The sequence below is a fragment of the Cucurbita moschata genome, unplaced genomic scaffold (genome assembly GCF_002738365.1).
Source record: "Cucurbita moschata cultivar Rifu unplaced genomic scaffold, Cmos_1.0 Cmo_Scf00020, whole genome shotgun sequence".
NCBI lineage: Eukaryota > Viridiplantae > Streptophyta > Magnoliopsida > Cucurbitales > Cucurbitaceae > Cucurbita > Cucurbita moschata.
Genome location: NW_019268536.1, coordinates 2146851 through 2283555, shown reverse-complemented (window position 1 = coordinate 2283555; position 136705 = coordinate 2146851). Strand labels below are relative to the sequence as shown.

Below are 136705 nucleotides of genomic sequence, written 5' to 3'. Positions count from 1 at the left end.
ATCTTATTCGTCCGGAAACTTTATTTTAAAATAATATTTAGGCAATTAAAATTATATATGTCACCATCCACGTAATTTAAATATTTAAATACCAGAAACTGAATTTTCTTGAATTTAAGGTCCACATAATTCATACTTTTTAAATAAAAATAAAAATAAAATAAAAAGGCGAACGCTTTGTAATATCAAAAATGGAACAAGAATTTTAAATCCATCATGTAATTGTTTTCTCGAACGAGACGAAGATTGACTCTTGAGAACAAAAGCAGAAGGGAGTTGACTTTACTTATCCCATCCAACAAACTTGAACGAACGAACGAACGAATGTTGTCTCGTTTAACCGGCTCAAGAAACAAAAAATATTAGATTACTTAATTTATAGAAATGAGGAAAGATAAGACTAAGTAAGTCGGGAGGAAAAACTTAACTTATAATTGAATTTATGAATAGGTTTCCTTTTTTGCAACGATGTCCTTAACGAATTATGTTTAACATAGTTAGTCCAATTGTTCATCTATAAACAAGGTAAATAAATCCACTGAAGATCGAACTAAACTAATGATACTTCATTTTAAATTAATTAGAACGTTTTTTGTTTGTTCTTATATTTTAATTTAATTTTAAACGTTATTTTACGATCGTAGTTTAAAATTTATAACAATTTAATTTCATCGAATAAAACATACGTCACTCATAAGTAAAATTTGGGTTCAAATTGACATAAAATGTAAAAGTAAAAAGTTGGGGTATAATTTTATTTATTTGACCTTATTTTGATAATGGCGAGGTACAAAAAGGTAAAATAAAGTTTTTTTAAAATAAAATATATATATATACTAAATGAGTGGGTCCCACCACAAAGGGGATCCCGTCCTCCGTCCAACTTCGAAGTCCCATCCCACTCTCTCATTTTTTTTATTTTTATTATTTTGAGATCTAAATCAATCCCTTATTTTAATTCAATAAATAAATAAATTTATATCATATCGCGATATATCGCTTTCATATCTTCTTCTCGGACTTGTCCTACCCCTCCATTTATTTTATTTTATTTTTCTTTCCCTTTTTAAAAGTGACTACAAAAAGAAAAGCTGAAATTCCATTTTTGTCCTCACATATTTCCCCATACTACCTTCTCTCCCTCCCTCAATACTTCCTTTCACTCCATTATTTTTCCAAATCTAGATCCTCCTAATAAATTCTTTTCTCTTTTTTTGTTTTATTTTTATTTTTCTTAAAATCTTTTTTTTTTTATTTTTTTTATATCTTTTTTAAAGTTTAAAGTATAAAAAATTCAAATTAATATATAAATAATAAAAAATTAAAGAAACACCACTTTTAAGAAAATAATACGTAAGAGTGGATATTCAAATCTGAAGAATATAATAGGTTAAATATATTCGATTTATTTAATTAATTTGAAATTAAGTGCATGGGGTATAGTGGGTAACACGATGGCCCACATTGCTTTTATTTTTTTATTATTTTAATTTATATTAAAACAATGCTGGGATAAGAAAGAGACAAACAAATGAATAAAGGTATTTTAGTTCTTAATTATTGGGACTGAACTGAATGGGAACATAAAGTCAAGAATATTCATTTTTTATTAATTTTTAAAATAATTCCTTTTTTAATTAAAAAAAATGATTATTTTATATTATTTTCTCAGTGGACAAATTATCAATCCAACCACATGCTGTCTCGTTATTGGAGGCGATTCATTTCGTTTTCACGTGATTCTCAATTTCTTTCTCTCTTTTTAATTACATATAAATTTATATATATATCAAGGAAAATTAGTGATGGTAAAATGAATAATAATATTTTAGTGGTTGAGATGAGGTGGAATTTTGGTCCAATAAGATCTTGACAAATATACATCAATTTTAATTTTATATATTCCTTCTCTTTCTTGAAATAGTTTTATAACAAATTATATTTTTTTATTTATAAATTTAATTTCATAGTCAATTAAAATTTAATTGGAGGTAGAGTTTAAAAGTTGATAAAATTACTCTTTATTTTTTTATTTATAAGAAGGTTAATATTGGGAAACTTAGATTGATGAAATATAATTAATAATAATAATATAAGAAGAGTTAAAATTTAGTCAAAGTGGGAATTAATATGAATTCTCAATCACAATGGGAGAGATTAAAGTAATGAAAGTGACGTTTGTATTTCCCAATGACATCCAATATATCGCGATATATTGTTTTTCTCACGATAAATTAATTTTGCGGTAAGAAATTATTTTGTGGTAATATTAAAGAATGCTAAATATTAAATGAATCCAAACCTACCCTTCCTTTTATTTCTCTCTCCTTGTGTGCCATAATTTTTTAACACAAATTTTATTTAGTTAAATTATATATTTCGAAAGTTCGATTTGTTTGAATGTAAATCTTTTAATTTAAAATTAATGATAATGAGTGTTTCCAGAAATTTTTTGATTGTAGGATTGTGACGAGGTTATTGTATTAAGAAAATAAATAAATTTAATTTTAAAATATAATAATTAAGATTATATTTAGTAATATTTAACTTTTTAAAATTAAATTTAAAGTTTTCAAAATTCAAAAAACTATTTAAATTTGATGGATTAAATATGTTTTAATATTTTTTTATTTTACAGAAGAAAACAAAAAAAAAAGGTTTATTTGGATTTGTTGCATTATTTCGTCGGTGACAACCGGTTTACCGAACTGAGCGGTTTTTTTTTTTTTTTTTTTGGTATAATTTCTTTCCCAACAAAGTAGTAGTTGTGGTCCCTACCTAAACCTTTCCTATTGGTCTCAAGTCACTCACAAACCGTGTCGACTCCTCAACTTCCCACCCATATTTTCCTCAGTCAACTTCTCGCCAATATCAATTTATCGCGACAAATATTCACGCACGATTGTTTATCGCGCTCTCTCGCAATCGCGCCCACAAGTCGCATCAAAACGAATTATGTAATAATATTATTATTTTTCGAAAAATATAAATTCGAAACACTGACGTCATATAAAGGACATTTGAATACTTTTTTTTTTCTTAAATTAAAGTATAAATTTATTATGAGAGTATTGTACGGCTAAGGAGATTAATTATAAACTAATTTATTTTTAAATTTTGTTATATATATTGGCCCATTAGGGTTTTGTTTATTATTTCTCCTAGCTTCTTTTTAAATAAAAATAAAGTCAAATATATAAATACATGAATACAAAATTACAAATATTTTTATAAAAGAAAAAATTAATATAGCATTTTCGATCGCGTTTTAATATCAATATTATTTATTTTCAGGAGGTGATAAAGATGCATAGGATGGTAATGCACGTGAAGAAATAAGCTCATTATCGATCTTAACTCCTTGAGAATGTGGACGTGCACGTCTCTCATGGAAGGTAAAATATTTTTTGTAGCTGTTAATGATATTTAGTATTAAATTATAGTTTACCATATATATCATATTTGATATATTATTATAAGACAAATATTACTGTTCGTATTTTTTTCATTTATTACTATTTTCATATCTGTGTAATTTATTTAATTATAAATAGAAAACTTTCACACAGCATTTAAGTGTGGTGGATTAAGCAAACATTCTCATGGTATAAGAGCTTTTTCGGTTTAACAACCTTTATCCTTTCTTTTCAATGGCTTCTGAATGCTCTATTATTCTTCTCCACCACCGTTGCTGGCTTTCACGTCGCAGATAGAGCCAATTGATTACCGTTTAGCTCTACCCTATTGACCTCCAAATCACCTTTTGTTATACTCGGTACATACAACCTCACCTTTTTCAACCCAATCGATTTTTTCTTAGCCAACATAACCTCTCTCATTTTCTTCCCAATCAACCCTTCATCCTTCACAGAAACTCTAATCTTAGGATCCTCATCAGTATTCTCTTCAGAAATATACAGAATTTCGATAAACTCATCGACCTTCTGCAAAGATTTACCTTTTGAATCTGCGCTCCGCATTGGCCTCTTCGCCAACCAAGTCTCCACCATCTTTCTCGCCAAAATTGGCTCCTTCGCCCACTGTGACGACTCTTCCGACTTCAACATTGTCTTTGTCTCTTGCTCTTGGTTTCCTCTTCTACTTCTTGGATTAAACATATTCTCACCAGAGCTAAGGCAGACATCGTCGTTAAGCGACAAACCCTCTTCATGGGTTAGACATATTCTCGCCGAAGCTAAGGCAACATCGCCGCTAAGTGGCGATATCTCTACAGTTTTCGATGGGCAAGAAAGTATTTCTTTATGCCTCCTCCAAACCAGGTTGTCGACATATTTACGAAAAGTGTTTCACGACTTCTTTTTTATTATAAGGTATAGTGGATTAAGCAAACATTCTCAGTAGCGCTTGACCAACTCCCTCTACACTCTTTAAAAATATTCAATTGATATATATAATCCTCTTACTTTTATATTAAAATTATATTATTTTATTACATTGAAATAAGTTTACAAACATAAAAGTTTGAGCGCATTTAAAGAGAAAAAAAAAAGGGTATGATTTGTCAATATCAAAATCAAAATAGAAAACAAATATCTTTATATTTTTTAAAAACTTTTTTCCTTTTTTAAGAGTTTATCGATGTCAACTGAAAAGGAAAAGGGAGAAGAAGGTGACGTGTCGCTTTACCAAATCGGGTGAGAGCGCGTGAGCATGACTTCGAAGACGGAGCGCGTGAGTGAGGTCTAACTCAATGGGGGGGGTTTTTAGACGTTGACGGAGGGGTAGGTAGTCCACCGGTAAATAGATGAAACTTAAGGGGCAAATAAAGAAAGTAAATCGAAAGATACGGTTTATTTTTTATTCATTTAAAATTTTATTATATTTTAATATTTGAAATTCTCCCCACCAAACCCATTAATCACTTTACTAATTACGGTTAAATTCTTGTGCTTATTAATTCCTTTTTTAAGAATTTTATATTAATATTAATATTTTACTATTTAAACTCATAAATTTTAAAATATAATTTAAATTATTAAATTATAAAATTAGCTCGTGAATAAAAAATGTAAATCCTAAGTCAACGCAAAAATTTTAAAAATAAAAAAGGTTTTAATTACAAACGTTGTAGAAATTTGATTTAAAGTCAAATTATATTTTTGTGCAAATATATTATATTAAATATATACAGATTAATATGGAATAAATAAAATAAAAGGAAAGGAAAACGTACAAGACAGAATAAATGAGCTAAATAATAATAATAATAATAAATAAATGGCCTAAACTTCCACTAATTAAGGTATCTAAGTGGTCCCATTCATGTTTTGTCTAATTACTTTTAAAGTATGGTGTTAACATCGTCTCATATTTTATCAATTCAGACTATTCAATTTAATATATAAAGATTCCGTTGATTTTTTTTTTAATAAACTGATGTTGATTGCGAGTTGACAGTTTTTTAGTTGGGTCAACCCGAACAACCCAAAAAATAGGTTTAGAATCCAACTCAACGCTCGAGAATATTTAATAAATATTAGTCGATATTTTTTTGGCATAATTATTTTTATAATTATAATAATTAAATCCAACACAATAATAAACTATAATGACATAAAGCTTCATCCACCTTTATTTAATACATCAATCATATTCACCCAAAAAAAATGTCCTATGAATAATGTGAATTTGAAGCATTTAATGCAATATGGAAAGTCCAAATTTTAAGAATAAAAAAAAAATCAAATTATATTTAATAAAATATATTTATTTGGTATATATATATTCATAGCCATCATTATCTTTTATTTTTGCCACACATAAATTAAATATTTATTAAAAAAATAATTAAATTATTGCAAACCAATGGCCTTCTTTTGACCACGTTTGCATCATGTGGAGTCTATATTACACTGATGTTGATTGACAATAAAAACATTTTCAAATTTATTTATTTTTTAATAATTTTACTACAAATTTTCATTATTTAAGTTTGGGATAAATAAATATTGAATTTTTAGTTATAATTCTTAATTATTTAATATTTAAATTTATTTTCTACAAAAGAGCTTAGTTAGTTTTAATTTAAAAAGAAAAGAAAATTAAAATTGTTATTTTTTATTTTTTGCAAATAATTTAGTAAATATATTCCTCAATTATTATTTTTTTTATTTTTGCAAATAAAAATCACATCAAACTCCAATTATTTTAAAAGACGGAACAAAAAAAAAAACGAATAAATATTATATTTGGCGAAAATTCCGGTGGGTCCAATTCCTTTTGTTTTGTTGTTGAAAAATCCCTTTCTAAATTAATTTTTATTACATAAACAAATAAAAAAAATTAAAAAATTAGACATAAACGGGTAAATTTAATTTTTTTAAGGTACAATCCTAAATTAAAATAAAAATAAATGGTATTTTAAGTTGAAAAATAAAAATAAAAACCTTTTTTTTTTGTTTTTAATATCAGATCTGAAAGTAGTATGATAATTAAAATTACTTCATTTTCATAGAGGAGAGAGAAAATTAAAATTAAAAAAAAAAAAAAAAAAAGTAGAAGGGGTCATTGATAGGGAGAGGTTGCTTTCCAAATAAAAGAAAAATAGACCCACTGTCTGACAACTGACATCTCTTCACAACGAGAAATGAGATTTACGATATATCGCGATACAATTACTACACGCCAATATCTCCTCCCGAAACATTCACTGCATTAATTAAAATAAAATTTATATTAGAGGAATAAATAAATAAATAAAATTTAAAAAAAAAAAAAAAAAGATATTGCCGAAAGTGATATCCCATCTCATCAATCCTCTTGTCCATTTGTGCATCAACTTTTATCTCCCAACACTTAATTTAATCATGTTCAAATCACTAATCAAATTTTCTTAATTTCTTTTTTCTTTTAATATTTTAATTCATTTTTTTTTAATTTCCCAAATTAAGTTTTAAATTATATTCATACTGTATTTGTCGGGTAAAGAATAAATTTAGTTTATAATATTTTATAATAAAAAAACACAAACTTTAAAAAAAAATTAAGTGGACGTGTACAGTATAGAACGATGATTTATTTGGCATTATTTAAGTCAATTCAAATTTAATACTTACGTATTATACTATCTTAATTAATTAAAAAAAAAAGTTGGATTTGATAAATAAGGAAACTAACAAATATTCTCATTAGTGATTTTATTCTCAAATTTGTTTATTTTTCAAAATTTGATTCTTTTTTATCCCATTTATATAACTACACTTATCATAATCTCTTTTATTTTATATTTTAAATAAAAATATTTAAAAAAAAAATTAAATTTGACCCTAAAATTATCGGGGTCGTATCAATTTAAATTGTATAGTTATTTAGTTCGTTTTTTTATTATTCGTTTACTCGGAAATTTTGATGTAATAAAGTTTCCATATACAAATTAACTATGAATAATTTTATCGAAATTTTTAACTCTTAAATGAATAAATTATTTAATAATTTATGAATCCTAAAATAATTTATTAAAAAAAAAAAAAAAAAAAACTAGGAATATCTTTTGCTTGATCTCTTTGTTAGGAAAAGTAATTATTAGTTCTTTAATAGGACCACCATGCCCTACTGCTTCCTAATTCTTTCTTTTTTTTCTAGAAGAATATATTTTTTAATTTCATTTAAATATTTGATTTAATAATTCATCTTTTCAAACTTTATATTCAATTATTAATTTACCTACTTTTTAATTTTTAATTTTTAATTTTTTAATATATACTTTTTATTTATTTTATGTGAATTGTAGCGATTTAATACTTTCTTAATAATAACTAATAATGTATTATTCAATAATTGGTGGGTCAATTATAATTTCTAAAATTACAACATTAAATCATGTTATTTATTGTAATTATTGTTGAGAATAGTGAGATAATAGTTGAGCTGAAAATAAAAAATAAAACTAATAAAAAAATCCACACGATTAGTTTCTTTATTTATTTTTTTTTTTTTTACTTTTTTTTTTTTTTTTTTTTTTTTTTGCTTTTTTGGAAAGGACTTTTCTTTGTTTAGCAAATGTCCCAAGTATTGATTCACCTAATAAACAATAAAAAGGAAAATTTTGGAGAACCGAACCTAATAGACGCACGTCCATCACTTCCATACGAGTTCATACCGACAACGAGCCTTTGCATATTCATTGTGGGCATAAAATCTCGTGGTTTTTATCTTGGATAAGAGTCATTACTTATATATACCATAGATCTCTCTCTTGTCTAACGAACCTGAGTTTTTTTTCGAGATCAATAACATGTGGGCAGAAATTTAAATATCTGATCAACTAGTTGAAACTGTAATTAAGTTGACATTTGACTATTTAGACTAGTTGGGTCGGATTGATTTTTGTAAATCTTTTTAAATATATATATTTTTTACGGTGAGATTTGACCTTTGATTTTAATTATAAAGAAAATTAACGGGTATTTAATTTATTGAGTTGGGCTCTAATTGACATCTTACACGTTTGAAAAATGTACTTCTTTTTAATTTTAAAATTGATCTTTAACAAATAATGTCTCAATCATAAAACCAATAAACAAATTCATTTACGGGTCTACATTATAGTACAAATTATTGCTCTTTACCAATAGGTGATATCAAATGCGTGGCACGACATAAATGTACGTTGATGTGATACTCATGTTCAATAATTTTTTTCAATATTCATTAATGGTAAGGACTATTAAAATTCATGAATTACAGTCCCAAGAACGAAATTGAATAAAAAAAGTTCAAATTATAAGACGTACGCTTACTCGTATACTATAACAATTATTCTTTAATCAGAAATTAATTTTTTTAATAAATTAATGATAGATTTTCATTTAAGATTTGTTCAAAATATTAAAAATTACTTTAGATTATTATAAATAAATAATAAAAATCATAACAATTATAATCACTAGGGTTGAGATAGAACATGTGGGACCCACCAGAGAGATTAAAAAATTCACACGCGCTGACTGACTGACTGACTAAAAAAGATCCAACAGTCACACAGAGAGAGATCAGTATTACATACAATCGTACGGTTCTAACTTACCCCCGACGGTTTCAAATCTGCTTACGCCCACACCGGATTATTTTAATTTTAAATTATTTTTTTCTACTTTTACCAATTTTTTTCGGGGGGCAAAAAACAGTCTGGGTCCCACCTGGCACAAAGTCGTCTGGTCATTTTTGTTCACCTGTCAGTCAAATCCGTGCAATCACGCGCTTCCACGGCGCGTTATGACTTTGTCGGCTTTTTTCTGAGTACAAGTCGTCGTCTCTTTTTAATGTTGTCTGTTCGGCAGGAATGTCTAATAATAATAAATAAATAAATAAATTATATTATTATTTCATCATTTATGGAAATGGATTTTCATTGTTATTGTTTTCTCTCCAACTAAAATTGGGGGAAAAAAAAAAAAACAAGAAAAGAGAAGAAAATGGTCCCTCTACCTAATTCTCATTAATAGCCCGGGGTCTCGAGGACGGTCCAATTCTATCTAAGTTCGGTCTAGAATTAAAGTTCAATTGGTATAGCTCGATCTTATTCATTTAGTCAATGAGTTGGCCTATTTGGACCATATCGACCGATCGTGTGAACTAACTTAATAGGCACGTGTATATATAGTATTTTATACGAAAGTAAACTTATTAAAAGCAGTTAGTACTCAATGGGTTGACCAAAGTTCGACACAAGGTTCGATCTAATGAACGTATTGCTTCTCATTTTAGTGGTTAGTTAACTTCTGTAGTCTCGTGTGAGTGTATGCAGACATAGTGTGTGTGATCGAGATACTCGCATAGTAGGTTTAATGTGCACGTGTTAATGATCACAGTCATTTGGGTTACTCAGTGAATATTATTAAGGTAAGAATGAGAGAATCTTTGATGGTCGACAAACCATTAGCATATGGACAGTTCATTATTGTAGTTAGCATATAGATAAAGAACGGTCGATCTGCACTTTAGAGATAAGTATACCAATGGAGCTAAACTCACGACAATATTAGACGAGGGAAGAATTAAAATAGATCTTAAAATATTTTAAAGATTAAATTTGGATTAAACATGATAATTAAGTAAAAGGAAAATATTAATATTTTAAATTTAAATAATTGAAAAAAATAATGGTTAGCCAATCAGAATTCAAAAGATGGGGCGCTAAACTCAAAAAGCCATGAAAATAATTTTCAGGCAAAAAAACGTACGTACTGCTGGAAAGGGACACGGGGCCCACGCTCACCTCTCTTACCAAACAGTCCCTACACATGCTTGTTAATTACGATTTTGCCACACACGTATTAATCTTGATTTGAAACAAGTTTCTCACGAAAAGTCGTGATATATCGTATTTCTTCTTCTCGTCTCGCAAATGATGGAACCGTAAAACTGTATCACGTGATATAATGAGTAACGCATCTCTTTGGAGTGGGTCCCACGGCTGTGTAAATTTTGACAAATCTGAGGGCCAACTTTTGCGGGTCCCTCTCCCGATAAATCTTGTCGTTTATTGGGGGATCTGAGCGACTAATTAAATTAATTAATTTATTTTCTGAATTTCGGAAGCCGGGAAGCCATCGTGGAACTCGCCGCCACCGTCTGATGCGGCGGAGAGTTGATCGAACATGGTTGACATTTTAATCCAACGGTTTGGATACTTCCCGAGCTGTGGATCCGTTTCACATCCGACCAGATCCATCCTAATACTCAAACTATTAATAAGCTTAATTAAATCGTTTAATATACTTATTTTCCGTTAATAAGCAAACATTATTTTAAAAATTTGGTTGAATTATATATAGAAAAATATATGAATATATATATAAAAAAAGAAAATTTTAAAGCATAACTAACCCATTAAATACCAATAATGGCAAAAAAGCTTATCTGTTATTTTAAATATTTATTTGAATTTTTTATGTTCACAATATTTTATAATTTTTTTGTGAGTAATTAGTAAAAATATGATTTTATTTAAATACGTGAACCTATTCATTATTTGACTTATTCTTAAAAAAAAAAAAGAGAATTTAATATTTAAAATTTTATTTTTTAATTTTATTTAAAAAAATGGAAATATATAGATCATGTTTGAGAGTTCTAGATTTTTGTTCTCTTATTTTACTAAAAAGGAAAAGCCTAGATTAGATAATTGCGGTAAAAAAAAAAAAGAAAAAAGAAAAAAGAAAAACAACATTTTAAGAATAAATTAATTAAAGAAAAATAAAATGGGAATTATTTAAAAGATTTGGAACCGTATTTTAACCACGGAGGTAAATAAAATATTTTATTTATTTAATTTTTTTTTCCTTTCCTATTCTTAGCTTGCAGATTCCGCGCCGATGAAGTCGACAAACTGAAGCCGGCTACGCGGGGCCCACTGAAACTGCACTTATTACGAATCGGGACTGTAGTTATAATGATAGCTTATTATATTTTTAATATTTTTTGTTATTTTATCCGTTGATAAGTAGGCGTGCTTATCATCTGCTTTAGCTGTCTTCTGGTCCCTATATAAAATCACCATTCTGCAAGTTCATGAATTCTTCTCTAGAGAGAGAGATAAGCTTAGGAGAGAGAAAAGAAGAAGAAGAAGAAAGAAGAGAGAGTGAAAGTCTTCATACTGAGAGAGAGAGAGAGAGAGAGAGAGAGAAAGAGAGAGAGAGAGAGAGAAAGCTTCTCTTAGCTCTCTCTCTGTTCTGAGTTTCTGTTTTTTTGTTCTCTGAACCAACCCTTCTCGTTTTGCTTTCAAGGTATGAGGAGCCTCTCTCTCTCTCTCTCTCTCTCTCTCAGTTTCTCTCTCGCTGTTTCTCTGTTTCTCGCTCTGTTCGACGAATCTATCACTTTAAGATAATCTTTCTTTTCTGGATTTATAATTTTTTTTAATTTTATTTATATGGTTGAACTATTAACCATCCTTTCTCTCTCCATTATTTGTTCTTTTGCATCTTCGATTCCCGTAGGGTTTAAAGCCGCTTTCTCTCTCTGTATATAGAAAACCCTAAAATTATTTTTGACTTTTCAACCAATTTTAGTCGAAGTAATATGCCTCTGCTAATTTCTTTTTGTCGTAATTTTATCTATTCCTTCGATTTTGTATCTATTTTGTTGGTTGCTGAACCCAATTTTGTTTCCATCGTGTTCTGATTTTCGGTCTGAGGAACAAAATTTCAGTGCTCCTTTTAATTTTCTGTTTGATTCTTTAGGTATTTTGCTCGATCTCTTACATATCTGTGTTCGATTCTTATTTTCCAGATCTAGCGGTTTTTTCTGCTAATACTGATAAAAACGGAGGCGGTAGTGATGTCGTCCCTCAGTAGGGAGCTGGTGTTCTTGATCTTACAGTTTCTCGATGAGGAAAAATTTAAGGAGACAGTTCACAAGTGGGATATTTTAGTCTTTTATTTTGGGTGCTTTTTTTGTGGATTAGTTTGTTTTTCAGAATTTGGTGCTTAAATTTGCAGCATTAATTGCTTTGTTTTCCAAAATAGGCTTGAGCAGGAATCTGGATTTTTCTTCAATATGAAATATTTTGAGGACGAGGTGCACAATGGGAACTGGGATGAAGTTGAGAAATACCTCTCTGGTTTTACCAAAGTTGATGACAATCGCTATTCAATGAAAATATTTTTTGAGATTAGGAAGCAGAAGTATCTCGAGGCATTGGACAAGTAAGCGCACATTTTCCATTTTGATGCTATTCTCTGTTTGCAAATTTGTTTATAGAACTTTTGTTGCAATTGTATCAGGCATGATCGCTCCAAGGCTGTAGATATTTTAGTAAAGGACTTAAAAGTTTTTTCCACGTTTAATGAAGAACTTTTCAAGGAGATTACTCAGCTATTGACGCTGGAGAATTTTAGGTATGGCATTACATCCATTGGATATGATTTTTAGAACAGCTAGTTGTTAATGTACTGCCTTATTAATAGGGAAAATGAACAACTATCGAAATATGGCGATACGAAGTCTGCACGAGCAATTATGTTGGTCGAGTTGAAGAAGCTAATTGAAGCAAATCCTTTGTTCCGGGATAAATTGCAGTTTCCTCACCTTAAGAACTCAAGATTGCGTACTCTTATCAATCAAAGGTGATTTATCTCCTGCATTTCTAGTTTTTATTCCACGAATCATTCACATTCTAACAATTATCTCATTCCAATACAAACACAGTTTTTTGCTTAATGAAAATTTATTTACCTGTGATTCAAAGTGTTGATTGTTAACATCTGTCATTACTTACTGACATTTTCTTGTTCTAAAAACTCGAAGCATTCATTTGTACTTGACGAATTTATTGTATAAATGAAACACTAAATCAAATTGTAAATTGCAGCTTAAATTGGCAGCATCAACTTTGTAAAAACCCTAGACCAAATCCAGATATTAAAACCCTTTTTGTGGATCATTCTTGTGGACAACCAAATGGTGCTCGGGCTCCTTCGCCTGCAAACAATCCACTTCTTGGATCCTTACCCAAACCTGGAGGTTTTCCTCCTCTTGGAGCGCATGGGGTGGGTTATCTGTTGTAACTGTTAATCTCATTGACTTAACATGCACCTTAAAAAACTGTGTTTTTCTGTTCAGCCTTTTCAGCCCACGGCAGCACCAGTTCCAGCACCTCTTGCTGGTTGGATGTCCAATCCCTCAGCTGTTACTCATCCTGCCGTTTCTGGTGGAGGTGCCATTGGTCTTGGTGCTCCATCTATCCCGGGTAAGTTTATTTCCTATGTTTTTAAGTGCTTTATAGTTATTGACTTGTCATGCTGATGTAAGCTACTGTAAGGGTCTTGTATGATTGAGAGTTTTTTTTTAATAAAAAATTTCTTTGTAGCTGCTTTGAAACATCCACGGACTCCTCCAACTAATCCTTCTGTAGAATACCCTTCTGCTGACTCTGAACATGTTTCTAAAAGGCCAAAACCTATGGGGATGTCTGATGAGGTAATTTAGTTTTTCCTTCATTTTATGTTCTCATGATTCTAGACCAATTCCAGAAAAGTCAGACCTGTGCACAACTTATGTTTTGTTCATACTGCCTCTTTTTTCCATATAATGAAGGTAAATCTACCAGTTAATGTTCTGCCAGTATCATTTGCTGGTCATGGTCATGCACAAGCTTTTAATGCTCCAGATGATTTGCCGAAGAACGTTGTGCGAACACTGAATCAAGGGTCATCTCCAATGAGCATGGATTTCCATCCTGTCCAACAAACTCTGCTTCTTGGTATATTTAAATTTATTTGGTATTATCTAACTTTTAAACTATCAATATAATAATGTATCTGTAGATGATATCTTTATTTGGGCATTCCTATCAAAATTGACAAATATGAAGAAAAATCTCTTTTCAGTTGGCACAAATGTGGGTGAAATAGGCTTATGGGAAGTTGGATCTAGGGAGCGACTTATTTCAAAGAGTTTTAAAGTCTGGGATCTCAATGCATGTTCAATGCCTTTACAGGTATTCTGTGTATACTAATGTTGCAGATTACATCTTATCACAATTAGTGAAATCTGAGTTTATCTTGATGATTTCCAGGCAGCTCTACTTAAAGAGCCTGATGTATCAGTGAACCGTGTTATTTGGAGCCCCGATGGTTCTTTATTTGGTAAGATAGTATGTTTCCTTGTAAATTTTATGTTATCAAAGTGAGCGTTGGTTGTTGAATAAATGCCAATCTGGTATAGGTGTTGCCTATTCGAGGCACATTGTTCAAATATACTCCTATCATGGTGGGGATGACATGCGACAGCACCTGGAGGTGTGTATGATTAAGTGTATTGTATCGATTGTTTACTCTTCCCGTTTTGTAGAATGACACTGAAATTTGTAAATCAGATTGATGCTCATGTCGGTGGAGTTAATGATCTAGCGTTCTCTAACCCCAATAAACAACTTTGCGTCATAACATGCGGGGATGACAAGACGATTAAAGTAAGTCTTATTTCTTATTTGGGTCATTAAATGAAGGGAAAAGGGATTCCGTTTGTTGACAATACTCCTCTTTGGATGTTGTTAGGTCTGGGATGCTGGAAATGGTGCAAGACAATTTACATTTGAAGGCCACGAGGCTCCTGTTTACTCTGTTTGCCCTCACTACAAGGAAAGCATTCAGGTTTGCCCTTGATGTGCAACCCAAGTTTTTGTGAGACTGCTTGATGCTTATTCTGCCTAATCTGCTACACGTATGTTTTTGTCTCTCTTAGTTCATCTTTTCAACAGCACTGGATGGAAAGATAAAGGCGTGGCTATATGATAATATGGGCTCACGAGTTGATTATGATGCTCCTGGACGTTGGTGCACAACCATGGCATACAGTGCAGATGGTACTAGGTGTGTCATACTTACTCAGTTGTATTGGGGGATGCTTGGACTTGCCTTTTTTTGGTCCATAGTATAGAAGTTTAAAGAATTGTTATTTCTATCTCACTTTTTCGTTTGGTCATGGGTGTTTTAGGCTCTTCTCATGTGGGACAAGTAAAGATGGAGAGTCCTATATTGTTGAATGGAATGAGAGTGAAGGAGCTGTTAAGAGAACTTATCAAGGGTTCCGCAAGCGGTCTCTAGGTGTTGTACAATTTGATACGACGAAAAATCGGTTTTTGGCTGCTGGTGATGATTTCTCCATTAAATTTTGGGACATGGACAATGTTCAACTTCTAACGACTGTTGATGCTGATGGCGGGCTGCCGGTAAGTTTTCATGCAAGTAAACTGGAAAATTGAAAACTATAGTTGACAGTTGCTTATTTCTTACTGTTTTCTTTTCATTCCTCTCAATATCGTAGGCAAGTCCACGCATCCGCTTTAACAAGGATGGCACCCTTTTAGCTGTTTCTGGCAATGAGAATGGAATTAAAATCTTGGCTAATGTGGATGGAGTCCGGCTACTAAGAACATTTGAAAATCTTTCATATGATGCATCTAGAACGTCAGAGGCTGGGACAAAGGTAGATTGATTGTATGTTTTAATTAACGTGACCCTTCACCATATTGTTAACTCTTCTGCTAAATATCTAATTTACATTGTTTGAATTTTCAGCCCACAATAAATCCAATCTCAGCTGCTGCAGCTGTGGCAGCAGCAGCCGCAGCTGGTAGTGCCTCCGATAGAGGCGCCTCTGTCGTCACCATGGCTGGAGTGGTTGGTGTTGCTTAATAGAAAATTAATGTTTTTAGTAGGAGCTTGTTTATTTTTATGTCTCCATGCATGTATGAATAAATCATGAAAACATTAACTCACACTTTCTCTTACCAATTCATTTAACATCAAGCCTATAAATCTGCCAGGCTGGGGATACCCGAAGTTTGGGGGATGTGAAACCTAGAATTCCTGAAGATTCAAATGACAAGTCAAAGATTTGGAAGCTCACTGAAATTAACGAACCATCTCAATGTAGATCCTTGAGGCTGCCTGAGAACGTACGAGTAAACAAGGTAAGTCATTCACGCTATACGTTGAAATTTAGCTTTCATTCCTTTTCATATTGCTTCTCTAAATTGAGTTATAGAGTGTCTTTTGGGTTTAGTTTGAGCATCGGTAGCTTGAGATTTTCTGGGGATCCTTTGTTATTTCTTCTCTGACTATGCCTTGTTCTTGATGTACTCAGATATCTAGGTTGATCTACACAAATTCTGGAAGTGCAATCTTGGCATTAGCATCAAATGCAATTCATCTGCTATGGAAATGGACGCGAAGCGAGCGTAATTCAACTGGCAAGGTATCATAAGATATTATGTTGTCAGTTTTCTGTTTGCTATCTGGAGCCTCTTTTCATTCGGCATAATCAACACTTTCCCATCTTGCAGGCAACTGCAAATGTTTTGCCGCAATTATGGCAACCATCAAGTGGCATTCTAATGACCAACGATGTTGCTGACACTAGTTCTGAAGAGGCTGTGCCCTGCTTCGCTTTATCTAAAAACGATTCTTACGTCATGTCAGCTTCTGGTGGAAAGATATCCCTCTTCAATATGATGACATTTAAGGTAACTTATATTACCTTTTGATCGGTCATTGCAATTATTTTCCAGTGAGTTATACCTATGTCAACCTTCCTTGCAACTGCAGACAATGACAACTTTCATGCCGCCACCACCTGCTGCCACATTCCTTGCCTTTCACCCACAAGATAACAATATAATTGCCATTGGCATGGATGATTCCACAATTCAAATTTATAATGTCCGTGTGGATGAGGTATAATACCCTCTGGAACCCACCTATTCTCTAATTAAACCTTGTGGCAATCATTATGCAATCAAATCTTTGGATGCTGCAGGTAAAGAGCAAGCTTAAAGGCCACTCTAAAAGAATAACTGGCTTGGCCTTCTCTCATTTACTGAATGTGCTAGTTTCATCCGGAGCTGATGCACAGGTATTTGACTATGCCATGTCGTTGGGTCTGTGAATTCTTTTTGTTGTATTGGTTTCACCTTATTCAGATATGTAGCAATCTAATTATGTGTCGAATTGCACGGGTTGACTGAAGACTGGCCCAGCATAAAGATTCTTGTAATTTGAGCTTTGCACCATTTATCTCAACTTCTTAGTGAACACGCCTTGCCCGTGTTTGGGCCTATCGATGTTTGGCGAATTCTTATATTTGAGCCACTTATTTATTTGTTGCTCATCCAGCTGTGTGTGTGGAGCTCTGATGGGTGGGAGAAGCAGAGAACAAGAGTCTTACAGCTTCCAAATGGGAGGCCATTATCCTCCCAGTCTGACACTCGTGTACAGTTTCATCAGGACCAGGCGCACTTTCTTGTCGTGCACGAGACTCAGATTGCAATATACGAGACTACAAAGCTCGAGTGTGTAAAGCAGGTCCTTCTTTTACCCCCTATCCTGTTCGTTCATCTGTTCTTTGTTTGTTGAAACAACGCCTTACCCACTTCTCTGTTGTTAATTTACATTTTAGTGGACGCCACGGGAATCTGGTGCACCAATCTCTCATGCAACATTCTCTTGCGACAGTCAAATGATATATGCCAGCTTCTTGGATGCAACTGTCTGCGTGTTTACCGTTGCTAATCTCAGATTACGTTGTCGAATTAGTCCTTCAGCTTATCTTCCTGCTAGTGTGAGGTATTTCTCTCACTCCGCCTTGCAGTTTAGGTAATGCTCCCGCTTTAAGGGTATGCATAAGCGGGTAAAGTTTTGCTGTAATGAGCTCTCTTGGAATGGGCTTGTTGACTTGATCTGTTGGTTTATTCTGTCACCTGTTCGTCATCTCTTTTATTTTAAAAAGCATAGGATGAGTTAAAAGGATACAAATAGCGTGCTGCGAATGAAAAACACAATGTTAGCTTCAGCTAAACATGATGAGAATGTTCTGCTCGGCGGTTCTTACTTGTTCAAATTTCGAACTCACCATCTCCATTTTTTCTTACCTTTCATTCTATCATTCTTTTCAGCAATGCTTCCGTACAACCACTAGTGATTGCAGCACATCCCCAAGAAGCAAACCAATTTGCTTTAGGGCTGTCAGATGGCGGGGTTCATGTCTTCGAACCCCTCGAATCCGAAGGAAAATGGGGTGTGCCTCCTCCCATCGAAAATGGATCAGCATCAAGTGTGCCGACGACTCCATCAGTTGGAGCTTCAGGTTCAGATCAAGCCCCAAGATGATCAAGCCAGCTAGCACGAGTACTTTTACATGCTTGGTTGCTGGCTCTCCAACTTTAGGTATACTTCAGATTTTAACTGGTTGACCTTTTTTTTTCTTCCTCCTGGGAACATTTGTTAGCGCCATGTTGGTTGTATTTTGTAATTTTTTTTAAAAAAATTTTTATGGTTGATTTTTCATTTCCCCCAGTTTGTTGTTCATGATATGTAGTTTTACTCAAGGAAACAGCAAAAAGATGTAGATTTTATCTTCTTTCCTCTGATTCTGTGTAAGTTAACATTCTGCAGGAGTATTACTAATTGTCAAAGTGACCTTCTTACTCATAATTCTTTGTCAATTTTTCTTCTCTTCCCTTCATAAACCTATACTGTTATTAGCTCCCCATGGTGCCCCCCCGACTCCATTTTTACTTGATTGTGTTGTTCATTGCTTGAGTTGTGTACTGGTTGGTTGCATATTTGCTCAACTTAAATTGGAGTTCATTTGCATAGTTAGGTTCTATCAGTCAAAAGATTTCTAAGCATTGGAGACTTAATTTCAGTTTGGAGTGGAAGAATCCTTTGGTGATACCATGGTGTAAGAGATATTGCCTCAACAAGCTCAACAAATTCGGTCATAGATTGGTGATTCCCGATTGCCATCATGGTTCGGTTCGGTCGTGTGGTCATGGACAATAACCTTAATCCCTACTTCCTCATTGAGTACAAAGGCATAGGATTTTGCCTTGAATAAATGGGGAGGGAGGGGGATGTGGAAGCTCTGCATCTATCAGACTGAGGAGCGTTTGCTTCGCTAATGGTGATATTTTGACAGTGAAATGACTCATTGTCAATTGGTTCTACTAAATCCAAAGTCCAATAGATAGGGTTTGTGGCCTTATTTTCATCTACGAAGGCATAGAAAATACCTTGACCCAATGTTCGAGTACTAGGCGATACAGCGCTGAAGTAACTCATGCTATACTCCCAGGAAAAGCTTGAACTACCTTCAACAAAAGGGTACCTGTACCCGAAACCGACACAGGTGGGTAGGTAGAGAATACCTAGGGGTGCGAGACAACTCTCACAAAGGCGGTCGCAGAGTCTAAGACCGTTCAAATGAAGTAAAAACTATGTTTAAACTAGAAATTTGTTAGAATGTTGACTGAATTTTTATAAAAATTTGAGATATGTGTAATAACATATTACTCAAGGAAATGAACGATTCATTCTAGTTGCATAAGTATTAAGAAACAATTTAATTTTATTATAAATTAAAATATAGCATCCATATGAGAGCAAAAACTTAATCTTTGTAGAAATTGTAGCTAGCAAGTCTTATACCTGAAAGAAGAACGAAAGAATTCGATAAATTTTCTTGTGAGGTTGGAGATAAACTCTACCATATTTAAAATAATATATTTTAATATTGAATATATTAAAAAAAAAAATCATCTTTAGATAAAATATTTCAAGTATTTATCTAATTTGAATTTCATTTAAATTTTAAATATATATATATATTTATTTAATTAATGTATCAAATATAATAAATATATTTTTTTAAATATTAATTTCTAACCCTTTAAATCAAATACATTTTTCTCATTTATATAAAATATTAATTAGAATTTTCAAATTTTCTTTTAATTAAATTTTTTTTTTGTAGGTCGGTGTGTGACAATGCATAACATAAAATTAATTAATTAACTTCTTAATCGATTTTCATGCATTTCAGATATAATTGAACTCTTGTGAATAAATGGTGTGGAAGGAAATAGATTCTTCTCAAATCAAATTTATTATAATAACCTTAACCGTGAATCCTACCTAATTTTATGTAAATACACAATATAAAATAATAAATTATTTTATTAATAAATAAGAAAATATTCAATTAGAAAAATTAACTCCATGTTTCCATGTCTCAAATTTTATACAAAAAGATGAAAACTTTGAAATATATATGAACGATAAATTACAGTAATATAAATTTAAAAAAATAGAGGTATTTTTTATTTTGTTATTTATTTATAATTTAGCATTTTTTACTAAAAAAAAAAAAAAAAAGCTAAATTTTGCATTTTGAGACGAAATGAAAAATAAAAAATAATAAAAAAGAAAAAATAAAATGTAATGAAATATCTAGAGGCGAGGAAGAAGGGTTGGACGCATGCGTCATCGGGAAGCATCCTCAAAATAATCTTCATCCTTCTTCTCCCTCTTCTTCATCTTCTTCCTCTTCTTCGTTTTGAATTCTGATACAGATACCATTTTCTTATCTTCTTCACTTCCCCGGCAATGGCTTCCATTTCTCTGGACATTGCTTCCGCCGCCTTTATGACCCTCGCTTCTACCCGCTCCAACCGTATTTCTACCCGCCTTCCTTCTGCTTTTCTCCCTTTTCGCCCTTTCACCTTCACTCTCACGTCTTTTCAATCACCACCTCTCGCCCCCCTCCACTTCTCTGTCGCGTCCAAACGAACCTCGCGAAGATTCTCGGTCGCCTCCACACCTACTCCCACATCGGAGAGCGATGAATCCGATGTTTTGACGAAGATTCCTCCCGATGACCGGATTCCAGCTACGATTATCACTGGATTTTTGGGTTCTGGGAAGGTATGAACTCTCTCTCTCTCTCTCTCTCTCTCTCTCATTCTACGGTTGCGTGCGTACGTTTCTGTGTGGTGGACCGTTTTAGTTCTCTATGAACTATGAGAGTAGAGTTCGGAGTGTTGTTTTGGTGTCTTATGCTGTTCGGATTGGTATTAAGGGAGTGTTTCCCTAAATCAGTTCCGAAAATATAGTTCAAATCCTAAAAATAGAGAGGTTATTGATGAAATGAATTTCACTCTGAATTCTAGGGGCTTTTGTTTGTTTCCATTTACATCTTATAGATCCTTGTTTTGGGTTTTTTTTTTTCTTTTCATTTCCATGAAATTTCCAATCCTGCTGTTTGTTTACTTGTCGCCCTTAGAGTTAAACAATATGAGGGGCAGAGGATTCGAACCTTTAACCCTTTGATATATGTTTTATGCTAGTTTAACTATGATTATGATTGAATTTGAGTCTTTGAAGCAAAGAAGTGGCTTAGAAGAATTGCAATTATTCATCAACTACTTCGGGACAAAATGAGGGATTATTTCGTTAAGTTTCTAACAGTGGACAGTGCATTGGGTTATTATTTGGAAAATATAAGAAAAGTTTTGGATCTTGCAGACAACGTTACTTAACCATATATTAACAGCAGAGCATGGGAAGCGAATTGCGGTTATTGAAAATGAGGTACGAGATAAAACTTTCTGTGCATGATCGCACGACTCCGTCTTCTGAATTATATATTTAACTTTGTGTCATGTCTTAAAACTACAGTTCGGAGAAGTAGATATCGATGGTTCTTTGGTTGCTGCAAAAACAACTGGTGCTGAGGATATTGTTATGTTGAATAACGGATGTCTTTGCTGCACTGTGAGGGGTGATCTTGTCCGGATGATATCAGAGCTGGTTAATAAGAAGAAAGGAAAATTTGACCATATTGTGATCGAGACTACAGGTATGAAGAGTCTCTCAATCACGAGAATGGATTCGTTGTGTAGCAACAAACGCACGTCTGTCGTATTTATTTATGATAATTTCATGTGACGTTTTCTAATATATTCTCTAATATTCTATTACATCATTGGAATATGTAGGATTGGCAAATCCATCACCAATCATTCAGACATTTTATGCCGAGGACTCGGTTTTTAATGATGTGAAGTTGGATGGTGTTGTCACGTTAGTTGATGCCAAACATGCGGCATTTCACTTGGATGAAGTTAAGCCGGAAGGAATTGTCAATGAGGCTGTAGAACAAATTGCTTATGCTGATCGAATCATAGTAAACAAGGTATTCATGATAGACGACTGTTTTAGCCCCTCGAGATATAATGTTCAAACAAGTCAAATTAATTTGCGAGTGGGTTTTTCCCCAAAACCCAAGCATGTTCACAATTTTATACACTAAATTTAGTGCCATAAGTTTTTTTAATCCCGTGGCAATTTTAATAGAAAGTCTGCTTATTATTCTGATTGTAAGGATTGTGCATTCAAGTTAATGTCAATGTCTGCCCAACTGATAATGTAATTTAGAAAATTTGGTTGTGGTACTCTTTAACTAGGTGTCACAATCGCTCTCTGTCAAGACTCGCAACACGATTGTGCAGCACTTACCTTTACTCTCACCCTCGAGTAAGTCACAAACTAGAATTTGGGTCACCGGCCTCTAGCCCTGTTCTTAAGAAAAGGTTTTAGCAAATGAGAAAATAGAAAGTTTTAGAAAACGTTTGGAAATTGATTTTAGAAAGCATGTTATAGGTTAGCAAGCAAATAAGTAACAACTACGACTTAGATAGCATATAACCCGAGTTGGAAGAATTTATAGCTAGTCATATCCCTTTATAGTACATTTTGAGTCATTTCAGCCTTGGTAGATGTAGATATGATTTTGATGATTTTGACGAACGATCGTACACCCCCAAATTGACATAACAAACAAAAATGGTACTGATCTAACTATATGAATTAAACAAGGAAAGTTGAATAGCAACCTTAACATTTTTAATTGAAGTGATTTTTAGTTTTTGGGCAAAATGCTGGGCTAATTCATGAACTGTATACCCCACTAGACTGATCTTGTTGGCGAGCCACAAATTGCTGATCTGGTCCAACGGATAAAGGTTAGTAACACTCGACACTTCTTTTTGTATATTGATTCATTAGCTTCCGAATACGTCATTTATGTTCTTTTTTCTTCCGATGGTAGAAAATAAACCGGATGGCTGAACTGAAGAGGACAAAGTATGGCAAGGTTGACTTGGATTATGTTCTTGGGATAGGAGGCTTTGATTTGGAGAGGTAGTTTCATCCCATCTAAAATTATTTCCATCGTCATTGAAAGAACTCTGATTCTTTTGTCATCACTCTTTCTGAATGCTAACATCTTGTTGGATACAAGTATTCATTTTTATTCACCTTTATATTCCATTTATTGTGTTAGTTACATTTGTCTTATTGCCATTTTTTATCGTCCTGGTACTAATTTGTTCATACTTACCATTCCTGCTTAATTTTGAATGGTTAAGTTTGGATCTTCTCCTCATCCTCTTTTCATCTTTTCAGGATAGATAGTGCCGTTGATACTGAATCGAAGGAAGACCATGCCAGTCATAGTCACCATGACGAGCACGAGCACGAGCACGAGCACGAGCACGAGCACGACCATGATCATGACCATCACCACCACAATCATGAACATGACCACAAGCACGGTAAAATTATGCGCCCATATAATCATGTCACATCCATTCTGCATTATTTGACTGATACATTTTATATTCAGCCCTGCTAGTCTTCAATCAAATTGTCTTTTGGAGATTCGTTCATACATGGCTAGCCTCATGATTTTTGCCTTCTATTCTGTGAACATCATCCAGATTTTTATTGACGTTTTACCGAATCAAGTTCATTTTACAGCAAGAATTTACAAAGAACTCGCGTATTTTGTTCTCATTTATAACGTCCCTATTGGTGAATTAAACTTGCTTACGACTTTATAACACATTACTCAAAATGCAATGCTTGAATAGATTGCTCAGCATCTTGATCATGGAAGTGTAGTACTAAGTCTTTGCACATCCTTAGTTTTCTGATCTAGCGTCATTTTTTCAACTGTTCACTGCAGATCATCATTCGCACGATCACACGCACGACCCTGGCGTTTCTTCTGTCAGTATTGTCTGTGAAGGAATCTTGGATCTTGAGAAGGTTGGTGTCGAGATGGTTTTTTTTTTTGTCATCAAAAATGAACTCTAGTATTCTTTTCATTGGATTAATAATTTTTTCATGCCTTCCCGTATTAAGAATGTTTCATGAGTATTTTCTTTAACTATCGTTTCTTCATATACGATGTCGATGGGTATCAATAAAATCGATAAATACTAGCTTGTTTTGCTCAACTGAAAGATTTTCACCTTTTTGTTGGTATCGATCAGGCAAACATGTGGCTCGGTACGTTATTGTTAGACCGTAGTGATGACATATACCGGATGAAAGGTCTCCTATCAGTTCAGGGTATGGATGAGCGATTCGTGTTTCAGGTGAGTGAGAAAAATCAATGAAACTAATGACTAATGATGTTTTCCTGTTCCCATGACTGAACAAATCTATGCTTCACTAAACCCCATCAAACATAACTTAGGTCATCTTTAGTTTTTTAGTTCATGGTGTCAATTTTATAAGATTCATAGTATTAATTCCCTTCTCTTCGTTTACACATCAGAATGTTTTTCGAGTTCGGTAATGTGTTCTTTCCGTTGGGTGTGACAGGGTGTTCATGATATATTCCAAGGTTCGCCCGATCGATTATGGGGTCCAGATGAGCCGAGAATCAACAAGATTGTGTTTATAGGAAAAAACTTGGATGCAGAAGAGTTGGAGAAAGGCTTCAAAGCTTGTTTACTGTGATAACCTGATTATTTATGGAAACATAACATGATTTTGGAAAAAATATTGCATTTGAACCATTAATAGAGTTTTTTTGTTTGTTCTCCTCCATTTTAATGATAGCAATAACTAATATTATCAATATTATCAAATACATTGATGAATCGAATCAATCCATTCAAAACGTAGGTGATCGATCATCGAGAGGTGTAATAGTATTGTTGAGAATCACAATGATGGGATGAGGGTATGACATTGCATTCCAAGGACTTTGGCTCGGGTGAGCTACATGATTTGGCCTAGAATAGAGGTAAATTAACTAGAACTATAGCGAGCAAACTTACATGCATGGGTGACATGTGGCTGAACTTCTTTGCTTAAGATTTGATCACGTTGCAAAAGTGGACGAAAAATAAAAATGAAGTTTGAGTTTGTTCAAGACTTATTGTGAACGTGTCGATGTTGTCCGCTTGAAAAAGTAAGACCAAGACCGCTATGGTTGATCATGTTTTGATTGAAATAGGTTAGAAAAGAAACCAAACGAATGGAAACAGAAAGGTTTCAGAAGGTTGGCAACTTCCCGGATCGAAAAATTGCGAACTTGGAAGCCTCCGAATACGAATAATCGATCCCGTTCTCCTTCAAAAACTCTTTCAACAAATCCATAACTCGTTCCGGTTCCTCACTCTCGCATTCCATCTCATAATTCCTTCCGAAATCGAAAATCGTTTCATCCAATTCCAATTTCAATCCCTTCCATTCATAAACTCTTCTCACGTTCCTGAATCCGCCCAAGCACACGAATCCCTCTCTCCCAATCCCGTACTCCTTTTTCACTCTCTCCAAAATCTTCGACCATTCCATCAACTGCATACGATTTGGTTCCTCCACGCAGGCGCGGCCGATCGACGGCTCCAGCGGTTCTTCATGTTCTTCGATGCGGCTGATTCCGCCGGAGATTACAGGTTTCGCCTTGAGAGAGAGGACGCAGTGGCTGTCATCATCGTAGAATCGGATGCGGAGAACGGCGAGGTTGGAGGAGAGCTCGGCGTTGGCGCCGTCGAAGAAGATGTTCTGTTGATTGTGCGTCTTGATGTGGTGAGAAGAGAGAAGATCGGAGAGTTTCTGGTGAGATGAAGAATCTGGAAGACGGAGCTTTACTTCGACCTCCATTGGTGGTTCATTTAGGTTGGAGAAACGCTCTCTGGCGCTGGATTCTGCGCGGAGTGAAAGAGAGGGATTGTGTTTGGGCGGTGAGAAAACTCTCAGGCGGTGGTTGTTGAAGCGGAGGAATGTGGGGCGGCGGAGATGGAAGGAGTGGCCGGAATTCGGAATCAATCGGAGACTCATTGTTAAGAGGTTTTGGGCGGAGAAAATAATTGGATTAGGCTTTCAATTTGAACCACTTCCGATCATATCATCATCCTCTTTGCTCCTAAATTCTTCTTTTGGATTTCCCACTCAAAAATCATTTTATTATTATTTTTTTTAAAAGATTAAATTAAATTAAATAGCCCACTCTTTTTTTTTAAAAAAAAAAAAAGATATTGAGAGTAACAAACATTTCTATTACATATTTTTAAAAGTGTCCTAAGTTATTTTAAAAAAAAAAAATTATTGGGAAGACGAGAACTTAAGAGATGCTGTATCGTAATTTATAGGTTTGGATGTAACAAATATTTATTCGATGTTCTTAGCACATCAATTTATTGATAAAAAAGAATCAAAATCAAAATTTGAGTTTAGTTAGGGCCATCAGGCAGGTGCACGTGTGCACGCCTTTCTCGTTAAATTTTTTATAATCAAGCAGATGTTATTAAAAGTTGAAGGATTAAAGTTAAGTTATAAACAAAAAAAACTAAAAGTTCTCGAGCCAGAATCAGAATCTTTAAAGATCGTGTGCGAAGTAAAATTACATCAAAGATGAAGAGGAATTAATTTCACTGTAATAGCCAGCCTAAATATAGCTCAATTGATTAAAGGACGAACTCCGAATACTTACATTCTTCGAGTCTCTCCAAATAGATCATTTTTCTGTTGGAAGATAATCAGTGAATGCCAACAAATTTGGTTTGAAATGTTTGAAGACGAGAGATATATTTGGTTGGTGGTGAAAGATTTGTGATAGGCCAACACCACGTCTCCATTCCTGTTTTCTCCACCAAAATCCACACCACACCACATAAGATCGATCAGTCATATAGGAGCTGAGGCCTTTAAGTAAGTAATGCCACAAAATGATGCAAACCTTAATGTGTATCTATGAATTTCAGTTCCTAATCCTATTCTTTCAACCACAGCGAGGCTATGGAATTCATGTAAAACAAAACAAAACAAAAACAAGCTCTCTTTGTTCTGCAAACAATGTTCAGACGTTCTATATTCCATTCTATGTATGAATTCAAGAAATTTGAAGTATATCAGAAGATTCAAAGCATTTTACCTCAGGGAGTTGGAGTGTCTCATCATGATCTTCAGCTACCTCGTTACAGAGTTGATGGTGTTTGCTTATGCTCTGAAATTGCTGGTTTATCTCATACAACAGATTTCTTCTTTCCTCCAAACTCTCAAACAAAGCTTTCTTCATAGCTCTAGTATCTTCTTCAAGAAGGCTCAGTCTTCTACTGATCTTCTCAACTTCACAAGGTTTAACTCTCCAACTGGGACCGTCTTTTGATGAGTTTCTCGTAACCCCATTTTGATCAAATGCTCTTAAAGCCTTCTCATGGCGTGAATCATCTACTTCCAATCCATGCCCAATAGGGCGTTTTTGGCGTTCTGCCATTGTAGCTGTGCCTTAGAAAACAGTCAGCTTCATCAATTTCTGAGGCCAGTTCGTAAGCTCTCTCGGTTGTGGTGTGAAGGTGGAACACAAGAAGACTTTTTCTTACTTGGCCTCTAAAAATTTTCTAACTTTTGGGCTTCGGAGAGAGAGAGAGAGAGAGAGGGAGAGGAGGCTGTCCTTGGGAAACAGTTACAATGGAGAATGTGAAGCGGATGATAATAAAGTTCAGCTTCAACAGTATTGGAAAAATAAAACACGTCAAAAAGCTTTATACTTTTCATGTTCTCAACAAACGAGAGATTGAGGAAAAAAAAAAAAAAAAAAAAAAAAAAAAAAAAAAGGAAAAAAAATGAAGCGGTTGGGTAGGAGACATGATTGTGACATGTGAATGAATGTTGCCTATCTGAGAGGGTTGCAGTGGCAAGTAACCAAGCTTCAATGATACAAGAAATAGACTCAAAAGAACATACCAAAATTTGCAGCACATTTCTCAAGATGAAGCGTTTAGAGTAAAACCTGTCATCGGGATGAAGATGGTAAGTCGGTGGATACCATGCGTCTCTAATGGCAGCTTTTGGAGGATTGTCGCTACACGCTGGCAAGTTTTGGCTCCATTTCTACAGAAGCTTTGGCGTCATCAAAACCCTGCAGCATACTAAAACCATCAACCTTATCTTCACCATAAAAGCCAAATATGATGGTCTTAGGAAGTATATTGTATAATGAATAACCCAGAACCAATTCAGATGATCCTCATACATACATACATCTAAGACAATCTAAATGGCTAATCAGATTCCCTCAGTTTATGATAATAGATTTCTCCTACTTATCATGTCTCAATCGCTCGATCTTCCGAGTTCAGTCGAAGTTAGAGACAGTAGTTGATGCAAATTTGACAAGAAATAATTGGTTTTAGGGAGATTTTCATTAAGATAGTTCGTAATCTTTGAGATCAATATCTGTCTACAAAAAGACGAGCCACAGGCTTAAGTTGAGTAAATAATTGCATAAATGAACATGTTTGAGGAATTGAAGTTGTCCATCGACAATGAACATTGCTTGAGAAAGACATTGATATATGATGCTTCAGCTAGTAATCTATCGTTTCCAAACTTCAACATCTTAATCGACAGGCACCTCAACCTCCATTTTCAGGCCAGAATTGCCAAGAATCTGCAAAAGAACAAAAATACATATAACATATATATTGCAGCACAAGAAATATATGAATCAAGCAAATTATGAATGATTCTCAGCAAGTTCAGATGACAGAAGGCCGTACAATAATAGTTTATACGGGATCTCAAAATTCATGGAATAGTTGACATAGAGGTAGAGACCATGTGGTGAATAATGAAGCAGTTCTTCTAAAGTGTAGAAAAGAAGCAACTCGACCATGATTAGGTGGAACGTGTTTGTTCAGATGCTGAAGAATCAGCAAGTTTAGATTTGAAATGACTAAACTTCAGCAACGAGGTACTGTTATTGATAATAAGACTTCAAATATGATTGTGAATGTTAATTACTATTCATGTATTTCCTTGACATTTCAGCTACTTCATCTTTGTGGTGATATTTGGTTAATTTTAGGCGATTTATGTACATTTTTTCAATTTGATTAATCCAAGTTTCAAATAAGTATCAATTATTTTTGTGTTTGTATAGTGTCAGATAAGCATGTCACTATGCCTCGTTGGTCCAAATGAAAAACAGTGAGATTTATGATAGTAAGAACAAACCATAACGAAATCCTCCTGGGTTAACTGGGATTCCTTTGAGTAACCTGCTTCCTCCAGAAGTTGGCTCAAGACTTGCTACAAAAGAGATAAAAGGGCAAAACTTTAGAACATGCCATATCATGAGCTATGGAAAATATATACAAATCTCCCAGTGAGTGCCTCCTAAGATTTAGTGCAGCGTCTTGAGTACCTTTCTTTGGTCATCAGACATGAAGGGACCAGACAAATCCTGTAGCACTTCTATTATGTCATTGAAAGACACCTTCCCATTAAAGTCCACATCGTACACTTTGAACATAACTAGTGAAACGAGAACAAATTATAAAGAAAAGATTTTAGCCACTCAAATTTGTAATACGTTAAACGAGTATAATGTTAGTGGCTGTAATCAAGAACAAGAAAAGAAAAAAACAATGAAAAGAGTGCCCTGAAGGAGATATAACTACTAAAGGCGGCCCCCCTCCACTAGAAAGAAAGAATGCTATTTAAGAGAGAAGTTTATAGTCCAACGTGGTGAAATACCTTCCCGCACCTAATTGATCAAAAAGTTCGAAGATATACATTTTGACCCAATACTCTTACACTATCCAAGAAAATATCAAAATGGCTACTCAAAATCATGCACATAACTTTTAGGATCAAAACCCATACATCAACTAACTAAAATAACAACCAAATTCACTACGTTACTCTATCTACCTAGGCCCTATTGAGCCAATTACAATACGTTGAATTTGAAAACTCCTCAATAGAATCCCATTTGACAACTTTTTCTCACTGTTTCATACTTCTGGAAGAACACTACAATCAAATTGGATAGTTATTTCACAATTCCTAACACCATCGAATCGAAAACATAAGCATACGAGCATTGTTTTGACAGAAGTGCAAAAGGGGAAAAAATGATCTTAAACAATCTGTTTAAATATTAGAATGTCTAAATCATGTGATAAAGGGTGTACAATCAAGTATGGAAAGTTGGAAATATAAACCAAAATTCTGCTCCAAACTTTGAACACGACTTTTGAATTACAAGAGAACACTATCAAACAAGCCAATGTCGAGTGTCATCAGACAGGATCTAAACAATTGGAAGACTGCATTTTATACGTACATTCAATTTTACGTTGGATGCTAGCTTTAGCACTAAATGCAGACAAAAATGCCACGAAATCTTTGAAGTTCAAACCATCAACCATCTTCAGCAACCTCTGGGGAATACCAAAAGAAAAGGATAAACTATCATTCACCAATTGAAGTACACGAACTTCGCAAACTCAGGCTCAGAATCTAACTACATCAAGAAATTAATCATAGAAATCGTTCAAATAACCTGAGAAAGAGGATTCATAGCGAATTCTGGGACTGATAAGAACTCGTCGGACAAGATGTATCCCTTCGAGTTTCGATCGAGTTGACAAAATCTCTGATACAGTGACACTATTTCTTGTTGCGTAACTGAATTGCAGACCCAAAATGAACGAGAACCGAGAAAATTAGAAGCGTAGAGTATCCAAAGAAAGAATAAAGAACAGAAATCGAAAACACTCACACAGATTATCGCAGTGCTGTTGAACTTCTTCAATATCATATTGAGTGAGCATCGAGGAGGAATTTCCCATTGTTCGTCGCTGAGATTCAATGAACGCAAATCAAAATCTACGTTCTCACCTCGAGGAAGAAGTAGCAAAATGTAGGCAATTTGTACGGAGGAAGATTGCCTAGAATTTGCTACAGAAAGAGGCGAAATCAAAACAACTGTAGAAATCACCGAGGATCAGAAACTCGTCAAACTTCAGAGAACGAAGTAATTGAATTCTGTGGAGTTATTCGTAGATTGATCAGAAAATTTTCCACGAACCCAAACAGAAAGTGATCAGAAATGGTAAAAGGATCCGAGTAGTGGCCGATCTGGGGCGGAGAACTCCGAATTCGGCTGTTTTTGTTTGATTTCAGGACATGTTCAGAAATTATTCTGAAAGTAATAAAATTAATTTTTTAAAACATGTTTAGTATTTATTGAAATTGTTATAAATGTTTTCAGAGTGATTATTTATTTTATTTTATTTTATTTTGCAAAGAAAGTGGAACTCAAATCACCAACAAAACACAATAACAAAAACTATAAACAAAACAAAAATACCACTCACAAAATCACACCTAAACCCAAATCACTTTACCGGGTACACTTTATTGATTAGATATTCACTTTCATTCAAATGTAAGTTCCTCTTTTACTCGAAACGTTATATACCCACCAGTTTTCGCTTTGGTTCTTCTCGGGACTACATGTTAAGAACGAGAAATAGAAATAGGATCGAAGGTGTGTGTTCTCATTGATATTCATAAACCTTAAATAAGATACAAGCTAGTAACTAATACATATCATTAAGAAAATATAAACTAATTAAATATTGAGAATAAAATAAAATATACTATAAATCAAATCATAATAATATATTCTCCATCTATTATATCTCAACACTATATGAAGAAGAAATTCTACTTTAATACCATTTGTAACACCCATGACCAATTTGGACTAGGTGCCCAATCTAAATTCCAAATCATGGTCCAAATCCTGGTCATGCGAGGTTACAAAATAGCGAAACCTCTTTCCATAGGATGTAGTTTAGAGATAGCCAATGTGAAAGTTGGTCGACATATCTAAGTGCAACTATATCCTAATGAGAGTGATCCTAACCATAGTTAATATTTAAATTTAAACATAGAATCATAGTTAAACATTGTTACCTATATTTCTAGAGAATTATCTAAATTTGATATGCATAAAAACAGCTGAAGTCGTCTATAGTTTATACAATATTCCAAAAAATGAAGCATGCATAGCTTGGACAACACGACATGAAAGCGTTGCGTGTTATTGAGAAGTCCACCAGAATCCATTCTGGCGGTAGTAAATATGAACTTTTTCCTTCCTGGAAGGTGGATGAGATTTGACAAAATAGCTATTAATCAAACCAACAATCTATGGCAGCTTGATTGATTGAATACATCCCAGATTTGCATTATTGGATGAAATAAATAGAGGCTTTTCAGCAAGCATCAAGATCCCGGCACGGAGGCGGTTTTGGGTCGCTTAACAAAGTCGTGTTTCCTCCTTCTGGTCCACAACGTATGCGTCCTGGGTTTTGTGTTCCGTGCTGAATATGGGGCATGGATGTTACATATTAGATCATGCAAGACATCATGAAGGAAATCTGATAACTAGAATGGGAACTCGACATTTCGACATCGACATCAGCTAGGCTAGCTAGTTAATTTCCTTACCGGTGGTTTCTCCCCTCTTCTCAACATCTCTACTATCTCGAGGACCCGTTTAGGAGTGACATCTTCCTGAAAATGAAGAAAAACACATGAATTCAAGATAATACTGATTTCAGCACAATGAGTCTATTTTGCGTTGGATAAATGAAAATATTATGCTGCACCCACATAGTAATTGTATGCGTATCCTTCAGATCCGTTCGAGTAATCGGCGACTGTGATCATTGGAGCATTAACACAACATCCCTACAGAAAATAAGCAGATAGCAGATCATCATTAACGTAGATAACTCAACACATTGCCAGACATAAATACCAAAAACAAACAGGCCAAAAGACAAATCAAGCTGAAGTACTAATAATCGGCCCTCTTGGTAGTTTGTCTCCACCATTTGTGGGCTTTCTTTTTGTATGACCTCGTTTTCTTTCATTTTTTCTCAATGAAAATTTGGTTATTCATTAGAAAAGTATATAAGAAGGTCGGGGATGATGCCAAGGAAATAGAATAAGAGAAAAGGAAAGTAATCGCACCATGCATTCCATTTCTCCAACAGAGAACAGACCATCCTTTGTTACTTCTGCACATCACAAACATATTATGGGGCTTATCTTCAGATCTATATACCTTCGACGTTTTAATGTATAAATTGCAGAATAAGAAAAGTCATGATTATTATTCTAAAAGGTTTGTTGTAAAAATTTGGATTGATGTTCATGTGGATCAAATATTTTGAACATATAGGGACCAGCTGAACAGTAATAAGTTGATTGAGTTCAACTCTAGACTTCTAATTGCTTGCAATAATTATGAATTCTACCATGGCCTTTCATGAGCAAACAGCTACATAACACTCACCGTTGCGCTTCACTCCCAAGTGCTTCAGTAAAGCCTCTTCTATTTCCCGAGAGCCACGAATCATACATGGAGTAGTGCCACAAACTAATAAGTGGTACTTGCCTACCTGAAAATCAATTGATGAAGTTCAGCAGGTTTGCTGGTAGCCACACAATTTTTAAATTTATATACTAGAAATCCAAATATAAATGAAGAAACAATATAGACTTATTTATTCTCTCACCTTTGCTCGATTAAACATTGAATAAAATGTTGCAACTTCATATACACGGACGGGAGCAACCTCTACAACCTTAGCTACCTGAGTCAATCATAAAAGTACCTTTACAATGAAATATTGACATAACATTCATCATAACCAAAGGCTTAAATAAGTTTCCTATTAATACAATAAACTTCCAATTAACCGAAAGTGCGTTCCTTTGTGATTAAGAACAAATAGATTTGAAGAGGCTTTGTCTTATTACGAGTCTCCCAAATAATGGAAAGCAAATGAATTGTAATTAGCTGTACATGACAAATTTAAATATAGAAAAAGCAGAAATTGTATAATTTAAGAATTTGGAGAGCATGCATCTCCTCTGTAAAAGATCGCCTTATTTAGTTTTTTAGATTATTTTCTTTTGAAGACACTCCCAATTTTGAGATGCGCTTGTCTTGTTCCAAAGGGTGAAGTTGGGAAAAGTAGTTCAAATTAGCCAAGCTCAGGGATATCTTTTTTAATTTATAATTAACATCTGGGATGCCTTTATATCCCTGGCCTAAAAGGTATTTGTTATTTCAACAGAAGGTGAACAAAACCTGGGGAGCCAAAAGGTTCCTTGGGACTGGGAGCTATATTCAAGATAACTTTTGGATGTTATGCACAACTCGACTTGTTTGTGGAGTGCAGCAAGCAAGTTATATCTACACCACCCCCCCCCNCCCCCCCCCCCCCCCCCCCCCAACTCGACTGTTTTTATCCTCTGTTTTCATGTTTGCTGTACCAGCAGGAGTTTTCTACCAAGTCCCTGTCTATATATTGGACTTTTTCTGTATTGTTTGAGTGCAATAGTAATTTTAATATCAAAAGGTTTTCTACTGCATTTTCCTCTATCAATATTAAAGCATTCATTCATTTTTGGGAATGCTCCAAATTACTGACACGACGTCAAATTAAAGAGAAACTTCAAAGTACAGGCCAACATACTGCATTCATTGCAGAAATAGGAAGCCATCCTCCATGCTGCTGTTGTGCAAGATCTAACAAAGGAATGACAGCAGATTGTTTATAGTTGGAGGGGTAGTGGGATAATATCTCTGCAACCTGCACATGAATACGGTAAACTAAACCATATAATTTCATAGATGATATGAAGTTAACGCAAACATCTATCCCTATCCTGTACAACGATATTAAGCCATAAAATTAAAAATTAAAAATTAAAAATCAAGCAAAAATCAGTAGGAATGGTTGTAAAGCCCAGTATGGAAACGTCCCAATGAATATTAAGCCCACTAGAAAATCTCTCTTTACAAACAAAAAAGAGAGTTAAGCTTCCGCCCATGACACAATGTCGAAGATGATTTTAAATCTTCATCACATTTTTGTGATAATAAGGTTTTCTAGAATCAGTTTCTAAAAGCACAGCATGTGACAAAAACAACGATGCAGACACTACTTCATTGTATCAATCACCAAATACAGAACCCACGATGATAGGATATTGCGGGTTCATGTACGGGTGGGGAAAGAAGACTTTTAAGCACTATCTATCAATCCTTTTGTGGAATCATGTATATTGTCTATTATTTTGGTTAAATCCTCCAAAGCAACATTCTAACCATCAAAAGACCCCAAAAAGATATGCGGAGGTATCCATTGCATCATCCTAGTTACATACATTGGTCACACACTTACATTGCTCTTTCCTTAGAGGATGTGCCATAAAATTGATGGGCTCGAAGCAGACATGGCTATAAACAACATACCGTAGCAAGTCTCCTACATCCTTTCCGGTTGTTCAATCAAATTAGCAGAATAATCCTCTTTTTTTTAAAAAAAAAATTTGTCAAAAGACTAGCCAAATACAGAAGAATATCGATCTAGAAGTCATCCAGATTTCCAAGACCAATAAAGGTTAAAACATTCCCGTCTTGGAACAAAAACGCCAGAAATCCTCAAATTCCGAGAGCATTCAAAAAACACCAACCTTTTTTTTGTTCGTCTCGGAGAATTCCCAGGGAAGATCGGAATTGTTATCCGGCGTATCTATATGCTGCAACACGTTAAAATTCATGATCTCAACACAAAAAAATTGTAGATTTCATTCAATTCACGCAACACAGCGAAGAAATCAAGAAAACAAAGCACAACAGTCATGGACTCACATAGTTAAGGGCAGTTGAGAGGCATCGCGAAGTCTGCAGCAGACAAAGACTCAAATTAGGGAAAGGCAATTGGGGAATGGAAGAGAGTGAAAGAGAAAGTGAGATAAAACCTGACGGAAACTTTGACGGATTCCGGCAAGACGATTGGCAGCCAGGCGAGCTAGCATTTTGGATGAGAACGAGAGAGATGGATTTAGGGCCTGGAAATGGAGCTCGTCTCAAACTCAGACTCAATATGTATTTGAGAATTTGCACTAAAATAGTATTAGTCAAATAATAATAATAATAATAATTTAAAAATAAATCTCTAGTAGGTCTACTGTCACAATAGCACTGTTAATAGCAGTAGACTTGCGATTGTGCGGCACTCACTTTCCAACTACAAGTAAGCTAAGCCAATTCATTCTTACATCGTCTACGGCCAACCGACGTATACTCGAGCCTCTGGCCTCGATTTTAAGAAAAGGTTTTAGAAAACAAGGGTAAAGAGAAATTTTCGCAAGAGAGATTTTTGAAAGAGACGTTATATACGCAAGCAAGAGAGAAATAACAACGGCTCACAATATATAACATTGGGTAAGGAGAAGTTGACAACTAGTCGTATGTACATTTTGAGGCATTTCATGTCTAATAGACCTAGACATGATATTTCTGAAACGTCATACTTTCTAGAAATATAACAATAAAACACTAGAATATGAAAAGACATAAGGGGTTGGACTTGTCATGGGCATGCGGCTATGGGCAACACGTCTTGGACGAGCATGACCGTGACACTTAGCTCGTTTCAACCATTTAAACTATTTTGAAATCGTTTATGACCTATTTAAGATCAATATAGCTACCATTTTTAGACGAATATTAATATTAAGCATTGTTGATGACTCAATGAACCGGCTTTAAGCTTTGTTTCTGAATGAATGAAATATCATTGATGCAATTGAAATCTGATTGAGTTGAACATAAAAACGATCGGCTAGGCTGATTTCAATAGCATCAATTTAAATTTGAAACTAGAAGTGAACCACCGTTGACATACTTACGGGTTGGTAGGGTGAAATTGTTGTGTTTGTATGTGTTGAAATTTGTGTCATAAAGTCTCATAATTAATTGTTTAATGTTTATAATGATTTTGATTATTTTACTATCCTAAGAAAAATCTAAGATTATCATTGTAATTTTTCAACAAAATGTTATTGACATATGGAAAGATTATGTTCGATTAATAATGTTTTATCCTGAAAACATTATTGAAATAGTGAGCCTTGTAATTGTTAGAAATGAAAATGATTTGATTCAAATTGTTCATGTCGAGACACTTGAGTGTGTCCTATATAATGAGTTTGTATCCAAATGAACCACAAAATATTTAATTTACTTTTATAAATTTATTAATTTAGAAAATTAATATTTCATAAGATGGTATTATACAACTAGGTTTTAATTTTGAGTGAGTTACGGATGCTTGCTGGTAGGAGCTTGTAGCCGATTCAATATGCCGAACATTTTGAAATAAGGAGTTAGGAACATAATCTTACGGTTATTGGGGAAAAATCAATATACTTCTAATGTCGAATCGGGATCAACTAGGACAGAAATAAAGCATTGGGTCGAACTCTTCTTTGGTGTCAAGGTAATAGCTATGAATATTCATCAACTTCCGGGAAAGGGTAGAAGAATGGGACCTATTATGGGACATATAATGCATTACAGACGCATGATCATTACGCTTCAACCGGGTTATTCTATTCCACCTCTTAGAAAGAAAAGAACTTAAATCAAAATACTTAATAGCATGGGGATACATTTATACAAAAACTTATACCCCAAACACACGCAATGAAATTCACTTATTCTCACGTGGGCAACAAAACATTTTGTAAGAGTCTTTAAACCAAACATTTTGAAACAATGATATATCGACAAGATGGTTGTTGTTTGGACATTAGGACACTTACTGCTTACCACGTAAGCTAGAACTTATAATCTCGAGTTTTGATATGAACCGTAAAGACCCAACATTTTAAAGCAGTGGTTTAGCTGTTACTCCATATTTGCTATGAATTTTCTAAAATTTAATTGAATTGAAATGACTAAAATATATATTTCCTACAATTGTTTGTTATCATAGATAGATTCTTGAAGGGAAAAAAAAAAAAAAGTGAAAAAGCAATTGGCAGTCCCTACTTGGAGAAGTTAGTAGTTTGTTTTTTTGTTCAGTCGAGCAGCTTCGCCTTCGCCTCTCTCCTTTACAGTCGAGCAACTTTGCCCTCAGAATATTGATCTCACAGCAGAAGTACAGCACTCGTGATTTCCTGATTTTGGTCCACCGTTTGATTGTAATTTCTGTTAGAGACTCTTCACAATGGTATGATATTGTCCACTTTGAACTTTGTTTGGGCTTCTCCAAAAAGCCTCGTACCAATGGAGAGATGATTCCTTGATTATGAATCCATGATCATTCCCTAGAAAATTAGTCAATATGGAACTTTCACCCTCCTAACAGTTTCATAGCATGATATTAATTGGAAAGCTTGGTCGTGACCAATATTGGTACCTGGTTTTAGAAGTTCCAAGCGACGGCGCAGTTGCGAACTTGCAGCCCAAAACCATTTTGTTGCATGTTATACACATTTTTTCAGATGAAGAACAGAACAGTACCGGCAATACTCAACTCACCAAACAATTACTTCCTCCACCAAAATCATTTCTTCTTTCTTCAGTCACTTTCAAGCTCTGTCTCCTCACTTTTAGACGACATGGTATGAACCTCATGACATTTGCCGCCGCTCATCACGTTAGCCAGCTCTTGTATGGAGCAAGAACTGCTTCGTCTCATCTTATCGCCGAGTATCACGACCTGATCCTTGAAGCCTATCCCCAGAAGCCGATTCTTCAACAACTCCACAGTCGAAATATATGGAGGTATTCCCTCGTCGATCATCATCTCAAAGTACTTGCACGCTTCTTCTAACTTCCATTTTTTCTTGCAGAGGCCATGAATCATGACAGCATAAGTTGAAACAGAAGGGTAAAATCCTCTATCTCCCATACTCTCCCACACTTCATTGGCTCTGTCAAATCTTCCCACTCTTATCAGCATCTTCAAAGCCATATTGTAAGTATGTCTATCAGGAACACAATTGAGTCTATCCATTCTTTTGATCAACTTAAGAGCACCATTGACTTCGTTATGATCACAATGATATGCTAGGATTACATTGTAGGACCATGTATCTGGCGTAACTCCACTCTCAATCATTTCATCCAAAAGTTCGTAGGCTTGTTCCACCTTTTGATCTTTGCAAAGCTTCTTGATGACCCAGTTGTAAGTAAACACATTAGGGAAAAGGTTGTGTTTCTTCATTCTTTCTAAGGCCCTATAAACCGTATGCAAATCGTTCTCTTGACAGCTCGAGCGGATGAAAATCGAATACGTACCTGCATCCGGGGTGACGCCATTTGAACCCATTTCTTGAAACATCTTGTGCGCTTCATCCCTTTTCCCAGCTTTGCACAGAGCTTCCAAGAGACTATTGTAAGCAAGCACATCTATCAAACAACCTCGTTCCCGCATTTCATCAAACACCTTCTGGGCATTGCTTGAGTCATCCACATCTCCCCACCCCCTTGTCAAAATGCTATACGTCTTCACACTCGGATTGAACTCACTCTTAACTTTATCAAAAAACTGCTGGGCATGAGCGACGTGTTTCCTCTTACATAGAACATACAAGAGCTGATCAAGATCATCAACTCCAGGTCTTATCCCAAACTCTACCATTCGATTGAAAGCTCGAACAGCATCTTCAGGCAAGTCAGCTCTACTATAAGCTCTGAAAACAAGCCAGAAAAGTTCCCGATTGATTACAGCACATCGAGTCTCCCTTATTTCTATAAGAAAATCCCACAAAATAGCAAATTGCCCACTGCTTCCCAAGATGTCAACGAGAATGCGATAGCTATCGGCGCTGTGTTCGAAACCCGGAATTCTTTTAGCCCAGATGAAGAATCTGTGAGCAGAGAATCCAATATTCTTGCACCTTTTGAGAACCTGCTCGACGAGATCGGACGATACATTGGAGGAGAAAGAGGAGAGAGCGAACTCCAAGTCATGGTGAGGGCTTCTGCGATCGCTGAGGATGCGAGATATCTCACTGACGAGAAATGGAAGTGGTGAGTCTAATCCTGCGGCTGTTGCTGTAGCGAGAGAACTGAATGGGCGTCGGTGAGCGAAAATACTGATTCTTAAGAAAGGGCAGAAAAGTGAAATGGAGACCTGGAATTTGGAGGAGAATGCTCTGATTGCCATTACAGAGCTCCTTGCCTGAAATTATGGTATTTCTGAGATCATAAACCATAAAATGTGAAATTAGTTGAACAGAATTCTCTATCCAATTCAGTGGAACAGACTATGAAATCTAATTTCAATTTAACACCAAGATAAGATTTGAAACTAAACAAATTTCAGGAGATTTAAGGAGAAAAAGAAACAAACCGGGAACAGCGGCGGCGAACGATTAAGGAGGACAGGGGAGAGATGATGAAGGGAATCGCGTGCGTGTGGTGGCCGTTAGTGAATCGCGCGGGCGTGGGCTTTGCGAGAACGCTTATGTGCTGCCTTAGGGTTTTTAAATTTTTATTTTTCTTTTATTTTCTTTACGTTTCTTTTATTTTATTTAAAGGGAAAAAATTTACCCTTAAGCATTTACACGTGCATCAAAAAGTTAAAAAGAAACTTAATTTTATATTTAATAAATTATTAATTTGCAACCCAGAGTAATATATATATATATATTTTTTAGTTCGGTGAAAGAGCTATTTTCAACCGAGACCATGCATGTACTCTGGTAAATGAAGGGAAGAAATATTCATACTGCAACGAGATAGTACAGCTGCTGGGCTACCGAGATTAATGATATGAACTGACAAAGTCAGCTTGTTGTCACAATCGTCTTTCAAGTATGACCATAACACGTGACATTTATCAGCTCCAATTCGTATTATTCACCAAACAAATATCTATCTTAATTTCTAATTCCCAAATCCCAAGTATCATTCTATACAAATTCTACAATGATAGGACTAAATTCTATATTTCACACGACTCCGAGCGCCCAAATAGCGTATAGCGATTATCAGCAATATTGTCGTACGCAATGTTTCTAACAAACCTGCAACACAATCAATATTCAGAATTTGAAAGATAATGCTCAAAACTTGAAGAACTTTACATGATCGTAAGGAAGGACTTACAGTGGCACAAACTTGAGAAAAAGTGCAAGCTGAGGAAAGGGTAACTCTAAATGTTCCATTATTCTTAGAACAGCTTCAGACTTGATATAAGATCTGCAGTCCAATACATAGAATTTATCATCTTTCTTGAACTGAAAAGATGCAGTAGTTGAAGTTGAGAGATTTTTTCCCAAAAAAGACAGGAAATCAATACATTAGAGAAATTTATTTTCTTGTGATTATGATTGATGTCTTCAAGAAAGATTGGAGATGCCATATCACAAATAAGATAGGCAAATATAGCTCATCGTTGTCGTAGCGGAAGCAGCAAGATCAATCACACTCACACACTCACAAACAGAAATTAAACAAAGAGACACAAAGATTTACGTAGTTCGAAGAGAAGAAACTCCCCTACATCGACGGGTAGCAACCAATCTCAATAATCAAAATGTTTACAGAGTATATATCTCACATTCTCACACTACAATGTCTCTCAAGAAATTTCCTCCTAAATATCACCCAACAAATACAAAATGACACTCAAACTCAATCAAACTCAATACATCTCAACCATCCTAGACAACCCTTTATATAGGCATAGATGATTCGTGTATCAAAATGAGAATATGAACCAAAAGGATTATGAACTAAATGAAAGTTATGAACCAAGATAAATGAGATTATAAATCATTAAGGATTAATCATTAAGGGTTATGAACTAAGATAAATGAGATTATGAATCATTAAGGATTAATCATTAAGGGTTATGAACTAAATGAGAGTTATAATAATACATTTTCATCAACAATTATAACCTTCAAATGACGAGATGCAAGCATATACCTGTCCTTTTCAACAAGAACAACACTCGAAATATCATCCGGTGCTCTTCCTGATCTTCTTAACAGCTTCTTCCCAGCTTCACTTTGGAGAGCCTCTAATCGTATTCTTCTGTTAATGTGAATGGTAAATCCACAAAGACAGGGAGCATAGGGTTTCAAGGTAACAGCTATAAATAATTTTAACCTCTCCTCAAGAACAATGATCGCCCATTTACATAAACACATAATCGTAAATCTATTTAGGCTGCAACTCAATCATGGCAACAATATTATGAAGGTATGAAATCATATAAACCATTGATCTTGAAGATACAACGGCATTCAATTTCCCCATATTACAGGGGAGCTATACGGGGCCTCTAAATCAGCTTCCAATTTCATTATCTTTCCAAGAATTTCCTTAGAAATCAAAAATGAAAAGAAAAGGAAGACACACCTGTTTCGATCATTAGCACGAACAAATCTCACACCTCCATTGCACAAATTGCACACACCTGCGAGATTAATAAAATCATCGATACTTCACTTTCACCGCGAATTCAAAAAACACATAAAAACCCTACACAACTACTTCACTTTCATTCAATTATATCAATAAACCAAAAATTTCATGACATAGAGAAGAATTAGAGGTTAACGAATTCAAAAATAGTAGCAATCGATACACTAAAAGAATATCGTACCGTCAAATAGCATTATTGGTCTTGTATCTTTCTCGAAGAAGTCAGAAGTTGCTTCGACCCAATCGATCGTTCCGTCATTGGTTGCAGAAGATAAAGAGACGAAAGCCACTGGCTGTCGTGGTCTAACGTGCGCCGTTGACGGCAGGACAAAACGTGCCGGAACTCTGCCAGATATTGGAAGCGCCATTGGAGTCGGTGGAAATGCACGACTGGCTTTTCCTCCACATATTTAAAGGAATTAAGAAAAGAAACTATAAAATTGAAAAGCGATAACATTAATTATTAAAAAACATTAAAATATCCTTTTAAAAACAAATTATGTTTATATATATATATATATATATATATATATGTCTCATAGAAATATTATACCATCGATGTATAATCTGTGACGTAGCATATGGAGGTTCATAGATATAATAACATAAAATATATGACACGTTCAAGGGTCACAAGGTACGTGTCATTTATACAACATACAAGTCATCCAACCAAACCTACGAGTATGTAACAGTAAAATCACTTACTTGGTTGGCCTAAGTCGAAATTACTATACTTATGTAATATTAAGTTTGAACATGCTCCTTGAAATCCATATTTTTCTTAGGAGTTAAATGACAACGGGTTAAGACATATTTAATGACCTAATTAACCTAACAACGTCCATAAATTTAACTTTTGGTCCTTAGGAGTTGGTCGACAACGGGTTAAGACATATTAATGACCTAACTAACCTAACAACATCCATCAATTTAACTTAAAAACTATAAATTGGTTAAACACTAGTCATACTGATCTTAAACGCCTCTGAAAGTTTTAAAGAAAAAAACAACTCTAGAATTATAAGAAATGGCATGAAAATGTCTCGGATAAACCAAGAAGTCGAACTAGAACCGTTAGGAGTCATCGAGTCGAGTCGGAGTCGGTTGGATAGAGTCAGGGCTGAGCCACATGCAAGAAGAACACGGGGCCAAGCTGCGCGTGCGTTAGATTGGGGTTGGGTCGGTTGAGGTTATGAACTTGGGGCTAGTGGTGGTCTTGTCACAAATATTTATTATTGCATTTTATAAGTAAAAGTTATGTAATAATGTTTTTATTTATACTTTTCACAAATATTTATTAACTAAATCGATAATATGTCAATTAATATCTTTAAAATAAAAAAAAAAACATTTACCAAAGGAATAATATATTTAAAAAATATAATTAATTAAATGAAACTTTTTAAATAATAAAGATTAAATTGAAAAGGCAAAACTGGACCACATGTCGACTAGCTTGCTCCATTTACAACATTCATGCCTGTCGGTCAACCAGTGAGACGACATGTCGTTGGTACAGGAGGAATTTATTCAAAAAAATATATATAGATATCAGCCCAAGCCCAAGCCCAGTGAGTGGCTTGAAGGAAAGGCTAATGTATCAGACTTTGACGCACCGAAGCTGAACGCTGTGCACCCACCATGACCGCCGATGACTCGTTTTCTCTGAACGACGACGCCTTCGCGGCGAACCCTAACGTCGATATCTCCGTAAGTTATTTCGCTCTCCATCTTTGTTCTTGAGCTCTTTGTTTTCCTGTGAGATTAGAGTTCCTCTCTTCTGTCACTGTCATTGGTAGGGTTTTAAGGCCTGAATTTATTTTCCGAAATTTGTTACCTATCCCTTTAGAAGGCGCATTAAGGAAACTGAGTGGTTTTTTACTTAGAAACTTCAAAAAAAATCCGATGAATTAAGGGTGATTTTGTTCTCTGGTTTCTGAAATTTGAATACAACTTTATATGTGGCGGCGAGGAGATTCTGTAAGCTACTGTTATTAAAGTGAAGGATGTACGGATATGGAGTCCTTTCATAGGCTTCAATGTCAGTTGATGTTCAGAAATTTTCAACCTGTCTGGATATGTTTATTTGTTTGAACTTTTCCTCTTAACAATGTGTAGAATTTCAGTGTTCTTCATGACTCTGTTTTTTTTTTTTTTTTTTTAATATATAGATAGAAGAAGGCTGTCAAAGCAGTGGAGAATTGCTCGAGGAAGAAGGAAATAATCTTGAAAATGATTGTGAGCAATTATTTCGGATGGATGATGATGATCTTGATGATAGAGATGAAAAAGTCCTGTTAGATGGTCATCAAAATCATGGAAATGATTTAAGCATAAGTGATGGTAATGAAAGCTTTGATGGTGATATAAGCATAAATGCTGACCATGAGCATGACAGAGATGAAAGTCCTCTGCTTGATTGCCAAATTGATTTATCTAGAGATAAGAATTATCCCTCTCCAGTTGCCGGGATGGAATTCGACTCATATGATGATGCCTATAATTATTATAATTGCTATGCTAAGGAACTTGGCTTTGCTATTCGAGTGAAGTCGTCATGGACTAAACGTAATAGCAAAGAGAAACGTGGGGCGGTTCTCTGTTGCAACTGTGAGGGGTTCAAAACCCTTAAAGAAGTTAACAGTAGAAGAAAAGAAACTAGGACAGGGTGTTTGGCAATGATTAGGTTGAGGTTGGTAGAATATAACCGATGGCGAGTTGATGAGGTAAAACTTGAGCATAACCATTCTTTTGATCCTGAAAGAGCTCAGAACTCCAAGTCCCACAAAAAGATGGATACTACTGGGACTAAAAGAAAGGTTGAACCAACTATCGATGTAGAGGTTCGAACAATCAAGCTATATCGGAGTTCTGCATTGGATGCAATGGGTCATGAAGGCTTAAATTCACATGGAGAATCTAAAGCACATGTCTACAAGCCTAGGTGCCTGCTGCTCAAGAAAGGTGATGCCCAAGTCATTCATGATTTTTTTCGTCGAGTTCAGCTTACTGATCCAAATTTTTTCTATGTGATGGATTTTTATGAAGAAGGTCTTTTGAGAAATGTTTTATGGATCAATTCCAGGTGTAGAGCTGCATACAGTTATTTCAATGATGTGATAGCATTTGACACTACATGCTTGTCTAGCAACTTTGAGATTCCACTATTTGCGTTTGTTGGAATAAATCATCATGGCCAATCTATCTTACTTGGCTGTGGATTACTTGCGGATGAGACGCTAGAAACATATATTTGGTTATTAAGGGCGTGGCTTACATGTATGTCCGGTCGTCCCCCACACACTGTCATCACAAACCGATGCAAGGCTTTGCAAAATGCAATAGCTGAGGTTTTTCCGAGGGCTCATCATCGGCTTTGTCTATCATATGTCATGCAAAGCATTCTTGAGAATGTGGGAGAGTTGCAGGAGTCCGAAACATTTCATGCAGTGCTAAGTAGGACAATATATGATTGTGTGAGAGTGGAAGATTTCGAAATGGCTTGGGAAGATATGATCCAGCATTTTGGGATAAAAAATAACGAGTGGCTCCGAAGTTTGTACGAAGAGAAAGAGCGCTGGGCTCCTGTTTTCTCAAAAGAGACATTCTTTGCTGGAATGTATAATTGCCAGAAAGGCGACTGGATAATTCCTTTCTTTCATGGCTATGTGCACCAACAAACTTCTTTGAAAGAATTCTTTGACATATACGAATTAGTTCTTCTGAAAAAGCAAGACAGAGAAACTCTCCAGGACCAAGAGTCCAGTGAATTGAGCCCCCTGCTGAAGTCGAGATGCCCCTTCGAATTGCAGCTTGCTAAACTATATACAAAGGAGATATTCAGCAAATTCCAAGATGAAACAGTGATGATGTCTTCTTGTTTTAGCCTTCCTCAAGTCGAGACGAGCGGTGGACCCATCATGACGTTTGTGGTCAAAGAACGTGGAGGGGAGGAGATTCCCCAAGATGGAAGGGCTTACGAGGTTATGTATGATAAAGCAGGAGGAGAAGTCCGCTGCATTTGCAACTGCTTCAACTTCAAAGGCTATCTATGCCGACACGCACTGTTCATCCTAAGTTACAATGGCATAGACGAAATCCCATATCAGTATATTCTATCGCGGTGGAGGAAGGATTTGAAGCGCGTTTATGTCCCAGATCTTGGCTGCAATAACATAGACATTACAAACCCAGTTCAGTGGTTTGATCACTTACACAGAAGAGCAACGCAAGTTGTTCAAGAAGGCATGACATCTCAAGACCATTATATGGTTGCTTGGCAAGCACTTAAGGAGTCCTTGAATAAGGTGCGTCTCGTTCCTGATAGGCATGTATAAAATGGCTATACCAATCCTGTAAATAACCTGACATTTTTGTGTACATTATATCTCATTAGTTCAACCATGTCTCTGAAGATTAGATTGAGTTTCGTTTTGACTTTTCAGTTTTTAAGATTAAGCTTGTATATAGACCTTATTTTTTAGTTTTTATAAACAGAAAAGGAAAAATAAAACTGTTATCAAATGGGTTCTGTTTTATTTATGCTCAATTTTGTATTAGAACATCTATGCTCTGTTAGGCTTTTGATGTGGTTGGGTTCTCCAATTATTTCTCTGTGCCAATGCGTTGAGATGGATACTCAAACTGAAATGAAAGTGCTGCATATTAGCATATTCTATCTATATTCTATCTATGTCCACTTTGAACCTAGTTCAACTGATTTAGTAGTCATATTTCGATCATTTCCTTGTTGAACTTATAAGACCAAATTCTCTTTATAGTAAAAGAGAGAATTTTAGCCACCAAATCAATTTATATCGAAAACTTTCAATTTCATCGAACACTATTTGACACTTACTTTACTTTTGCTATTCATCCGCTAATTATAGCAAAAAAGTAAGGTATAAAACTCTAAAAGCTCTCTAATTTGAAACTAATGGTTCAAAATTAGAACTAGTTCAAAAAGCTATTTCATTTGATTTTTAATGAGCAATTTGGTTATAATCCACTCACAAATGAAGTCCGCCCCTTTTGAACTAGTGAGAGAGTAGGGTTGAGATTCTAGAGTTGAGGTTCTATTATTCAAGTAGTGAGATCAGACCTAAGAGAATTTGAAATTATATTCTCATTTCCTTATTTGGTTAAGTCCCCAAAATGATTGATATAATGAATCAACTACAAGAATCATTCTCACCCATGCAAATCAAAATACAAACTTTCACAAGTAGAAATTCATATAACTCATGATTAAAATCAAGTTATATACGATCATAGTTCACTCTTGTAAAAGTACATTATATTACATTCATATGTCCGAACATGAAAGATTTAAATCAAATTAGGGGTCGTATTAATAATTTTTTTTATTTATCATATTTTATATTATAAATTTTTTATAGTTATTATTTTATAATATATATGTAATATTATATTATACACATTTTAGGTTTTTTTCCTTAAAAAAATGACTTACTAACACAAAATACTATAAATTTATATTAAATAAAACCATCAATTTTTTTTTTTTTTAATATCTGAATATAAGATTTTACATTAGATAAAATATTTCTTAACCACATTTTACATTTTACTAAGAGAGCTACATTTTAATACCTTTGTAATTTCTGATGTCTAAGATTATCCCTAAGATTAAAACAAAAAAACAAAATGTAATATATATATATATATATAGAAGTTCGACCAATGCAGCACAAAATTTTAAACTCTATTTATGATTTGACAGAGAAAGCATCAAGAATCTATATCCTCTTCTAAATATTTTAAACATCTTGAACAAAGAACAATGGGGGGGTGTGGGGAGGGCGAAATTCCGGAGTCAAAAAGGGGTAAAAACATAGTCGACGTTTCTCACTTGTTAGTCCGACCTTTTTGGATATTTGAAGAAGGCAGGTTTGGAACCCTAACTGTCCCGACTGCAACCATGCTAGAGAATAAATCAAGTATACATATTTGTTCTATGACTTAATCAATCCACTAAAATCGTCAACCTCATCGTCTTCTTCCCGCTAGAAAATCAGTATTGCCACGCGTTCTACGTGCTGCATGACGATCCAATTGTTGCAACATGAGAATTTAAACCAAACTTCCAATCAAAGCTCTACTTGTCTCCACCTCCAAACATCCCCATCATATCTTTATTCGAACCCATTTGCTTCATCAAGCTCTGTAGGCCACCCATCCCGCCAATTTGCTTCAAAATCTGGGGAGGAAGGACCTTACTCATGTGCTGTGCATTCATATTTCGAGATAGCGCGCTCATTTCGCCCTTCTTTGGGATCTTGAGCCCTTTCATCTTGCTCCATACCTTGGCAAGACGCTTGTACTCTTCCATCATTTCCATTACTTCCTGAACACGGCGACCTGAACCTCGTGCTATTCGCATCATTCGCGACTCATTCATGAGCTTTGGGTTTGAGCTATCCAATTCTGTTTAACAAATGAAATCCATGCATGAGGATCATTAACAACAAATTCAAAAGGAACCAGAATATTCATAGCAAGAAAAGAAGGAAGGGATATATGGATAATTTCAACTTGCCTTCATCTGTCATTGAGTCCATCATGGTCATGTAACGCTTTAGTTTCGCCTGGCTTTCCTTTTCACGTCCTTTCGGCATCAATTCAGCACTAAATCCAGGAAGCATTGAAAATACCTAAACAGACCAGTTCTTAGAGTAATGCTTATACATTGAAAAAGTCATTGATATAAAGAAAAACTGCAACAAGAGAATAACAAGCTCAACCGCCTACTTTTCAGAATAAGCAATTAGAGTATACCAAGTATTTAGAGCAGGCCTATGTTCAAATTACAGAAAAACACGCATTTTTTATCCTGTGAACTGGGGTAGCTAGCACTTATAATGCTCTGGACCCCAATGTCTCAATCTTACCAATTAAAAAACCTATTTGCTACGAAAGTTGCAGAAGAAACGCTTCTGTAAATAAAAATGTGTAGGAAGACATATTGTTAACTTGCTTAATCAATATTACAATACACCTTTGTCTTCCCCCATAAAGTGTCGTATTGCAAGAAACAGAAGGTATTTCTAAGATTTAAATTCATTCATCTTAGTAGTGTAAAGATTAGAACCAGAGGAAAAAGCTCTTACTATTGTGAACCTTTAAGCCACAATACTACCCACAAATCTCCCTCAGAAATTTCAAAAGGTCAACCTACTTTTTCTTCAAAAATATGGGAGAAGAAAATAATAAACTTACAGAGAATTATCTCGGGTATGAATAATACCTGGCTAATTGGACCCATCTTAAGTAATTTCTGAAACTGCTCGTACATAATCCTCAAAGTAAAATTTCCTTCTGAAAGCTTTTGTAAAAGCTCTGGTTGCTGATCCATTGGCACGACTTCATGAATTTTATCCATGAATCCAGACCAATCTCCCATGCCTAAATAATTGACACAGTCTGCTTAATGAACAGGAACATTACGGCAACTGACGTGAACAAGTTCAGATTTAATAGAAAAATCACCTAGGAGACGGCTGACAAATGGTTTAACATCAAAAACTTCAAACTCATCCATGTGTTCTCCTGTCCCTATGAAAATGACTGGACTCTTTGTCGCTGCAACACTGCAACAATAAGTAGAACATGAAGAAAGAGATTTAACTCAATGATACTCTGTTCATCTATATATCGTTCACAGACAAATATGCACACAGTGTATCCCGGAAAAGAGAACCATAAATGCAAAACAAAATTTGACAAAATATCTTTCTACGCATCAATTGACGAAGTCATTTGATCAGGAACTTAATCAAACAATAAATCTGAAGAACTTCAACAGAAAATTTTCATAAGGCTCACAAACTACAAAGCACGGTTTTTCGCAAAACAATCTGCACAGTATGATTTTTCATCCCAAAAAAATAATAATAATAAAAGGAGAAAAAACAGCTTTGAAAACTTACGCACTAAGAGCACCACCTCCCTTTGCGTGACCATCCATTTTGGTCACAATCACAGCGCCAACTGCAACACTTTGTTTGAATGCTTGAGCTTGGTCAAATGCTGCTTGACCAATACTGCTATCCATGACAAATATAACAAGATCCGGTTTCTGGACAAGGCAAAGAACGGTAAGTAATTTTAACAAGTCATCATCGAATGGCCATAAAAAAATAAGTACAAGAAAAATACCGTTGCTTCAGAAACTTGACGCATTTCTTCAAAAAGAGCAGCTTCCTGTTTGTGACGCCCACTGGTATCAACAATTATGAGATCACAATTTTCTTTCTTGAATCTTTCCACACCTTCCTCCGCAATTTTTACAGGATCTGATTCCATGTAACTACAAAAGGGGAAATAGAGAATAATTGAAATACTGAATAATACCTTGATGAATAAATCAAGCACACTGCAGACAGAAAGAAATTTTTTACGTATAAACGTAAGAAATACAAAGCAAAGGAATAAAAAATGAGGAAATGCGCACACATATGAATAAACATTTTTATAGTCTAAATACGCCTGGAATCATAAACTAGGAAGGAAACATGTGTCCCAGTTCTTTTACGGTGTTGTCCTCTTTAGAACTCTTCTTGCTAAGAGGAAACTACTTTCCGGCATCGATCCTTGTGTTTGACAGTATTGGAGTTTTAAGCTTTCTTTCTTTTAGCACAGCACATTTGTGATGTGGTTGGGGATTGGGGGAGGGTGAGATATGGAAGGTATAAATCACTAATTTGGTAAAACCGCCCGTCATATATAGTTACTATTATTTAAAATAAAAGTAACTTCCATGATCACAGAAATGCATAGTCAACTCAATAATACATATGCACTATCTACCTTCCATAAAAGGGAATCTTTGCTTTGGTTGCATTCTGCTTCAATTGATCAAAAGCACCAGCTCTGAATGTATCTGCACAGACCAAAGCAGGCTTCCAGCCTTTCTTCTGATGATAATATGCATACTTCGTACATGTTGTGGTTTTCCCAGACCCTGAGTTTTAGATATTTAAAAAAGTATATAATAATCAGTAACACGCAGAAAAAACTGAGAGAGTAAAAAGAAAACATAGATTCCATGCCTGGGCAATATAATTCAACAGGAATGTATTATGATTTATGAGAGAAATCCTTAATCAAAATATAACTAGAAATCTTTCCGATGCTCAATCATGATTAAAAAACTCCAGATAGTAGCTTTAAATTTCTTCTTGACAGATTCAAATAGTGACAAAAAATGATAAGAGCAATGAGCCCTTATCGTTCTAAATTGTAGCACGCCACATTTAAGTGGATCATTAAACAAGTACTGAAGGCAACAATCTTACAGCTGTTACATACCTTGCAAACCAACAAACATGACAACACTTGGTTTTCCTTTCTTTGGTGTAAAAGAAGGCTTCCCAGGATCTAGCATTTTGCACAGTTCATTAAATACAGCCTACAGAGGGAGAAGAGAAAACCTCTTAAAACCTAGCTTACCAATAAATAGTACAAATAGGTGAGTTAAAGAGTTGCATTAGATGGATCATGTAGCGCAAGTTCTAAAGATTCCCATCAAAAGAAATGTAATATCTAAGAAGGGTACAGTTACAGAATGGCAAAAGTAACCAATAAAATGAGTAAAGTTGTTCGGCATGGTTTTAATATCATAAATAGTTTTAAAAATGATGAAGGATATAGCATCTTCAAATACTTACTGCTGGAAATGAACCTTGGTTGGTTATAAATATCACACACTGTGAAAAGAAGAATGTACTCCAATCACCTTCGTTTATCCACTTCAGTTTTGCTTTTACTACCTTCAACTTGTTTCTTCCTTTTTATCACAAGGTCACACTCTTGAGGCTAACCTCTCTTTCGTAAGCTTTTTAAAAGAGCGCTTCTTTCATCCAAGTCATCCAAAGGGTGGAGGACCACATTTAATAAAACAAGTCCATAAAGAGATGGGCCAAAGATCTGAAGTTGATCTAGGATTTTAAGATTGTTTAACGTTCTAAAAAAACATCCATTCAACATCTAGAAAGTAAGAACAGGTCTACTCTACAGCTCGTCAACATTGAGCAGAAAGACTAGACAAAGTGATAGACCCATTCAGGTGAGGATGAACCAGTCTACAATATTCCTATTGAGAGCCCTCATAGACTTAGTGGTTCTATCCCCCCAACAAAACAGAGCCAAATAACTTTGGAATCCCCAGCCAAATCCAAAAAATGGCCACGAAAATCAAAAAGGCCCAACACATCCCAAGGTTTCTCTCTACCCTGGCCCTTAGGTTGTTCTCTATTTCTCTTGTTTAATCCTATTGCGTTTCTTATCTAAACAGAACTCATCCCAAAATGCATCTCTCATCCTGTAGGTGGCAAGGCCATGAACACCACTAAACCAAACAGACCGGTCATCCAAGCAGGAAAACTGAATGGATAAGGTGAAACAGCCCTAAAATAGAACAAAACTCGGTTCCCATAGAACAATGAAGCCAATGGAAGTACCAACCAACTCTGGCCGGTTATCTCTACAACAGCATTTTATTTCATTTCGAAAAATTGGAATGCCAAATAGCAATTGCAACAGTAACCCTCTAGTATACAAATTCCAAAATATGGTACATTTATAAACTTCGACAAGTGTATATATATATATAAACACACACACACGCACACACACACACAATTAATAACGCTCAGAAAGATTTTGCATTGCACTTAAATTCTCGTAGTATGTAATCCACTATATGGACGAGAAATTAAAAAGTCGTTGAGCGCTGAGATAGAGAAACAAGAAACTAGTTCCACATTCAGCTACAGCTATCACAGTCAACTTTAGTTTCATAAATTACCTCCGCAACACCAAAGCATCAAAATTAAACAATAAAAGTACTCATCGCTCACGACGATAATATGGAAAAGGAAAATGAAAATACAAAACGAAACAAAACATACCTGTTGAATGATCTTGCGCTTATTGTGACCAGCGGCGAGGTCATCCAGATTGACAATTTTCTTAATATTGGTCTGCATATCGCGGACGAGCTTGAATTGAACATCGGATTGAAGAAGAGCGCGGGTGATCTCGTTGAGACATTCATTCAAAACCTTCTCGTCGATCACCGTCGCATTGCTCATCTGCTGGAGAGCACGAGAAATGCTCCCCCCAAGCTGTGCTAACACCATCTTCGCTGACTCTTCGAAATCTGGATTCGAATTGTTGGTCGATTAAGCGAGGTTTTAGAATAGGGTTCCGATTTGGGGATTTCTGAAAATTCAGCAACCTTCTTCTTCGCCTTTCAGAGGCTAACGCGGAGTGGTAATGTCAAAAATCCGATTAGAAAACTAAATGGCTATCTTATTATATTATGGGCCTGCCCGCAGCAGATCCCAGCTTTGAGCCGTTTTCTTTTTTTTTTTTTTTTTTTTTTTTTTTTTAATTTACTTTGAATTGGATTTCATTTTCCTCTTATTTATCCATTAACTTTAAAATAGGATCATTATTAAGACCAACCCAATATTATAAAAATAAATCAAAAATAAAAATTACCCTCGATATGATCTTCATAATGTTATAAGAGTTGAAATTCTCGGGCGTATTTATAGTAGAATTGACCTTTTTTTTTTTTCTGATGATATCACTTGTCACAATCACGCTCTTGTGGCAGCGAGACAACAATTATGCATCACTTATTTTAAACCAGTTAAAAGTTAGTCGTGTAAAATTTGGACTTCACAGACAACGTTCACATATACTTGATCCTCGGTTCATGCCTGAGAGACGTTTTAGAAAAACATGAGTGAATAAATACGTTACGTTAAATATACAAACAAAAAGTATTATAAACTAAAATAATTAACATTTATTGTTATTTTAATGATAAATTGTGTTGCCCTTCATTCTAAATCTTCAATTTTATTTAGTTAAATTTTAATTATTTTATAAAATTATGGCAATTTTTACTTTATTTAAATTCCTCACATTCACTATTGACATTTTATATATAAAAATAAAATACAATTTTAAAAAATATATAATTCAACAAGTTGGATAAATACAAAATATATATATATATATATATATATATATATATAATAATTCATGTCATATTTATTTAAACAATATGATTTGAAAAATTGAAATAAGGCTGCAAAATGGATAAAAAAATGATTTTTTTTTTCCATTAAAATTAAATATCTGATTAAATGGAAAAAGAACGAACCAAACAGAACTTTGCGGACGTGGCCAACAACTACGGGCGCAGAGTGAAGGAGCAAAGATAATTTTGCGGTGGGCGTTAAAAGAGAAGAGGATAAGAGAGAAAATGGCAGCGACGGCGGCAGCAACCGGAGCTTGGAAGATCGGCGTTCCGGCTCCGGTCAAATCTGAAAAGAAGCCGCCGACGAACTTCACGAGGCTCACAGTTCGCTATCCAAATTGCTTTCTCAATACGCGGCCGAAAGTTCCTGCCATTCGAGCACTTGGACAAGAAGGGAATTCGAGCGGCGGCGACGACGACACCGGCATCAGTCAGGTGTGTGTTTCTTTCTAATTGTGTCTTCAAGTTAATACGCTTTGCATATTTCTGATACCACTTGATAATTCTAGGGCTAATTAGCTGAATAATCTAGGCTGAATGCGGGAGAAATCGATAGAATTCTATAATTGACCACTTTTACTGTATTTGACGAGGAAATCTGGAATTGAGTATACCAGCTGCATCAGGTTCTTGTTAGGTCGAGTATGCGTTCCTCTCGTCTTTCGATAATCAAACCTGGAAAAAGAATGGATTTCATGTTCACGATGATTTATTGTAACGGTACAAGCCCACTACTAGCAGAATTCTCGATGTTTCGTTCTCCTCCCCCACCGATGTGGGATCATTTATTGTAACGGCACAAGCTCACTGCTAGCAGATACTGTCCTCGATGTTTCATTCTCTTCCCCAGCCGACGTGGGATCTCACAATCCACCCCCTTTCAAGTCCTAGCGTCCTCGTTGGCACTCGTTCTCTTCTCCAATCGATATGAGACCCCCAAATCCACTCCCTTCAAGATCCAGTGTCATTGCTTGCACATCACCTCATGTCCACTGTCTTCGAGGCTCAGCTTCCTCGCTAACACATCGCCTTGTGTTCACCCCCTTTTGAGGCTTAACCTCCTCACCGGCACATCACCCCGTGTCTGGCTCTAATACCATTTGTAACGGTCCAAGCCCACCGCTAACAAATATTGTCCTACTTTGGCTTTTCCTTTCAGACCTACCCTCAAAGGTTTTTAAAACATCTGTTAGGGAGAGGTTTCCACACCCTTTATAAAGGGTGTTTCGTTCTCCTTCCCAACCGATGTGAGATCTCACATTTATCCATGCATTCTCAACTCTAATATGTATCCAATTCATTTTTAGACAATTTCCTTTCAAGATCATCATCATAGTTCAGTAAATTCGGAATGAGTATAATCAATAATTATGGGGTAAGATCTAAAAGAGGATGATATGAGGATATATAGCAACAATTTATTCACTTACTGTGTACTATGATGCAGGAGGATGTGCAGTTTGTGTTGAAAATGGCAGCAGGTTCCATAGCAGTGGGCGGTGGAATAAAGTATGGAAGCATAATCTTTCCGGAGATGACCAAACCCAATATTGTACAAGCTCTTATTATGGTATCAACTCCTGTGGTTGTAGCCATATGGCTTTTGATCAACCAAAGTCGTCAAGACAGACAAAGCTAACAACAATCAACTACTCCTTTCGTTTTTTACAAGGAATTGCTTGTTAAAAACACTGGAAATTGAATTGTTTTGTTATCCAGATCGTGATGAAAACCATGAAATCTCTCTGAAAATGGGTTATAATCAAAATGACGATAATTTCATCTCCCAGATCGTGATCGTGATGAAAACGATGTAATCATTGAGCTAAACAAGGACTTTTATTGAAATCTATGGGGGAAACAATAGTTGATGGTATGACAGTCACCAATCCAGGGATGGTATGACCAAACTCAAACTAAAAAAACAAACTGATTAGCAGTACCTCTATTCATAGGAAACTGACATGCTAATGAATATGCTCCATTCCTCCCTGCTCTCCCTTTCCTTCTCGGACTCATGCTCAACTAGTTTCTTTCTGCAACCAATAATTTAGATCAATTAAATTTCTCTTTGCTAGAACACATCAGGATGGAAGCGTCCCGGAATCGAGCTGCTTTGTTCAGTCTGCTTCAAATGCATTGTCAAAGCATAATTGTTTATCTGTATAACAAAACCAACAGGATTTTTTTTTTCAACTGGTCAGAAAAAGTTGCATCGACACAAACATGTTTAAGAACTTAAACCGGGACAGTTGATAATTGGCAAGAAACTTAGAAAAGTTGTACATTTATTCTCACCTCTAGGGTTCTGAGCTGCTCCTGATATTGACATACCAACTGTTTGAGATGCTGCAACTCTATATTCTTACCCTCAAATTCCTTCTGACGTTCATGCTGAATGGCGACCGCCCGCTTAAGAATCGTATTTTCTCGTAGAAGTACTTCAATTTGTTCCTTCAGTTGCATATTTTCCTGGGTGACAGTGAAAAGAACATAAGTTTACAAGCAAATAGCATGTTTAACAAGCAAATAACCCCAAACCAATTCTAACTGCATTCTAATGCTCCAAAAACCCTACCAGTATCCCAAAATTGTAACCCAAGGATGTGGAAAATTATTTGTAGTGGCCATTAAAACTTTAATACCTTGTGGAAATTTTGTGCAGCATCAACACCAGCACTTGCACTAATTGAGTTCTCTAAAGCCTCCAATGCTCTTGCTGCACGACTCCTGGCATCAGCTACGTCGATAGCGCTCACCATTTCCACAACAAACAAGTCAATCCATTTTCTACCATCGAGAGAAACACTGCTCGGTACTGAACAATTCTCAGAAGCAGCAGCCTCTCCATCATTAGCAAATGAACCTGAGAATTTTTAAGCATGCACTGAATTATTGATCTTTATAGAGAAGTAATAAGATAAAATTTCAAGGATTACAAAAGGTTAACTGAAGTGCTTTCTGCAGAAACATGTACGATAAGTCCAACATTAATATCGTTTTAACAATGGACAGCGCTGAGAGGCATGGAAATAAATGTCAAGACTAGAAAAAAAAAAAAAAAAAACACATTATAAAACGATCAAGGGGCAACACAAGCATCAACCACAAATGAATTAAGGAAGATTATCGTTCCTCATGCAGCTTAATCTCCAGCAATTCAGAACTAAGGTAGCAAACCATTGAGTCTCTTATTCTAAGAGAATGGATGCATAGTAATCTGAATGCGAACTCCGTTTCTTGTTTTTCAAATCTTGATCAAAACCTAAACCCTCCTCTAATCTGCACAAGGCAAGGAGGATTCCAAACTAGTGACAGTAAGTTAGGGGGGGCCATTGGATCACTTCCATGAAATAAGCATGCATCAAATTCTTGAACAGGAATTTAATTTGAATGTGATGAATTCATCATCATAATATAATTAAAACGAATAGAAACAAAGAAGCTACATATGAAGCATCTCCTTTATTACTTAGCATTTTGTGATACCTTGATCCAAATTTGGCTCTGGTTCTGCAGTAGCAACAGGATTCTCAACAGCAGACCCCAAACACAGGTCACTCAAACTTTTGATGGCAGCATCCAAGTCGTTGCCACATTCTTCAAGGGCTCTCACGAGAAGCTGGGAAGGAAAAATCAAATTACGATCAAGAAAACCTTGGGAGATAGTATTAATTATAACATACAGGCAGCAGTTATGAAACAAGTCACCGAAAGAGATGCACTGCATTGCAAAATAAAACTGAATAGAACGACTAAAATTCCATGCCGCAAGTAAGTCGAATTAGTTGATATTGCACAATCCAGAGGCATATTTAAGCAATATATACAAGAAGAGAATAACAAGAGTCCCCCAAGGCTATCAAGATTCAGGCTATAATGGCATCAAGAAATATGAGATTACACAGAAGCAGGGAGTAAAAAACAGGAATTAAAATCGGAGTGAAAGAAAAAAGGGAAGTAAGAAGAAACCTGATGGTCCATGTGGGGAAACAAATGGTGGAGGTGGTCAATAAGAGAGGAGGGCGCAGGGAAAGTAATGGGAGAAGTAGAAGAGGAGCAGCGGAGGCGCTTGGAAATGGGAGGCGAAGGGGGGATTTCTTCAAAGAAGGATCTCTTGGTTCCGCACACCACAGCAGACATCGTCTCCGGGTAGTCGGTTGCAGAAACTAATGCCTAAGACCACCTTCGTCGCCGGAGCAACACAGGAATTGAAATCGGAGAAGACGAACAGAAAGGGAAAGCAAAGAGGTTAGGAAAGGAAGGAGAAGAAGAAGAAGAAAGGGAATGAAAGAATTTGATTTGTTTGGGGGATAGGTTTTTGTAACTCTCTGTTTTCCCCCTTTTCTAATGCATCAACAGAAAGGAGCGTTTAACGGCTTATTATTTACATACAATTAATTAATCAACGGAAAAAGAAAAAAAAACAAAATTAAATATCAAACGGTAGAGTCAAAGGATAGCTTTCTTATAATAATTAGGTTAAACTATAAAAATATCCGTTTAAAAACTTTCATTTGAACCAGTTTGTTCGAAACAATTCAAATTCTAGGGTCATGAACTCAATCCAAAAAGTCTTACCAAATTACTCGTTCCTATTTAATTATTCAATTTCGTAACTCAAAGAACTACAAAATTTTTAAAACGTTGGATAATTCTCTGATCTTCATTTCGTAACTCAAAGAACTACAAAATTTTTAAAACGTTGGATAATTCTCTGATCTTCATTTGTATATTTGATATATCTCTTAAGCATTTGAAATATTTATTGGGCGCTATCATGTAAAAGACCATGATTGATATTACAAGAACAAGTTATTTTGGGTATAGGTTGAGATATTACAAGAACAAGTTATTTTGGGTATAGGTTGAAAGGATTAAGTTTGATCGAGTAAAAACTTACGATTTTGAAGGATTAAAACGAACCACTCTAAACTTGGCTTCAGAAATATTATAAAAATCCTATCAATCAAACCAATTGGGTCATCAAAATTCTGCAATGTGCTTCAAATTAAAACAAAACTGTTCAACCTCGCTAAAAACATCACCACTGGTTATCAACTTGGTAAAAATTACAGTTTCTTAGCCGAAGGAAAACAACGGCAGTAGATCTCTTATGTATTTGAAAATTCAGTATTTCCAATCATACAAAAAGCCATACATGACGTTCTAAACTAGAAATATATTCAAGATTTTTGCAAACCTAGTTTAACCTATTAGTAATTTGACATTAAAGAATAAAGATACATTCGAAGGGGGGAAATGTAATCGATTTTACAGTGACTACTTTCTTCCGCTGCCCCCAACCCGAGGCTTGCCTTTAACCTCGGACTCCTACAACCAAAAGGCAAATTTCTCAGTCAGTTTTCAACGATATTCCAAATAAGAACAGAGAAAAAAAGGTAATAAAAAGATTATGTACACCAAGTACCTGTGGAAGGTGCAAGTAAATGCAAGTCTTTGCTGTTGCTGGGTTGTGATTTTCTGCCCCTTTACTCCAATCATAGCACACCTATAGAAATCCCACATGTCGAGTTCAGCTCACGTCAAATAATATCTTTCTAGCGTTCTTTAAAACTATGAACAGAAGTATTCCCGCTGTTTGCTAGAAAGAGATTTCAGTCTCAAGGAGTACGGGTACCATATCATGCGTATAACGTTAATACAACTTGCACATATTGGGGTCTGAAAGCTTTTCAATTAGAACTGGTTGAAACATTATAGTTTAAAGAGAAACATTGTAGGAATAAAGAAAAGGCTTCAAGGATAATAAGAAATTCAAGAGCCCTCCCTTGGGCCCCACTTCCGAGCTATTTGGAATGCTTATCTACTATTTTCTGAACACTCAATCCATTAAGTCTATTTGCAACGAAACTATGATATACCTCAAATGAAATGCACGTTGCTATAGTTGTTGGAAATAATGGATTATGATAGGTGCTCACGTAACATTTGAGGGAAGGTGGTGCAACTTAAAGAAGCAAGCATCAGCAAGTGATAAAAAATTAAAAGATTAATAATTAAGGTGATACGTACTGAATATGCAAATATCGACCCATCCTGGTTGAAAGTGCTACTACTTATGGGCTGACTGCATCGTAACATAGCCTGAAAGCAAAAAAGATAACCATTCACCATTCATTCATTAAGAAGAATACTCTAAATATTTTCTAGATGTTAATAAATTGAAGGAAAAGGTAGTGACCTGACACATAAAAGCCATACACTTAAGAGTTCTGTGTTGATTAATAGAACAGAACAGATAATTTGCTATAGAAGGAACTAATTGTAAAACTAGAACAAGTTGTATGCAGACATGTTCTTGCAGTTTTTTTTTTTTTTCCCTTTTCCCTGCTCTCAAGTTATTATAGATCTCTACACCTGCACTATCTCCCAAAAAAATATTTAGATGTTGGAGGTATTGCACAGGTTCATTTAATTCAAGTACATAGGTGAATATTAAGTTTCTCGTTAGTTTTTTACTCAATTTAATCTTCTCAAAAATGAATATACTGATTGTTCGTAAAGCTAACAACTGGAAATGAAGTTAAATTATGAAAATATTAATTGAGCCAAAAACTTGTTAGCAACTTGTTTTTGAGCATTATTCCCACCTAACAAGTTTTCTAAACGTAGTTCCGATGCAACCATAAGCTATTTTATACAGATGGAAGAAGACTGACAAAAGAGGATTATGTAGCTGTAAGTATAATAAATATATTGAATGCACCTTCAGCCTCTGTTTGCTATCCTTGTCCCAGAAATTAAAGGCACCATCTGACCCTGCAGTTGCAAAAGTGTGATGCACCTGAAAGAAAGTTCCGGTCAATAAATAGCAAGATTTAAAGAACCATTAATCAAGATGCTGCAAATTATGGCGAATTGGTAGCAGATAATCACTTATGAGCGCACCAATCAGAAAAAATCCTTGTCATCTTAAAAAATAGCCAACAACAGTACACTATCCTAGGTGAGAATGCCTTCCTTTTTCTTATGTCTTTGGGGGTAAATTAAATAAAAACGGAGGTCCAACTTCCTACTATGGAAAAACCACAAGGAAAAATTGACAGATGAAAAAAAAAATTTGCTCGTCTAGGGTGGAAGGATATTATTACGTAATGCAGTACCTTCTAACCTCCCTGAGTACTACAATTCGATTTTCCAAATGCCAATATGGATTGGGTGTATTTCTTTGGAGTGGAAATGAAGAGAAGAGGTCAATTAATTAGTTGGTTGGAACATGATTGCTAAGCTTGTGTGTAGTGACAGTTAAGGAGTCAGGAGCTTAAAAAATAAGAATCCAAACGGTGTAGAGATTTCCAGAGAGCCAAATAAGCAAGGGCACAAAGTGATGGTTAGAATTAATGGAAAAGAAGATTTTGGGAAGTATACTAGAACTAAAAGATCAGGAGGTGCCAGCTATCCATGGTGGATGATCATCACTGGAGTACAAGTTTGAGATGAGGAAGGGAAGGAAGCTTGAAAGCTTTTGCAGCTAATTGATGGCACTCGACTTGATTGGAGGAGGTAGAAAATTCCAGAATTTGATCTTGAAGGAGGTAGTAAATGTATTGTGTAAAATGAAAAGCCTCAATGTGGGTTTCTGAAGGGCGAAGACATATACAATAGGCTTCAATACATGTGCCTTTATTTAACGAATTTTAAATTCAAATGAGTGCAGTGCTCAAAAGCTGGAGAAGACTTCTCCCCTCTGATTTTCCAAAGTTCTTCTAGAAAGAAAAAAATTGGGAATTTGTGTAGTTTTGAAGTTTCTTGGATTTATTTATGCTTCAAAAAATAAATAATTTAATACAAACTTACGGGATGAAAGTTCAAGGAGTTGACAGAATATATCTCAGATCCATCCCTGTGGCACTTAAAAGTGAAATTCTTATTCGCCAAAGACTCATCAAGGTGATGAACACCAACCCTTCCCTCAATTGAACCAACCTGGAATGGTTAATGAACTCAAATTAAGCAATTTCACAGTAAGATCAACCTGTAAAGAAATAAGAATCTGGAAGTAGATTCTTATTCTGGAAGTAGTAGTAACTAAAATATCATCAAGACAGTCTCTTATCAAAAAAGTATATATATATATCATCAAGACATAATATAAGAATTATACTTGACAGCAAGTAACATCTAAACAAAGGAATATAAGGGATGGAAACATTACCAAAAAACCTTGCTGATCAGGAAAGGCAGCTACACATCTTGTTTGATACTTCAAGGGTGAAACAATTCTCTTAAATTCATTCTGTCACAGAAAGACCCCACACGCAGATGTCAAAAACTGAAATTTAAAGAATATTATACACAACTTCATATATTACATTGTAGAAGAAATGAGAGGAAAAAAAAACAATACCTGAGGATTTTGCAAGTTAAACACTATCAGATTTCTGTCTGCAGTACCAACTACCATTAGTGGATATCTCACTGTCATTGAATAACAGCGATCAGGAAGTTGTTGTGTATGCACTGGGTTTGGCTGCCTTGTATCCCAATACCTGAGAATTTATAGAACCCCATCAAATCTTTTCATCATAACTAGAAAACATAGGTAATCTACCACAATCTACAATTACACTTCCACATGGTAGAAAAACAAAAGGCAAAGGGTGAACATGTAGACCAGAAAAGGGTAAATTGTCTACCTTGGCAGGGCGCATTTGCTATTTTTCATCATAGTAACTAGGGACTGCAGTGATGCAAGTTCTAGAATATCAGAGAGAGAGAGAGAGAGAGAGAGACGGAGAGTCAGGTGCTTAGTGGATATGAACCCACTTATTTTCAGCAACATCTTTCATTTAAACCTGACTAATTGAAATGGTTCAACATGTAATTTTATGTTAAAACAAAATACACACTCATATTCATAATTAATCTTAGGAAGAAACATAAAACAGTGAAACCATTTGAGGAAAAAATTAAGGAGCAATACTACATCAACTCATGCCATAGAAAGGCAGAGGCCAGAGCCACATATCTTGCTTACACGTGCCTTAGTTTGAACAAACACGATGCCCACATCATAGATGAATGAAACGACATCAAAACAGGCTAGTGAGACAAATTGTTTGAAACTGACTCCTAGAATGTTTTTCGTGTTCCACAATAATGAACTGAGCTCTAATAGCGAAACTGTGCTACGCATATTAAAAAGAATATATGGATGTCACAGAACGCATGTTTTAATTACTTAAAGATAATTAAGAATCAACAGATTGGTGCTTACTTCAATGTCTTGTCCCAGCTTCCAGAGACTAATAGGCTCATCTCAGGGATCCACGCAACTTCTTTGACAGGTGCTTCATGCATGGCTACAGTCATGGCTTGGCCACCGGACAACAAGGGCCACATTTTAACTTGTTTGTCGCAGCCTCCAGAAAACACAGTTGTTCCATCGTCCTTCCACGCTGAGCATAAAACCTAATGTGCACGATAACTTAGCAACGTTTTGGATCTTACAGCAACAAAATTCTAATCAAACCACAAAATCAAAACTAAATTGTTATATACCGGTTGATCGTGAGATATAGAAGCCTTGGGCGTACTGGCAACATTACCCGCATTTTGCATTATTTCCCAACAACGAACCTGCAGAGCCATTACTATGAAATTATAGAATAAACTCGCAGACCTCGAAGACTATACATCAATTTGACATTCTCATAGCTAATTTGGATAGAAAACCTCGAAGAAAAGTAAAAATAGCAAGCAAAACTTTCTTATTCGCATAAAAGTAAACCCTAATCTGGATAGAAAATAAACAAAACGGTTAAATAAGGAAGTAAAAGCACAAAAAGAGTTGAAAAGAAGAGGAAAAAGAAAAGGACCTGATTATCCCATGAAGTGGCAACCAAGTGATTGGCCTTTGGACTAAAACTAAGGCTCGACACAGAATCACTCGGAGGCTGAGCAACCTAAAAACAGGCATTCAAAAAGAAACACAACAATTAAGTTTAAACCATACCAAACTAGGCATCGAACTGATTTACAAATGAAATCGAGTTCCAAAACTTACGCACGTTGCACACATCGATATTTACTTACCTCGAAGGATTTATTAGGGTTAGGATTCGCAAATGCAGACATTAGGAGCTACCTGCAAGTATCACAACGCGAAACATCAAGAGATTTGAAGAAATATACTGACATCATTCTACGTTAACAGAATTAAACAAAAGAGAGACATTTCGAGAGCGAATTACCTTCACCGTGTTTCCGAGGGGAAAAAAACAGAGATAAGCAACTCTGATTGCTCGGAGAGACAGCGATTTCGTCGTAAAGCTGAGACTGCGGCAGCTGAGAGTGCAGCGTGCGCGGGTGAAGTGGCTGGCAACGAGATGGCTGAACGTCAAAATAGGGCTTAGAAAAAACGATGGCTATTAACACAAAATTCAAAGAGATGGAAAATTAATCTTATAAATAGAATTTTTTTTTTTTTTTATATATAAACAATTAATAATTTAAAATATATTTGTGAATTTTATTTAATGAAAACAAAATAGATAGTTTCAATTTTAAAACTTTTATCTATTTGAAGAAAAACTGAATTATAAAAAATATATATATATATAATTTTATAATGCGGAATATCCGAGATAAATATATTATGATAAATAAAAACATATTTATAATTGATAGAAATATTTTTAAATTAATTGCAATCAAACAAATTATTCATTTAAAATAATTTAAAAATATATATAAAATATAATAACTGTTCCTTTCGAAAGCGCTTAAATTGGAAGCTATTAAAAATTGACCTTAAATTATAAGTTATTAAAAATTGACCCTGCTTAAATTAAAAGCTATTAAATGAAATTTTATCAATATAATTTTTAAAAATTCAAATTTCTATACCCAATTAAGAAATATATATATTATAATCGATCTTGAAGAGGGAAGTAAGGAGCTGCCTCTTAGCGATTATGTTCGGACATAGAACAAAAGTTGTTCGAGGGAAATTTCCTATGTTTTTTTTAGATTTATTGCTTTTAATATTACAATACAAATATAAATATATAAATTAAATCCTATGCTGGGTCGATTCAAGGTGGGTTAGGTATATTAATACATTGTCACATTATTAATTTAAATTAATGATAAAAACGTATATTAACCCATCGAGATCTGACCAATTACAAGATTACACTTGTCTTTAAATTAAATAAAAAGATGTGAAATTTTAATAGATTAATTAATGACATTTATATCAATTCAATGATGTCCAATCAAATTATACTCCACGACATTTGGTCCCGAGACTAAGTTAGTCCGAGCTAGTTGAAAATGGGTTGAGCCAAACTTAACTAATTCAAACTTATTAATATCGTTGAATAAAATCCAAATGAGCTCAGGCATTTGAAGCACACAATGTATCAAGAGGATCAATAAATCGAAAGCTAATCCAAACTAATTAACGAGCCAATGATTAATACAAATAGATCTACAAGTCAGTTAATTAACAGTCCAAAGGTCAATCCAAGACGATCAACAAGTTAAGGGGTTTATTCTAACCAGTCAACAAGCTAAAAGGATTATTCAAGTCGATCAACAAGCTAGGAGTTGATACAAACAAATCAACAAGTCGATGTTCATCCAAAATGATCAACTGGCCTACGACAGATTCCAGACAATCAACCAGCCATATGAAAGCCATAGTTTATTGAAATTAAGAACTATCTGTGTATGTGAACTTTAAATTCACAAATACTAAAATTCTTCGAATCGATTCGAGTTCAACTTTAAAGATTATAGATAAATTGGTTTGAGATCAAATTCTCGATATAAAGAACAAGCTTACTGGCCCAAAATTCAATTTTATCAATACTCTCTAAATTTTTTATTTTAAAAATACTTTAAAAAATATATTTTTAAAATTCTTTTTTAAGCAAAATATTAACGATTTAAAAAACAAATAATGGTAAATATATTTATTATTATTATTTTTAAATTTAATGATATATATATATATATATATTATTTATATTTGAAAATTTAATGATATTATTATTAATTTTTAATTTATTTTTTATTAAAAAGTATTTTTTTTAATATTTATTTAATTCCACAAAAATGAAAGAAAAGGAAATTAGAGAGACGAAAGCCGAAGTTTTGTTCTTAGTCGTTGTTTCTGTGTTCTCCAATTTGGTGCGACAAAAATCAATCTTCGTCTTTGCTTTCTCTTCTTATCTTCTCCTTCCCAATCCAATTGCACTCAAACAAGAAGAAGAAGATGCGGCGCTCTGCTACAAAGAAAACCGGTCAACCCAATTCAGCTTCCGTTAATTCTTCCGCCGTCGATCTCTTTCGTTCCGGTATTTGATCCTTTGTTTTTTCCACAATTCTAATTCTTCTACTTGTAATTCTCGCCATGGAAATCGATCATCGTGTTGTTATATACTCTGGTTCATTGTGTGTTCTGGTCATGGACATGGTTTTGTCTTTGATTGATTGATTATACTCCTACGATGCCTTTGTCTCAGGAGATTTTTACGTTCTGGATGTTGTGTGTGCATCTTGCTATGTTGATGATTTAGTTTGTCTTTAAATAGAGTGAGGCTTCAGTGGGATGAATAGCTCTAGGAGTTATCTAATTGTGTTGCGGCTATCAAACTTGGGAATTTCAAGCTTATATTACAGATTGTTTTGTGCATGTACCTGAGCACCTGTAAGAGCTAATCCGAGATGACATGGAGTGAGTTGGTTTCATTAGAAAGTGGGAGTTGTATACTTGGGAATTGAAAGAAAAAGAATCTGAACATGCAAACCACTTTTATTCATTGTCTTGAGATTTTTTTTTTCAAATTTAATTGAGTAATGAACTCTGTATGGTGGTCTGCTGGCTATTCTTATGCGAAACTATGTGGTAGGTGGCTTTCTCAGTTATATCGTAATAATTATCATGCCCATGTTGATGTATACTCTTTTGTTCTTATGAGGTGATTTATGTGTGAGTATCTTTTTTTGGATTTCTTCCACTATGCTAATAGATGTTCTTCTTGGCCGGATTTTAGATTCTTATCTTTGCTTTTCTGATCTAATCAAATAAAACATTTCAATGTAAAATTCATTGACCATGGCCAAGGATTTATGTTGTTGTTGACTCCCAACTTTGTACTTTAAATTTGCCTGAATGATTAATCAGTGATCTACAATATCTGAAAAGTATCTTGACAAATAGAATAAGTAGGAACTTGGCTGTAGAAATTCGTTGAAATGGTCCGAGTAGAAATTTGAAGGCGTACTTTTATTAACAAAAAAAGATAATTTTTCAATTCTTATGAACTTAAGATTGTCAATGTATCCAGCTTCAAGTCGAGCAAGCTCAAAAGAGTTGGAACGGATCGATAGCCTATTTTACTCATATGCCAATGGCTCTTCTGGTTTGATCGAGTAAGTCGACTTTGGTACATTGAAATATCTCGTTTTCTGCTAGTTAGCTTTGCCTTGTACCTATCTTTTTATTTTATTTTTTGTTTATTCAGTATTATACTGTTTAAATGCATAGCAATATTCCAATCATAAACTCTTTTTTTTGTGGTTGATTTCTTATGCTTGAACAATGTTATCTTTCTTCATCAAAACTTCCCATCCATGTTATTTTAATGATCAAGGATGTTCTTCTCCTTATCTTCAAGGAGACTTCTGAGTACTTGTATGAATAAGATCCGTATGATATGCTGTACTGACTATTGTTGTAACAGTCCAGAAGGAATTGAAAGTCTTTGTTCAGACATGGAAGTGAATCCCACTGATGTAAGAATCTTGATGCTTGCGTGGTAAGTTGTACCTCGACTGATATGATAGTTGAACTTTTTTTTGTTTGTGTGACCTTATGGCCTAGAAACTAATGGATTACACATACCAGGAAAATGAAATCTGAAAAACAAGGATACTTTACCCTGGTAAGAATATTTACTCTTCTGTTGGCCTTCAAAATTAGAAATTATACAGCAGATCTTCTTTATAGTATTGTTGTCCTTTTATTTACTGCAATATGCTTCCACATCATTTAATCCTTTCTCATTCATTTTCTAATCAGTATAGTGATCTATGAAGGATATATTTTATTTTATTCAAGTGGAGAGTTTTTAGTAACTGCTTTGGAGCGGGGTTCTTCCCCTTTCTTTTGTAATTTCATACCTTCAATGAATTTGATATTATTTTTTAAAAAAGAAACATCGATTTTATCTGTGTTCAGCACCGGCTTATAAGGAAAACCCTGTCATTTATATTCTCAGCTTCAACTTAAATTTTTTTCTGTCAAGATCTATAAATTCATTTGATGGAACCTTAACCTATTGCATATCTGTTAGGAAGAATGGCGCACAGGCCTCAAGTCCCTGAGGGCAGACACTGTTAGTAAACTAAAGAAGGCACTACCAGATCTTGAGAAAGAGGTTCAATACTTGTCTTGTTAAAAGTTTCAAAATAAATTAGTACATAAGTTAGCGCATTGCTTAATTATTGCGCATAAAGTTTTTAATTATCGATTCCTCACATTTTTAAAAGGTAAGGAGGCTGTCAAACTTTGTGGACTTCTATTCTTATGCATTTCGGTATTGTTTAACAGGTTTGTTTTGTATTTTTAATCTTCAAGTTCTGTTCATTTTCTTCTACTCTATATTGTAATTTGATCTTTATGTTATCTTTATTCCATTGATATTTTCTTAGAGGATAAGCAAAAGAGTATTGACATAGAGAGTATATGCGAGTTGCTGGATCTTGTTTTAGGGTCCGAGTTTCATGCCCAAGTCCATGCGTTTATCGAATACTTGAAGGTGAGTGCCACGTCATGTTTTTTTTTGCTTTTAATGTGCCACATTTATCCACAGGCATGGTTTATTTGGCACTGCAGTTAACTCCAGCACTGCCTTAGAGGACTTCTAGATATTTAATACAATGCACTTAGTCTAAGAGAGGTACATTCTTGAGTTATAGCCTCTCTCTAGCATACCTAGTGGATGATAAAATGGACTTCACCATATTACTACTGATAGCCAGCTCTAGCCACCTAGTTAATCTGCGTGAGGAGAACCTTCAGAAATGGTTGATGATTCAAGAATGGTGGTTCTGTGAAAGACATGTTGTAGAGTAACAAATTTTCTTTCATAGGGGTTTCAACAGTTTGGGTTATTGACCGATTAATCACATTTTTACTGTCTTCCCCCTCATCAAGAAGGCAGAATAAAAATTTCTTATTTGCTCGTATTATGTATGCAGATACAAAGTGACTATAAGGTTATTAACATGGATCAATGGATGGGCTTCTTTCGATTCTGCAATGAGGTACTTTCATTCTCTCCCAAAGCACATGAACATGACACATTTCATTATATTTGCTTGCATCTATCGCACTACTGCTGGAATACAGTAAGAAAAATTGAGAGGCAGATAGTTTTTGGAATCTACTCTAAATTTGCCCTGAATTTTACTAGAGAGTCACTGCCAATTCAATGATCTTCTCATCCCTTGAATTCAGCAAAACAATGTAGATATTTAAGTTTGTGAATTAACTGAATTCATTTCTTTTCCAATTGGGTTAACTAATTTCAAGAATTTTTCTTGCTACTTTAACTCATACAATAATTCCCATTTGTATTGAAAATCAGTCTGAAGGAGAAGTGTAATATTTATGCAAGAGTAACTTCTCTATCCACCTCCAATTGATTTGTTTGTATCATCTCCATTTGGTATCGATGTCCTCAATTCAAGCTGTGACACATATTGATCATTGTGCAGATAAGTTTTCCCGACCTGAGCAATTACGATTCAGAACTCGCTTGGCCGTTGATCCTTGACAATTTCGTCGAATGGTTACAAGCAAAACAGAGCTAAAAACCTGATGTCTTCATCATACAATGTATTTGATGTATACGCCATAGTTATTGAAGCAAGTATCCAATTTCTCTTACCGCTTCAGATTCAATATATTTCATCCTTTCAAAGGGGCTTCGCTTCTAACCATAGCTACCAACATTTCTCTTTCTGCAGGCTCATCTTCGATTACACATTTGCATAGCAGCAGGATTTTCACTCATTATTCCTCCTCTCTCAACTTCTTTGAAATCAATGGTAATCCCCATTATGTTAAAATTATCATTTCAAACATTCATGGATTATTCTTCTGCTAATTTACTACAGTTTCTTCCCATTCTTCATCATCACGTTAGCCATTCAATTGACTGACTACTCTGCAGACTTTTTGTGTATCCTTTAAAACAATTTAAACCAAACCCTTTGAATGAACGAAAGCAAAAGGCTTTATCACATGGATTATATTCGTATAGCTTGAAAGTGAATGAATGGTATGATAGGCTAAAACTTTTTGACCATATCTTATGGCCTAAAGCATTAAAAAAAGGGCCAAAGTAGGAAGCACCAATGTCACAAAAGTATGGGCGCAACACAACTTTCCACCTTTTTTTAGGCCATTTTGCCCTTTCCTTTCAAAATACTCTTAGCCAAATCCCAAGGCTAATACTAAGCCCTATTTTACTTGATTCAAGGCACTTTTCCAAAAGGGTTTATATATATAATAATTATTATTATATTATAGTAGTAAATTTGATATTTAATAAAATTTTCTGCCAGTTTGGAATGATTTTTTTAGTATTTAAGAATAATTTTTAAATTTTAAGTCGCCTTGAATTCATAAGCATATTAGACACTAGATTGAAATTTCAATAAACTATTGATACAAATTTAAAAATTTAGATACTAAATTTGTATTTTAATCTCCGTAAAATTATAAGATGATCGATATAAAATATAGAACAAATATCAAAGTAATGATCAAAATGGGAAAAAAATGTCGACTCTATAGAGCATTCCGGAGGTCATATTTGCTACTAAGAAAATGAATATGCCCCATTAAGCAATTTCATCAAAATTTGAATTCCAATCCACATCTCACCTGGAAATTAAACCCAGCCTGTAAGAACTTCAATGGGAGCTCAAGAAAATCCAAGAAAATGGGAATCATTAATGGTGGGGAAAAAACATTGCAGAGAGAGAAAAAACAGCCCACTTTGCCTAATAATACACAATTTACATAATCACTGATATACCCCCCAAGAATGCCTTTTTTTTTTTTAGAGAGAGAGATATAATTTAGAGGGGGAATTAGTAAAATAACAATCTTCAAGAACTTGAAGTGGGTATCAATGGTGAAGCTGGAAGACGAGGACGTCTGGTTCTGCTTCTTCCTCTGCGGAGAGTAGTAGTTGAAGAAGATGAAGAATTAGAAGCTGAAATTTCAGCTGTTTGGATTCTTCTTGCCAATTCCTTCTTCTTCTTCTCTTCTTCTTCTTCTTCTTGTTTTTCTTCACCTCTCTTCTTTTGCGCTCTGTTTTGTCCAAATTTCGTGGAGTTTAAGGTTGCTGGTAAAACACAGTTGCATATCCACCCTGCATTCCAAAACCCCTCATCTCAGAAGTTCTTCACAAACACAAACATTCAACACAATCCATGACACATACATATTAGAAGATTCGAATTTATAATAGCTCAACCTACCACTAGTAAGTGTTGTCTTCGTTGAGCTTTCACTCAAAGTTTTAAAACGCGTTTAAGGAGAGGTTTTCACACCATTATAAGAAAGGTTTCGTTCCCCTCTCCAACCTATGTGGGTTGGCACACACCCCGGTGTCTAGCTTTGATACCATTTGTAATGGTCCAAGCCCACCGCTAACAGATATTGTCCTCTTTGAGCTTCTACTTCTAGGCTTCCCCTCAAGGTTCTAAAATGCTATATATTAGGGAGAGGATCTGCACCCTTATAAGAAATGCGTTCCCTTCATCAACTAACCTGGGTTCTCACATCATCTATATAGGATCATTTTCGTTTAATTTTCATTAATCATTTTATTTTCTTCATAGTCGTTTGATTTTTTTATGTTTTATCATCAATATTTTCAAAAATTCATACCAAAAAATGTAAACTTGTTTTTGAAATTTGGTCGCAGAAAACCATTGAGCAAACCAACAAAATTTTCAAAAAGAAAGAATGAAAAAAAAAAAAAAAACTAAATGATATCAAGCCACCTACCACTTAAATTTGTTATGAAACTCTATACCTACCACTTAAATGAGTAGAGAATATTTCAAGCAACTTTTTGTAAACTAGTTTAAGAAAAAAAGGATCAAAATAATTTTCTATTAACAAAAGTAGTCAAGCTCATCATCAGCATTCAAGGAGAAACAGTAGCAGCAAGAACTAGAAAAGGAAAGTAAATTTAGATCAAAATTTACCAATTCTAGCGAGGCGATTGACCCAATTTGGGATGGGATTTCCAGTGAGTTTGATGCAAACATGGTTGCAAAAATGGTTGCAATTTTTGGTGATGAGATTATATGCATTTCCTCTGTAATCTTTACCAAGTTCCTCCATTAATGACCTCACTTCTGCTTCACTCATATCTGTTTTCCCAATCAAAATTGATTCTCTGAACTTGAATCCATCACATTGCTTCGGTTCCCCTTCAAATATCCCTGTACTTGGATACTCATGAGCCCCAAATGCAAATTCAATTCCATGAACTGCATCAGAATCCCATAGATTTCTCAGTTTCAGATAAAAAATGGCAGAATAGATTTTCCTAGACCAGACTTCATTCAATTTTCCTTCATTTTCTCAGCAGCCAAACACAACAATGAAGGTCCAGAAAACACCAGGAAAGATTCTCCAAAAGTAAATTATAGTTCAAGAACAATCAACAAGTGAACTAAAAGTAAAATCCTCCATGTTCGTCCAATTTTCTTCCATTTTCTCACCATCCAAACAGATTCCGTCAAAATGGAGGTCACAAACAGAGCAAATTATACTTGAAGACAACAAACGAGAGTACTAAATGTAAAAACCTAGAAGTTCGTCTAATTTTCCATCATTTTCTCACCATCCAAACAGAATCCATCAAAATGCAGGTCCAGAAAACATCGGGAAAGTTTTCACAGGAGTAAAATCCGACTTACAAGAACAATAAACAAGTAAACAGAAAGCAAAAACCTAGAAGTTCAATCAATTTCCCCCCATTTTCTCACTAACCAAACAGAAACAGAACTCATCAAAAGTGGATTCCAGCAGATTAAGCATAAAAAATGCAGATCTAACAGCAAATTCCAGCAGATAAACCGATGAATTAGACGAAGAAGAATTGAAAAGCTCGAATTAGAACGAACCTTGTACACCAGAATGATAAACTCCGAGGCCGAGCCAATATGCGTAGCCATTAATGTGCGTCAGGTCGTACACATTGAGGTACACTGGCACCGATCCAGAGTCGCCATTGCAGGAGATTCTTCTGCACCACATTTCGATCTCACTCCCACTCGCTTACTGCGATTAATAACAACTCCATTGCTAAATATCCTCGAACCAAATAGAAAATTAACATCGGAAACATAAACAAAAAAGGGGCGGAAAAAGGTGTTGAGAGTGAAAAAAGAATTAACGGGTAATCATAACTTTCTTGATTATTAACAAAGTTCATAGTTTTTTAAAGCTGGATTGGGAAACGGGAATCTTTTAAAGCGGGCTTGGGAATCGAGAAATTCATCCCTTTTAAAAAATAATAATAATTAAATTATCCAAAATACCCACACACTCAATTGGCTGTACAAGAACAAGGGAGAGAAAATACACGTGCCTAAAGTTATGTATTGATGACTTCAAATACGTACAACAAGAGAAAGAAGAGAAATATATTTTAAGAGCAATGGGGTATATATGGTTTCAATTTAATACACGTAGCTTTCACATATTTAAACCGATCTAATATAACAAATATATCTCTATTAAGTCTTTACTAAATATCTACCATATATATCTCTATCAGATCTTTGCGAAATATATTTCAACAATATATTCTCCTAACTATATGATTTTTAGAAAATATCTTCCAAATATAGATTGCATCAGGCTACATATCTCAATAGAAGTATGTTACTGAGAACAAAACATCATAAAATAGTTCGTGTTTAAAAAAAAATAATTAATATTTTTAGTTCATAAAATTTAAATTAATTCTCGACATTTTTAGAATAATCTCCTATTTAAATTTGTAAATAATAGTAAATAATGTTTTTTTGTGTGTGGTTAATAACTTAAAAAAAAAATACGAAATTAATATATTTAAGCCATGTCAAATTAAAATAATAATAATAAATAAGATTAACCCAAATTTTTAGAGCTAAGATATCAAAATTTGAAATGTGGAGGACTCAAATTTAATCTAAGTTAAACTTTATGGACCAAAAATAAAATTTTGTTTTGATAAAGTACATTATATTATCGTTCAATCAGAAGTTTAGTCTTGTTGAAAAAAAATCTTTGAACGCTTGGTGGTGACGGTGACAACGATGGCAATAAGAGCCGATAAAAAGTGTTCTTCCTCACAAAATATTAAACTCTCGACCTATAATTCAAATAACACAGTGGAAGAGGGAGACGATTTCCTTATAGATCAAAAAAGCGATACTGATTCTGAAAGATTTATTATTATTATTATTATTATTATTATTTTGTTTTTGTTTTGTGGGTAGATACATATATGTTAAGAATGAGAAATAAAATAGGAATTGAAAATTTGTTCTCGTTGATATATAAGCTTTAAATATGATACAAACTAGCAACTAATAGCTACCGAAAATATAAATTAATTAAATGTTGAGAATAAAATAAAATATACTATAAATTAAATCATAAAGAAAAAAATATTAAAATATAATATCTAAAATATATTCTATAAATAATATATTCTCCAAATATTATATCTAAACTTTATCGATAAACCATGCGTTTTTATTTAAAAATAAATTATATATAATCTAAAAATTTTGAATTGAAGTTGAGGAGAAATGGTGAATTAGGGTTAAATGTAGAAATCCATTCCAATTTCTCAAAGGGAAAAAAATGATGGGCTGGAGGCCCAAACATTGACACATTAATGGGCCTGGTAAATGAAGACTCGTCGGCCCATCAGAATTAGTTACCTCTGACCTGTATATTCGTCGTTCTTTCCCTCGCAGGCATCTTGATCGAGGGCAATGTTTCGCGCCAGAGCCAGTTTGAGCCGATTTTCAAAGCGATTGAAGCCATTCCAGACCAGTCCATTTTGCTCCAAATCCCGCATTGGGACCAACAAGAACAGCAACAACGGCGAGATCAATGGCAGCAACAAGGTGGAGTCGGATCTCAGCAGCTACAAGGAGGCGTACAAGCAGCTGGATAACTTGGACTTCATGACCGCCTCCAAGATCCTCTTCACTGATCCTCCCAAGAAAAAGAAGTTTGGGTATCATTTTCTATTCTCTATCTTCGTCTTACATGGCTGTTTGATCAGTTCTAATGTTCGAGTAGCTTTTGGTTCTTCAAGTTCTTTGGGACATTTTATCGAGCACGTTGTGTTCATGTCTGTAGTATGTGATTGAATCAAACGGGTTTCGTTGTATGCTAGTGTATATTTCAATGGTGTAGTGAAATTTGAATCTTCAATAGTAATGCATCATATTGATTGTTTTCAAAGCTTAATTATATAAAAATTGTATCAAATGACCCATTAGTATAAGCTTCGTGTGATTTGTCCTTTTACGATTAAAAGTTTGTTCAAAATCCATGTATGTCTGCTGATTTTTTCTTCTTGCTACGATGATTACTTAACAACTTTCTTTCACGCTCAGGATTGATTTCCATCTGGTTCAGCTCTTCTTTGTTTGCATGCCGTCTTTGGGTCGGTACCTTTAACTGTCTCTCTCTATTAATTCTATGTTCGGCTAGAGACATTAGTTGTATCTTAATTATTTTCCTAAATGCACTTATTTCCTGAAGCAGCTGTTTATCTGGTGGCCCAGTATGCTCGTTATGAAATGAGGAAGATGGAAGCGGTAACTAAATTTCACGGCCTTATTTTAAAGTTTCCTAAGTTGTTGTTCTGCGTTTACTGCTTTATGTTTTCTCTAGTCATTATTTTCTGAATGCATTTGTGCTCCTTGATTTCATAATTTAACGTTTTCACATGATACTCTTTTCTTAGCTTGCTCTGTCTTCCATTTTCTGGTTTATTTTCCCTGTATTCTAAGATTATCATGTTTAGAGGACACATTTAGGTAACGATGACAAATATTTTTTATACGATAGTTTTCTCAATATGGTTCATCATTGCATTACCAAACTTAAAATTATTTGACATAAAACACTTATGTAGCGCTCTGCACAATATGTAGTTCACAGTTGTAAACTTGGTGCTCACACACACACACACACACATAAATATATATTTGTAGTTATGGATTCAAAACATTACATTGAGGATCATAATTATTGTCGTCGCTCTGCACAATATGTAGTTCACAGTTGTTAACTTGGTGCTCACACACACACACACACACACACACACACACACACAAATATATGTAGTTATTGATGCAAAACATTACATTGAGGATCATAATTATTGTCGTTGTTATAATAGTTCCGGAGTCTTAATAGTTGGAACCCATTTTCCTACCTGTTGTACCAGTTTTTGTTTAGGTTCGTTTTATTGGGCAGTTGGCTTGCCTTCTTGGCTGTTCACATTCCTTCATTTTCTACTTCTCAAGGGAAGTTTGGTTTTCATAGAAAAGTAATCAGTCAATTAAACACGTAGCTTAGTCAGCCTCTTTGATCCCCCTCATCCAGCCCTGCAGAAAAAACTGTGTACCTTTATGCAACGTGAAGTTTCAAGAGGTCATTGTGTCAAGTATTAGCGTGTTGTAGAAATATTTGATTTTGTATAATTTAGATTACCATAGATTTTATCGCTAAATTACCATAATTTCAGTTTAAGAGACTGTTTTAGGTACATTCTTCTGAAATTTGTTCCCAAAACTCATTTTCTAACTTCCCGCCGTAAAGAAAAAGACTGTCTTTTTTTTCTTTCCCCAGTTGTTTCTGAATTAAGAAAAAAAACTGTTGGATCTTTTTTATTATTTATCTTTTATCTATATGAATGTGAAAATGGAATATATTTATATAAGTTTACACGAGTAGCATGGTAAAGTTCATATATAAATTGTAACTTACAAAAACAGTAAAGAAACACATGAAGTTAGAAAAAAATGGTTCTATTCTCTGTTTTATTTAACTGTTGAAAATCCATCTTACCGAATAAGTTCTCCTACTCAGAAAATTATTATTCATTTTTAAAGATAGATGATGGTTTTCAAAATATGGCTTTGAAACAATCCTTTAAGTTTTCATGATTAGTAATTCTTTAATTAGATATGAATGTAAGAGTTGAAATGACTGCATCATCATCCTGTCTCTTAAATCAAGATTAGTAGCCTATATTTTCATGTTTGGCATCATATACTTTATTTTAGAAGTTCAACCTTTTGAGACTCGGTGTTAGATTATGAATTATGATAACTAGTAGTCGTCTCAAAATTAAACTTGTGGTTTCCATACTGTTTGGTCAGTAATTGTAACAATTTCAATGGGATCAACATTTGACACACCTGGTGAATAAATTTGAGAATGTGGTAAGCTGGAAAGCCTTATTTGTTGCTTTATATTTTTGTCGATCTTATACACTTGTATCAGTTCATTGCGTATTGTTTTTAACTTCTATTGAAAATACTCGAAAGGTTATTAGAACTAACCTTTAATAATCAAGTATCATCCTCTGGCTTCTAGATACTCTATCGTTTGCAGAATGGTCATGAGGAACCTCTTTCTGTATTAAATGGCAAGCATAGAACTCTTTCTTTTAACAGAAAAAATATATATCATCTGTTGAGAAAGGATAAAGTTAAAGCGTGTTCAATAATTAGAGAAGAAGGAAGAAGTTAGAAGATTAAATGAAATATTACTTGAAAATTTTGAACATTCGAACTTATAGATGTTAACCAACCTAGAAATAGGTCATATCATTTTTTTTTGTTTTAAGTAGATATCAATGTAAGAGATGAAATGACTGCATCATCATTTTGTCTCCTAGATCAAGATGAGTAGTCTATATGTTCATGTTTGTCTACATAAACTTTAATGAGGAGTTTAACCTTTTAAGACTGATAAATTATGACTTATGATAACTAGTAATTGTCCAAGAAATTAAAGTTACAGTACCTAGTGTTTTCAAGGATGATTTGGGGTCAGAAAATGTAACAACCACATCTGTGAACAGCATTTGCTACACCTAGTAAATGAATGGGAGAATATGGAGGTTATCGTCCTGGCTTCTCGTTAAGTAATCTATTGTTTGTAAAGTGGTCATGAGGAATCTGTTTCTGTATAAAACTGCATGAAAATAACTGTATATATATATACCATATACTTTTTTAAATATTTGGCAAAGAAAGATAACAATGTTATCCATGGGAATTTGGATACTTAAGTTTTCCTTTGGTTCTTTGAGTCGGTCCCTTAACAATGTTTTTCTGTGATTTTCAGTTATTCAATGGTTTTCTTAACCAAAGTCACCATATCAGGACCTGGAGCTGAAAAAGAAGAAAGAAGAAGAGGCAGCTAAACAAATAAAGTTAGAAGAACGTGAAGAAATTCATGACAAGAACCAGGAGCTTCAAGAGGTAAAAACAAGACTTGATAAACTTGAGGAGACTATAAAAGAAATTGCTGTTGAATCCAGAAAACAATCAGGGAGTGGTATTGTCACAAAGAACTCTGAAAAGGCTCAAGGCGTTGATAAAACCAAACATGGGGCAAATATTGATCCTAGCAAGTCTATGGATGACCATCTTGGTGGACAAAAGATAGTACCGGCTCCAGTTTTGCCCAAAATTCGTGCATCTACAACAGGAGAAGATAGTAAGCATCAAAACCAAGGTGGAGCATCTTCTCCAGATTCCAAGAGATGAGGAAGACGTCTCTTAATATTACTGCAATATCCTGCGCATGGTACTTTTACTTTTTGGTGAAGCTAGAGAAAAGAAGTGAACCATGTTGCCAAGAATCCAATGGTTCCAGGTTTTGTTTAATAACTATATTTCTTGATGCGGTGGGTTTGATCATCACCAATGTAAATGGTTAATAGGCAAAGGATTGATGCCCATTTTGTTACGAAAATTAATGACCTGATTAGCAATCAATTTCTGTTTGTGTCATGGAAATGTACTTAGATACAGAGAATTTTTACTCTCTTCGTCCATCGAGGCTGCTACAATGTGGTTGGCAGTTTTTCATGGTTGGATATAGGAAAAAAAACTGTAAAAATATCTCGATTTATATTTACTGGTTGTTAAAAAATATGCAAATTCATTCAAAAGATACTATTTTGAAGTAAATACGTTGTAGTGGTTTCATTTGAATAACTTCCTTTTCCCCTTTTCCATCAGAAGTATACAGTAGGCGGTGGAATGGGATTGAACTAGTAGGCAGTGGAATGGGATTGAACTAGATGACAAGTCATTGTCATCAAGTGGGCAGCTTAGTGGTTGTCTTCCTGCTCATCATCATGTAGCATTGCAGACCCAAAGGTCAGAACAAATCTAACCCTACCTTGTCCCAGGTCTCCTTACTTTCAGATGTAGCTTGAATTCAACTCTGTACAATAAATTGATGATATACAAACAATTTGTTGGACCAGACAAGTGGTTTATTTTTGGATTCGATCCTCTGACACATTAGAGCATTAACTTGATATTTTGAAGGTTGGATATTTAAGAAAGGATGCTTTATCCATGTTATATACCTCCTTTTTCATAAAGTAAAGTAGTCTAATTAAATGTATTGGAGGGGACCTTTAATGATGACTAGTTATCCTGAGAGAAAGACACTGATTGGTTTAAACTTCACCTGATGCTATGTGATCATAGCTCCACAATTTCTTGGTGCATTCTCTGGCTACTTTTGCTGTGTATCTGAAGAATTATTGTATGGTGTTTAGTCATGTTTCCTTCGAGCACCCTATCACTGTTTCAATTTGTTTCTCAGTAAATATTTAACATATTACTCGATTTGATGAAACTTGATTCATTACTCAACCTCTGATAAATTACTACTTATGGCTTTAGTTGAGGTGCATAATCAAAGTCTATGATTCTTCAATGTTGCAGAATGGGCAGTCTAACCCAAATAATGGACATCCCAACTGATGAAGTAACAAAGCAACAGATGGCCAAAACCCAAAGTTTGCTCAGTCCTTTTCAGAAAGGTTGTGTGGTATGTATGATAAAGTAGGAGATTTTTTAGTCATCAAATTGTCTTAATAGCAGGATTTCTGTTACTTTTACATCTTGATACTAGAAGAAATTAGCTCCATTATTATGACTAATGATCATGAGTTAGATATATGATTAAGATGAACATGATTTGTTTGGGATATGAACCCCACCACTGGTTTGGCCTTATTAGGAGATCCTTTAGGTCAGAAATCAAGACAATGAAGATTTACCCACAATTTAATAATGTGGGAAAAATGATGATGGTGATGGAATAGCTGAGGGGGAGGAGGGAGGAGGAAAGGTCATTATGTACCTTCATTACTTTTTCACAAGGTTTTGTATATCTATATCTACCTCTGTATGGTGGTCTCATTAAATGAAAACTACAACCATCCAAATTTGTGCTCATTTCATGGACCACACCATCATACTCTTTAGTCTTTGAATTTAGGACCCTTTTATCCAACAATTTCATATTGGGGCCTTCCAGAATCTTCTCTCTCTCTCTTTCTCACACACACAATTTGATTGACAAGAAGCCTAAAATATAATGTTGGATCTTGAATCATGACATAGCTCCGTGTTTGTCTGTGAAGTTTATTTATTTCAATCTTTTTTTATCATATATTTTTTAAGGTTTTTGTTTTTTTTATTATCTATACTGTTTTTCGTGATTTATACGATGTCAAGGTGTGAGATTCCACATCGGTTGGAGTGAGGAATGAAACATTCCTTATAAGTGTGTAGAAACCTCTCTCTAGCAGACACGTTTAAAAACCTTGAGAGGAAGTTTAGAAGGGAAAGCCCAAAGAGACAATATTGGCTAGAAGTGGACTTGCACTATTACAAATGGTATCAGATCCAGTCATCGAGCGGTGTGCCAGTGAGGACGCTGGCTCCCAAGGAGGGTGGATTGTGAGATCTCACTTCGGTTGGAGAGGGGAACGAAACATTCCTTAAGAGTGTGGAAACCTCTACCTAGCCGATGCGTTTAAAAATCTTGAGGAGAAGTCTAGAAAGGAAAGCCCAAAGAAGACAATATTAGCTAGCCGTTAGCTTGGAAGAGGATTTTAACAAAAATCTCATGTCTTTCTTGCTTGAGGTACAACTCCAACTCTATGTTCGTTTCTAGATTCTTTTTTAATCTTTCGATTAGTTTCATTATTCTCCAAATTAGATCGAAAGTTCAAGTTGGATTGAAACTCTTGTCCAAATTAAATGGTTAATACTTTTATGCTTCCATAGAATTTGGAAATCAATAAATAATATAGGCACAGTATTGATTAGTCGCCCATATTTCTCATAGTGTATGCGTGTGGTATCAATCTTAATTATAAGGGTCATAAAAACATGAACAAGAAATCTTCCATACGCCTACACTTGAAAGTTTAGCCACTTTTACTAGTGGAAACTTGCATCTCTATCTATCACTACTTTTTTGTTTTCTAGAGAGAGAATGAAAAAGATTGAGAGAGAAAGTGTATTACTTTCTCAAATTCCAATGTAATTTCAACAGATACATTGGGTTTTTTTTTTCCCTTCCATGTAATGAATGGGAATTTTCTTTTAAGGATTGCCCTTTCGACAGGTTTACTTTTGTGTTCTTCTTCTGTTGCCAAAATGGATTATTTACAGAGACAATCTTCTCAAGTATTGGAAACAGAAAATGAAAAGAAAAGAAAAATCAAGAAGGATCTAAATCAATTCCCATCTTAGAACAAAGCATCAAATTTTAAAAAAAAAATGGAAAAAGAAGATGATGGAAAAAATTGAAGAAAGTTCCCTTTCTGATTAGAGCTTTAGGGACAAGTCAAGCTTTAAGAGTTCATCTTGTTTAGGCTTCATCTTCAGATGATTAAAACCACCGCCCCCACCGCCACTGCCCCACCAGAACCCTCCGTGCGGCGGCGGGGCCTCTGTGGCCGCCGCCGGAGACAATTTCCCCACACCCTCGAACCTTGCAGCTCCGGTGTCCGATGAAATGCCTCTGAAACTTCCGACATGGGAATTTCCCTGCATCAGCCGGCCAATCGCCGGGTGTTGATCGAGCGGCTTCCTTGACCACTCACTATGACCATAGATTCCAGCTGACCCAATTGCCGAAACATGAAGAGAAGGCTTATGAACCATGGAATGAGCTTGAATTCCAAGCGACCTACTTAACGACCCATGAAGAGGAAGCGAAGCTAAACTCGAATACCGATGAGGTAGCCCGAAGTTAGAACCCGTCCCGATCCGTTGAGTCCTCTTTGCCAAAGTTCTCTCTCGCTTGTGGGCATTTTGGTGCCCTCCAAGAGCTTGAGAACTGTAAAATTTCCTCTGGCAATAGTTACAAGAGAAAACCCTCGGCTCTGTTTCCCCATCTGTGGGTTCTGTTGCCAAATTCGCATCGAAACTGTGGATTAGATTGAGTTCTGGGTTCGACCCATGATCGGAATCGTTGTTAGAAAGGGTGAGATCCAAACCCAGGTGGGAATTGAGGTTAATTTGATCAGTTGTTGGATCCCCCCTTGGACATGATGGAGAAGACTCAGAAGCAGAGATGATTGTTGAAGTTTCAGAAGGGGATGGCTCTGATATTGGAAGATTCATTGAAGGAGGAAGAAGAAGAAGAAGAAGAAGAAGAAGAAGAAGAAAAAGCACAGTAGAGAGAGAAAGGGAGGAGGGAGAGAGAGGGCTTATTGATATGGTAATAAGTGCAGGGTTTATTGTCGTATGTATAGCAGAGAAATGACACTGTTTTACAGTTAAAGGGTCTTAATATAGGAAGTCAAACGAATGAGAAGAAGAGTCGTTTCTGATGTGTTTTGTTTTGGCGTTCTCTGTGTGATCCAGTTTTCTCACATATAGCTTCTCTGTCTCCATTTGTTCTTTTTGCCCTTTTCATAGAATCTCTTTGTATTTATTTAGTCTATGAACTTTTAAATAGTTGAAAATATAAACGACTATTAAAATTTAGATTCTTTCGAGAAATTTTTTAATAATGAAGACTCTTAGGTATAATTTCAAAAGTTTAAGAATCAAAGAATAATTTGATTGACATTGGATCTCACAATTCACCTCCCTTCGAGGTCCAGCGTCCTTGTTAGCATTCGTTCTCCTCTTCAATCAATGTGAGATCTCACGATTCATTTCCCTCGTTGACACTCGTTCTCACTAACACTTGTTCAATCCATCCCTTTTCGGGATTCAGCATCCTTGCTCGTCCGATATCCACCTTCTTTGAGGCTTAGTGTCATCACTGGCACATCGCCTAGTGTCTGGCTCTGATACTATTTGTAGCTGTCCAATTCAACTCCTAGCAAATATTGTCATATTTGGGTTTTTACTAACAGGCTTCCCCTCAGAGTTTTTAAAACGCAAGAGGGAAGTTTGTTTCCTCTTTAGGTTCACTTTCGTGCTTCCCTTTAAAGTTTTTGAAACGATGGGAAAGGTTTTCATGCCATTTGAATTAAAACTAAATTTTGTTTTTTTTATCAATCTTTTGCTTTTGGTGTCACCTAAAGTTATTAGTTTTAGAAAATTAACCAAAAACATCATGAAATTTGAGGACCTTTTTTTGCAAAAATAAGAGATTAAGAGAGAATATGCTGTGCCGCCCTAGTTTTTACTAAATATCACATAACTATCAATATCCTCCATCATCAATTTAATGCAAATTTTGTGAAAATCCATATTTCTTTTTTGTTTCTAAATGTGAAAAAAAAAAAAAAAATAGAGTGACAACCCAATTTTAGTCTCATATTTTTAATATTATTATGAAAATTAAAAATATTTAATATTTGCCACCGATATCATTGAGGTGTTGCGACTTGTGAATGTTTAATATTTGAGAGGTTTATCAAATTTTAATTATTAATGTAGTATACATTGTGGATAAATGTAATTTTTTTTAATAATTAAAAAAAATGAACAATTCGAGTTGCTCAGATCACCAACCTAACCAACTTGAATTTCGAACTGTTTGAATAGATTTCTCAACTTAATCAGTGTACATCTCCAAACTCTTTTGCTAAATTTTTAATCAGATCTAAAATTACTTAAAAATGTTAAGATATTAGAACGAAAGAATTTTAGGAAGATTAAAAATTATATTTTTAAATTTAAAAAATGAGGACTCGAGCTAACACAAACAGTTCAATATTTAATCATTTTACCATAAATTATATGTTCGAATTTTCACACGTAATTTATGATATATTAAGGAAAAAAAAAGTTAAAATTAAACGAAAAATTTAATGTTAATACAAATAATTAATTAAGTATTTTTTAAAAAATAATAGTAAAAAAGAAAATGAGACTAAATTATTCTTATACGACAAATTGATTGTAGCTTTTTTTTTTTTTTTGGTAAATAATTCATTAAAGTCTAATCTATCTCACCCCTAAGTTTTTAAAAAATATATAAAAAAAAAATCAACATCTTTTTATTATCAATTATAATATATATGAAAAAATGACGTGGCACCTACATAAATTAAAAAAAAAAAAATGATGTGCTCAAGTTACTTTTATTTAATTTTTTAAATATTAATTATTTGAATCTTCAAATATTGATCTACCAACTACTTTTATTCCTATGTTGTAGTTGTTGGTGATTCAAATTACAGTTTGTAAATTAAATTTGATATTTGATGAACTCGACATTCTCTTATATTCTATACGACATGATCATGTAATTGTAACGTTCACGTACCCAAAATTCAAATCATGATTTGAAATTCAAATTCGACACCGGATGGTTCCGATATTCTCCTACACCTCCTATGACATGGTCACTTCTCCTCACTTACATGCATCTCTCTCTGTAAAATTCCTAAGAGGTAAGTAAAGTTATTATGATTGAGCCACCGAAAAAGAGGTAATAACTTTCAATTCTTTCAAGTATTTCTCAGCTATCCTATTGTTAGGACCCTTCTTATTCAGATATGGTATCGGTTCATTTATGTACAATTATTTTTACTCGGGTGTCACAATAACCTACCCGACTTGAACTACTTTCAAGAGTGAATAATACCCACAAATCAACACGAGTTCTTTCAATATGTCTGACATATTTTCTAAGAAAATTCTTATAAGATGAGTCAACATAAAATCGGTGTCACCGAAATAAAATGCATATCTTGTTGGTATAGACAGTAATAGATATTAATAATATATAATCGTAAAACAATGATGAGTGAGTGGGAGAAGGTTATAAATATATATATGCTTATCTATGTGTGTCCACTCAAACTACTAACCATTTACATCCAATTTTTTAAAGGGTTAGGTAAGCCTCCACAACTTGAGTTCATCATCCAATCAATTTTATTTCAATTATGAATTTCATTCTTTTTTTATTATTATTATTTTAAAACTAAATTTTAAAAATTAAAAGATTCAACCCAAAATGTTTTATTTATTTATTTATTTTTAAATTTCATTGATTTTTAGAAAACTTTTTAAATGGAATTTATTATTATAAGATTGGGTTCGAATTGTTAATTTTAGTTCGTGAATTTATAATTTGAATAATTATTTTTTATGAAATAATTTATAAATTCATACGTGCACATCTCATTTTAATATAATTTTTAAAAATTTAGAAAAATTATTAATAACGAAATCATTATCAAATTGAATTCCTTTTTTTTGTGTTTTTTTTTCAATTTTTTTTTACAATGATCGTAACCCGAATGTGCTATATATATATATATATATGTATATATATTTATTACTATTATTATTATTATTATTTGCTAAAAACAGGAAAAGTGAGGGAAAATAAATTGGATTTGAGTGAGGAAAATGGAAAAATAAATTATATCCATAAAAAAAGAAACTCATAGGAAAAAAAAAAAAATCTCAAAACCTCCAAATAAGCCCATAGTTGAGAAGCCAATGGGAGCTCCCCACGTGTGAATACCAACTCTTCTTTGTCTTTATGCGTTCTTCCCCATATGAGACAAATGGCCGACAATTCGATTCACCAATTGATATCACGTCCCCTTCATCGTGTCGCCATTCCTATTCGTGTTTCTAACATCATTCTCGTTTCATTACTATTTTGTTTGTTTCGATTTTATTTTAACCGAACATCAACATCGATCATTCGGTCTTTTTTTTATTCTTCCAAAAATTGTAACAAAATATAGATTATTATATCGCTTTTCGTAATCCTAGTGTATTGAACGGATAAACATTTCGCTTGTGTTACATCATAGTTTCGTCTCCTTCAGTTTCTGTTTTAAAAGTGCACAGACCTATTAATCAAAGTTATTTTTAAGCTCAATTTTCTATTTTTCTACAATAAAATTAAAAAAAAAATCAATTAAAATTTTTTTTGGAGATCCCATATGGGTTGAAGAGAAAAACCAAACATTAGTTATAACAGTGTAAAACCTCTCCTGTTTAAAATTGTAACAGACAATATTTACTAACAGTGAACTTCAAATGATATTAGAGCCAGATACTAAGCACAACCATATGCTAGCGAAAACGCTAGGTCTCCAAAGAGGTGGATGACGGAAAATCCCACGTCGATCGATTGACAAGAAAGAAGATGCTATTGGGTAAGTGTGCACTTAATAAAAGCCTTTTTTTTTTCCCTTAAATTTCATCCATTTCTTTTGGTTTATTATACCAAATGGATAGAAAGTCCAATGTTCATCATTTCCATTTTGTTTAGGTTTCTCCAATCTTCTTCCCAAAATCTTTTTCTAGATTTTCTTTACTCCACTTTTTATCGTAACTTGGTTCGATTCATTTCGGTTTATAATAAAGTAAAATATTTGTTAAGATTCCGTTGAATTTGAACAAATTCTGCCTACTAGAACGACAAATCTTCTAAACTAATGAAATGATGTCGTGTCTCTAGTAAATTAATCGAACCTCTAATTTAATCGAGCTTGAACAGTTTGATGTTATATTTAATACGATGCTCGTTTTTTAAGATTTGATTTTGGTGTCGACCCACTTGAAAAATAGTTGTTACTATTCAAATTTGGCAACCATCTTTTCCAAATAGTGGTTGCAAGGAAAAGGAACAGGAAAGCTTGGTTTTGTTGACTTGCATGTAGAATAAGTATCGCTTTGTAAAGTTTAATTTGAGGAAGCAAGCAAAGCATAAAGGCCAAATTACAACCAAACTAAAAGTGATATTTGAGAATAATGTGGGTTCGAGATATCGACCCTTCGTATATCTTTACAATTATATGACATTATCTACTTTAGGCTTAAATCCGTCGTGATTTTTGGGTTGGTCGGGTTGGTTACCTGAACAATTCGAATAAAGTTTACAATCGAATCTTTTATACTCGATTGGATTGGATTGGATTGGAGGTTTGGGTTAGGTTATAACCATATTTTCGAGTTGGTCGAGTTGACCTGACAAAAAAAATGTCATCTCGCAAGTTGATATAGATTATGTGAGATGGTCGGATTTTCGAATTATTTGAACACCTCTAATTTAAATCTTTTAGTCATCGAGTTTTTCTTGAAATTATTTTGTTTAGTTTCCTCGGCTCTGGAATCTTAAACCCTTTAGTTCCTAAATTTTAGGTAAAATGGTATCTTATTCATTGTTACTAACATTTAATTCATCCTGTAATGTGTATAACTCACAACTGTAGGTCGTCTTAGCCTTCCTTGACCAGGATTGTTCCCACAGTGGTAGCATTCGTGATTGACCTACTTAACTGTGTATCGATCGTAAAAACAGGGGGCACAACTCCCAACCAAGGGAGTGCTTACGTCCAGTATGTCCCTCCTTATTTTCGATATGTTATGGTACCCCAAGATGGGTAGGAGTGGATCGAGTCTGTATCGCCGTGGAGCAACAGCCGCGCTCGGATATGATCTATCTACTCGCAATTCATTTGATGACTAAATCAACATCAGCTGTATGTGGGCTTCACTTGTGCTAGTTTGGGTTGAAAGCTGAAGTTGGGCTTGGTGTGGGTTGAAGTTGGGCTTGGTTTGATTGGGCTGAAGTTGTGTTTGGGAAGATCTAGGTGAGTTGTGGATTCGGATGACCCGATCCAACCTGACTCGTTTGATCCGACCCAATGGAAACCTTGGGCTTCGAATACATCTTGATGGCCCAATATAAAATAGTTGGACCAAACACGGCCCAAAGTTTGATTTCTTGAGAATATTGGGCCTAGACGAAGTCCAGACGAAAAGTGAGCCCAGCCCAGATTAGAAAACCCACGCAGGTGACAGCGAACCGGCAACCGCATTTAACGACGTCGTTTCCTAGAGAGCTTTGAGGATCAGTCTTCAAGCGATTTTAAGAAACAAAATCAAAACGAAAAATTTCAGCGGTTTGCACACTGGGACCCACCAAAGGTAATTAATACAGAGGCTTAAAATGAGAACGGCGTAGAGGATTATGACTTTTTTATTTTTATTTTTTATTTTTTGTTAAGAGGATTAAGGCTTACGCAAAATTGCATTTATTTTCGCTTCGCCTAAACTCTTACGGGTTAGATTTGCAGACGACCTGTCTCGTCTCTGAGCGAACCCATTTCTTCGTCCTCTGAACCGGAAATTTCATCTATTCATAAAGAGGAGGAGGAGGAGGAATTGGAGAGATTCGAGGACACAGGATTCGATTCATAGAAATTGGCCACTGTTTGTGTTTCTGATCAATAATTGATGTCCATTTCCATGGAGGTTCCTAGCTCGTGGGATGCTCTTCGAAAACAGGTTTCAATCCTCCTATTAATTCTTGTTTTTTTTTTGCTTGTTGGATTCTATTTGGCTTACTTATCTCATTTTTCTCGATTTGATTGTGTTTTTGGCTCTATTTTTGGTTGTCGGTGATCGTGAATCTTGTCGTTTGAAAAACGGTGAATATGAGCCGTTTTCGTTGTGTGTAAGTCGAAGAATTAAGAAAGATCGACGGTTTTACTTTTAGCTCGTGATCTGAAGCTTTTAGTTTTTGTCTCTATTTTTTAATTGGCGGTGACCTTGAATCTTGTCGCTTGAAAAACTGTGAATATGAGCCGTTTTCGTTGAGTGTAATTCGAAGAATTAAGAAAGATCGACGGTTTGACTTTTAGCTTGTGATCTAAAGCTTTTTGTTTTGGCGATTGGCGAGTTCTTAATTTGGAAGATTGGGATTTTGGTATATGAGATGTAATTGTGGTCCTGTTCTGTTATGATAATATTTTTGAAGCTTTTAATTTCAGGATTGCAATTCTCGGCATAATTCTTTTGTGCTTCTTTGTGCTATCTGTTTTTCTGGAAATGATGAGCAAAAATTTTACACTTGGATAAACTTTTCTAAAGAATTGATAGTCTGGGTCTATCGCATAATCTTCCTCTGCCCTTCGAATTTTTTTCAAATTATGGTGTTTTGTAATAAGATCACAAAATTGATTTATTATTTATACTGAAGAACATTTCTCAAGGATTTTTATTCGCTGCATCTTCGGGAAGTAGGACTACACTGTCTATCTCGATTATTTTTCATGTATGAGAAAGTATACTTTTTCATTCAATATTTTCTCATCTCTGCTGTTTGATATGTTGTTGTTTTATCTTTTTGTAATGATAAATGTTTCTTATGCCTCTACAGGCAAGGAAACTTGAAGCTCAGTTGGATGAGCAGATGAATTCTTTTCGAAAACTGGTTTCCACAAAGGGTTCGACAAATGATGATACTGCAGGAAGTGATGTTGAATCTGGGATAGAACGTCTGTTAAATCAGCTACAACAAGTGAATTCACAGATGCAAGCTTGGGTCTCATCAGGTGGTTCTGAAATGGTATCCCATACCTTGACTAGACATCAAGAAATTCTTCAAGATCTTACGCAGGTACTCTGTCTTTAAAATTTGTATAGTAGCGATGTTAGTATAATACTGATGTTTGTCTTTTCACATTGGAAGGGAATAAATGCTACTAGATGCTTGGCTTTGTTTGTTTTTTGGTCTCCTCCCTATTCATTCTATTGACTTCTTTTAGATAACCAGTACATTTTTAAGAATTTCCCTGTGCTCAATTACACAACTGTGAACTCATGAATTTGGTTGGCGTTCTTGTAATGGTAGCATTGGAACCTAAGAAGCATGGATACGGATATGGTACATAGATATGACAGGATAAGAACACGGTGATTCATCATTCTTTTAAAATTTAGAATACAGATATGACAAAAACACGTTTATTAAAATATAGACTTTTTAAAATATATATTATATTTATACAAGAAATTCATTATTATGTGTCTATTTAGTATATTGAATAAGTGTTCAATATGTGCTAAAGAATGTTGGACCTATATTGACTTCGTATGATTAGTGTTTTAACACATACCTATTATGCTAACATGTGTCCAATAACTAGTGTCCAAATGTTCGACACGTGTTGACATGGACTAGCTAAACAAAAATGTCCGTGCTTCTTAGTCGAACAAAGTTTTAGGGTGTGTTTGGTAGGTGATTCAAGAACGAGAATTTTGAACACTAGGGATTTAATGGAAAATATAGTTGGATTCTATACCTTCACTGTTATTGAATATGTGGCATGGTAGCAAATTTATACTTTAAATAAACACTAAAAGCAGATACGTGTTTCCAAAATTCAGTTTCTAGGTCATAGGATCGAAATACAGCACAATTTTGATTTCAGTGAATTTAATAAATTTGAAAACAAGAAATTGAATTCAGATAAGAGACCGAACAAGCTCTTATTTTCCCTTGTTGATAATCTCTTTCCCCTCTAATTAACGATATTTTTGTGAGGATGATTATGAGGGTAACCATTGGAACTCTTGGCCTGGTCTATAATTATTCTTTAGGAAGTACCAAGCTAAGCAGATAGTCATAGTCCAGCTTCTGCAAGTTCCTTCATTTTCTCTTGAATTTTTTGGTCGTCATCGCTTTGCCAGAAGTCTTGTGATTATGTGTCATATGGAATCTAAGACCAAGTTTTATTGATTTAGTGCAGGAGTTTTATCGTCTTCGCTCTAGCCTCCGAGCCAAGGAAGAACACGCTTCACTTCTAGATGACTTCAGGGAGTTCGATCGATCAAGACTTGAATTGGAAGATGGTCTGGGAACTGCGGAACAAACCCTTATAAAGGAGCACGCATCTATCAGCCGTAACACAGGACAGGTATCTTTTACCTATCACAATTATTTGCATAGACTACATTCTATTAATATTCTACTTGAAGGTTTGTTTTATGGATATCTGTGATGGAGTTTTCTTATGGGTTTATCGACATTATTACCGAATTAGTTACCGTAGGAATGAGAAACTCATGTAGAAGTTATCATGTTCTGCAACGAGTTATTTATTCACTTTGTAACCAGCTACCTACATATTGGAATACACGTGGGTTTTTACTGAACTTTTCGTGTCGTAGGTGGATAATGTGATTTCACAAGCTCAAGCAACCCTAGGTGCACTTGTCTTCCAGCGGTCGACCTTCGGTGGGATCAACTCGAAGCTTAGTAACGTTAGCAGTCGCCTCCCTTCTGTAAGTCATTACAGTTACTCTTTAGTCTTCAACTCAAATAATTCATGAGCATGATGTGCATATGCATAGATCTTTGTTGTGTTGGGTCCAAATGATGAACCCATTTGGATGGTCTGCAGGTAAATCATATTCTTGGAGCAATAAAGAGGAAAAAGTCGATGGACACAATCATACTCTCCCTTGTTGCGTCCATTTGCACATTTCTGATCTTCATCTACTGGTTGACCAAGTGAGTTGTGATTATGTTCTAGGCAACTGGGTTGATTATGTTGCAGCTCATCCTTCCTTACCTACTCTATTTGTAAACAAAATTTCCCAGTAATTCATTAAATATTTTTCGTAATGTCATTGAACTTCAATCCCTTGTTCGGGGCGGGGTGGCGTGAGAGGGTGCAGCTTAAGTAATCTATCTATACCTGGCTGGGGAACGAAGTTGGTCCTATAACTGCAACCACTGTCATTTATATTTAGTCATCTGCAAATGTTGCTTCTGAAACACCTCATTCTATTGTAGATTTAAATTTTGTTGTTGAAATTTGGTTCTTAAGTTGTAAGAAATTTTGTCCCCGTCGAGTCGGAATTCGTGGGGATAGTTCATCGAAGAACGAAATAGAAATAGTGAATTAGTTTGTATGCATTGAGACTTCGAGTTTCTCTCTCTCTCTCTCTAGAACTTCTTCTCGTGGGTTAAGCAGAGCCTAGCTTTGTGCATAAAACACTTATTTCTTTTTTTGATGTCAATGTTCGGTCTACAGCAAGTTCATTGAAATTTTAAGAATTTAAAATTGAAATTTGAATGTTGGAAGTTCAAATTTCTGGAAGCATAATTCTTTGTCAATATTAATTCTCAACTTTGATTTTTGTATCATAAGAGATTCAACTATACCATTTTGATTAACTCGAACCTAATTAGTTGATGATTAACATGGACAAACTTTTCAATGGTTAAGAGTTTCAAATTTATTCTACACCATTTGTTGTATTAAAAAAGCGATTGAATTCATGAGATTAACTCGATCATAACTACTTAAGGCATTAAGGCACGTCAATTATTTATTTTTTAGCTTATGAACTATAACCCCATTTTTAGCATATATATACATATATCATTGTGTTATCAAAGAGGTCTCTTCTCTTCGTATAAATACTTAAAAATCTTATCTAATTAGCTTTTTTTTAAGAAAAAATAAATAAACTGCCTGAATTTTTTGATGTTCTATCAATATAAGTTCTAAAAATTCAAATGTTATTATTATTATTCTATCAATATATTCAATATACATCAACGAATGGAAACTAGCGATGGTAATATGTTCTATATATATGTAAAATGGGGTAGAGATAGTGACGAAAATGAGGAATCCTGTCTCCACTTAGTTAATGGTAAGAAATCTCTCATCGCTCCCTTCCCCATTTTCCGCCTCAATCCACAGATGAAAATCTCCATCTACACTTCTCAGGACACAAAAAGATGGAACTAGGGAGGTCAAATTAGATGAAGTCATATCATAAAATTTGATACACCTTCCAAATTTAGGGTAAAAATTAACATTTTCTTGCTTTTTATACAAACTTTCAAAAAAAAAAAAAAAAGAGGAAAATAATGAGAGCAGTATAAGACAAGTGTTAAACATTGGTTTACATACAAGATTTAAGGCATCATAACATGGAAACACAGTCTAAAGCAAATGAATGTTTGATTTAATATGAAAAAGAAAGATGAAAAGATCCAGTCTCCCTCAAATCCCCACTTTATCAGAAAACTTGCCTTTTTTATTTTCCAGAACAAGCAGGTGATGAGTCTTACAAGTCACAGGGACTTCTACTGAAGACCACATAAACCACACTGCTAAGAGTTCAGTGATAAACAAACTGCAAGAACCCAGAAGAAGATCACGTAAATACAACAAACCACAGCCAAAATCAAAATGACTGCTCACTGCTGTTCTTCCCTAAAAGAAGCTAACAATTTCTACCTCTCAGTACACAAAAAGATGGAACGTCCTTGGTGAAATGGTTGAACAAAATCTACCCAAATCTAGACCACTTCCTGCCTTGTAACAATAACATTATAATTGGGGGCAAGGGAGATCAAAGATGGAAAAATGGCTTAGAAAAGACCTATATTAGAGAGATGTCAGCGGATCACGCCGCTCAAGAACTTCTTGTTGTATTGATCTGCAACTTTGGACAAAGATTGAATCGTAACGGGGAATCCGGGACCCATCTGCACATTACAACAATACTGAATTACTTCACCATTTAGTAGACGCCCAGAAGTTGCAACCTAAGAGGAGATAAGATCTCATATAGAAGAGATATGTATCACAAAACTCAGCAACCATAACTTCCATTTCTGAACAGTGAGATCCCATATCGGTTGGGAGGAGAACGAGACACTCTTTATATAAGGGTGTAGAAACCTCTCCCTAGCAGACGCGTTTTAAAAACCTTGAGGGTAAGCCCGAAAGGGAAATCCCAAAGAGGACAATATTTGTTAGCGGTGGGCTTGGGCTGTTACGTGCAACATGTAGCAATAAATATCTCGACTTTCTAAACATCAAATAAAATACTAACGTGGCATGAATAAAAGGCTGTGATCAAATCAAATCGCAATTTTTGTAACCCAAAGACCCTCCACGATCATCAAGTTTGGAAATAGAAACTAATGTATGCTTACTATTGCACAATTCAAGTAGATCCCTGAGGGATGTTGACACAATCATTTTAGTTTAACTCAACGGTTTATCACTATGCCTCATGAAATTCGGACATTACAATGAACGGAACAAGATTGATAAGAATTACCGTGCTACATATGTGGAAGGAATTTACGTATCCAGCGTATTTCGAGGCTGCAAGTAATAACATGTAATTTCAGTCAGGGAGACCAAAGAACTATGATGACTGGCAGAAGAAAAATAGCTTGAATAATTATAACATTCCCCCCNNNNCCCCCCCCGCCGTAAAAGTAATAGAAGCACTTAAATTCAATGATGAATGAACTGGCAGTGATATTACTTGCCTTTTTTCAAGCCGACAGGCTTTGCAAGCAAAAGAGCATTTACAAATGCACCGACATTTTCTCGTAACGACTCTTCCGAATGACTCACCTACAAGAAATAGTTTATGCTGTTTAGAAGGATATGTTCCTGGAAACTTTCATTCAGATTCAGCATGTGCATTCCTTATAAAACCAAGTGATATGCTTTAAACTAAAGTGATTTTACCTTCCCAAGCCCCACATGCACAATAGATGTGGAATCCATTTTAAAGTGCATGTGACCTTCTCTTGCTTTCTTTAAGGCCCCTTTGATATCACTGGTCACAGTACCTAGCTATATAATACATCAAAGTTGATTTTTAATCTACAATCAAATAAACACTATAGAAACAGAGGATTATGCGCTCACCTTAGGATCTGGGAGCAATCCACGCTGCCTCAAAATCTTTGAAATCTAAACAGCAAAAACATCTAACTTTGAGTAAAAGTTTTTTAAAAATATTAATGTAAAATAAGCAGCCATCAACATTGAACAACAGTACAATGCACAAAAAGTAAAATCCATAAACCTTGCCAATGCGCCTCATCATTTCAGGGGTTGAGAAACACTTATCAACATTGAATTTCCGACTGGCTGCATAATGAAGTCCCAAACATTGATTAGTTTCTAATTCAAGTTCGTTTAACCAACAGGACTAACTTGATCTTGTAAAGCTTTTGATAATTTTCCCTGGGCTTGTTTGAACTAGATTATGTTATGTGAAGGATCATCCAAGAAGAAGAATCGCTCGGGTGCGTGTTCCACAAAACTTCTTAAACTTTTATTTTCTCAACGATAATCCTAGAAAATATAGAGAGGCATTAAAAGGTACTAACTTCACTTCTCATTCAAATTTTGGGTAGTTTGATGAAATTGATATTTTGAGGGGAAAAATTGACTCATCGAGTCAAGTACAAGTACACAAACGAAAATGAAATTTTCCCAACTAATAAAAAGGAAAAACAATAGGGTCAATTCTTACTCGCAATTTCCTCGATAAGTTCAACACCACCTACAATATCAGCTCCAGCAGCCCTTGCTTCCTCAGCGTCAGCCCCTTCAGCAAAGAAAGCCACTTTGACAGTCTGAAAAGTAATATATATTTTATTAACAAATAAACTATAATATTGAGTTCCAATGCGACATGCTCGTACAAACAGGGTCAGATGCATACCTTCCCAATGGAATGGGGCAGAGTCATGTTACCCAGAACTTGCTGCATTTCAGAAAAAGAAAGCCATGAGTGCAAACAATATTGTAGTGGGATAATAATTTTGTAAGAACTATGTAGAATACCAAAGAAGGAAAGGGCTCATTGTCCACAGAATCAGCAGGAGAAATGAAGGAATCATTTCTATCGCGTGTTCCAAAAAAAAAAAAAAAAAAAAACGAAGGATGTGATAGCTTTCCGCAGTTATATAATATGGGTAACGGATAAACAACTGATCATTAAAACTTTTAACAAATTTCAATCATCAATGAAATTGTCTCTTATCTATATATATATATAAATGAGGGCCTAAGTCTACCGCTAGCCGATATTGTCCTCTTTGGGTTTTCCCTTTTAGGATTCCCCTAGGGAGAGGTTTCCACACTCTCTATAAATAATGCTTCGTTCTCCTCCCCAACTCATGTGGGATCTCACGATCTACCCTCCTTCGGAGCTCAGCTCTTTGCTGACACTCGTTCCTTTCTCCAATCGATTTGGGACCCTTCAATCCACCCTCTTAGAGGCCCAACATCCTTGTTGACACACCGTCTCATGTCCACCCCCTTCGAGGCTCAGCCTCCTCGCTGGCACATCGCTTGGTGGGCCGTTACAATATATATGCCCTCTGATAAGCTACTTTGAGAACTCTATTGCGCACACTAGTGCAGCTGCAAGGCCAGCTTATATTGAACCATCAATAGGCACCATAACACATTCCAATCAACCAGTGAGTAAGAAAATTCTCAGTTTTCCTTCCTCCCCTAAAATTTCATTGTTACTAGGCTAATAACAGAACCATTCAAACTTGATTCCCAATCCTACTGAGAAAGAACAATCCACAGAGTACAAAAATAATAGAAACATTACCATTTTCCTAGCATCAACCCCCAATCTTGCATGTGCTTCAACAGTCTCATCAAAAGTTGACTTGGAACTAGCCTGAACTTGAATTAAGAAATCATAATAGTAAGATTAAACAATGAAATTTGTAAATAACCATGTCATAACTAAAAATCTAAGAAAGCACATTCATTTTACAACTCCAGAGATCATGTCTCATGAAAAGTTTTAAATCCACAACTTTCTACACTGACCTTCACTTGCCGGATGGCGTCCATCAAATCAAGAACTACCTTCGGCTCCTTCTTGTCGACCTTGATCACCATTGGAAATGGAGCAGTAACTTTATCCTCTTCCGCAACCCTAAAAACCCTCCTCCTCCACATTTTCTCCGCCTCAATTTTCTTCCTCTCTTCCTCCATTTGCTCACTCTCCACACCCTCCTCTCCTCCGCCCGAAGCCGAAACCCTATCTTCCGGGAGCGGAGCAACACGCGATGGATAAGATACCGGAGCTATAGTTGGAGTATCCTTCATATAGCGAATATCTTCACGAGTCCACGTCCTCCGACCTTCGGGGCTTGGCGGCGGCCGCCGCGGAGCCGACGGAGGTTGCGGCGATTCTGGAGAATCGTGGTCCTGATCAGATTGTGGCTTGGGCTTGATGGCGTAGGAGACGGGCTGAATGGGAGCGGAACGTGGGGTCCTAGAGGATTCATTGGGGGGAGAATCGGGATCTGGGTTGGATTCGGATTGAGAGGAGGAGAGTGATCTTCGAAATTGAAGAAACTGGGGAGTTGAAAGAGAAGGGGATTTGGCGAGACAGTGGCGGCGAGATTGAGTGAGGATGAGCTTGAACATTGCCATTGCTGGACTGGAGCTCGAGAGGGAGAAGAAGGGGCTGTGGTTTTAGAGGTTTAAGTCCGGAGGAGATCGCAGTGTCGTCTCTTTGGAAAAAAGGGGTCCGGTCCGGTCCGGTTCGGTGGTAATGACCGTCATCTTTTACTAATAATGTTCTAGGCCCGGTTCAGACATTTTTAGTCCGAACTATATTATTTGGAGTTGAAATTTCTTCCAACTAAAATAGTATTTATGAATTCAAACTAATTCAATCATAAATTTTCTTTTTATCATCTATTTATTTATTTTTAAATATTTAATTAAAACAACTTAATTTCAATATATTCGAGTTATTTTTAAGAAAGATGGAAGAATAAATGAAATTAATTAAAAATAAAAATAAAAATATGTATATAAAATTATATCTTAAACACAAATGTATATTTAAAAAAACAATAAATTTGAGTTATTTCAACTAAAGTTTATGAGCGGAAATGTTAGTCATGTCTAGTGTATTTCATGTTCTACTTTACCTCACCAGGTTGGCTGTGGTGTGTTTTAGATTGCAACTCTTCATTATTTCAAGAGGAATGAAAGGTTGCCATTGCACCTCGAAAGCAAACGTTTGAAAGGATTGTGCTTATTTGCTCTCACATCCAAATTAAAGGTGTCGTGCTTATGTTAGGAGGATATAGTAGCAGCTTTCTTTCTTAACATTCCGATAAGCCCCTAAACTTAGTAGAAGTTTGTTCATATTTCAAATGAGAAAACAATCATGTAATTCAATACTACGATCCCATCTACTACTAACGACACTCCTACAACCACTCAGTACCTTCTTTACTCATATAGCGTACACTTGATCGACACAAGCAGTTCTGCAAAACAAATTTGGCATACAATAGCAAAGATCTAAGAAACGCTTTACTAATAATATGCTAAAAAGTTGATGAAATAACCAACAACAAATTCGAATCGACATCGTTAATTTAACACCCAAAAAAGGCAGAATCAACAAACCCAAACTTCGTGTAAATGTTCAAATTCCACGAGTGTCTCGTATTCTGAATGTCACACGACAATAACTTAGATTACAATACAACAAGAATCTTGTGTACTATCTAATCTATTATTTTCCATGAATCCAAAGGGGTAGACGTCATAATATGGATCACTTCTTAGGGAACTTTGGTTTTCTTGTGGCTTTCACTGCTCATAGCAATACAAATTTTCTTCCAACACCGGATAGCAATAAGCGAAGGAATAAGAATCCAGAAGGAATTTAACAATACGTAGTATAAATAGTAATAAATTGGGGATGAAGAAAAATTATCACCGTCCAACAGAGCAGTTATGTAGTACATGAAAGTTCCATATAGCTGTCCCAATGATATGGCGAACTGCAGTACATAACTGTACGACTTGTCTGTAGCTATTGCATACCTGCGAATTATACACAGCCCAACAAATTTGTTGATGAATGGCTAATTATGAACAGAAAGTTCAGATGTAATTCCTTATATGTATAGCATTTCAAAATTCTTTGGTTTAGATTTTATTAGCTAGTTACCTCTTTTGTATTTGTTTTGTATCATAACTTCTTGTATCTTAGTCATTTAGAAATTGATTAACTATTCTCTCCCAAAACCCCAGAGATGATAAATTCTTACACTGCTAAGATGCAAGCTGGACCCTCTAAAACAGCAGTCAGTCCTTCAAGACTGACAATCGCAGAGTCCCGAGTTGCGTATCGAGAATCTCCCTTGCTGTATTCTTTCCCTGGTAAGTAGTGCACATGAACATTATTAGAGGAGCATCCATACAGCCCTTCCAGTACCACAGCTAGGGTAACAAAGAAAGTGAATTAAATTAACTTACAAACTTCAGCAAGGTAAGAACCGTCCTTGTAAAATTCTGGAGAGAAAACAAAGTAACCCTCGAGAACAATGTGGGTAAGGCCCGTAAATATCCACCAGCACATGAGCAGCCTCTCAATCTTTGTTTTTTTGGGAAGTCGTCCTGTTATAAGGGGGAAATGAAGATAAAGCAACAAGCATAGAACCTTTTCCAAACAACTCTAAGAACTACAGTTTTTTCCATTACTAAATTCTGATAAAAAGAAATAGATAAAGATGGAGAGAACAAGTGTACAAACACCACGGAAGGGAACATGAAAAAAACACAGGGTGCAATAGGAAAGCAAAATATGTCATAGCTTGCAACATAAGTGCTTGTACAACACTCTACCAACACTAAGTGTTTGAATATAGTATAGTGCCCATTATCAGGTGTTTCATACTTCAATCATGGTGTTAGGATCTAGTGTTTGTACAACACTCTACCTACACTAAGGAAAAAAGTGGAACCATTGGAGAGGGATGGCTCAAGCTACAAGAAAAAACACTTCGAAGGACAAGGACCCCAAAATGAACATCCCTATATCTGCCCTAAAAAGAAAAAGATCCATTTGTGAACAACATGTTCATCAATATTCTTCTAGACTTGAAAAGATTCAATTTCGAGCACAAATGTAGTGGAACTAATTTGATAGGAACCAAAAATTGGACAGGTTAATTGAAATATTATATTGATATTAGACAAATTACAAGGTTCCAAGCTCTACGAGAGGCCTAGTACTCTTTCCAAAACTATACAAATCTGCCCCTCTTTCACTCTCTCAACCCACTATATCCATAACCACTCAACACAAACAAACTTACAAGCTAATCACTGATATCCAAATAGTAATCTTAACATTAACATTTCATCCTCATAGCATTCTGAAATCTAGATAAATTTATGTTCCTCATTAGTAGAAAGTGTATGGATGAATGATTGTTTAGACAAAGGGGAGTATGCATAACCAAAGGAAACATCAAGAGTTTAAATCTAAAATAGATATTGTATCGTGTCAAAATTAACCAATCAAATGAAGTCAAACGCGGATTGACAGAACCATAAATGGCCAAATAGATTTCAGTTTGCTACATGTTTCATTCTTTCACACTCAGGTATAATCATAGACATCCTCGCTTAGTCCGTCCCATCAGTATTCCCTTTCTAAAGCAATCATCTAAACCAAAAGACAATAGCACAAGTTAAGGAGTAGGAAGGCAAGGCAAGGGAAATCTGGCGTCTATCCGTTTAACAGATCTCGATCCTCTCGAAAAGAATAATTGAACGAGACAGATTTAAATTTTTACATCGGTTTCATCGCCAGCCTTCAGATTCAGCAAAGACATTCAATAGAATTCTTGGAGGACACGAAAAACATAGAATATTTGAAATTGTTTGATTTTGCTTCCAATTACTTCACTCAACAAGTGGACAGAAATCCAACACAACAACAAACTACGGATTATGAAAACCATCGGTCTTCTTCTCCAGCAAGAAATCAAGCAGAATTCGAAGCGCATAAAACAGAATCCAAAAAAACGACAGTAAATATCAAAGTAAGAGATGAAAGCATACCGGAAAGAGTCCAGAGCAGCAAAGTGATAAAGAGAGAAGAGAGGACATAAACGCCGAGAATAGTAGTGAGGGGTAGTGAAATAGGAACATATCCGGGGAGTTCCAGATCTGTGGGTGCGTAGGGATGCCGAGCAGCTTCAGATTCCCCCGCCATTGGCGACTCTCTTTTTCCTCTGGTTTCAAGTTTGACCAAATGAACTCCCTGTCCTCTCAGTTCAGTCTGAAACCACTCCCACCATTTTTTATATATATATACCGAACCTGATAGATGATTTTTAAGTAAATAACTTTATTATTATTATTAGTTATTTAAGGAAATTACTATTTATTTATTAGCTAAAAAAATTTAAAATGAATAAAAAATTTGAAAATTTAGGAATTATTTAGTATAATCTCTTAAGCTATATCATTAATTTATTAAAATAAAAATAAAACTGAAGACCAATTTTTATTTATTTTTAAGTTTGAAGGGTAAAATATAAAATTTTAAAATTTGTGGATAAAATGGAATGAATTGGAGAGTTAATAAAATAAATTCACCAAAAATAAATAATAATAAATAAACTTTAATATCATTTAATAAAATATTAACATAATTAATTAACCATAGAATAATAGTTTTTTTTTTCCTTTCTAAAAGTGTCCTATTTTTAGGCACGATTAATTTCATTAAATTACACTTATACTGTATTTTTTTCAAATTAAAATTAGTGAGTAGTTTCAACATCTTATAAGGAAAGTTTTATTCCTCTCTCCCGATCTCACAATCCACCACCCCGCGCCTCACTCGCACATCGCTCAGTGTCGGGCTTTGATACCGTTTGTAACAAGCCTAAGCCCACCGTCAGCAAATATTGTCTACTTTAGTCTGTTACATATTGTCGTCAGCTTCATGAGATTAGAACGCGTTTACTAGGGAGATGTTTTCACATCGTTCTAATGAATGTTTCGTTCTTCCCTCTAATTGATATGAGATCTCACAAAATTGTTAAACTTTAAAATAAAACTCGACCTAATCCATTAGTATTCATTTCATGCAGTTAAATTATGATAAATATTATTAATGGAAGTAACCAAATCATTTAGTGTTCATAAATGGGTTCAATTAGTCATTAATGTATTTAAAAAAATTAAATATATAATATTTCAACTACTCATGTTGGGTGACATGTTGGAAATTTTACCTATAAAGCATGTCGAAAGGACTCGTGTTGGTCTGTGAGGATAGTTTTTACTCTTAGATGCCTCACATAAGTAATCTAACCATGTTGTAGGGAAATGTCGGGGTCATTAAGTGTCTAGGTGTCGCACTCTTATATGTCTCACGTAAGTAATATAACCATGTCGTAGGAAAGTGTCTTGGCCATTAGATGTCTAGGTGTCACACTCTTAGAAGCCTCACGTAAGTAATGCAACCATGTCGTAGGAAAATATCGGAGTTATTAGGTGTCGCACGCTTATCCTCACGTAAGTAACATAACCATGAATCAGGAAAATGTCGGGTCATTAGGTGTCGCTCTCTGAGATGCCTCACACAAGTAACGTAACCATGTACCAAGGAAATGACAGGATCATTAGGTGTCGAACCCAGATTCTGAATCCTTATTTGAATCTTATACAGATGAAACAGTTAGCTACATATATCAAATACCCTTGATGGGTACTCATCGACTCGATAACTCTTCTCAATTAAAGCAGAAGAAAACCAAGATAGATACTCATCGTCTCGAGAGCCTGTTTGTTATAAACAACCCGACCAACAACCCAACCGTACCCTAAAAACCTTTTTCAACACACACAAGTACGACGTAATATACATATATTCCAACAAAAAACCAACTTAAAACCTTAAAACATACGAACAACACACTGTTCTTGTCATATTTCATAAGTCATTCCAACCCTTAGAAGCCTGGTACGAGGAATCTCAAGAATATTCTCCCCTTGCCTAAAGTTCTTCCTCAAGAAACTATACGCATAATTCACCACTATCTTCTTAAACAGTGAAGATTCTGGCTCAGCCACCACCTCTGCTTCTCCCAACAGATAAACCACGCCTTTCTCCATTGCTTTCTCTACGAACTGCATCTCTTCTTCTACTGCCCCTCCCGCAGCTATGGCGTTTGATGAGTGCCTCGATTTTGAAGCGTTGAACGACTGAATGGACCCCGACGAACGCCGTGACTGGCTCGCTACTTCCGCTGCAGTTCCTTCGACGTGCACTGTTGCTGCAGATGAAGAAGAGGGTTTTGCTTTTGTTGGTTCTATTTTGCCTGAGTGGCTCTGGTTTGAGGTTGGCTCTAATGGGATCCCTTCCAGCATTATGTGTTCTTGGCGTATGAATTCTTTCAAACTGTCCACCAGCTGCCGCTCGAACTCGGCTGATCCGGTGATCACGTCTTTGTATCCATATCTGCGTCGCAATTTAGGAATCAAAACCCGAATGCTAATAACCGATGAATTTAAGTTTAATGGTGGTTTTGTTGAGGATTATTGGGGGAGTCTCACGTTGGCTAATTAAGGGGTTGTTCATGGGCAAAGAGGACAATATCTGTTAGCGGTGGGCTTGAGCTGTTACAAATGGTATCAGAGTCAGACAGGGGCAATGGTATCAGAGTCAGACAGGGGCAATGTGCCCACGAGGACACTGGCCCCTAAGGGGGTGGATTATGAGATTGTTTATAAAGATGTGAAAACCTCTCCCTGGTTAACGTTTTAAAATCTTGAGGATAAGCCCAAAAGAAAAAACTCAAAGAGACTCCGTTAGCGGTGGGCTTGGGTTATGGGTTTAAGGAATACATCTCCTTTGGTATGAGGCCTTTTGGAAAGCCGAAAGCAAAGCCATAAGAGCTTATGATCAATGTGTCAATTAAGGAGAGATTGTTCGAGGGCTCCATTGGTCTCAGGAGAGGCTCTATGGTGTATTTTGTTCGAGGGGAGGATTATTGAGGATTGATGGTGAGGAGTCCTGTATCTGCTAATTAAGGGGTTGATCATGGGTTTATAAGTAAGCATTAGCATAACATACCTGACCACACACCGAAACATTCGATACTCCCTCGGCTCCACGTGCCGAAACAAAAACCGCTCCTTGGGCTCGACTTTGCTGATCGGAATGGACTTGATGGAGACGAAAATGATGACAGAATGAACCGAGGGAATGCTGGAAATGAAGTGAGGGAAGATAGGAGGAATACCCTGAACCAACTCGGAGTAGAGAAGGCCAATTCCAGGAATTCGGTTGACATTAGGGTTACAAGCCAACTCGGTTATGTAGCCTGAGGAGACCTTGTTTTTGAGCTCGAACACGTATCTCTCCCTATGAACATAATGCCAAACGATCATGACAGCCATGAGGAAAAGGGCAAGGACGAGGGGGAGAAACCCTCCTTGAGTGAACTTATAGAGGACGGATGAGAAGTAGAGAAGCTCGATGGAGCCGAAGACGAGAAGGAACAAAGCGATCCACCAAATGCTGGTTTTCCAAATGACGATCATGATGAGAGAAACCATGCCAGTGGTCATGATCATGACGGTGACGACGGCGATGCCGTAGGCGTGGCCGATGTTCTCCGTGGTTTGGAAGGCGGCGCTAACGATGACACAAGCCAACATTAGAAGGTAATTGATCTCCGGGATGTAGACTTGGCCTTCGTACTTGTGTGAAGTATGAACGACTTTAACTCTGGGGAAGCAGCCTAGAGACAAGGACTGTGATATTATTGCAAATGCTCCTGAGATCATTGCTTGGCTTGCTATGATTGATGCCGCCACCGCAACTACGAACGTTGGCCAGTACAAAGGACCTACAACCATTCAGAGGAATTAGTTGAGAAATTAGTAGGGTTTAGGGTTTCTCCTCAAGGTTTTCACACCATTGTAAAGAATGTTGGTGTCCACCCCTTTCGGGGCTCAGCGTACTCGCTAGCACATCATTCAGTGTCTGGCTCTGGTACCATTCGAAATAGTACAAGCACACTTCACTTAAGATTTTAAAAATGGGTCGGCTAGGAAAAGGTTTTCACACCCTTGTAAAAAATGCTTTTCGTTTCGTTCTCCAACCAATGTAGGATCTCACATGTTATCTTGTCATTTTATTAACCATTTGTGATTACAAAGATATAATTAAAAAAAAACTTAATGACGTAAGCAGCTGACCTGGAATTGAATCGTAGAAAGTATTGCCGACGTGGCCCGGGAATTTTCTTAGATATGCAGCTTGCCCACTGTAGGCAGCTATCAAAGCAGGGAATACGATAGAACCGAAACTAATCTGCAAAATTGTAAATTACAAGTTTAATCTAGATCTGATCTTTCAATTCAATTCGGACTACATAACACAAACCATAAATATTGGGTTGAATTATCTATTTTTTCAGTTGGGTTAGGTTGAATTTTCGAAAAACCCAGAATTCGGGTCAATTCACCGGTTGACTTTTTTCTTTTTTGCCCGGTCAACCTAGAAACATGGTTTACAATCCAACCCTATTCTATTTTTAAAATTATTATGAAAATTAAAAATATTTGACATTTGTCACACGAATGTGTTATGACTTGTAATTTTAGTTATTAATATACAAATAATTAAAAGAAAAAGAACAACGGGACAATCCAACTCAACACAACCCAAAACAGAGAGTTGGGTTGTGAACTCTATTTGGGCTGTTCGGATCATCAACACAATCAATCCACAACCCAAAACAGAGAGTTGGGTTGTGAACTCTATTTGGGTTGTTCGGGTCATCAACACAATCAATCCAAAATTTCGAATTCGTGTAACAGATTACTCAAACCCAACCCAATCCAACTCAATCTGTACAGCCCTGATCTAGTCGCTTACCTGAATAGCTCGAACATTGAAGTGACCCAAATCAGCAAACATGGCTTCAGTCCCTATACACCATATGAACATGAACTCAAAACTTAGGAAAATAAGTCAAAGGAGTGACAAAAAAGTCAACAAAAGTGGAGAGAGAGAGAGAAAGAGACCTGTAATGCAAAGAAAAACTCCACCAAGGGAAACCCAAGCTTGCCTGCCATTTCTCTTGAAGTAATCAAAGATATACTTAGGGTTAAAAGCTTTGAGAACGGCAGGGTCATGCTTGAACAGGTTGAAGAGGCCAATGCCACCGATGAATGAAAACCATATAAAGATTATTGGGGCAAACGAGAACCCCACTTTGTCTGTTCCAAATCGTTGAATGCTGAACAGGATCACAAGAATTGCTACCGATATCCCCACAACCGCATCTGTGTACAATTTTAATCATCACTTTCCCCAACGATCAAGTTACCGATATTCATTCGGCCCGATCGATTATATACACATCTATTCTTAAAATTAGTTAGCTTCCGACGACTTTTATAGTCAAAAGTTTAACGTGACGAGATTTTAAATTTATGATTAAATTTGATACTCGACCAACGTGAAAAAAAAAAAAAAAAAAGTGGTTTGTACCTGTCCCTAGTGACTTGATTCCACTCACGGCCGAGAGCACTGCACAAATCAAAGAATATTGTTAATTATAATTAGAATATAGTTAATTATAATTATGTAACGGTTTGGTAATCATTTTGAAATGTCTATGGGACGAGGTGAGATAGAGAATTCTTCCCTGTCAACTTCACCTGTTCCATCTCCATTTCTGCAAAATTCTATATTTATTTTTATAAATAAAATGAAATATTTTTCTCAATTTTTTTCTAATATAAATTTTATTTAAAAAAGTAAAATATATAAAAGAAAAAATATTATATAAATTGTACCACCATAATTTTTTAAAATTTAAAATTTAATATTACAATATAGTCTTAAACCTTAAAATTGAACAAATTTATTTAAATAAACCGAAACTAGAGGGACGGGATGAGATGAGATGAGGCCAAAAATTGGGTGGAAGATAGGAATATAATCAAATCTCGGGCCTCATTTAGCTCACGAAAAGAAATCTCTCTCAGATCCAGCTCCTATTCTCTAATCTGAGGCCATGATCAGTAAACATCTGTATTTAGGGTTAAAATAAAAAATTAAATTTTTTAATATATACCTAATTATAACACATATATCTTTAACAAAAAAAATTAAATATTTGAATTCTGGAACAAGAACGAGAACCCGAACAAGAACAAGAAGAAGAATAGTATAACCGATACCTGAGATAGCGGGAGTGAGAACCCCATCTCCAATAACCATGGAAGTCCCAGCAATGGTGACAAGAAAAAGGGCAACCTTTGCAAACATACTGTTCTCAAGCTTGTCCTTCACCTTCTGAGACCGTCTCAGGTTGGAAGGCACGACCAGCTGGTAATTGGACAGTTCCCTGTCCTCCGGCTGGTCATTTGGAATCAATCCCACTTTCACGTACCGGCACAGCAGCGAATATAGAGCGAAGGTCCCACCGTCGCCGTTGTCATTCGCCCACAACACAATCAAAACGTACTTCAATAATGGAACCAACGCTATGGTGTAGATTATAAGCGACAGAACTCCGATCACGTCCTCCGTGTTGTCGATGCCGTTGCTGAAAGTGCTCGCAAACACGTACAACGGTGATGTTCCGATGTCGCCATACACTACTCCCATGCTCTGAAACGCCAAGCTCAAAGTCCTTTGCCAATTCACCTAATACCCATAAGAAAAGCTTAAGTTGATAGATTATTGTAAATATTGAGGATGGTTGAGAAGGAGTTCCACGTTGGCTAATTAAGAGTACAATCATGAGTTTATAAACAAGAAACACTGTTTTTATTGGTATGAAGCATTTTGGGAAAAAAGTCACGAGAGCTTATGTTCAAAGTGGAGAATATCATATCATTACGAAGAATCATGGTTCCTAACATGATATCAGAGTCATGCCCTTAACTTAATCATGTCAATAGAATTCTCAATTATCAAACAAGAAGGTTGTGAGACTTGAAGGTGTAGTCAAAAGTGACTCAAGTGTCGAACAAGGGTATATTTTGTTCAAGGGTTCCAAGAAAGGAGTCAAGCCTCAATTAAGAGGAGGTTGTTCGAGGGCTCTATAGGCCTCATGGGAGGTTCTATGGTGCACTTTGATCGAGGGAGGGAAGTTCCACATTGACTAATTAAGGGGACGATCATGAGTTTATAAACACTGAACACTATCTCTACTGGTACAAGACATTTTAGGAAACTAAACTCAAAGTCACCCGAGATTATTCTCAAAATAAACAATAATATACTATTGCGTAGATTCATGATTCTTAACACTACATTTAATCTTTCATCTTTAAATTCCTTACCCTGTAAGGTTGATGAGCGGTGGCGGCCGGAACCCTTCCAGCCTCGAGATTGAGCGAGTCGACACGGCGGAGGGTTGCCCATGAAGGCTTTCGGCTACCCAAGTTGTTGTTGCCTTCGCCCACTTTGTCGTCGGCCATTGTCTTTCACTGGCTTGTGTGTGGCTTCTTGTTGTTGGCATTCAAATTTATAATGAACAGAATCAGCTGGAAAAGGCCAAAAAGGCAGTTTTTGGGATTAGTTTAGTAGCAATTATTAGGTTGGATTAGTGATGTATTATATGATCATCCAATGAAATTGAAAGTCAGCTATATAATTTAGTAGATACGTGTTAATTACTCTAATATAAATCTTTTGACTTAAAAGGGTTGTGATTCATGGGATGACCTTTGACATACTAGGATTAATAAGTTAAGACATCATTAATTAATCATAAATCATTCTAGGATTCAACGAACTTGCACGAATTTTAAGAAATTATTTGCTTATTTTATTCAAATATGTTTTTTTTTAATATTTGTTTCCATGTACCTCCAAAATAAGCGTCCTGAAATGATATTTAACTCGGTTTCTAAAAAATAAAGTTTTCTAACCCTTTTTAATTTTTTTTTAATATTTTCTTTTCTAACTTTTACTCTTTTCCCTCGCCGGGACACTCCATCATGCCTTATTCCTCTCGGTGATAACAATGATGACAACAACGAGCGGAGTTAGTTCTTGTTCCTTTGAGAAATGTCGTTTGGTGGCAACGTGTGATGTTTTTCCAAACATTGAACAAATTTGGTATAGAGGAAGTGAGAAAGGGAGAGAGAACGAGAGTGTGAGGGAATAAGACGAAAAACTCGTGAGAGAGACGTGCATAGAGAGAAAGAGCGAGAAAAGCAAAAATTAACCTAGATCCCCTATATTCTCTTTTCCTCCTACCTCATCGTCTCATCTCGTCCCATTTTCCCTGTCTACTAGGATTTATCTGAATGGATTTACAAAGTTGACTTTTTCTTTCTTTCTTGAACTCAATCATTATAGGGTGAGAGATTGAATCATGAACTACGGGAATGCTAATTGCGAGTTGACTCAAAATTGACAATTCTCTACTTGGAAAGATTCTATAATAGCCCAAGCTCACCATTAACAGATATTGTCTACTTTGGTCCGTTATGTATCGTCATTAGTCTCGAGGTTTTAAAACACGTTCACTAGGGAGAAGTTTTCACACCTGTATAAGGAATGTGTTTTCTCCTCTCCAACCTATGTGGGATCTCACAATCTACTCTCTTTGGGGGCTAACGTCTTTTAAAACCGTGAGTTTAATGACGATACATAATAGGCAAAAGCAGACATTATCTGCTAGAAGTGGCCTTGGACCATTACAAATGATATCAGAGCCAACTATAAGAGAGTGCAAGCCATTGGTCGAAGTAGCGTTAGACTCTCTCCATAGGAGACATGTTTTAAAACTATAAGGTTGACGATGATACATAATAGGTCAAAGCGGACAATATCTACTACACATTTGTAGTTTAAATCGATGATGTTTATAATTAAAAGTTAAAATTAGAGGAAAAAATATATATTATTAAGTAAAATTTGAAAATGGTATAAAATAAATATAAAAATAGAAAATATAAAAGAAAAACAGATTAATAAAATAATTTATTTAAAATGTAAAAGTCAAATATGAGAAACACGGAGTCCCCATTTGCCGCTTTCAAAGCCTCAACGATACGGACAGCAAAAATCATTACCATTAAATTATCATTAAATAATGACAATTATTAACAATAATGCATTTAATTATAACATTTTAATTGGGATTGGAATCTTAATCCAATTAATATGAAAAAAAAAATCAGCCACCTAAACTCACCTAAAATTATACCATTTAATTTTCAAAATATTTAAAAAATATCTTTAAATTTTAAATTCTCATTAATACTTTCAAACTATTTTAAAAAATTAAAAAAAAATATTTATCATTAATATACACTGCTTTATCATAATATTCTTTATGACCATTCAGCATGTTAGAAGGACTCGTGTTTATTTATGAGAATAGTCTTCATTCTTAGAAGCGATGAGTAAGTAAAGTGACCATTTTGCAGGAAATGCAAGAGAATATCGGACCATCAGGTGCCGAATCAAAATTTTGAAAATTAAATTGAACAAAATATATAAATACATGGATTAAATTAGATATTTTGAAATTAAATTAATTAAATTATACGAAAAAGTAATGTTTTTTAAATACTATATTATGAAATTAAACAAATTTAAATTCAAACCTACAAAATAAATATTAAAGTAAAAGTCATGATTGTTGAATGTTGGACATGGACAACAAAATTGATTATCATTTATTTATTTTATTAAATTACGCCAATTATTAACAATAATGCATCAATTTGGTAATTTAAATTGGGATTTGGAATGTAATTGGACAAGGGAGTTGAATAATTTAAATATTTATTTAATTTATTTGGTAATTCTTGTTCTACAAATGATATAATATTATTTTCTCATCTAATTAAATTGTTAATTGTTTTTAAACAATAATTGTACATTTGTATGAATAAAATATTTAATATTATTGCATAATTAATGATGTCATAAAAACAATTTGTTTCGTGTACGCTTCTAATTTTACCTAAATTAGAAACGTCACTATATGTATACCTTTAATAATATATGCGGAGAAAGTTAATAATAAAGGCATGGATTTATATGTTCAATTTAGAATAAGAAATGTCAACAATGTTGTAACGAAACATCGATGTAAATTTAAGTACGGGAATGAAAACTCTAAACTACATATAGACTACGAAACAGTGCATACTGCTATTTAAGCTTAGTTTTTATGGCCATTATAGCATCACCGTCATTCGTGCAGAAGCGTTTTACTTTTAACTGAAATATAAAAATAGCACGTGGTTTGAGTATTTTAAGAAATATTTAAAAGTAACCCCACTATTGGGGTCAGGTAATGCAATCACACACAAATATGATGGATCATATCCATTTTAAAATAACGTAACATGACCTTAAGCTCTTTCTAGTTCGAGCAGGGTTGAATGTGTGGTACTTCTCCACACAGCCCGTGCACGTGGATCTACCAAGCGGCTCATTTATGTACCCGTGAACCTGGCTTGTCACATATATATATATTGGGTTGAATTGAGAATTTCACCTTCTAGGAACATGCTTAGCATATGCAACCAATTATTAAGGTTATTATATAGTTATATATATAGTCAACATAATCTAAGTTATTTATTTTATTTATCTCAAAATATAAACAAATAAATATTAAAAAAAAAAAGAAAATAAGAGAAAAAGGGGGGAAAAAGAGTTTACTTTCTTATATAATTATTTAATAAATGGACAGGTACGGAAGTTGATCCTAGGATGTCCTGTGGTGTGTACCTAAAAACTTGTTGGTTTTATGTATTTTATATTTATTTAAGGAATAAATTCCGAATATCAGCAATATAATCTTTAATTGTTTAAAAAAAAAAATATATGTTTTTGTTTCTTTTGTAGACATTTACTCAAAAACCCATGGGTATTCATGGGTATTCGGGTTCGGACTCGGATCAGACCCCGAAATCCAGTCTTGAGCCCACCTTGCCTCTTCCAGTGCCTCTGGCCCACAATCTTGTTTTCGGCCCATTGGCTTCCTTGAGCCCAGAATGCGAGCCCACACTACCATTCCTTTGGGTCGCATGCATCTTCAAGTCCACGTGCAAGCTCGGCCCAACCCCATACGCCCAGCTCTCAGGTCACCCGCGCACTCCATCAGTATACCCGACCTGCGCACACGCTTGCCCCGCAATTGATCCGTCTACCCCCAACGACCCAACGACCCACGACCCTCTGTCTAAGGCTCGATGTGGCTCCAACTCGGCTCCGACGGTTTATTCGGCTCGGGTTACATGTTTTAAGCACCGTTCGACGTCTTTAGACCATTTCCTACCGGCACATTATATAGCGTGCAATTCTGTTCTTATATTCTGATTTTAGTAGGCTTAAGCTTAACCCTAATAATTTCTCATTTGCTCGAGATTTGAGCTGTGTTTTATTGTTCAAGTCCCGTAATTAGTATTAAAAGAAAGTACCCAGCACTTAAATTTATATGGGTAAGAGTGAATCTTATCTTATGAGATTATATTCTCAACTTATTACTTGGCCGAGTTATTAGAATATAGAGTTATTGAATAGCTACAAAATTAATTTCGCGCATAAAAATTAAAGGGTCTTTAGAGACAAAAGTTCATAACTCATTCACCATTACGATCGTGTCGCATATGAACATCTCATGAAATATTAATTTTTTTAATAAACGATTTTATGAAGAGAGATTAGATATTTTGTGATTCACTCCTCTACAAATTCATTGTATATGATATCAACTCCAATATCTCTCTATGAATCATTTGATTAAATCATTCAAAGTAGGTCATATCTTCCAGAGTTGGGGGGTCGGATACATATTGTATTAATAACTAAAATCTCATAAACTTCAAATATCAAATACTTACAAGTCACAACACATCAAACATCTGTTACAAACGTTAAACATTCTTAATAATTTTTAAAAGTAGGATAGGATCGGGTTGCAACTCAATTTTCAAGTTGGTCGGGTTAACCCCACAAAAAAAAAACCCGCAAACCAAATTGAATTTTCGTCTTTCTAAAAATTCTAACCCAGATCGAAAAAAAAAAAAACAATCTAATCTTACTCAATTTTTACAATTTAGGTTGGGTAGTTTGAATTAGTCATTTCATCGGATCATACGTACACCCCAAACCTCGAATAAAAAGTTTATTCGAATATATTATTATTATTATTGGGATAAGTCTTAATATAGGAACCATAAAGTGTATAAATCCAAATATGAAAAAAAAAAAGAAAAAAAAAAAAAAGAGAACGTGTGAGAGATAATTGAAGTAATTGTTTAATCACAATCTTGAACAATTGTTACAAGCACACACACAGAGTGAGCAGTAGCCATAGATTACTATACTGATAACCTCCAAAAATAAATATATTTATATATATATATATATAACACGTCATCAGACAGTTTCTGAGCTTGAGTGCCGCCATTCCATTCAAAAAGGAAAAACAAAAACACACAAACCTCTTGTACCTTAAACAACATTAAACTCACAAATTAAGAAAATCACGACATTTATTCAGCTCAGTAGAAGTAATTGGACGATGAATCGAATCCGAAGGCGTCGTTATTGGCATCGGGAAAGGGCGGCAAAGGCGCGTTCGAATCGAAGCCGATAAAAGAGGAAGAAGAGGAAGAGGACCAATCAATCATGGTGGCACAATCGTTATAGGAAGAAGAAGCGTCAGGTGGAAGCGGGGGGAGCTCGGCGTCGTGGTGTGGGATACCGGTGTCCATGAAGGCAGTGACAGGCTGATAAGAGTCGGTGTCGGGGAGCCAGTCGTTTCCGGGGAATGAGGTGGCAGTGAACGGGTCGTCGTGAAGGGTGAAGCAAAGGTGGTTGGGTTGGGTTTGGGGGTGGGAGGTTGGGGTTGGGGTTGGGGTTGGAGGGAAGAGTTGGGAGTCATCAGGGGAGATAATGGTGGTGACGGATGAGCCATGAGGCATGTCGGAATAGACAAAGTTGGTGCGAGCTTTGGAGCCACGCATGGAGCGAGCCGCACGGTCGTAGGCCAAGGCAGCCTCCTCGGCAGTGTCAAAGGTGCCAAGCCAATGCCTTTCTTTGGTAGATGGGTCTCGAATTTCAGCGGCGTATCGACCCCATGGGCGTCGTCGAACTCCTAGAAACCTTGTGGGCTCTTGTGGGTGTGGGTGTGGGTGTTGGTCATGGTGCTTTCTTCTTGGCTTGGATGGGGAAGGGGAGTTGGTGTTGGAGTTCTTGAAGTCCATGGAAAAAGGTGACAAAGGGAGAGAGAGAGAAGGGAATGAGTGTAGTAGGGCTTGTTTTAGGGGAGTTGCATGTTGGTGTGGGTATAAATAACCCAAATTTGTGGAATAATCTATTATATCATGTTTTATTACCCAAAATGAATGAGGAAAACTCCATAGGAGTAGGGGCCCTACTAACTTTGCATCATAATTGGTTCTCTATAAATCAAACATATGTAAAAAGGGGTTTGCATGTGATACTCTCAAAAGTTCCTTTTTTTTTTTAATGTATATATCTTTCTCTTTTTGCATTCTCTATAGGGGAGGTAGAACAACATGAAGAGATTGATATATGAACATGAACCCTAAAATATTACACCATGAGGAAGGTATTTGATTTTAAGGTCAATTACCCTGAACTCCAACTTATATTCTGTAAGATCGCATGTCGATTGGAGAGAGAAACGAGTGTCAACGAGAATGTTGGTCTTGAAGGCGGTGGATTGTGAGATCTCACATTGATTGGAGAGGACCGAGTGTCAGTGAGAACGCTGGACCCCGAGGGGGTGGATTGGAGATTGCACATCAATTGGAGAGAGAACGAGTGTCAGTGAGGATGCTGGGTCCTAAAGGGGGTGGATTGTGAAATCTCATATCGATTAGAGAGAGGAACGAGTGTCAGTGAGGATGTTGGGCCTCAAAGGGGGGTGGATTGTGAGATCGCACATCAATTGGAGAGAGGAATGAGTGTCAACGAGGATACTGGCCCCAAAGAGAGGTGGATTATGAGACCTCACATAGATTGGAGAGGGAAACAAACGTCAACAAGGACATTGGGCCCTGAATGAGGGTGAATTGTAAGATCCCACATTGGTTGGATTAGGGGAATGAAACATTCTTTATAAGGGTGTGGAAACCTCTCCCTAACGCATTTTAAAAACCTCGAGGGATAGTCCGAAAGGAAAAACCTAAAGATGACAATATCTACTAGCAACGAACTTGAGCTGTTACATATTCACTCTATCCTACAAACACAAATTCTCCACGCATTGCTTGTCTTCTAGTTTCAAGAAAAAAGAGTTATGGTCGACTCTAGAGAAAAGTGAGTCTTCCACTGATACTCGATTTAAGAAAATTTTAACTCGTACCTTCTAAAACGTTGTTGCAATAAGTGCTTCACTTAAACACAAAGTAAAAAAACCAAATCATTTGATAAACTATACTAAAAAACATGGATGTATTTGAGGAAACATGAACCCTAAATCACTTATTTAGCTCAAAATCAATTAAAATTTATTCAACCAACATCTAAACATGATTGATTAACACAGAATCGCTCAATTAACTTGACTCATGATGAAAGTTTGTTGTTAATTTGTTCATAATTTAAAAAGAAGAAGAGAAGTTATAATTAGAAGCAAAGAAAAAGGAAGAAAAGAATATAATTTGGAGAAGTCAATGATTTATGTACATAGTCAACCATGAATGAGGAAATGATCTGATCCACTTCATACCCATCATAATTGCATGTTCTCCATCAATCACCTCATTATTAACAAAATATGACATTTTTTTTATTTAAAATAATAATACTAATTAAATTGAAATCTCTGAATTAAGGTTAATTAATTAAAAACAAAAAGAGTGTTAATCATGATTTGTGTACTAACCAAATCGGTAAGCCTCACAGAATTATACGCATGCAAAGGGTGGAAGGAACTTTAATCAAAATTATATTTAATTAATTTGGTTTAAGAAGAAAAACATGACGCAGCTTATGATTGCCTAAGGCTAAGAGAGATGAATCTATTCAAATCTCATCATCATTTCCTTCATCATTCAAAAATCTCCCACCTTTTACCTTTTTGCATGCTCATCATTTTCATTATTGGGTTTCATTTATTTTCTTTTGTGCTCGGGATTTGATATCTGAATTCAGCACCTGATAGCTCTAGAGGTTCTCTGTAACATGGTCATTAGAATGAACATTGTCCCCACAAACTAGCACGAGTCGTTCTAGTATGTTTTGTCCTCACTCACATGCAGATCTTAGGAAAATTCCCAATAAGCTGCCTAACATAAAACTGCTCCAAGTAAAGTATGTTTAACGATGAAGTTCTTATGATTGAGCTATCGAAAAATAAAGATGCACCTTGTTCAATTCTTGCAAGTTTTTCTTAGTTATCATATACTTATGATTGCTCTCGGTTCATTCATATACTCCCTTTATATTCAAGTGTCACAACAATAAACCCAGTACAGGAGTTTGTCCACACGACCTTCTACTTTGATGGCATGTTAAATCATCAAGGAAGTCAAAAGTTTAAGATTGAACACAAAACCCTCTACTTCGATGTCGTGTTAGATCCTAATATTGTAACGGCCCAGATCCACCGCTAGCAAATATTATCATCTTTAGGCTTTCTCTTTTAGGCTTTAAAATGCATTTACTTGGGGAAAGTTTCCACATCCTTATAAATGGCGGTTTGTTCTCCTCCCCAACCAATGTGGGGCATCACAATCCACCCCCTTTCGAGGTCCAACGTCCTTACTGGCACACTGCCTCGTGTCTACCCCCGTTTGGGGAAAAGCGACGAGAAGGCTGGCATATCGTCCGGTGTCTAGCTCTCATACCATTTGTAACGGCCCAGATCCACCGCTAGCAGATTTTTCTCTTTGGGCTTCCCCTCAAGACTTTAAAACGCGTCTACTAGGGAAAGATTTCCATACCCTTGTAAATGGTGGTTTGTTTTCCTCCCAACAAATGTGGGACATCACAAATATCATACTAAATCATTGTTGAATTCAAAACGAACTTAATTATATCAATATTTTTAGTCGAAAAGAAACAATTTTTTAGATGAAATAGAAGGGTCTCCAAGAAAAAGAAGTACTAAATAAAAAAATTGAGTTTTTGACAAGATCATGTTACCCTCTACATGTTACATGAGAGAGAGAGAGAATATAATTATCTCAGCCATGTGCTTCCATTTTGTGCTAAATACAATGATACACTCCACAATCATCTCATAAATTTTGAAATTTTGATTGGCTTTTTTGTCCTTTAATTAATTAAATTTATTAAATTGATTGGTTTAATTAATGAATTAATAAGGGTAGTTTAGAGAAATACCCGATTGCTAATTAAGTTGTATGAACTCCCTTTGTTGCCTTGCATGTGACAACGACAAGACACACATTTGCTCTTTTGTTTCTATTTTTTTCCGAAAAAACATCCCAACAATGGTCGGTTCTTCACCTAATTCACCTCATCCTTTTTAACTACGACCCATTATCTAACTCAACCACCCACCCATTATCCTTTACTTTATTTTATTTCTTATAATTTTAGCGTCGATCTTGTGCGACAACTGAGAATTATCGATATCTACCAGAGAAGAAATGACATTAGATAAAGATTTGATATGTTAAATCACTGTTAACTTCAAAGGCTCGAGTTGATCGTTAAGTTAGGGGTATATTTGCTTTTGAGTGATAATATATTAGTAAGGAAGTCGTCATTATTTAATGGATTAATAATGATCCAAATCCAAGAGCATATTAGGTTTAAGATTTGTTTAAAGACTTTGGCAGCTTTTGAGTATTGTATTGGTTTGGGATTGCCGGAAGATTTTGACTTTTATATGAGCCCCTTGGTATGTATATGTAAGTGGTGCTAAACCACCACCTTCCTAGAAACTCGTTCGTCAATCGGTCATAGCCTTCAATTTTAATTTAAAGAGCGTCGGTTAGTGAAAGGTTTTCATATTCTTATAAGAAATGTTTCGTTCTCCTCTCCGACCGATAGATGTGGGATCTCACAGTCCACCCACTTAGGACCCAGCGCCCTCGTTGGCACACCGCTCAGTGTTTGGCTCTGATACCATTTGTAACAGCCAATACGTGAAAGGTTTTCATACCCTTATAAAGAATGTTTCATTCTCCTCTACAACCGATGGATGTGGGATCTCATAGTCCACCCACTTGGGACCTAGTGCCCTCGTTGGCACACCGCTCAGTGTCTGGCTTTGATACCATTTGTAACAGCCAAAACGTGAAAGGTTTCCATACCCTTATAAGGAATGTTTCATTCTCCTCTCCAATTGATCAATGTGGGATCTCACAGTTCTCTTGGAGCCCCACGTCCTCTTTGGCACACTGCTCAATGTCTAGCTCTGATACTATTTGTAACAACCAAAACCTCTCTCCAGTAGACAATATCTACTAGGGGTGGTGCTAAACCACCACCTTCCTAAAAACTCGTTCGGTTATAGCCCTTAATCTTAACTTAAAGAGCGTCTGTTAGTGAAAGGTTTCCATACCCTTATAAGAAATGTTTCGTTATCCTCTCCAACTGATGGATGTGGAATCTCATAGTCCACTCCCTTGTGGCCCAACGTCTTCGTTGGCACACTGCTCAATGTCTGTCTCTGATACCATTTGTAACAGCCAAAACCTCTCTCTAGTAGCAATATCTACTAGCGGTGGGTGAGTCTAAACTGTTACAAAAAAGGTTAGAAGGGTAGTAATTTCTACTCATAAATGATTATTTGAGTCGGGTTTTGAGTATAATAATTCTATTGACTTATAAAAACGGGTCCTAATTCTCGAACTAAAAGTATGAGTCAAAAAGGGAAAGTATAGGTTGAAAATATGAAATGAAAGGGAGGGGGCAAGTGGACATAAAATCCAAAGAAAAATATATATGTAGAGGTTGAATTAAGAAGACACGTTTATCAATGAGCTAAAACGAATAATTTAGGGCAATTGGTCTATATGTCACCCTAATGGCATCTAAAACGCCTTTCTTCACCTCATCTCATACTCAATGTTTTGGCTCTTCTTACTCTTGTTCAAAATCCCCTTATTTATGCACATAGAATAGCCTACAAGACCTCTCGTAATTGATGATGTTGTGTGTTGTAATGTCTGATATGCAAGATTTGGATCAAGATTTTTTTTTTAGTAAAAGAACGTAATGCATAGAAAATTAAGATAAAACAGTAATATCCATAAATGACATCTCGTAATTGAGGATGTTGTGTACTGTAACGTCTCATGCCCATGATTTAAATTAGGACTTGAAATTCAGATGATGACCCTGATATTCATTTGCATACCCTGTGACATAGTCATGTTACTTACTCTTTGCTTCTTAGAGTTAAGACTATTCCCACAAAGAAATACAAGTCATTTCAGCATGTTTTGTTCTCATTTGCTCAGTCAACGTAAAATTGCTCTAAACTTTAAAGTTCTTATGATTGAGCCACTGAACACGAAGATGTCCCTAGTAGTGACTTTCAACTCTTTTAAGCTTTTTTTAGTCATTCTATCTTCAAGATTGCTCTCATTCAGATGTGGGCCCAGTTAATCTATATACCGCTTCATTACTCGAATGTCACATATTCCCACGTAGAACTTCATTTTTTTCAACGAATCGAAAAAAACCCTAAAAAAATTAGTCGAGAACAGAGCCGAAGATTTGAGTGATTTAGTATTAAAAAATTAGGAAAGAAAGAAATAATGGAGGAAGCAAAGCGTCAAAGAAGAGGGGAAAGAGGGAGAAGGTGGTTTGAAAATCCCATGAATCTCCATTCCCAATAAACGAATAAAACAGATTGAACAGTGAAAACGATGGTCAAAAGGAAGCTTTCCCACCCGTAGAACATGGGGGAGCCTTAAAAAAATACACAAAAAAAAAAAGACAAATCTATTAGAAAAGGTTGACTGTTCGACACTTTTGAAATTAGGGGAGTTTAAGATTTCGAGGGAAGGAGTAGGTTTCGGGTTTGAATGGAATTCATGCTCGTCCTATTCTAAGATATTGTGTAGACTGTTCAAAGTCTTTATAAGCGTTTAAATCTAATGAATCTGAGTACTTGTCTTTGCATCTATTAATTTTAATCTGTTCATTGAGTTAGAAATGCATGTGGTCGTGCTTAGCACTTTCAACGCAGTCTTCTAGTTAATTACGACGTTGAATGTCTACTATAAAACGAAAATAAACATATAAAACGAAATTAGGAGAGCTTTTGAAATTAGAGGAAGCACCGTGGTTACGATGTTGAAGGTTTGCATTTCAAAAGTTCAAAGGGAAACGACGTTGAATGTCTACGACACAAACATATAAAACAAAAATAAATAATGTAACATTTGTAACATCGAATGAAAAGTAAGAATAATGCCCTAACCTAACTTAACGCTATAAAATAAACAAAATGTAAATACCCTAACACTGGTTCCATGGTCTTTATTGCGACGTTGCCGTTATTCGTACAGAGGTGTCTTAACTTTATATGAAATGTAAGAGCAGCACATGACTTGAGTATTTCTAATATTCTGTAAGTAACCCATTATTAGAGTCGAAAAATGCACACACATACAACATAGAGGGATTTGTCCTTTTAACATATCATAGCATGGTTTTAAGCACCTTTCCATTTCGGACAAGGTTGGATGGGTAGTACTTCTCTACACCACATGCATGTAAGCATGAGCTCACTAGGCGAGCTCGCACAACTCCTGAATCTAGCTCGTCGAACTAGCACTCGCTAACAAACTCTTGTCGAACATCACAAAGGAAAAATACCCATATAACATCACGAAGAACATAAATGTCAAAAATCATAAATCGTAACATACGTGTCCATACTCATCATATTGGGAAGTATCCTAATGCTTTAGGTCAGTCGTAAAATCGTGTCTTCAGAGTCAGGTTCGTGAGTGAAAGTTGAGCCATAGACACATCTAGATCGACTAGATCGACTAGGTCGAGCACGGTACATTGGATCTCCTCCAAATTTGGATCCGCACTCATTTTATTGGGTTGGTAGACAAGTCCACAATTTGAATGAAGCCCAAAATAGGCTTAAAATGGCTTAGGCTCTCAATCATCCATCCATCCATCCAGCCCACGTCACTAAGGGCTTAAACACAAAAATTATAATACATTTATTGATAATTCGATTTTTCATATGAAATTCATTAAATAATATTAATAATTTTCATACAAAAACGACACAAATATAGACATGTCTCCAAAGTATCATAACATAAAAAATACAGCGACTAAATCTTGAAAGTACAAGAACAAAAAATAATTATTAATTACGTGCGTGCGTGCGGGTGCGCACGCGTGCACGTGTGGGTCGAGATCGGGTCAAAGTTAATAATTAAATTATTTGGAAAAAGAAAAAAAAGGAAAGGGAGAGGTAAAGGAGGGATGGGAGGAGCAATGGTAGGGAAGTGAAGGAATTAATAGTCCGAAGGTTGTGGAGGCAAAGGATACCCCATTTATGAATGTCCTTTCACTTTCTTTACATGGCGAAAACGAAACCTTATCCTCAACAACCCTCACAAACAAACACCCATATACTGCCCCCCCAATTCGATCGGCCCACCTTCACGGCCCACCATCGCGGCCCACCATCGCGGCCCAACACGCTTTTACTTTTCTTTTTTATTTTAACTTAAATTAATAAATATATTTTCTTTATTTCCATACCAAAACAACTAAAAATATTTTTAAAATACGCTAATTTTTAAAACTAATGTTAAAAAATTTGGAATAATCTATCTCTATCTTAGACAGTTTTTGTTAATATATTGACACTAAAAGAGTGAATTTTTCCTTTTTATAAAATAAAAAAGGTGTTAAATGCTATTTTAAAATTTCAGGAGTATTTATTTTTAAATATACTATTAACGGTAAGGGTATTTCTTAATTTTTTAAAATAATTTGAACGGTAGTAATTTTTTTTTTTTAAAGTCTAAGGGTATTTTTTAAATACTATTAAAAGTTCAAAAATATTATTGAAATAGAGTAGATGTATTTTTTAGATTTTTTTTTTAATTTAATGTTTTTATTAAATCTTTTGAAAGTTTAGGTGTATTTTTTTTAGACAAAATATAAGGTTTAATAATATAAGTCAGCTGAGTCAGATTATTTTTTTAATTATTTAAGAATATAACACTTATATTATTGTTACATTAATAACTAAAATTTCATAAAATTCAAATATTAAACCTTAGGAATCGCAAATCAAAATACATAACTAACATTTGTTACAGACGTCAAGTCAACTGTAACCCTATTGTTCACATTGACCCAAAAAAAAAATAGTCAACTCACAAACGGATTTCAATTTTAAATATTTTTTAAAATTCAACTCAACCCGTATCGAAAAAATAATCTAACCCAACTCAACATTTTTAGATTGAATTGAGTGACGGGTCCGGTCGAGTTATCGAGTTATATAAAGCGGGACGAGAGAAGGAAGGGTGGGTGGGGGCATGTAAGGATTGAAAAGGCAAACAGCTACATTTTTGTCATTGTAGTTTTTAACACAACAAACATTACAGCTACAGAACTTGTCTTTTTCTCCTTAACATCAATCCAACTCACACGTGTGTCCTATTCAATACTTTCCTCACTTCACTCCTATGGTCCCCATTTTCATTTTTCCTTAATATTATTATGCATTTTCCCCAATTATTTTCCTCTTCAACCTTTCAATCACATTGCACCACGTGTTCTCGAGATTTTGAATTGCTATTCCTCGAAGGGTTGACACGGTTAGCTACAACTAGTTCATTGTATTTATGGGTGTCGCCCGTATTTTAGTCCAGCTCAAGCTCTTTACCATTAAAGTCGACATATCTGCTATGATTGTCATTGTCTAGATCTTTCTCACACTTGTTGTTGCTCGTTATAGCACTGATAGCAAGGAGGAATAGACAAGTTCGTTTGTTTTCATGTGGGTCCTACTTTCTAGAGCTAAAGTCGTAGTTTTCATAAAGGTGACCACCCAATTAAAATGATCTTAAAAATTTCTTTGGCCCATGCTCGTAATTTAGATCAAGATTTGGAATCTTCGTGATGACCTTAGCATCTCAAGATTCAGATCAAGATTTGAAACTTGAATGTAGTACCTGATAGCCCTGATATTCTCTTGTGTGCAAACGAATATATAGACCTATGGCTTAACCAACAACCTTTCTCCGTCCCACCTTATGTATAAAACTGTTTAAAACTAAATCACTTGCAGTGACTTTCCTCGGGACAGAATCATCTAAACCTTAAACGACCCATATAGACCTTGATCATCTACTATAAGCTTATGATGAATGCATGCAAGAGGTCTCACTGAATGTGAATCTATGATTACTTCAAGAGAAACAAAGAGCATCAGTGAAAGGCTAGACCAAACCCGAGAAGAGAATCGTACCTTAACGTGAAGGTTGAGCATCGCACCAACGACAAGGCGGTGGAGTAGAGTACGCTAGAGGTGTACGAAAACGCGATCTCCCCTCGAACGAATAGCGAAAAAGGGTGTACTTGAAAAGAAACAAAGAGGGGGGAAATGGGTGGAGGGAGCCACAAGTAATAAAAGGAGGAGGAGGAGGAGGCAGCGATGGGGGGGTGGGTGGGCTAAGCCTAAAGCCCACGTGCTCCACATAAATGCCCTTCAGACAGCCCCAATCCCACACTGCCCCTTGCTTCTATCCCTCCTTCCCCCTATTGTCTTCTCCTCCCAATCTTCTTCCCCTTTCCCTCTACAGTTCTTGCTGTCTCCTTTGGGTTCCTCTCCTTGTCCCCTTCCCCCCCTCCCCCGCCGTGGCCTCTCCTCTGCCTCCATCTTCTCTGTGGGTCTCCTTCCTTTTCCACCACACTGTTCTTGTAGGCCTCCCTCTTTTCATTCATGTCGTAATGACTTCCATTCGTAGCCCGAGCATTTCCGTCCTTCGGTTTCCACAATTCTTTCGCATCATTTCGAGTGTTTTATTACTCCATTTTTGTATCCTTTTTCGTTGACTTTTACAACGTCTTCATTCTAAATGTATGAAATGACCTCTAAACTACAAACTTTACAATACTGTAATTCCCTAAAGTTACTACTGTTGTAAGTTGTCATGAATGTATTGTCGTAATTCTCATTTAGTTCATAACCCATTACTCGAAATGGTTCATATTCTCATCTTGAGTCATGTAAAGGCTTGTCTAGCCTTGTTTTGAGACGTGGAGTCATTGTCATTTTGTATTTGCCTAGAGATAATTGAGAGGCTTTTTGTGTGAGATAGGGGAATTTCTTCCCTTCAAACCACGTAAATTTTTATGAGTGTAATCGATTTTACTTTCACTTCCACTACAATAATTAGGTATCAAAACGATCTTAGTTGTGAAATTGGAGTACAACAAGTGGTATCAGAACATTAAAGGTTGTGTCATTACGACAAGATTTCAACATAAAATATGCTAAAAAAAAAACTGCTACTTTGTAGTTTGTCCAAATAATTCCCACACATATCAGGAAAAAAAAAACCACACAGTTTCTAAAAAACAGAGGAAAAAACAGAGGAGGAGAAGAAAACGACATAAATACACTAAAACAATGGTGGTCATTGAGAATACTGAGCTCTAAATGGCTCCCAAAATGGCGTTTTCCGGCTGAAAAATCTCCCCACCGCCCTCGAATCAAGAATCCTAATGGCCTCCTCCGACTTAATACATCTGGGTGTCTTGTATTGATTCACAGAAGAGCCTTGCGACACACAAAAATCCATTAATGCATCAAAAGCTCCATGTTTCACAACCCTGATCTCCAATGGCCCAATGGATTTATCTTTGCTTCGGCACCTTCTATACACAGAATCCAGTGATTTTTCAACACTTGAACAACATTCTTCCATTAAACTCGATTCCAGCTCTCCCAAACTCTCGCACCCTCCTCTGTTTTTCAGCTCCCAAAACAGAACATAATGCCCTGGAATCGACCCTGTATCGGCATAGCTTGTGTACTCTGTTAACAAAACACCAAGCGGCTCAAGCAGCAATTTCGCCTTTGTGATTGCATTCAATAAGTCATCTTCGTTTGTCTTGTCGGTGTCTATGCTTAACACAACGTTCCGGCGATGAACGAATCGGAATTGAGGGGCGGAGTTGTGGAAGCCAGTTACCATTAGAATGTCACCTACTCTGTATCTGTATAGCCCTGAAACCACCAAGAACAGAACAATGAACTTAACAAAAAATCAAAAAATGTGGGTCAGATCCAAAAAAGAAGAAGAATTAAAAGATGGGTTTGTTTTATCACCTGTGAAAGTTGTGACAACCAGCTCGTAATAATGACCGAGCTTCACATCGACAAGATCCACCGTTTCAAATTCATCAGCTGGTGGAACAGAGCCGCCATTACAATGGCTCAATTCACCATTGTTCTTCTCCACTGGTAAGAACTCGAAGAACGCCATATTTGGAAGAAGGGTATAAGAAACATCCGAGGGCTTACTCAAAGGATTGAAATTGATACCAAAATAACACTCAGAGGAAGCATACATAGTCGAAACTAAAGGAAGCCCACCACTGTAGAATTCAAGAGTGGGTATATACTGAGCCATGGACCCTGTTACAATAACTTCAATGTATTTCGTTTTAGGCCAAATCTTCTTGATTATACCTTCCCATAACTTCTCCCCGCACATGGCGTCGATCAAATCAGCCAAAGCGGCGTTGGGTTTGGTGAGGAGTAAAGAAACAGAGGCTCTGCAATTTGGGTCTGTGATCCAATCACTGACATACCCATGTCTTATGTTATCGCTCATCTCTTTCCAGTGATCTTCCAAGAATTTGATAGCACGAAGAAAAGCGGACGCAAAAACTGCACCAACTCGAAGAACATCTTCCCTTTGAACTAACCCACATAGCAATTGACAGTACATGCTCTGCCTACTGTCTGCGCACAGAATCGTTTCATCTGGGCTTGTGTAAACATTGTACCGATTGAACGGGCGGTTTCTGAAGTTCTTGCTTTTGTAATAGCTGGTAAGAACAGGCCTTGCCATTAACCCAGATGGGGTGCTGATTTCTGGCTTGATAAACAAAAGATACATCCCTTTTCCTTGTTCTAGACCATCCACATACCTGAATTCGAACGCCAAGAACAAAAACAGAGGAATTTGAACACAAAAACAATAACAATGATGGTAATGATAATAAAGCAGCACTGTTTTATTCATCATACTTGTTCATCACAGGAACGAGGAGATTATAAAAGAATGTCTTTCTATCCAAATCTTCAGCAGTTGAAGGCATCATTTTGGGGTGTCCACCAGAAGTTCCAGAGCTGCATTTTCATTATTGATATCAATAAACAGAGCTTCTGCTACCCATTTGAATTGATTCAAAGATGAATTAGTTACCTGGTGAGTAGCTCAATGATGGGTTGAGCTGAAATTATATTGGAAGGTTCTCCATTAGCAATTCTCTCAATATAAGGCTTGATATCTTCGTAGTTCACCACAGGGACAGTGTTCTTGAAAAGATGAACATCAGGAGAGTGGCAGCCATTGATGAAGCTTTTGAGATATTCAGTATTGGCGTTTTGTGTAAGAATCTTCTCAATCACTTGTTCTTGTATTTGCCTTGCATTTTGTGTCAGATCCTCAAGCAACTTCAACCCGCCTTCATTGTCGTTCGGATCAAAACTCGGCAACATCGTATCAATCAACGAACAAAAACAAGAACAAGAACAAGAACGAGAAAAAGGGTATCCAAGAGATCGGGATTTGGACAGAAAGTACTCAAGTTTTGAGTTCAAAACATCGCATCAAAAGGATTCCCAATGAATGTAACAGCAAAAGTTTCCCCTTTTTTCTTTTTTTCTTTTTCTTTTTCTCAATCAGCTCATAACTATAACTATAAACTGACAAATTGACTGTGCAAATCCTTTTCTTTGTGAAGGTATTCTGTTTTCCAGGTATCTGTAATGGCAGGGAGGCAGAAGGGGAAAGGATTAAATAACAGATTCTCAAGGGGATTTTTTCAAATTAAAAAAAAAAAAAAAAAAAAAAAAAAAAAAAAAAAAAAAAAAAAAAAAAAACAAAAACAAAAACAAAAACAAAAAACAAAAAGAAGGAAATGTAAGGGAAGTAGAGGCTATGGAGGTCCTACACATGTGGCCTTGTCTGGTAAACTGTGAATTATTATAATATATATATAAACCTATACATATAGAGAGAGAAAGAGAAACTACAGGTCAAAACAACTCCGCTATCTTTGCCTATAGCCTCAAGTTTCAGTGATTCACTATAAGAAATAATGGATACGATAGCTTATGAAGAACACTCGTTACAAGAAATAATGAATATGATAGTTTACGAAAAACGCTATTATAGACTTTTGAATATAGTAGTTTTCGAGCGAGGAACAAAATCGAGGCCGAGATTGGAAGGCATTGAAGAGGGTTTTGTTGTTGAAGTTATATATGTGAAGAGAGAGAGATGAGGAAAGGAGGAGAAAAGGACATGATTAAGAACTGTCTTTTCAAGCAAATAATCCAAGAAAATAAAAACGTATGCATATTGGCAATCATGGACATATCACTTTACAGCTCTCTTATGCTTCAATAAAGATACCACTTTTTAAGTTTCCCTCTCGTTTTTTTATATGTTTTTCTATAAAAATATCGCTAATGTTTCTTACGTTTTGTCACGTTTTACGTAAAGTTTCATAATCAAGATTTAGATTAGGGTTCGGAATCTGGGTTCCGCTCGTAATCACTTTAGAATTTGGAATCTAGGCTTCGACATTCTCTTGCAGCTCTTATGACATGACCATGTTACGTACTTGACTTGAGCTATTTTTAAGAGTGAAGAGCATCCTAACAAGTCATCTCTGGTCTGCTATGTTCTGAGCTGCCCAGTTTGTTGGTACAACATGACCACATTACTTGCTTGATTTGAACTACTTCTAAGAAGTGTATCGTGACAAACCATCAGGGGCATTATAGTCATTTAAGCATGTTATGTTCTCACTCATGTGTTTCTATAATTGAGATACTCAGTTTGTTGGTACAACATGACCACATTACTTGCTTAATTTGAACTACTTCTAAGAAGTGTATCGTGACAAACCGTCAGGGGCATTATAGTCCCGAAGATATTATTGAATTGGTTAAAGTGGTTAATTTGAAGATATATAAATACTAGGTTGGGTTGGGCAGGGGTATGGGTTGTAATCAGTGTAACAGTATCAGTATGTTCCAAATCTATATTTAATTCCAAAACTGAACCAATTATGATTAACTCATAATAATGTTTCCACCAAAATATGCAAACCATCAGACAGACAACCTGTGGTTCTCATTAATACCCTGTTCTTCTTCAACCCAACCCTTTTTTCAACCTCTAATTAGGATATACATTTATGTCCAATAAATTAGGACACACTATGCTCTAATCCTAAGCGTTTTTTACTAATCGATCGAGCCGTCCAGCTCCTAAATTGTACTGCAAAAAAATGAGTGCAGCTCGGTTAGTTAAAAGTGTTTTTTTCCCGTGTATATTGTGAGGTCCTACATCAGTTGGAGAAGAGAATGAAACATTCCTTATTATTGTTGGGAAACCTCTCCGTAGTAAACATGTTTTAAAATTGTGGGTTGACGGCGATACCTAACGAGCTAAAACGAACAATATTTTCTAGTGATGGGTTCGAGCGGTTACGTATATTTTGATTATTATTTCTCGAGAAAATAGAATTTATAAGGGTTTTTATGGGGATTGTTGTTGTGAAGGGAAATGGAGGCTTGACATGAAAGTAAAGGAAAAGAGGTTAATTTTGAGCATGAAAAGGAGAGAATTTGTGTGATTTGGAGTTAGTTTACATTCTAAGAAATGTTATATACTTTTGATAATTACTAGAAAGATTTATTGCGTCATAAATAAACTCAAATACGTAATTTTTTTTTCTTCTTTTTTCTGGAAAAAAAATATATATAATAAATTGGAATTATCAACTTAAGAGAGAAAGTCCAAAATGTACTGCAATGTACGGCAAACTTCAAGTTTTGGATGATTATTAGAATATGGAAATAGAAAAATTTCCAAATTTCTCACTTTTATTATTTAATTATTTTTTAATTTTTTATATATCAGTCTATTAGGATGATTCAAATGACTTGATAATCCGACTGAAAAATCGAAAAAATCAGTTTTTTTGGTTGGGTAAGCTCGAAATTAGGGTTACAGCTCAATCCAACCCAACCGTACTTGAATATTTAACATTTGTAGCATATGTTAATGATGTTTGTACTATGTAAATGTTTGTTATTTGAATTTAATGAGATTTTAGTTATTGATATAATGCTGTAGAAAAATAGAATTTTTTTTAAAACAATTAAGAAAATAACAGTCCAACAACTCAACTCAATTGAGCTGTGAATTCTATTTGGATTGCTCAAGTGACTAATGTAGAGGAGGTAGGATGGGCAGTTAGTCAGATCTAATATGGATTATATATAGACGGTAGTTGGAGTCAGGTGGCTCTCTTAGGGTTCCCTCGTCTAGGATCCAAAGAAGATCAAGTTGGTGCGAACAGCTTGGCTTTTTTGGTTGGAGGAGGCTTTGCTCAGTAGAATGGTATCGTATGCTCAACGCTCGTATTTTTGGAGCCCAATCTATTCGAAATTTCAAGTTGGTCAAAAACATTTTTCAAACTCAACTCGTGTACATCTTGTTAGACGAACACGACTCTCCACAATGGTAAGCTCTCATGGCTTTGCTTTGGACTTCCCCAAAAGGCTTGAAACCAATGAAATTAGTATTCTTTGTTTATAAACCCATAATCATTCCTTAAATTAACAGACGTGCGACTTTCATCATCCAACACATCCCTATCCTCCCATTTTAAAGATTTTGCATTTTTATCCAGAAGTTTTTGTACTTACGTTCCACAAAACATTATAAATTTACCTTAATTTTGAGTTCAGTTTCTATCGTCGTAAATTTCAAAATTTACATTAATTTTTACGCCACCGTTAAAATTAATTAAAATATCCGTCTTATAATTACTTTATAAACCAGAAACAAACAACGGTATAGAAATTCGAAATCTTGAGACCAAATCGAAACTATACTTAAATATAAAAAGATTAAAAGATTAAATCTCGAAACGAAGACTAAAACGAGTGGAAATTAAGAAGAGGGGAAATTAAGAAGAATAAACAACAAATTAAATTGGATATTATAATTAAATTTCATCATTCAAAACGGGATTTGCTAGATTTTGTTGCTTTTTATTTTATTAATCACATAAAAACAAACTTAGAGTCTTCCAAATTTTGGTTTAATTACCCCTTCAAATCTGCAGAGAAGAAGGAGCAAAACAAGGGTATATATATATATATATATATATGAATATATATATGTATATATATATTATATATATATATTAGTGAGCATTAAATAAGATCTCCCATGGAGTTGACCCATAAGAATATAATAGAGAGGAAACAAACAAAAACAAGTTAATAATAATATACTTCTTTCATCTTCTCTTCCAACCCACCATGCTCTGTGATCCATGTATTTTAAATATTTATTTTTCTTTTTTTTTTTTTTAATAAAAATACCCGAGTAAATGAATGATATATGAATAAATTGAGACTGCATTCAGACGAAAGTGATTTTGAAGCGTCTGTATAATTGAGACAAGGTATCTCGAAATGACTCGTGTTGATTTGTGGGAATAGTTTTTTGTTTTAGAAGCGAAAGAGTAGGTGACTTAACTATCTCGAAAGAGATTCAGATGAATGTTTGGGTAATTAGATGTCGAATCTGGAACTCGAATTGTTAAGATGGTTCGTTACATTTTTTTTGTGAGATCCCACGTCGGTTGGAGAGGAGAATCTCTCTCTAGTAGACACGTTTTAAAAATTTTGAGGGAGAAGCACGGGAAAAAATCCCAGACAATATCTACCCTTAGACTTCAAACCTCTCCTTGACTGATTGTTGCAGATTTTGGAAACATAAAGCACCAACAATTTAGGGTTATTGTAATCTCTATTTTTATCACTAGTATCTCCTCTCATAACTATTTTGTTTTTTTCAAAATTAAGCCTACAAATACACTCATATGTATATGTATTTATGAACCGAGTCTAATGTGAAGGTTAGAAAAAAATTGTGTAATAACTGAAGCCCACTGCTAACAAATATTATCTGTTTTGTCCGTTATGTATCATCGTCACCCTCACGGTTTTGAAACGTGTCTCTTAGGTCGAGGTTTCTACACTCCTATAAGGGATATAAAGGGTTCTTCGTTCCTCTCTCCAACCGATGTGAGATCTCACAATTCACCCCCTTTAGGGTCAGCGTTCTCGCTGGCACACCGTTTAGTGTATGCCTCTGATACCATTTGTAACTGTCCAAACCCACCATTAATATATATTGTCTGTTCTGGCCCATTATGTATCGTCGTTAGCCTCATGATTTTAAAACGTGTCTGTTAGGAAGAGGGTTTCACACACTTATAAAAAATAGAAGGGTGTTTCGTTCCCCTTTTACAACTGATCTCTTGTATGTTTTTTTTTTTTAATTTGCTTTAGAATTCAAATGTGTTTTAAAATAGTGTTAATGAAATAAATACAATTTTTAAAATCTGAAAATTAAAAATAAAATGATTATCAATTAAAAATGTTTATTAATAGATCCGTGTATTATGTCTAATAAGTCCTCAAACTTTAAAATAATTTTTATATTAACCTAAACTTTAATTTTAGCTCTAATTACATCTTAAACTTTCAATTTCGTAATTAAAATGATATATTAATTTTAAAAAATGTTAAAAAGATTGAGCATTTATTTGTGTCATGAAATATGCCTAACCCTCGAGCTAAAATCCATAATAAAATTACGAGAAAAAGGGTAAGATGACAAATCAAGCTTGGCGTGGCAACGTTATTTCAACAATCTCTTCATGCTATGCCTATGGATAGACAAATAAAAACAAGCATACACAACTTATCGAAGCTAATCTTGGCTTTTCTTGCTATAGAACCAAGCTTTGACCATGACTACTCGTCGCTTATGGTCTCTTTATTTCATGGGAGTCGTTTGGATAGTATGCCATGAAGTCCCTCTAATAACAACATCTAGACGCTTCTTCTATCAGTGCAATGGTTGGGTTCTCAATAGTGCTAAACGCTGAGAGTGTAGAATGAGTACTCATGTGATGTATTGAGAATTTGAGTTGTTTGCATTACTGGGTTAGTTCCATCGATCTCTTCCAAGTATCTACGATACATCACATCAACCGTTTTGAATATCTGTGTACTTGAATATCCACTATAATTCCGCACCATCAATTAGATGCATTATTACCAACGTAACCTTTTCTTCCTCTTCTACAGTACTTGTGACCTCAAAACACTGTTTAAGGTCAAAGATAAAGTTTTGTAGAGTCATGCCATCTCCAACCTCAAGAAAGGCCAAGGCTTCGGGATTCATTTCTGATTAGCTGTTAACATGTTTACCAATTATCTCGTAAAGTCAAGTAAAACATACAATAAAAGTAAAGTAAAAGGGTTCGGAACAGGCATATGGTTACAGACAACACGTCTTAAATAAACATTGACAATGTCACAATATCCGTTGTCATTACTAGTTAAAACTAAATGGTAACTTACAGTCAACACGTCTTAGACAAGCATTACAGTGACACAAAGCAGTTATCATTTAAAAAAAAATAGGATTATCCATTTAATTTGGATAATTAAATAAGGATTATTAAAGCCTAATCACATGGCCGAAGGCAAGAAAGAGGCCTGAAGTCAATAATACATGACAACATAAATAATTTCTCTTCTTCAAATTTTGTGACAAATGATGAGTGTGGTCCAATTATATATATATATATATATATATATATTTATATATATTAAAACTTGCATCCAAAGTTCAAGACATTGACAAAATTCTCTAGATCCAAGATCCGAATACTTATGGTTTATATATATATATATTATATTATATGATTTAATGAATTAAAATTACTGCATTTATGGCAACATAGGATAAAAAAAATAACCCTAAGTGGCCATCTATATAATATGTATTTGAGGAATCCTTATAAATTTATGTAAGCGCATCAGATCACATGAAACTAAGACTCTTTTAGACCGAAGAGAGTCACTTTTTTTTTTCTAATTATTCATCTTATATTAATAAGAATAATATTTGCTTTAACAAAAAAAGATTCCACGTCGATTGGAGAGGAGAACGAAACATTTCTTATAAGAGTATAGAAACTTCTCCTTAGTAGTGCGTTTTAACATTGTGAGGCTAACGACGATACGTAACGGACCCGTTTTAACAAATGGTATCAGAGCTAGTCATTAAACAGTGTAAGTGTAAGACATGAGTTGGAGTAGACCCTCTCCATAGTAGACCCATTTTAAAATCGTGAGACTAACGTCGATACGTAACGGGTCAATACCATTATAAATGGTGAAATTTATGAACTAAATTAATTATTAAAAAAATACCATTAAAGTTTGCACCTTATTTCAAAAATTTTAATAAGGTCTGTTCTTTAACTTTATTAAAATTTTTAATTTTTTTTTTAAATTTTATGAATATTATTTACTGGACTAAAATTTAATGGTATTTTTATTAATTTAGCGAAATTTTTTTAAAGGGAGGTTTGAGGGAGATAAGTTATTTTATTTTAATTAAAAACTTTTAAAAATGATGTTATATTATATATTATTAATTAAGTAAAAATAATAATTAAATATAACAAAAATTCTAAATATTTGAGAGATTATTTAAATAATGAGGTATGATGGGAAGGGAGTCAAAATTGTCCATGGTTGCATGTGATTGATACAATGATAGATCTCTCATGGTTTGTAAGATAAGTCAAAAGGGGTTGTGAAAAATAATTATAATTAGTTTAATTAAAGGGATTATTATTATTTATTTATTTATTTATTTGTTTAGGTTTGATTAATTATTTAATTTGTTGGGTTGACGATATAAAAATAAATTTAGGTAATCTCAGTTCTCTTTCTTTATCAAACCCTAATTTAACAATTTCGTAGGTGCGAAAAATCATTTTAGAATCGCCCCAGAACGCGATCGAAAAATGCGTCGGTGTCGCAAATTCGGTTTCCGACCATCGAATTGGGACATTCTCCACCACAATGCCAAAAAATCCTCTCTTGGTGAACCGGCATTTTGGAACCGCCCCAGAATGCATGCATACGTGTATATATATATATATATATATATATATATAATATAATATAATATAATATTAAAGAGTTAATTTTGGGAGAGTGAAGGGATGATGGATTCACATGCTTTGGATAAATTAGAAAATACAAAGATTTATTTCAACCTAAATATTTAATTCGTGTTACTCACATGGAATTTATTATAAGATTACTATTTTTTATGGTCATATAATATGGAGTATTATTATTATTATTATTCTTATTATTATTTTGTCAAAAATAAAAAATAAAAAGAAAAGAAAAGCTAAATTATTTTAGTCATAATTTATTTAAAATAAAATTTCTCCTTTTCCAAAATTAATATCCTCTTTATGGATCCTAAAGATGGGCCTAGGCCCATGAGCCCAATACACCTTTTAATACATTCCATAATGGCCCAATTGTAAAGAAAATTGATATATATATATATATATATATATATATATATATATTAAATTTTTAAATGAGATGATCACCGAGTTTCTATCGTGTGTAGAAACAGGTCAAAGGTAGAGATCGTGATTCCGTAAACTGGTCATGAGAGGAGACTAGGGACAATATAGGTAGTTAGCTCATGATGAGTGCCTTTATCGTGTGTGGAAATGGTCAGGAGCCCCTGTATAGGTTTCCTGCGGTAAACCACACAGGTAAACTGAGTAGATGGTCGGGACATAAGATCACTCCTCGGACGTTGACTTTATGGTGATTTCTGCAGAGGGGTTGCTGGATAATGTACATTGATGTTTAGAAAGTGACGTCGTATTGTCCTTTGAGATATGACAAGGTTGCGCCTCAATTAAGGATGCCAATTATTCACTTTTATGTTTACTAAGTATGAAACAGAAAAGTTAGTTTACTTAGAGATAAGATACGTCGTCTAGTAAATTTTGCAACACTTGAAACTCGATGAACAACTTCCAAACCCTTATTTGGTAAGTGACAAGTAAGATAACCGTTCAGAAATTGAGATCTTTCCAAAAGCTTAGATAAGTATAGAATTATGCCTAAATTCAAAGAATTTAGAGAACAACACATGAAAATTTACTCGGAATCTCGAGGCGATGAGATCTTATAATTAGGCTGCTTAATGAGGATGCAAATTGGGCTTCGAAGCAAACTATATTGACATGAGATTCTACATTGATAGAGAAGGAAACGAGTGTCAGTGAGGATGCTGGGCTCCGAAGGGGTGGATTGTGAGATCCCACCTCGATTGGAGAGGGGAACGAAACATTCCTTATAAATGTATGGAAACCAATCTCTAGCACACACGTTTTAAACATTCCTTATGATAAGCATTGAGAACGTGGAACATATACTTGTACAATAGCTTGACGTGTTTTAGTTTCATGAAGTGGTGCTCGAAGGAGCAAATAATGTATAGGTGAAGTTATGGAGTTGAAATACTCATAGTTAGCGTGTACGTTGACAACTTGATCGTTACTGGTACAAGTGTAGAGCATCAATGAGTTCAAGGAACAAATCGTGATAGATATTGAGGGGGACAAGAAAAAAGATTGCATCATGTTAAAGCAATCGGCCTATGCTGAAAAGGTGCTGCAAAAATCTAAGATGATAGAGTGCAACCCGACCAAGTATCACATAGAAGCAAAGTTACAGCTCGAAAAAGACGCTGAAGGAAGCTTGGTGAACTCCACCAAGTATAGATACGT

At 35.2% G+C, this 136705-nt stretch overlaps 23 protein-coding genes across 30 annotated transcripts; 7 read left to right on the top strand and 16 right to left on the bottom strand.

Moving 5' to 3' along the window:
• Positions 1-11599: 11599 nt before the first annotated feature.
• Positions 11600-18964, top strand: LOC111457623 (protein TOPLESS). Its single transcript, XM_023099933.1, has 26 exons — positions 11600-11747; positions 12250-12377; positions 12486-12665; positions 12744-12857; positions 12927-13085; positions 13331-13508; positions 13582-13708; positions 13829-13938; positions 14056-14221; positions 14349-14458; positions 14537-14606; positions 14686-14759; positions 14837-14932; positions 15018-15113; positions 15205-15332; positions 15457-15691; positions 15787-15948; positions 16041-16142; positions 16289-16435; positions 16609-16719; positions 16808-16987; positions 17070-17198; positions 17281-17376; positions 17637-17825; positions 17920-18086; positions 18416-18964. Exons 2-26 carry the CDS (start codon positions 12298-12300, stop codon positions 18627-18629), a joined length of 3420 nt encoding a protein of 1139 aa, XP_022955701.1. The 5' UTR covers positions 11600-11747; positions 12250-12297; the 3' UTR covers positions 18630-18964.
• Positions 18965-20757: 1793 nt separating this feature from the next.
• Positions 20758-25199, top strand: LOC111457746 (uncharacterized GTP-binding protein YjiA). The gene is made up of 10 exons (XM_023100131.1): positions 20758-21224; positions 21825-21890; positions 21978-22158; positions 22298-22494; positions 23273-23323; positions 23410-23501; positions 23766-23914; positions 24328-24410; positions 24638-24742; positions 24972-25199. The coding sequence occupies exons 1-10, from the start codon at positions 20907-20909 to the stop codon at positions 25107-25109; spliced, it is 1380 nt and encodes a 459-aa protein (XP_022955899.1). The 5' UTR covers positions 20758-20906; the 3' UTR covers positions 25110-25199.
• Positions 25200-25306: 107 nt separating this feature from the next.
• Positions 25307-26551, bottom strand: LOC111457747 (triphosphate tunel metalloenzyme 3-like). Its single transcript, XM_023100132.1, has one exon. It carries the CDS (start codon positions 26436-26438, stop codon positions 25650-25652), a length of 789 nt encoding a protein of 262 aa, XP_022955900.1. The 5' UTR covers positions 26439-26551; the 3' UTR covers positions 25307-25649.
• A 391-nt stretch (positions 26552-26942) lies between these two features.
• LOC111458052 lies at positions 26943-28662 on the bottom strand. The gene is made up of 2 exons (XM_023100551.1): positions 27532-28662; positions 26943-27237 (listed from the first exon to the last, which is right to left on the bottom strand). Exons 1-2 carry the CDS (start codon positions 27871-27873, stop codon positions 27115-27117), a joined length of 465 nt encoding a protein of 154 aa, XP_022956319.1. The 5' UTR covers positions 27874-28662; the 3' UTR covers positions 26943-27114.
• A 120-nt stretch (positions 28663-28782) lies between these two features.
• LOC111458051 (calcineurin subunit B-like) lies at positions 28783-31607 on the bottom strand. The gene is made up of 6 exons (XM_023100550.1): positions 31168-31607; positions 30949-31073; positions 30730-30826; positions 29806-29915; positions 29616-29690; positions 28783-29049 (listed from the first exon to the last, which is right to left on the bottom strand). The coding sequence occupies exons 1-6, from the start codon at positions 31235-31237 to the stop codon at positions 28999-29001; spliced, it is 528 nt and encodes a 175-aa protein (XP_022956318.1). The 5' UTR covers positions 31238-31607; the 3' UTR covers positions 28783-28998.
• A 778-nt stretch (positions 31608-32385) lies between these two features.
• On the bottom strand, positions 32386-36364 carry LOC111458067 (NADH dehydrogenase [ubiquinone] flavoprotein 2, mitochondrial-like). The gene is made up of 10 exons (XM_023100569.1): positions 36240-36364; positions 36130-36162; positions 35952-36017; positions 34949-35065; positions 33983-34060; positions 33760-33865; positions 33435-33481; positions 33072-33149; positions 32907-32972; positions 32386-32779 (listed from the first exon to the last, which is right to left on the bottom strand). Exons 1-10 carry the CDS (start codon positions 36294-36296, stop codon positions 32672-32674), a joined length of 756 nt encoding a protein of 251 aa, XP_022956337.1. The 5' UTR covers positions 36297-36364; the 3' UTR covers positions 32386-32671.
• A 1844-nt stretch (positions 36365-38208) lies between these two features.
• LOC111457688 (pentatricopeptide repeat-containing protein At1g52640, mitochondrial) lies at positions 38209-40733 on the bottom strand. Of its 3 annotated transcripts, XR_002713002.1 has the most exons (3): positions 40628-40733; positions 38687-40473; positions 38570-38594 (listed from the first exon to the last, which is right to left on the bottom strand). XR_002713002.1 is itself a non-coding variant. In XM_023100040.1 (2 exons), exon 2 carries the CDS (start codon positions 40439-40441, stop codon positions 38849-38851), a length of 1593 nt encoding a protein of 530 aa, XP_022955808.1. In that variant the 5' UTR covers positions 40442-40473; positions 40628-40733; the 3' UTR covers positions 38209-38848. The 3 variants fall into 3 exon arrangements, 2 of the variants coding, with proteins under 2 accessions (XP_022955808.1, XP_022955809.1); XM_023100040.1 differs by having other exon boundaries at positions 38209-40473; XM_023100041.1 differs by having other exon boundaries at positions 38209-40456.
• Positions 40734-41066: 333 nt separating this feature from the next.
• Positions 41067-43124, bottom strand: LOC111457690 (DCC family protein At1g52590, chloroplastic). Its single transcript, XM_023100042.1, has 5 exons — positions 42893-43124; positions 42646-42703; positions 42211-42318; positions 41386-41478; positions 41067-41303 (listed from the first exon to the last, which is right to left on the bottom strand). Exons 1-5 carry the CDS (start codon positions 43077-43079, stop codon positions 41222-41224), a joined length of 528 nt encoding a protein of 175 aa, XP_022955810.1. The 5' UTR covers positions 43080-43124; the 3' UTR covers positions 41067-41221.
• Positions 43125-44289: 1165 nt separating this feature from the next.
• On the top strand, positions 44290-47252 carry LOC111457687 (protein FAR1-RELATED SEQUENCE 8-like). Its single transcript, XM_023100039.1, has 2 exons — positions 44290-44424; positions 44886-47252. The coding sequence occupies exons 1-2, from the start codon at positions 44356-44358 to the stop codon at positions 47049-47051; spliced, it is 2235 nt and encodes a 744-aa protein (XP_022955807.1). The 5' UTR covers positions 44290-44355; the 3' UTR covers positions 47052-47252.
• A 1197-nt stretch (positions 47253-48449) lies between these two features.
• Positions 48450-53997, bottom strand: LOC111457512 (signal recognition particle 54 kDa protein 2). The gene is made up of 10 exons (XM_023099738.1): positions 53646-53997; positions 52045-52144; positions 51544-51697; positions 50893-51043; positions 50664-50812; positions 50224-50324; positions 49982-50139; positions 49274-49388; positions 48633-49161; positions 48450-48572 (listed from the first exon to the last, which is right to left on the bottom strand). The coding sequence occupies exons 1-9, from the start codon at positions 53874-53876 to the stop codon at positions 48833-48835; spliced, it is 1488 nt and encodes a 495-aa protein (XP_022955506.1). The 5' UTR covers positions 53877-53997; the 3' UTR covers positions 48450-48572; positions 48633-48832.
• Positions 53998-54900: 903 nt separating this feature from the next.
• Positions 54901-56574, top strand: LOC111457518. Of its 2 annotated transcripts, none has more exons than XM_023099744.1 (2): positions 54901-55225; positions 56238-56574. In XM_023099744.1, the coding sequence occupies exons 1-2, from the start codon at positions 55016-55018 to the stop codon at positions 56427-56429; spliced, it is 402 nt and encodes a 133-aa protein (XP_022955512.1). In that variant the 5' UTR covers positions 54901-55015; the 3' UTR covers positions 56430-56574. The 2 variants fall into 2 exon arrangements, with proteins under 2 accessions (XP_022955512.1, XP_022955513.1); XM_023099745.1 differs by having other exon boundaries at positions 54912-55225; positions 56241-56536.
• Positions 56575-56612: 38 nt separating this feature from the next.
• LOC111457514 lies at positions 56613-59090 on the bottom strand. The gene is made up of 5 exons (XM_023099741.1): positions 58763-59090; positions 58280-58412; positions 57436-57656; positions 57089-57262; positions 56613-56951 (listed from the first exon to the last, which is right to left on the bottom strand). Exons 1-5 carry the CDS (start codon positions 58931-58933, stop codon positions 56865-56867), a joined length of 786 nt encoding a protein of 261 aa, XP_022955509.1. The 5' UTR covers positions 58934-59090; the 3' UTR covers positions 56613-56864.
• Positions 59091-59825: 735 nt separating this feature from the next.
• LOC111457513 (protein RAE1-like) lies at positions 59826-65196 on the bottom strand. 2 transcript variants are annotated; one of them, XM_023099740.1, is made up of 12 exons: positions 65008-65196; positions 64850-64913; positions 64633-64719; positions 64316-64393; positions 64032-64225; positions 63162-63303; positions 62970-63050; positions 62612-62740; positions 61521-61598; positions 60827-60898; positions 60222-60302; positions 59826-60124 (listed from the first exon to the last, which is right to left on the bottom strand). In XM_023099740.1, exons 2-12 carry the CDS (start codon positions 64889-64891, stop codon positions 60074-60076), a joined length of 1035 nt encoding a protein of 344 aa, XP_022955508.1. In that variant the 5' UTR covers positions 64892-64913; positions 65008-65196; the 3' UTR covers positions 59826-60073. The 2 variants fall into 2 exon arrangements, with proteins under 2 accessions (XP_022955508.1, XP_022955507.1); XM_023099739.1 differs by having other exon boundaries at positions 64850-64901; positions 65008-65195.
• Positions 65197-66894: 1698 nt separating this feature from the next.
• On the top strand, positions 66895-71076 carry LOC111457515 (DCN1-like protein 4). Of its 2 annotated transcripts, none has more exons than XR_002712948.1 (10): positions 66895-67119; positions 68113-68197; positions 68509-68583; positions 68673-68709; positions 69121-69204; positions 69317-69377; positions 69479-69585; positions 70028-70093; positions 70547-70697; positions 70799-71076. XR_002712948.1 is itself a non-coding variant. In XM_023099742.1 (10 exons), exons 1-9 carry the CDS (start codon positions 67038-67040, stop codon positions 70640-70642), a joined length of 693 nt encoding a protein of 230 aa, XP_022955510.1. In that variant the 5' UTR covers positions 66895-67037; the 3' UTR covers positions 70643-70667; positions 70799-71076. The 2 variants fall into 2 exon arrangements, 1 of the variants encoding a protein (XP_022955510.1); XM_023099742.1 differs by having other exon boundaries at positions 70547-70667.
• Positions 71077-71670: 594 nt separating this feature from the next.
• LOC111457516 (deSI-like protein At4g17486) lies at positions 71671-74346 on the bottom strand. The gene is made up of 4 exons (XM_023099743.1): positions 74258-74346; positions 73985-74141; positions 73058-73345; positions 71671-72213 (listed from the first exon to the last, which is right to left on the bottom strand). The coding sequence occupies exons 2-4, from the start codon at positions 74115-74117 to the stop codon at positions 71948-71950; spliced, it is 687 nt and encodes a 228-aa protein (XP_022955511.1). The 5' UTR covers positions 74118-74141; positions 74258-74346; the 3' UTR covers positions 71671-71947.
• A 1487-nt stretch (positions 74347-75833) lies between these two features.
• LOC111457985 lies at positions 75834-81120 on the top strand. Of its 2 annotated transcripts, none has more exons than XM_023100457.1 (5): positions 75834-76098; positions 76484-76533; positions 76635-76687; positions 79271-80275; positions 80855-81120. In XM_023100457.1, exons 1-4 carry the CDS (start codon positions 75851-75853, stop codon positions 79655-79657), a joined length of 738 nt encoding a protein of 245 aa, XP_022956225.1. In that variant the 5' UTR covers positions 75834-75850; the 3' UTR covers positions 79658-80275; positions 80855-81120. The 2 variants fall into 2 exon arrangements, with proteins under 2 accessions (XP_022956225.1, XP_022956226.1); XM_023100458.1 differs by having other exon boundaries at positions 80813-81120.
• A 1299-nt stretch (positions 81121-82419) lies between these two features.
• LOC111457462 (zinc finger protein 3-like) lies at positions 82420-83751 on the bottom strand. Its single transcript, XM_023099667.1, has one exon. It carries the CDS (start codon positions 83552-83554, stop codon positions 82754-82756), a length of 801 nt encoding a protein of 266 aa, XP_022955435.1. The 5' UTR covers positions 83555-83751; the 3' UTR covers positions 82420-82753.
• Positions 83752-89394: 5643 nt separating this feature from the next.
• Positions 89395-93075, top strand: LOC111457597 (Golgi SNAP receptor complex member 1-1-like). Its single transcript, XM_023099898.1, has 5 exons — positions 89395-89653; positions 90528-90767; positions 91900-92067; positions 92321-92434; positions 92554-93075. The coding sequence occupies exons 1-5, from the start codon at positions 89603-89605 to the stop codon at positions 92665-92667; spliced, it is 687 nt and encodes a 228-aa protein (XP_022955666.1). The 5' UTR covers positions 89395-89602; the 3' UTR covers positions 92668-93075.
• A 1039-nt stretch (positions 93076-94114) lies between these two features.
• LOC111457596 (50S ribosomal protein L1-like) lies at positions 94115-98443 on the bottom strand. 2 transcript variants are annotated; one of them, XR_002712974.1, is made up of 11 exons: positions 97783-98443; positions 97556-97627; positions 96653-96694; positions 96461-96563; positions 96008-96072; positions 95848-95892; positions 95665-95772; positions 95460-95547; positions 95243-95289; positions 94411-94661; positions 94115-94306 (listed from the first exon to the last, which is right to left on the bottom strand). XR_002712974.1 is itself a non-coding variant. In XM_023099897.1 (10 exons), exons 1-10 carry the CDS (start codon positions 98392-98394, stop codon positions 94572-94574), a joined length of 1272 nt encoding a protein of 423 aa, XP_022955665.1. In that variant the 5' UTR covers positions 98395-98443; the 3' UTR covers positions 94115-94571. The 2 variants fall into 2 exon arrangements, 1 of the variants encoding a protein (XP_022955665.1); XM_023099897.1 differs by having other exon boundaries at positions 94115-94661.
• An 861-nt stretch (positions 98444-99304) lies between these two features.
• Positions 99305-102063, bottom strand: LOC111457598 (probable 3-beta-hydroxysteroid-Delta(8),Delta(7)-isomerase). The gene is made up of 4 exons (XM_023099899.1): positions 101839-102063; positions 100246-100386; positions 100038-100146; positions 99305-99810 (listed from the first exon to the last, which is right to left on the bottom strand). The coding sequence occupies exons 1-4, from the start codon at positions 101990-101992 to the stop codon at positions 99546-99548; spliced, it is 669 nt and encodes a 222-aa protein (XP_022955667.1). The 5' UTR covers positions 101993-102063; the 3' UTR covers positions 99305-99545.
• Positions 102064-103660: 1597 nt separating this feature from the next.
• On the bottom strand, positions 103661-109239 carry LOC111457497 (potassium transporter 5). The gene is made up of 8 exons (XM_023099717.1): positions 109102-109239; positions 107992-108460; positions 107297-107335; positions 106828-107088; positions 106679-106731; positions 105997-106111; positions 104867-105644; positions 103661-104251 (listed from the first exon to the last, which is right to left on the bottom strand). The coding sequence occupies exons 1-8, from the start codon at positions 109237-109239 to the stop codon at positions 103717-103719; spliced, it is 2388 nt and encodes a 795-aa protein (XP_022955485.1). The 3' UTR covers positions 103661-103716.
• A 4923-nt stretch (positions 109240-114162) lies between these two features.
• Positions 114163-115040, bottom strand: LOC111457873 (ethylene-responsive transcription factor LEP-like). Its single transcript, XM_023100298.1, has one exon. It carries the CDS (start codon positions 115000-115002, stop codon positions 114298-114300), a length of 705 nt encoding a protein of 234 aa, XP_022956066.1. The 5' UTR covers positions 115003-115040; the 3' UTR covers positions 114163-114297.
• Positions 115041-125153: 10113 nt separating this feature from the next.
• Positions 125154-127728, bottom strand: LOC111457496 (indole-3-acetic acid-amido synthetase GH3.17). The gene is made up of 4 exons (XM_023099716.1): positions 127180-127728; positions 127002-127103; positions 126075-126901; positions 125154-125972 (listed from the first exon to the last, which is right to left on the bottom strand). Exons 1-4 carry the CDS (start codon positions 127473-127475, stop codon positions 125380-125382), a joined length of 1818 nt encoding a protein of 605 aa, XP_022955484.1. The 5' UTR covers positions 127476-127728; the 3' UTR covers positions 125154-125379.
• Positions 127729-136705: the final 8977 nt, after the last annotated feature.

Excerpts from the sequence above, each read along its gene's own strand:
- LOC111457623 (XM_023099933.1), top strand. The coding sequence starts at position 12,298 with ATGTCGTCCCTCAGTAGGGAGCTGGTGTTCTTGATCTTACAGTTTCTC. Across the intron at positions 13,086-13,330 it reads CGTACTCTTATCAATCAAAG|CTTAAATTGGCAGCATCAAC; the intron begins GTGATTTATCTC and ends TGTAAATTGCAG. Across the intron at positions 14,607-14,685 it reads CCCCGATGGTTCTTTATTTG|GTGTTGCCTATTCGAGGCAC; the intron begins GTAAGATAGTAT and ends AATCTGGTATAG.
- LOC111457746 (XM_023100131.1), top strand. The coding sequence starts at position 20,907 with ATGGCTTCCATTTCTCTGGACATTGCTTCCGCCGCCTTTATGACCCTC. Across the intron at positions 22,159-22,297 it reads TATTGTGATCGAGACTACAG|GATTGGCAAATCCATCACCA; the intron begins GTATGAAGAGTC and ends TGGAATATGTAG. Across the intron at positions 24,411-24,637 it reads GAATCTTGGATCTTGAGAAG|GCAAACATGTGGCTCGGTAC; the intron begins GTTGGTGTCGAG and ends GGTATCGATCAG.
- LOC111457747 (XM_023100132.1), bottom strand. The coding sequence starts at position 26,438 with ATGAGTCTCCGATTGATTCCGAATTCCGGCCACTCCTTCCATCTCCGC.
- LOC111458052 (XM_023100551.1), bottom strand. The coding sequence starts at position 27,873 with ATGGCAGAACGCCAAAAACGCCCTATTGGGCATGGATTGGAAGTAGAT. Across the intron at positions 27,238-27,531 it reads AGACACTCCAACTCCCTGAG|GAATGGAGACGTGGTGTTGG; the intron begins GTAAAATGCTTT and ends TGGAGAAAACAG.
- LOC111458051 (XM_023100550.1), bottom strand. The coding sequence starts at position 31,237 with ATGGGAAATTCCTCCTCGATGCTCACTCAATATGATATTGAAGAAGTT. Across the intron at positions 29,916-30,729 it reads CATCCAACGTAAAATTGAAT|TTATGTTCAAAGTGTACGAT; the intron begins GTACGTATAAAA and ends TCGTTTCACTAG. Across the intron at positions 29,050-29,615 it reads CCCAGGAGGATTTCGTTATG|ATTCTTGGCAATTCTGGCCT; the intron begins GTTTGTTCTTAC and ends GTTCTTTTGCAG.
- LOC111458067 (XM_023100569.1), bottom strand. The coding sequence starts at position 36,296 with ATGCTAGCTCGCCTGGCTGCCAATCGTCTTGCCGGAATCCGTCAAAGT. Across the intron at positions 36,163-36,239 it reads TCCGTCAAAGTTTCCGTCAG|ACTTCGCGATGCCTCTCAAC; the intron begins GTTTTATCTCAC and ends TGTCTGCTGCAG. Across the intron at positions 34,061-34,948 it reads CTATTTCTGCAATGAATGCA|GTAGCTAAGGTTGTAGAGGT; the intron begins GTATGTTGGCCT and ends TGATTGACTCAG.
- LOC111457688 (XM_023100040.1), bottom strand. The coding sequence starts at position 40,441 with ATGGCAATCAGAGCATTCTCCTCCAAATTCCAGGTCTCCATTTCACTT.
- LOC111457690 (XM_023100042.1), bottom strand. The coding sequence starts at position 43,079 with ATGGCGCTTCCAATATCTGGCAGAGTTCCGGCACGTTTTGTCCTGCCG. Across the intron at positions 42,704-42,892 it reads ACCAATAATGCTATTTGACG|GTGTGTGCAATTTGTGCAAT; the intron begins GTACGATATTCT and ends TTAATCTCGCAG. Across the intron at positions 41,479-42,210 it reads GTTCTTGTTGAAAAGGACAG|ATCTTATATCAAGTCTGAAG; the intron begins GTATATGCTTGC and ends ATTGGACTGCAG.
- LOC111457687 (XM_023100039.1), top strand. The coding sequence starts at position 44,356 with ATGACCGCCGATGACTCGTTTTCTCTGAACGACGACGCCTTCGCGGCG. Across the intron at positions 44,425-44,885 it reads ACCCTAACGTCGATATCTCC|ATAGAAGAAGGCTGTCAAAG; the intron begins GTAAGTTATTTC and ends TTTAATATATAG.
- LOC111457512 (XM_023099738.1), bottom strand. The coding sequence starts at position 53,876 with ATGGTGTTAGCACAGCTTGGGGGGAGCATTTCTCGTGCTCTCCAGCAG. Across the intron at positions 51,698-52,044 it reads CATGTTTGTTGGTTTGCAAG|GGTCTGGGAAAACCACAACA; the intron begins GTATGTAACAGC and ends TCTAAAACTCAG. Across the intron at positions 50,140-50,223 it reads ATTTGTCAGCCGTCTCCTAG|GCATGGGAGATTGGTCTGGA; the intron begins GTGATTTTTCTA and ends TCAATTATTTAG.
- LOC111457518 (XM_023099744.1), top strand. The coding sequence starts at position 55,016 with ATGGCAGCGACGGCGGCAGCAACCGGAGCTTGGAAGATCGGCGTTCCG. Across the intron at positions 55,226-56,237 it reads ACGACACCGGCATCAGTCAG|GAGGATGTGCAGTTTGTGTT; the intron begins GTGTGTGTTTCT and ends ACTATGATGCAG.
- LOC111457514 (XM_023099741.1), bottom strand. The coding sequence starts at position 58,933 with ATGTCTGCTGTGGTGTGCGGAACCAAGAGATCCTTCTTTGAAGAAATC. Across the intron at positions 58,413-58,762 it reads TTCCCCACATGGACCATCAG|CTTCTCGTGAGAGCCCTTGA; the intron begins GTTTCTTCTTAC and ends TTTCCTTCCCAG. Across the intron at positions 56,952-57,088 it reads AGCAGCTCAGAACCCTAGAG|ATAAACAATTATGCTTTGAC; the intron begins GTGAGAATAAAT and ends TTTGTTATACAG.
- LOC111457513 (XM_023099740.1), bottom strand. The coding sequence starts at position 64,891 with ATGTCTGCATTTGCGAATCCTAACCCTAATAAATCCTTCGAG. Across the intron at positions 64,720-64,849 it reads ACCCTAATAAATCCTTCGAG|GTTGCTCAGCCTCCGAGTGA; the intron begins GTAAGTAAATAT and ends GCCTGTTTTTAG. Across the intron at positions 64,226-64,315 it reads CTATATCTCACGATCAACCG|GTTTTATGCTCAGCGTGGAA; the intron begins GTATATAACAAT and ends CGTGCACATTAG.
- LOC111457515 (XM_023099742.1), top strand. The coding sequence starts at position 67,038 with ATGCGGCGCTCTGCTACAAAGAAAACCGGTCAACCCAATTCAGCTTCC. Across the intron at positions 67,120-68,112 it reads CGTCGATCTCTTTCGTTCCG|CTTCAAGTCGAGCAAGCTCA; the intron begins GTATTTGATCCT and ends CAATGTATCCAG. Across the intron at positions 68,584-68,672 it reads AGAATCTTGATGCTTGCGTG|GAAAATGAAATCTGAAAAAC; the intron begins GTAAGTTGTACC and ends TACACATACCAG.
- LOC111457516 (XM_023099743.1), bottom strand. The coding sequence starts at position 74,117 with ATGTGGTGCAGAAGAATCTCCTGCAATGGCGACTCTGGATCGGTGCCA. Across the intron at positions 73,346-73,984 it reads TTATCATTCTGGTGTACAAG|TTCATGGAATTGAATTTGCA; the intron begins GTTCGTTCTAAT and ends ATTCTGATGCAG. Across the intron at positions 72,214-73,057 it reads CAATCGCCTCGCTAGAATTG|GGTGGATATGCAACTGTGTT; the intron begins GTAAATTTTGAT and ends TTTGGAATGCAG.
- LOC111457985 (XM_023100457.1), top strand. The coding sequence starts at position 75,851 with ATGTTTCGCGCCAGAGCCAGTTTGAGCCGATTTTCAAAGCGATTGAAG. Across the intron at positions 76,099-76,483 it reads CCCAAGAAAAAGAAGTTTGG|GATTGATTTCCATCTGGTTC; the intron begins GTATCATTTTCT and ends TTTCACGCTCAG. Across the intron at positions 76,534-76,634 it reads TGTTTGCATGCCGTCTTTGG|CTGTTTATCTGGTGGCCCAG; the intron begins GTCGGTACCTTT and ends TTCCTGAAGCAG.
- LOC111457462 (XM_023099667.1), bottom strand. The coding sequence starts at position 83,554 with ATGAATCTTCCAATATCAGAGCCATCCCCTTCTGAAACTTCAACAATC.
- LOC111457597 (XM_023099898.1), top strand. The coding sequence starts at position 89,603 with ATGTCCATTTCCATGGAGGTTCCTAGCTCGTGGGATGCTCTTCGAAAA. Across the intron at positions 90,768-91,899 it reads TTCTTCAAGATCTTACGCAG|GAGTTTTATCGTCTTCGCTC; the intron begins GTACTCTGTCTT and ends GATTTAGTGCAG. Across the intron at positions 92,068-92,320 it reads TCAGCCGTAACACAGGACAG|GTGGATAATGTGATTTCACA; the intron begins GTATCTTTTACC and ends TTCGTGTCGTAG.
- LOC111457596 (XM_023099897.1), bottom strand. The coding sequence starts at position 98,394 with ATGGCAATGTTCAAGCTCATCCTCACTCAATCTCGCCGCCACTGTCTC. Across the intron at positions 97,628-97,782 it reads ACGCCATCCGGCAAGTGAAG|GCTAGTTCCAAGTCAACTTT; the intron begins GTCAGTGTAGAA and ends ATTCAAGTTCAG. Across the intron at positions 94,662-95,242 it reads CCTTCCACATATGTAGCACG|ATGGGTCCCGGATTCCCCGT; the intron begins GTAATTCTTATC and ends TGTAATGTGCAG.
- LOC111457598 (XM_023099899.1), bottom strand. The coding sequence starts at position 101,992 with ATGGCGGGGGAATCTGAAGCTGCTCGGCATCCCTACGCACCCACAGAT. Across the intron at positions 100,387-101,838 it reads GCTGCTCTGGACTCTTTCCG|GACGACTTCCCAAAAAAACA; the intron begins GTATGCTTTCAT and ends CCCTTATAACAG. Across the intron at positions 99,811-100,037 it reads CCAGCTTGCATCTTAGCAGT|GTATGCAATAGCTACAGACA; the intron begins GTAAGAATTTAT and ends TATAATTCGCAG.
- LOC111457497 (XM_023099717.1), bottom strand. The coding sequence starts at position 109,239 with ATGGCCGACGACAAAGTGGGCGAAGGCAACAACAACTTGGGTAGCCGA. Across the intron at positions 107,336-107,991 it reads TCTCACTCCCGCTATCTCAG|TGCTCTCGGCCGTGAGTGGA; the intron begins GTATCGGTTATA and ends TGATTTGTGCAG. Across the intron at positions 107,089-107,296 it reads AATCAAGTCACTAGGGACAG|ATGCGGTTGTGGGGATATCG; the intron begins GTACAAACCACT and ends AATTGTACACAG.
- LOC111457873 (XM_023100298.1), bottom strand. The coding sequence starts at position 115,002 with ATGGACTTCAAGAACTCCAACACCAACTCCCCTTCCCCATCCAAGCCA.
- LOC111457496 (XM_023099716.1), bottom strand. The coding sequence starts at position 127,475 with ATGTTGCCGAGTTTTGATCCGAACGACAATGAAGGCGGGTTGAAGTTG. Across the intron at positions 126,902-127,001 it reads CTCGTTCCTGTGATGAACAA|GTATGTGGATGGTCTAGAAC; the intron begins GTATGATGAATA and ends GTTCGAATTCAG. Across the intron at positions 125,973-126,074 it reads GGTTGTCACAACTTTCACAG|GGCTATACAGATACAGAGTA; the intron begins GTGATAAAACAA and ends TGGTGGTTTCAG.